The 134,088-nt window shown below is 39.0% G+C and overlaps 1 protein-coding gene across 2 annotated transcripts; it reads right to left on the reverse strand.

Annotated features, from left to right (window-relative positions):
* Positions 1-3,511: 3,511 nt before the first annotated feature.
* SPTLC1 (serine palmitoyltransferase long chain base subunit 1) lies at positions 3,512-78,500 on the reverse strand. 2 transcript variants are annotated; one of them, XM_067745049.1, is made up of 15 exons: positions 78,364-78,500; positions 75,613-75,720; positions 72,544-72,638; positions 51,893-51,986; positions 51,251-51,323; positions 34,990-35,122; positions 27,231-27,360; positions 23,524-23,613; positions 17,947-18,054; positions 15,681-15,776; positions 15,226-15,322; positions 14,070-14,124; positions 9,837-9,954; positions 6,538-6,611; positions 3,512-4,906 (listed from the first exon to the last, which is right to left on the reverse strand). In XM_067745049.1, the coding sequence occupies exons 1-15, from the start codon at positions 78,418-78,420 to the stop codon at positions 4,813-4,815; spliced, it is 1,422 nt and encodes a 473-aa protein (XP_067601150.1). In that variant the 5' UTR covers positions 78,421-78,500; the 3' UTR covers positions 3,512-4,812. The 2 variants fall into 2 exon arrangements, with proteins under 2 accessions (XP_067601150.1, XP_067601151.1); XM_067745050.1 differs by lacking the exon at positions 17,947-18,054.
* Between the last annotated feature and the right edge of the window lie 55,588 nt (positions 78,501-134,088).

Here is a 134,088-nt window from a genome sequence, read left to right on the forward strand (position 1 = left end):
ACAGAACATGCAGGAAGCTGGTTCTAAGCCGTGCATGTGAATTAAAGGGACAGAAATACTCCTTCAGTCTTCAGTATTTGGGGTAGCTTCCATAAAGCAGTTGCAGGAAAAATCATGGACCTGGATGTCATGTAAGTCCTAAGCCCTCCTGGAGTGATTTCTTACTGAATCATGTAAGAGGTAAGAGATCTGCACTCCTGTATCGAGTTCTTTTTGCCAATTTGTCTCATTTACATTATTAATAATAATAATAACACATATTTTGTACTTACTACACATCAGGTGTGATTTAAAGTATTTGCATGTATCGTCTCACCTAATTCTCACAATGGCTCTGTGGGCTGGGGCACGATTACTCTCATTTCACAGATGTAGAAACTGAGGCACAGTCAGTTGAAGCCACTCTCCAGGTTCACACGGATGGCAGGTGGTGATGCTGGTTCTTGTCTAGATGACCTGACTCCAGGGCTTCCTCTGCACTGTGCATGGAACCCTCAGCAGCCTCCTCAGATGTCACGGGGTCTGTGGACTAAATGAGTGTGAGAGGACAAAGGGGCCCATGGTGACGAGCAGCATGGAGGGCGCCTCCAAGGAAGTTCTTGGAAGCCATTAAGCAGGGGAGAGATGGCGTGGGGCTCAGGGGGACAGTCGCTCTGAGGATAAGTACCAACAATCGGGGGAATGGAACCCTATATTTGAAGTTTTCTGGCTTGTGCATTTTCATCAAAATAGGATATTGGTTGGTGTGAGGCCGAACAAAGGGGCCTCCACATCCCCTGTGGGAAAGGTGTGTATGGGTAGTTCTTTCTCAGTGACAGAGGTCTGGAGCCAAGGAGAATTTTCCAACTTGGCCTGGGAAACACTATGACAGCAGGAGGATTTAAGATAATTCAAATATAGTCCTTCAGCCCAACTCTCTATTTCATAGAAAGAACTTGTTCAGTGAGGAGTAGGGTCTGGTCCAAGGACTCATGGCTATTGAGTAAATGAGCTAGGACCAGACCCTGTTCTGTTTTCGAATTTGCCTTGGGCTGCCTTCTGTTCTGTTCTGGTACGTGGGCCACATGCACTCACAAACCGTGCACATCACAAAGGGGATGAGGAACCCAGCAGGAACCACCTCTGTGCTGAGGCCTGCCAGCCCATGCACGTCACAGACTTCCAAATGTTCATCATGGACAACACAGATAAGAGAGTATTTGCTGTAATGACTGGAAGAAAGTCAGTTCATTAGTAGTTACGTTCATTATCAGAGATTTGTACTTGATTCAACGGTTTCTAGTATTTTCAGAGAGTTGTGCGCCCATCACCACAATCCGGTTTTAGAACACCTCCTGGAAAGGTCCCCGGGGCTGACAGTCTTCATCAGTCAATCCCATTCTCACCCCCAGCCACAGGCAACCACTAACTTATCTTCTTTTTACATTGCTCTGGACATTGAATATACATGGAATCACATAATTTCTTGGTTGTTTTCATCTGGTTTCTTCACTTACCAAAATGTTTTCTTTTTTGAGATTTATCCATTTCTTTTTATTGCTTTTATTTATTGTATTCCATTGTATGAATATACTGCTTTCTGTTTACTCATTCATCAGCTGGCAGACATTTGACTATTATGAATAATCCTGCTATGAATAGGGCTTCCCTGGTGACGCAATGGTTAAGAATCTGCCTGCCAATGCAGGGGACACAGGTTCGAGCCCTGGTCGGGGAAGATCCCACATGCCACGGAGCAACTAAGACCATGCGCCACAACTGCTGAGCCTGTGCTCTAGAGCCTGCGAGCCAACTACTGAGCCCACGTGTTAAAACTACTGAAGCCCGCGCGCCTAGAGCCTGTGCTCCGCAACAAGGGAAGCCACTGCAACAAGAAGCCCACGCACCACAACAAAGAGTAGCCCCCGCTTGCTGCAACTGGAGAAAGCTCGCACGCAGCAACGAAGACCCAATGCAGCCAAAAATAAATAAATAAAATAAATTAAAAAAAAAATCTTATGAATACTTGTGTACAATTTTTTGCACAAACATGTTTTTCTCTTGGAAGTGGATTTGCTGGCCCACATGACAAATTTATATTAAGAAACTGCCAAACTTTTCCAAAGTAGTTGTACCATTTTACCTTTCCACCAACAATGTAGTTTCCAATTTTCTCCGCATCTTGCCAATATTTGGTGTTATCTGTCTTTTTGATTTTAGTCATTCTAGTGAGTGTGTAATAGTATCTCTTTGTAGTTTTAATTTGCATTTCTCTGATGACTAATGAGGTCGAATACGTTTTCATGAGTTTAGCTATTTGAATGTCTCTCTTGATGCAATGTCAAGTCTTTCACCATTTTAAAATTATGCTTTTGGATTTCTTATTTTGGGGCTGTGTTCTTTATATTTATGGATACACATGTTTTATTACATATGATTGGCAAATATTTTCTCACAGTCTGTGACCTGTCTTCATTTCTTTCAAGCTGTCTTTTGAAGAACAAATTAAACAATGAATTAATGAAGCTTAATTTACTAATTTTTCCTTTTATGGCTTACGCTTTTGGTATTGTATCTATGTTTGCCTAACCAAAGATTTAAAATATTTCCTCCTGTGCTTTCTCTTAGAAGTTTCGTAGTTTTAAGATTTATATTTAGGCCTGTGGTCCACGTGTCCTAACCTGACTCAAAGCCCCACTTTTCCTGAGCTAGAGCCTTCTGTGGACAATAGAAAGGGAGCCGTTGTGGGTGGCTTCCTTCTCCCCTGGGGGCAACTGCTGAGTGGAAACCGGCTCAAAAGGTTTCCATGCTGCTCACCCAGCCACTGCCTTTCTAAACAGAGGTCCGTTGATAGAGCACTTCAGAACCCTCTCTCTCTCACTGTTTCTAAAACAGCAATTTGTAAACTGCTTGAGGTTTGAGATGACTGTTGTTTCTCAACATTTTGCTTGTTTCATACAAATTTATTGCTTCTAGTAGATATTTTCTGTGGTGTGTATTACCAGATTGTGGTCACTCTATAGCTTTAATATAAAGACTCTATTTTTGGTTCGTGTTGATGTGTTTCAAGGATTGAAGTTAAATAATGTGTGAGCATTAAATAATGTCAATAAAGTTAAATAATGTCCACCATCTTTTCCAGGAACGTCCAAACATTTTTTTTTTGAGTCCAATCATTTTTTAAATGTAGCAATAAACTAGATTATTGCAATTTTGACTTATAGAGTATTATAAAAGTAGCTGAAAAGTTACAATCCTAATCTGTTTATAAAAATAATAGGTCTGGTATTTTTGTAGTCATAAGTGGCCAAGGGTTAAATCAATAGGAACCAAGGAAATTTCAGATACTGTACATTGAAGAAAGGCACTAAGAAATTAAATTAATATTTTCCAAAAACCCCCACGACACAAACACACACACACACACACACACACACACACACACACACACACAGAGAATACTACCCTAGGCCTGCAGAATTTAAAATCAAGAGACTATTCTGTTGAATAGATTACATACGCAAAAGACTGATTATCAGGAATGTAGGTTTATTTCATTAAAAAACAAAACAAAACAGATTCATCCCCCAAAGAGTACTGTATCCTTTAAAGCAGCGGCAATCACAAGGCACATATGTACAAAATACCTCGGGCAAAATAGAAACTAAAAATTAAAAAAATATGTTATTTAAAAAGATGTTGAAGACCATTTGTTAATATGAACATATATTATAAAATGACATTTTTAATATAATTTTATTCCTTTCTCTTTAATAAGAGATAGAGTAATAGCGTAATATTTATGTAGTACCTTATGGCACATATCACAAACATTTATACCACCCAACTTGGTTTGCTAAAGAAAAAACAAATAGCTGAAACACAGCTTAAAAATTTTATTTTTAGTGCTTTCACATCTTTTTTAGATATCTGGAATTCATAAACTGAAAAGAAATAAAGGTCTCATTTTCTTTAGCTTAGAAAAAAAGCTTGTAGTTATACGTCCCTATACAAAAAACAACACATTCTAGATATTCTAAAATATCAAGGACATGATTTCTATTTTGGGATCATCACAATAATCCTCTTCTGAAAACAGATTAGAAGTCAACACATAACGAATGTACAGGTCAATTATACTAAAATAAAATAGCATTTAATTTAAATTATTGCTCACTTAGGAAGTATAATGACTATTCTCTGGTTAGGGATGCTAAGATTCACTGTTAGAAATGGTGCAACATCAGTATTTAGTGTATATAAAAATTCTAGGATTCAAATATATTATAATGAAAAATTTATAATGATCACACATAAAGTATTCTTTATATATTAGCCACCATTGAGCTTCACATGACGAAGACTGAAAAAGATGTGGTTGAATTAGATCTTCAATACATTTTGTATCATATATGCTGAAGTGCCTCTAAGCTTTAATGTTGCAGAAAATTTTCTATGAGATATTAAGGAGTGCTCACAATCTTTATCATTAGAAGGGAAAGAAGATACACTGAAGCTCCATTTTTAAACAATGACAACAAAAAAAAGAATATAAAATAGTAGTATTAATAAAACGTTTAAATAGTACTAAACAGCACAATTTAAATATCAATTATATGCTGTCATTAGTTTTTCTCTTAAGAAAATCAGTTCTTGGGCTTTTGGATTTGTTTTCTTTTAAGTACCCAGCATCCTTTTCATGGTCATACACTGAGTCGATATCCACACCATCTAGTGACACCCTATGTGGTTCCCGCAGGCCCCCTCTGGCTCACTCTGCAGTGACTCAGGTCTGTCTGCATGTTGCGTGGTGAGAGGCCACCAGGCCCCAGACTAAAGCAGCACAGTCTGGGCCACCTTGCTGATTGTGGTCGCAGCTTTCTCTAGTTCCTCTTCTGTTTGTTCCACTGTGACCACAACCCTAATGCTGAGAAATAATAAGGGACACAAAAGACAGTCAAATGAGAGTCTATACCAAGGGTCAGCCTGCCACCTGTTTTTGTGAATAAAGCTCTTCTACTGGAACATGGCCTACTGTCCATAGCCACTTTCTCACTGCCCCGGCAGGGTTGCGTAGTTGTGGCAGGGACCTTGTGTCCTGCAAGCTGAAAGTATTTTACTATCTGCTATTTACAGGAGTTTGCCGTTCCCTGCCTGGACTAGTAGCGATCTAGTCAAGGTAACCTTGCAGTAGGGCTCTGCCCAGGGCCGGCAGGAAACTCTGTCCTTTAAATCTACCGCTGCAAGCAGTATCAGGCCCAAAGCAGGAAGTCAACGTTTCTCATATTAATGAGTGTGTGGTTGTTCATAAGTGTAATTCAATTAAGTCATATAGAGGTTCTACAATACTTTGATGCGAGGCAGAAATTTTCAAGTTTTCAGGAAACTGAAGACAAGAAATATCAGCCTGACAGGGCACTTCTACCCCTGTCCCTCTCACTCCCCTTTGCAAACATCTGCATCAGCCACTGGACACATACACACTGAGTTGGGCTGGGCCCAGAGTCCTGAGGGCACAAAATGACGGTGGCCCCTGTCCTCATGAAACACAGGATCACAACTTTGGATGGTGTAACTAGAACGGAGAGAGCAGGATCTTTAGGGTGCTTTCGAGCTGCTGCCAGAACAGTCTTCCAGAACCCAGCCCAGTGCTCCACGCCTGCACAGCGCTGACTTTGTGTGCTCTCGTGGGTCTCTCCCAGACTCTTCCAGGCTCCCTCTCCATGGTGCCTCTCAAACCTGTGCTCTGGGCTCCCCAGGTGCACCTGTAGGTCTCTACGCCACTGCAGACCCTGCTGGAAGGCCTGATGCCCACCCCAGCTTGTTTGATATGCTTGATTTTGCAGGCTTGGCTTAAGCGTCTCCTGTTCTAGGAAGCCTCAGCCCGTCCCAGGCCAGAACTAACCATGCCCTCCTCCTCTGTGACCTCCCTGACCTGTGTCATGACCCTGAAACCCTCAAGCTCTGGGTGTCTACCTTCTTGGACTACACTGTTTAAGTGCTTAGGGGACAGAATCAGGTGTTGAATGAACGCCAATTTTAAATCATGAGTCAAGGTGGCCTTCCCACTGAGGGCTGCTTGAACCTCTGTAGAGGTTTTCCCCACTGTCACTTTGCTTTTCCTTGGGTGTTTAATACATATTTGTCAGATGAAGTACCACATAGTGCTTGGGCCAGAGGTGGGATGAGCAGCAACCCCCAGACTGTGCCCCCCCCCCACACACCGTAAGGACTATCCTGGTGGCGGAAACAGCTGGCCCAGCACATGCTACCGCAGCACAGTGGTAGGTCGTCGCCAGTGCGAACCTGGGCTGTCCCAGTTCGTTCTTGGGATTGCAGATGTGTCATTAAGTTAATTACAGAGTCCTGAGGGCATTTTCAATTAAAATGGGAAAACATCTAGCTTAAGAACAGAAACAGGTGATGTTCTATCTTTTAACAATACACATTCTTCCTTATCCTGTGACAGTCGTTCAAAAAATTTCAAAACATAATACATTTCATACAGAGTTTAAAGTAGAAAACAATGACTCAGGTCATAATTTTAAGTCTACCAACCTTGGAGGAGGGAGATACTTCTCTTCTTTCTCCAGGTAGCGCGCCTGAGTTAACGCGATGCCTCTGTCCATGCACTGTATGAGGAAAAGGAATACATTTGCAACCTGGACTGCAGACACTGATCATTAAAACAGGAAGGTGCAGTGAAATGCTACTCTTAATAGTAGTTTTAATTCATTTTTCCAATTATAACTGCTAGAAGACAAAACAAAATACCACAGAATCATCTTGAGAGCTCTGTTCTACAGAACTTCCTGCAATAATGGAGGTGTTTGCCCTGTGCTGTCCAGGACGGCAGTCAGGGGCCCACGTGGCTCTCGGGCACTTTGAGATATGGCTAGTGCAACTGTAACACTGAACTTTGAATCTGACTTAATTTAAACAGCCATAGGTAACTAGTGTTTACCACTTTAGGCAAAGCAGAGTTAGGACAGGGGGAAACAGGACCAACAAAGCCCCGGAGGCTAACCAAGAGCTGCACTTAGTAACGCCAGCAGAATCATTTCAGAGAGGAACTGCTCACACGTCAAATATCAACAACACCTCTGATTCCCATGTGCTACACTCGGACACAGTGCTACCAAGCACAGAAGAGTCTGGTGTCACATTTTGCACAGCTTTCCAATACATCAGCTACCTGCCAACATTTTTTAAAAAATTAAATAATCGCTATCAAAATAAAGCATAAAGTCAGACGAGGGTAATGGTTTATAAGGGTTACTCCTTGGGGTGATGAAACGTTTTGAAATCAGTGATGGCTGCACAACCCTGTGAGAATACTAAAAACCACTCAACTGTATACTTTAAAGAGTGAATTTTATGGAACGTGAATTGTATTTTTAAACAAATGAACAAACAAACTAACAGTCAGCTAGAGCAAGGGGTGTTGTAAAGGAAAGAACAATCACTGCCAGCGTGTGGCAGTGCAGGTATTTGCCTGAAGAGGGGCCATTCTGTAAGCTGTGAGGCAAGGTTTTCCTCTGCTAGGAAAAGATGGAAAACAATGGCAGGCAATGTCTTTTGCTGATTCTACATTCTGGAAGTCTACTTGGAAAAGTTAACTCCTTCTGCAAACATCTGGACTGGCTCTGTTTCTAGTCCTGTCTAGTTAAGAAACAGTATAAACCATAGCTCAGTTTGTAAAAACTGTTTTATCAGGAAGTCAACAAAAATTTGGCAGAACTGCTCAGTTCTGCAAAGCTTAAACAAGAACTACGGTGTCATGATCCTTTTTTCTCTTTCAAATATTGAAAAGAAAAAGCAAAGAGGAACAGGACAAAAGACTTATTAAGATGGAAGCTGCAATGATGCAAAGAAACTCTAAGAGTTTTCCTCTTCCTTCCTACAAATGCAGTTTCCAGATAGTATTCTGTTCCCTTCCCCAGAGGCTGTTCTCTCCTCATTCAATTCTGAAGGTGATTTCCTGAAGACAGCCAATATCCAGCGGGAGCCCACAGATGTAATTTTGGGATCTGTGAATTGTCCAGACTCACTTTTTCTTTTTGTTATGAGGATAACCTATGTAAGAGAAGTATCGAGTCACTTGATTCACATGCCCTTTCTGAGTCTCCCTCTGGAACAGAGTTGCAGTAAGACCTTAGCTGTCGCTACCTAGTGAGAAAAGAACCGAGGTGGATCTGACTGGAACTGACACCCTGGCACCTAGAGAAGGCCCACGTCCTGTGACACAAAGTCACCCTGAGGGGGGTTGGAGGGGAGGCTCTGGGATAATAACGGCGTCACCACAGACTCCAACATAGGACATGCAGCTTCACAAGGCTGCTCTGGCGGCAGTCAGCGTCAGTCACACCACCCGGCAACTCAGTTAGAAAACAAACTCAGCTGTCACATGAAGGTAATGTCATAATTTGACTCTTACTAGGCTTGTCTGTTCTGCTTATATTTGTTATAAATTTGTTTTGGTATTACATTTGTATAGGAGCTCTAATTAAAAGGATGTTGTACTTCCTTTTATAGCTTATACATTTAAGTAATATGACAATAAAAACACCGAGGCAGTAAAAAAGGTCTGTGGGATGCTTTTCCCCTTTAAAGAGTTTTTTTTCATGTTTGCAGAGCTGCACCTGAGGAGACATCCGTGACATTTCCTCACCCAGCGAGGCGAGAGCCACTCCAGCCTGTTCATTCATAATCTGACACGTTTCCTTAATTAGGAATCTCATATTCTGGGTTTGGTTTTATTTTGTTTTTTTAGGACAACTGACGCTGGAAGGCCACAAGTTGCAAGAAGCTCTCCACGAATCAATGCTCCACAAATTGCAAGAAGCTCTCCACGAATCAATGCCTGCAGGTACTGTGGTTCACACATCGTAGGGTACAGGTCAGCTGAAGCCAGAGGCTGGCTTAGCACCACAGTCTCCATACTGAGCAGCCACGTGACTGCCTGCTGTGCCACAGCCGGGCAGGGGCACATGGCAGACTTGACCGTCACTACTACCCTGATGCCTGGCAGCACGGACTCAGGGAAGGAGCCTCTGAAAGGAACCGTCAGGACAAGCAGGACAAGGAAATTCTCAAATACATACTCCACGTATTTCAGATTCAAGTACAAGGCAGCACCCCCCTCGGTGCTCAGTGCTGCAGGGCCACTTGACCATTCTTTAGAAGGAGGAAAGTGAGGAGAGAGGACTTGGGTGAAAGCAGCTCTACTGAACAGTAAAAGGCCAAGGGATCTTCCCTAGTGATGCGTTTCTTAGTTAATAACTAAGGTACACTTAGTAGTAAGACTTTCAGAAGTCAGACATTTAAATCAAGCTCCCAAGTTAGGCATGGTAAAGGAGTGGCTCTTCTTCCTTCCTTTTTGGTTACAAGATTATTTCGACCTGTTTCTGAGCTATGCTGGGTGTTCAGCCCCAGTCAGCTGTCCGGTGTTGTGCGCCATCACCATACACAATGCCATCCCCACCTACATGTGCAAAAGCCTGGCTTTGTAAATAGTAAGCAACTGGGTTTTCTGGAAGACTAATTATTCAGAGTGGAAGCAAAGTGTATTTTAATACAATGTGGCAAAGAACACAACTTCAATGTGAACTGAAAATTGACCCAATGGAATAACCTGCAGCCTGTCAGCAGAGACTGCTACAGACTCCACTGGGCAGGGACAGATGTCGGGAAGGCTGGGCATCGGAACAATTCCATGTCACCAGAGGGGTAACCACAATTTCTGTTGTACCCAATCTCTTAGGGCAAAGAGAGCATTCTTAAAAATGGCCTTAAAAATTGCTTGGGTTCAGGGTAGAAGAGTACGAAGAGATTCACCCGAATAACTGGATACTCACTTGAGTTACTATTTCCTGAAGTAGTTTAACATCTCTTTCTCGACACCCAGTGCTCTCTTCCAGCTGGAGGTGAAATGCTGGAGAAATGGACTCACCCACCACTTTTAATCCAGAAATGCTGAGGAAGGGTAACACACACACAAGCATAAATCCTCTTCCGAGCTCAGATTTCTCACATATAAATAATTTTACAAAGTCTGCATTAATGAAGGTGACAGAAACTTGGGACTTCCATGGGAAACATCATGTGGTGGGATTCCAGATCTGACAAAGGGAGGTAAAAATGCACGCTCTGGGCAGTGCTTCCTAGTCTAGGACACCCTGCAGCATGGCTGGGAAGAGGATTCCCGGTCCCGCGGGACCCTCCGGCTCACATTTCACAGAGAACACGTGCGTCATCCCCAGCCTCCCACCAGACGGTCTACGCGCCTCACCCACCTTGGCTGGGGCCAACCCCTCCTCGAGGGGCCCCTTGCAGGCCCACTCAGCCCTGGGCCTCTGTCCTGTCGCTTCCTCTCACCTGCTCTCTCCTGTTCTTGCACGGTTAGCACCAGACACGCCCGGTCCCAGGTCCAGGGGGGGCCTCCCTCATCACCCACTTTAGGGAAGTGTCTGCACCATCATTTTCTATTACCTCTGTTTCCTCCATGGATAACATATTATAATTGATAATGTTGCTTCCTTATTTTCTAAATCTTTAGTTTGTATCTTGTCTTTTATAAACAACAGGGATAATTTCTGACACTAAAATTTTATACTTTGATCACCAACAGTATATTTAGGTTGTAAAGCTGTCTTCTTGTGTACATGTTTAATTTTAAATTTTTCTTGAATTACAATTATTTTCTTCTCTCTTAGGATTAACAGCACAGAAATCTGCTGTTTCTCAGGAAGGAAGGGAGATTTCTTTAGGGGTGAAAGCCTGTATTTTCAAATGATTATTGCAGTGTTATGAGAACAGTAGGCCATATAATTTAGCCACGTATGGTTTGATTTCTGACCTATCTCCTAGGACAAAAAGAGTGATACATGTCTATTTGAAATTGGGCTAAACATTTTAAATGGCTTTCATTTAGTCTGCTTTACCTGGAAAGATTTGCTTTTCCCTTAGAATGAAATGAGCACAAAAAGCACTTGCTGGCATATTCGATTCTTCAAACATGTTTAGGACTCAACAAGCTTTTACTGAATGACTACCTGTGCCGAGTATCACATGAAGTGAGGAAGCTAAGCTCACCTGCCTTTCAAACCACCCTTGAACATCATTAATTTGTGTCTACTTTCTTTAAATGTAATGCATCACACTAGGATCTCTCAGTAAATCAGGCTGCAGATTTGAATCATGGAATCTTAGACTCTAGGGCTTCTGGAATATGGGGAAACCTTATAGATCAGTTGTTTTACTACTGTAGAAACTAAGAAATATGCTTTCAAAACCCATTTCTTAGGTGAATTTTGAATGTGTTAAACTTGTACACAAAGAAGTATTAATTGTTTTAGGTCATGTACTCTCAGGGAGAACTTAAAGAATTACTTTTCAAATTGCATTTCATATGAATTAAATGGCCTGGATTTTCCTTGATACAAACAAGGCACCTATAAGCCCAATCGAGCTTATTATTTGATCAAATGGGCTCATCTCACATGTTAGGTGGAGCAAGTTGGTGTGAGAAGGAATGAAACAAAATGCCCTCTTTCTGGCTGCCTGGATGCTGCATTAAAGTTTAACTAAAACCAAATGGACAGAGAATTATAACTTGAGTTCAGAAAGTTAGAAGTTGTGTTTCAGAGCCTGTTATACTTAAAAAAAGCATTTCTGGAGAGCACATTATTTACCATATTATTTTACCCATTTTACCAAATGGAAATACTAAACACTGGTCTAGGTCCTAGGGATAGAACAATCAACAGTTCAGACGTGGTCTCCATCATGTGCTTAGTGTGGGGAAAGCGCTGGACATGAATAATTATGTTAGAATTTAGGAGCTCTTCAAGATTCCAGCAAGGACCCAAAGCAGCATAGGCCGCTGACTTCCTCTCCCAAATGCAACCTCAGAGATGAGAGAAGCAAATCACTGATTAGAGGAGACTAAAAAAAATTACTTAGAACTGAACACTGAAAATACTTACTGCCTTTGAAATGTTTATCCTTAAGATATTTATTGGAAAATAATAACACCAATAACCTAAATGTAAAAAGCTAAAAAAGAGTAAAAAAACACAATTCAATGAAACAAGAAAGTAGAGAAATAAGGGAAAAAAAATCAATCAGAGAAAACAAAATATGAGTAAAAAACAAAATCAAACTTAAAAAACGTGCTGGGCAAAATCCTGGACAGATTATCATAAGAATGAAAACGACAGAAACAGAAAATAAAAAGGGGAAATAACAGACACAAGAGAGATAATCACAGACTATGCCCAGCCCAAAGGCCCCAAGTCTAGAGAGTCTTACAGAGGAGTCCTGCTCAACTTTGAAGAAACAAATAATCAAGCCTGGTCTTATACAATGGCTCCATAACGCAGGGAAGTGGAAAAACTGCTCAATATTTTATTGAGGCTACCACACATTGATTCCTAGGTTATGTAAGGTTGTTGTAACAAAAGATTATAGGCCCATTTAAATTATAAATATGGATATAAAAATTCAAAATTCTAACAGGGCAGAAAAATATACTGTAATCAAGGAGGAATTTACTCAGGAATGCAAGGATGTTTTAACATCAGAAAATACAGTCATCCCTCAGTAGTCACAGGAACATTCTGGGTAAAGTGCCGTAGAGGTGGGTTTCAGTAGTTTCAAGTGTACATGAGAGGTGAGGATGTGGAGAGGGCATAAACAACTCTGGAAAAAGACTGGCTATAAAGAGAAGCAGAGCAATGGGCTAGTTGCTAGAGGGGAGTATGGGGCCACAGGAAAGAAGAATTTAAGACAAGATAGGGCAGGGTGTACTTGAATGCTAATCAAATGACTCAGGAAAGGGGAGAGACTGAAGAGAAAGGAGAGGAGACAACCAAAGGCACTTGGTCCTTAAGAAAGAAGAGCTGTGATAGATGGAGGAACGTTTCTTTGGCTATAACACGAGGGAAGACTGGTTCGGATACCCGCAGGTGTGCAGGTCTGTGAGGTAAAATGAGGGAGTTCCCAAGCGACAGCATGAGGCAAGGCTGTCAGCTAAAACTGGGTGGAGTGAGACAGAGGGTTAGGGATTTTGGAGAGAAGAAAAAGTGTGAAAGAACTGGGAAAAGTAGAGGATTGGATTTAAAAAATAAACAGATTAACACTCATAGAATAAAGGGCATCTGAGGTAGGTGTTCATGAATTGACAGTGACTCCAATGTGCTAGGCTGAACTGGTTTATTAATATTTCATAAGCCAATGTAACTGGAAACAATAATATCTCTCTACCATAAATCATACAAGGACTTTTGTTAGGATCAGAAAGTCAGACCCAACTTCAATTATTTCTCCCCCTACTTTATCGGGAACATCTGTGACCCGCTTATTTATTAACTGTCCTTTTTAGAAAAGTTTCTAGTTTCCATATCTGGCAATAGGGATAGGACTTCCATGACTGAGAAGGCAGGTTTCAACTTGGAAAGGCAAAAAGAAACCACAGGCAAGGTGAGATCATTTTCTGTAAGATAAGAAATCTGCCTGAAGATGTCACTAGCCTCAATTTTTTTCTCAATTCTAGAGGAATCTTAAAGAACTACTCTTGTGTTGTTAAAACAAAAGTAAACAGAACACTCATAAGGTTCACTTCTATTTCACTTGTTTCTTTTTCTTGAAGTAACTTAAAATAAATCAGTAATTTTCTAAAAAGCAGCATGGACAGTATGAACCCACTGTCATCCTTTTATCCTTACAAGATGTGTGGAGATTCGCCAGTGTTCATGCTGGTTATTTCTGGTGGCAGCATGTTGTGTTATTTTTTTTCATCTTTGTTACCTTCTGTACTGCTGTAGTATTTTACCAACGAGCTTGTATCATTTTTAGAAAAACAAAGTTATGATATTTTAAAACAATGACAAAATGAATGCTCTGGTTTCACAAACAGAGACAAATTTGAATGAACTGTGTTTTTGGTTTCTTAGCTGCAATTTAGACAAACTGACTCAAGCCTATTAAATGCACTGAAAACCAAAGAGGTGACATTCAAAATTTTTCACAAGTTGTTTAAATGTTGTGCAGATAAACTTTTGAGTTGGTTGAAAATATGTAAAACTCACCCTTGTAAAGCTTTATGAATTCGTTTGCACTTTTCCTTCAACACTGCAAAAATATCTGAAGGAAACAAATACATTAGTACATTTGGAAGACTGCATATACTAATCTAAAAATGTTTTTAAAGATCCAGTTCATCAATTTAAAATGCAGCAAATCCTTCTGCCCACTAATAACACACAAATAGACTGCCAGTAACTCCTCTGAAGGTCCCCAACTTTCATCTGTGGCATATACTAGCTGGCACCTGCTCACCCAACTTTCAGCAAAATCTGGGATGAGGTTTTCCAGAACAAAACAATGGCTCTTGTTCTTATTAAGATACTATAAATTATCTGGCCAAGAACAAAAGGGTACAAATATATTAAATATTTCTGGACCCTAAACAATTTGGGAAAAAATAGACATTGCAGTAATGTTTATGATCTCTTCTTGATATTTTCACTTTCTTTTAAGGAAAATCCACAAACTGAAATATCTGAGGAGACAGGAGTGGCAGGTATCTGACAAGCAAGCATGTGAATGTGCACACAGAAACACTCACTTTTACTGATTCTCTGAATTAAAACCAATGCTGAATCTTTAGAAATTTATAAAATTTAAAATTACAAATACCAGGCCTGCTTTTCCATTTTCCTTTTAGCCTTTGGTGAGGAGGCGCTATCACAGCCCCAAACCACATTTTAAATTGAGTCGACTGCCCATTAAGCAAGCTTTAATAGTTGGTAAACCTGTATGGCCTCAGCACCAACTCATGAATCAAAGGCTGATGAGGAAAACTAGACAACAGTTATAAAATTATAAGTACCAAGAATTAGCATACTTCAGCTAATTTCTCAAAAAACCCCGATAAACTAAAGGATGACTGGCCCAGAGCTAGTCCCTCCTTTTCCTGGCATCTCTGCCCACCAAGGGAGCGAGCTTTGCTTTGGCTCTGCCTTCACCTCCAGAAACACGAGAGAAGCTCTAACCCGAAACCCTGAGGCAGGGACAAAACTTCTTCACCATCATTTTTCCCATAAATTGCCAGATAACGTAATTCAGAGCCAGAGCTTTGTCTGGGAAATCATTTCCTCCAGCTAATTTCTCCAAAAAGGCAAACCAGCAGCATGGCTAACATGACTTGAAATATCTGTGACTTCCTGTGTTTAAAGGTTATACCTGGATTTTCTTCCATGATGTTGAGGGCCTCAATTGCAGCAGCAGCTAAGAGGGGAGGTAATGAAGCTGAAAAGCAGTATCCCTGGCCGGAAAGTCGCTGAGAAGAAACACACAAGTTATAAAACATAAACACTTTTTTTTGTCTTTGTTTTCCTTTGGCTAAAAAAACTAAAGGCACCAAATCTCTGCACTCCCTATCAAATAGCACATACAAATGGTGAGGTGGTAAGACCCAGGCATGTACAGAAGTTATGTAACAAAACCAAAACTTTTTTAGAAAGGGAGATAATTTCTAAATGTAAATATTTTGAATGATTCTTTAACAAATCTACTTCTAAATAAAAATTGTGTGACAAACTAAGTTAGAATGAAATTTTGTAATAGCAGTTACATTTTTAGTTGACCAATGGAGCAACAGGTTTCAGTTTTTACTTCTGTTTTTAAAAAGAACCCACCTGATGGTCAATTACAAAAGACCTGCCACAGCAGAAACCCCCAATAGAAGCAAGTGAATTCTCCATGTTGGCACTGATAAGATCAATATCATCAATCTGTCAGAAAAGAGGGACAGCGGGAGTTATTTCTCAATTTAAAGAAAAGTTGGGGGGAAAGGCCAATGTCAATCCTAGAGACAAAATTTCAGCACTAATCATGTCAACATCTGGATTCAAACTACCTCCTTGAAAATAAAGGGTAAGTCATACAAAATCAATCGTTAAAAGGACCAATGTTTCATAGCCCACCTCTGAAGATGTCTCACTTTATACTTTTTTGCCATTCCATCATTCATTGACAATTTATTCACCGTGGAAGAGCTAGATAAAAGATGAAATCTAAAGTTGTTTGATACTAAACATATTCAGAGGTACAAGATAAGATCATTTCCTTGCTAAAACAGTGGTCTCAGCTGTCCTTCTCCACAGAAGGTACTTGAGAGAAATAAAAAGAAATCTATCAGGGTTTTGAACACTTTGGAGCAAGTACTACATTCCATTTACCTTTTCTACCTTTTCAAAAATGAAATCAATTTATCCAAACATGATGGCAATGGGCCATCATGGGCTCTGACCAAAATGGACCAACTGGGCAGTGGATGAACCTAATGTGCCCACTGGGCTCCTGAGTACCCACTACATTCTCAACAGCTCAGCACTCCTTTGGTCCTCACCTTCTGCTCCAGCCCCCAGCACCAAGTTCCACCCTGCATACAGCAGCCATTCTGTAATTACTCACTGATGGCCATAATAATGACTGGTCAGATCACATCTGGTGTTTTCCCAAGTGTTCCACAGATCCAACAAGGAAACCTGTGCACTATTCTTTTTTTTAACCTTTCATTATGAAAAATTTCAAACATATACAAAAGTATAAAGAATCCCCATCACCAGATTCAATAATTATCAACTTATGGACAATCCTGTTCCACGTATAAGCCCCCTACTGCCCTCTTCATTTCTTTGGAGCAAATCTCAGACTTTTTATGTTTTCATCTATAAATATTTCAGTGTGCATTTCTAAAAGATATGCACTCTTTCAAAAACATTACCACACTTAAAAAATGAAAAATTTCTTAATATCAAATACTGAGTGTTCAAGCATCTGTCTCACAAAGCTTGTTTTTCACAGTATTTGTTTGAATTAGGGTCCAAATAAGGTTCATACATTCTGCACTCTTACTCAAGCCATTATAAATACTACCTCTGAGACAACTGCTGGAAGCAGTGAGAAAACTGGAACAGTGAAATTAGATAGTGCTTTTTCCTTCTTTAAAATGTTCATGCCTTAAAAATTGCTCTGGTGTAAATTTTACTTGAATTACATTTCCATTTATCTTAAATTCTTCAGTGCATTTCATTGCCAAATGTCAGTTTGTCTTTGAAGAGTATGCTTCAGTCAACTTGGTGTGATATTCATTCTGCTCTACATTTTTCTCTAGGTCTGTATGGGTAGAGGGATGCAAATAATCTAAGGTGAGTTTATGTTTTATAGTTCAACATTTTAACACAAGTTGCAAAACTTTTATGCACAAGATTTGGAGAAAAGCTTCCTTCACATCAACCACACAGAGGTGGGTAAGGACAGGTTCTGCAGATGGGCCCACACTGTTCCTCTCTGAGGCTCTAGGAGCAAAACCCACTAAGAGTGGGGCTAGTTGAGGCTCATTTCCTTTCAGCAAAAGAAACAATGAAAAACTCACTCCAGTTGTCTGGGACCTTGAACGGCTTTGTGAATCCATGCTGGTGGTATTTCTATTTTTTTTATATATATATATATATATATATATATATATATATATATATATATATATATATATCTCACCCCCATACACACAAATAAAAATACAGAATTTTAAATATTAGAAAGAACATCTTTTCACTGCTTTGATACTTTCTAAAGGACAACTCAGAGAATTCTTACTGATTTTAAAGAAAAAATGGAAGGCAAATTTAACTGTTTCTAGAGAAGAAACACTGAAAGCTGGGATCAAATGTTACCATGTAAACAGAACACAAATTCTATGATTAGCCACTGAGTTCCAAGGGAAGATAGGGACCCTGGTCTGGCTGACCCAATCCTCTGTGGGCTCAGTGAAGTGACAGACACCAAAGCTGCACCCTGCACACTGATGAGGAACACTGTCTTGTGCCCATGAAACCTGCCCAGCAGGATGGAACTGCATGGTTACTGTAAGAGGGAATGTTCCAAAAAAGGAGAGCTTACATCGATTCCAAAATGTTCAGTGACTCCTCGGCCATGCTCCCCCAGGACTCCAAACGAAAGGCTTTCCTCCAGAAAGATCCTTGCTTTATATTTGTATTTTAACTTAACCTAAGTGGTAAATAAACACAACTTTAAAATACTGAAAATTCATAAAATTCATATTTGTGAATCTGCCTACATGCTAAAATTTATTTGTAACCTCCAAATCGATACTTAGGGCATATTTGCAGGGTGGTGAAAAACTCTGAGTCACCTGAAATGCACCTTCCCAGCTGAGTTAACAGGCTACTGCTTCAGCTTATATTGCAAACAAGTGTCCTTTTCACATTCTGTTTACTGCCACATTTTTCGCATTTTGTGCTTTTCTTTGTGATTTTGTTGTTTAAAATGGCCCCCAAGCACAGTGCTGAAGTTTGGCCTAGAGTCCCTAAGTGCAAGAAGGCTGTGATGTGCCTTATGGAAAAAATGTGTGTGTTACATAAGCTTCATTCAGGCCTGAGTTATAATACTGCTGGCTGTGAGTTCAATATGAATAAATCAACGATACATATTAAATAAGGTGTCTTTAAACAGAAACACATATAAAACAACGTTATGTATTGAGTGACTGATGAAAATGTTGTGACTAGAGGTTTGCAGAAAACTAACTCTGTATTTGCCCTAGGAGCAAAAGTTCAGTATTTGCAGCAGTTTTACAGAACATAAATACACACACACACACACACACACACACACACACACACACACACACTTTATAGAACATAACTACCGTGAATAATGAAAAATAACTGTATTTTAGATGCTCTAAAATGGTTCAATTTAACTCAGTAATACAGACAGCACAATGCCAATTTTTAAAGAAGGAACTGTTAAGACATTATGAGTACAGACATGTAATCTATCTGTTAAATACTGGTCTGATTATACATAAAAACTCCTAGAGAAATGTTGTAAATATTCTTCCCTCAGAGGCACTGTTCCAATTTAGATTCATTTTTTTAATCCAGAAAAAGTTTTCATTAATATGTTTTTTAATCTTATTTTTCCCCCTTTGCTTTCCGGCTTATAAGAAAGTCCTTTCCCATCTAAGGTTTAGATGCATATTTATCTATATGTTCTTCTAATTATTTCATAAATTTTTTGGTTTATACATTGGGAGGCTGAACATATGTACAGATTTTTTCCCCCTAGTGTTTAACTGATTTACCCCTTTATGATATGTATGTGATAAGTTTCACAGCTGAATTAAAATACAGTGATTATCAACCACTAAATTTTTATATATATAACATGAGAAGTTGGGCTCTTAAATCTTTCCATGACTCATGTAATCTTCTCTCGTGCCAGAATCATAATTTTAGTTATTAAATGTTTAATTACTATCATTTTTTCCACTGAAACTATAGAAATAATGCACAGAAATATATAAGATGGGTTGATGTCTCATATCCTGAGTCTGATAATTTATTTTTTAACCATCAAGATTTTACAGGCTAATCTTGTGAATCAACATGAAACTGGGAGAGGGGTCCTCACTGGGCTTTTAGCTGAGTTTTCATTAACAATGAACAAATTGATTTGGGGAGAATTACAACTTTTCAATACTGATTCTTTCCCATCCATTAATATGAGGTATTATATGAGTGAGATAGTTTCTAAAAACTATGTTTTAGAAAATATTTAATAATATCATCACAGTACTGGAACACAAATAGACAAGTAAAACAAAACAGGAATCCTTTTGTCAAACCCTAATTTGTATCCTGTAATTTTACATACTAAGTACTTTAGGTACTTGATCTGTTCCTACACTTTACATTTTGTTTCATTGGCTATATATTTGCCCATCAGTACTGCTTTATTATTGTACCCCTGTAACATACAGTTCTAGTATCTTGTGGCCGACTATCTCTCCTACATTATTCTATCAGTCTTTGACACTCACAAAAGGAAGGAGAGGAAAACAAATCTTCTCTTTTACTGACATTTAGGATGTATCTAGATTTCCTCAAGAAATAGTGAAAAACTAAAAAAATAAGATATGAAACCTTTATTTTGAATCTCTACTCAATTGATGGACTCATAGATTCAGATTTTAATGGTCAAATGCAATGGTGGTTTATTACAGGAAAATCAGTGTAATACATCATATTAATAGAATGAAGGATAACCACATGATTAACTCAGCTGAGGCAGAAAAAGCATCTGACAAACCCCAAATCTCTCATGAGACAAGCATTCAACAAATAGGAAATAGGAGGGAACTTCCTCAACTTGATAAAGGGCATTTATGGAAAACCCACAGCTAAAATCATACTCAATGGTGATGGCCTGAAAGCTTTCCCCTTAAAGAGCAGGAATGACACAAGGACACTCACTCTTGTCACTTCTAGTCAGCACTGTACTGGAAGTTCTAGCCAGAGCAATCAGGCAAGAAAAAAAAAAGAAAAGCATCCATCCTTGGAAAGGAAGAAGCAAAACTAGCTCTATTCACAGATGACATGATCTTATATACAGAACACGATCCACAAAAATACTGTTTCAGCTAATAAACAAGTTCAGCAAAAGTTGAACGATGCAAGATCAATACACAAAAGTCATCTGTATTTCTATAATTAGTAGTGAACAATCCAAAAAGGAAATTAAGAAAACCATTCCATCTATAATAGCATAAAAAAGAATAAAATACTTCGGAATAAATTTAACCAAAGAGGGGCTTCCCTGGTGGTGCAGTGGTTGAGAATCTGCCTGCTAATGCAGGGGACACGGGTTCGAGCCCTGGTCTGGGAGGACCCCACATGCCGCGGAGCAACTAGGTCTGTGAGCCACAACTACTAAGCCTGCGCGTCTGGAGCCTGTGCTCCGCAAAAAGAAAGGCTGCGCTAGTGAGAGGCCCGCGCACTGCGATGAAGAGTGGCCCCCACTTGCCACAACTAGAGAAAGCGCTCACACAGAAACGAATATGCAACACAGCAAAAATAAATAAATTAATAAACTCCTACCCCCAACATCTTCTTAAAAAAAAAAAAAAATGTAACCCAAGAGGTACAAGACTTTACAGTAAAAACCACAAACAATACTGAAAGAAATTGAAGAAAACTGAAATAAATGGAAATACATTCCATGTTCATCAATGACAAGACTTAGTATCATTACGACGGCAATACTTCCCAGAGTAATCTAAATATTCACTACAATCCCTATAAAAAAATCTCAATGTAATTTTTTACAGAAATGGAAAAGCTGATCCTAACATTCAAATGGAATTTCAAGGGACGCCAAATAACCAAAACAATCTTGAAAAAGAACAAAAATGGAGAACTCACGTCTTGATTTCAAAGTTTACCACAAAGCTACATGAATTAAGTAATTAAGCATGGTACTGGCATAAGGCTAGACATATAGACAAATGGAATAGAACTGAGAGTCCAGAAATAAACCCATATACCTACAGTCAATTGACTTCGGCAAGGGTGCCAAGACCATTCAATGGGAAAACAATAGTTTCTTCAACAAATGGTACAGGGACAAATGGATAACCACATGCAAAAGAATGAAGCTGAATCCCTCTCTCACAGAATACACAAAAATTAAGTCAAAGTGGATCAACGACCTAAAATAACAGTTAAAACTATAAAAATCTCAGAAGAAAACACAGGGGTGTATCTTCATACCCTGCAATATATTTCTTAGATATGACACTAAAAGCACAAGCAACAACAAAAAACTACATAAATTGGACTTTGCCAAAATTAAAAACTTTTGTGCATCAAAGGACACTATCAAAGAAATGAAAAGACAACCTATAGAATGAGAGAAAATATTTGCAAATCACGTACCTGGAAAGGGTCTAGTACCCAGAATACATAAAGAACTTTACAAAAAGACAACCCAGTTTAAAAATGGGCAAAGGACTTCTACAAACATTTCTCCAAAGATATACAAATGGCCAACACAAGAAAAGTGGCCCAACACTATTAGTCATTCATGAAATGTAAATCAGAAATGCAAATATACTTCACACCCACTAGAATGGCAAAAATTAAAAAAAAAAAAAGTATACATTGGTAAGGATGTGGAGAAACTGAAACCCTCCTCCATTGCTGGTGGGAATGTAAAATGGTATAAGCCACTGTGGAAAACAGTATGGCAGTTCCTCAATAAGTTAAAAATAGCATTACCACATGATCCAGCAATTACACTGCTAGGCACATACACAAAAGAGTTGAAAACAAGGATTCAAACAAATACTTGTACATGAATGTTCACAGCAGCACTATTCACAAATGCCAAAAGGTGAAGCAATCCAAATATCTGTTAACAAAAAAACCAAAATGTGATATACCCACACAATGGAATATTACTTAGCTTTAAAAAGGAATGAAGCGAAGAGTAGCCCCTGCTTGCCAAAACTAGAGAAAGCCCACACACAGCAACGAAGACCCAACGCAGCCAAAATTAAATAAATTAAAAGAAAAAAAGAGGAATGAAGTACTGATAAATGATGCCACAAATTGGATGAACGATGAAAACATTATAAGTGAGTGAAGCCATAGTCATATATTATATGATTCCATTTATCAGAAATACCCAGAATAGGTAAATCCATACAGACAGAAAGCAGACTGGTGGGGGCTAGGGGCAAGGAAAAATGCGGAGTGATTGCTTAATGGGTACTGGGTCTTCTCTGGGAGTGACAAAAAAGTTTTACAACTATCTAGTTGATGAGTGCACAACACTGCGCACATACTAAATGCCACTGAACTCTACACTCTAAAATGGCTAGTTTTATGTTATGTGAATTTCACCTAAAAAAAAATCTCAACAGTCATGGTTTCTAAAGACAGTGTACTGTATCCCCTTTTAAAAAGCTGAGTTTTAAAAAGTACATATTATATGATTTCATTTATACGAAGTTCTACAAAAAGCAAAACTACAGGAACAGAAAGCAAGTCAACAGTGGCTTGCAGCCAGGAATGGGGTACTGATTACAAAGGGGCATGAGGGACTTCTGGAGTGACAGAAATGTTCTATATCTTGACTGTGGTGGTGGTGGTGATAGGGGAGTATACATCTGTCAAAACTTATCGAACTGTACACTTAAAGTGAGTATATTTTATTATGTGTCAATTATACCTCAATAAATTTGGTTTTATAGAACTGAGTCTTGGGCTTCCCTGGTGGCGCAGTGGTTGGGAGTCCGCCTGCCGATGTAGGGGACGCGGGTTCGTGCCCCGGTCCGGGAGGATCCCGCATGCCACGGAGCGGCTGGGCCCGTGGGCCGTGGCCGCTGGGCCTGCGCATCCGGAGCCTGTGCTCTGTGGCGGCAGAGGCCACAGCGGTGAGAGGCCCGCATACCGCAAAAAAAAACAAAAACAAAAAACCTGTCTTGATTACTCTTTAAAGGTCAGGGTTGGCATTTAACTTTAATCTACTTCCCTAGTATGATCAGAATTTGCTTATGATACCTATTAAGCAAAGCAATGCAGACATTATACATTAAAAATGGTCATAAACAAAAGGCCTAAGTGCCAAATAGTCTGAATACTAAAATAATAAATAAACATGGTTGCTCACCAATTCTGGAAGAGGGCAAATAGTTCCAGTATTCATATACAACCCTTCGACTACGATGAAATGTCGAGTTACACGAGCCTTGCGAGGATTCTTTAAAAGAAAAAAAAAGTAGATGTTTTAAATTTCAGTAACTCCAAATACATAATCTGTTATGTGCTCTCTAGCACTTTCACCCTACAAGATTTATTCACCAAGATAAATCAACAAATAGATAGTCAAATTAAATTAATTTCAAGCTCAAGGTTTGAGATCCTGTTATTTTGAGATGAAAAACAGTGCTTTCTTCTCTCAGACATGTTTTCAGGTCACACAGTCAACTAGGAGGCCTCACACACAAACACAAACTGTTTAGACACTGAGAATACTAAAACACAAACAAAACCCTCCAAGCCCAGAATGACTGGGAAGGGACCCAAGGGAACTTTCTGGGGGAGATGGGGACGTTTTATGTCATGATGGGGGCCATGATACCTGGGCTACACGGGTATAACCACTGGTCAAAACTGTATAACTAGGACTAATGTATTTCAATGTCTGTAAATTTTACCTAAAATAAAAAGAACTCTAATGATGATGACAATCATCATCATCACAGAGATTGAGTGGGGAGTTAGGCGAAGGTTCAGATGATACAAGAATGGCAGAATATTGAAAACAAAGCCAGGAGAAGGGTACAGGGGGCTTCACTATACTACTGTCTCCTTTGAATGTGCCAGAAATTTTCCTAATAAAAAGTTAAAAAACAGACAAACCCTGATCTCCCTTATTTACCAAAAAACAGATGAAACCCTTTTCCTTCCTTACTCCTCACTACTGGTTCAAGTAAAACTGGACCATGACCTCACCCAGTGACGTTCGAAGGTGGTGCAGTGGAGGGACTCTTTCAAGTAACACACACCTTCCCACAACCCACTGATGTCATATCACTAATAAACCACTCCCATTGCTGAATTTGTAGATGTTTCAGGTACACTGCACTGAAAAAATTCCACAGAGTTTGCCGCCACCTTTCTACTCAAAGGTTTCTTGCCTCTAAGCTTCTAATGAACAATTAGAAACTCAAATATCAGAGCTATTCTTTAAGGGGTATTTTAGAACCCACAGCTGTATGTTAATGCTCAGAAAAGTGTCGGCTGAAGCATGCAAAAGTTTACATCATTCTTGGTCATCTTCACTCTGTCACTAACTCAAACCTGAAGGCTGTGGGTCTGCTGGGAGGTCACAGCTGAGGACATGGGGGCATCCCGCCTCTCCCTGCCTTTAAAAAACAAAGTATCTTTCTTATGATCTTAAAATACTCAATAAAGGAATATTTTATTTTTGGAATATTCTTGGGAAATGGAAAAGTACAAAAAAGAATTTAACAAATGAGCTCGTTACACCACACACTAGTAACTTTTTCTTGTAACTACATATCTTTGTGAATTACCTTGTTCAAATCAGGGTTTTAATCATTCTAGGACGTGAGGTTTTAAAATATTATGTTGTGAACATTTTCACATTATTTAATATTATTTAAACCATGATTTTAATGGAGATTTAATATTCCACCTTGTAGATATACCGTAAATTATTTAACTACTCCCACAGTGTTGGATTTAGGTTGTTTCCCTCATTTTGTTTTTTTACATCACGTGAATACCCTTCGATCTTTGACACCACTTCTGATTCTCTTCTAAAGACAGCACTCCAGAGGGTATGGATATTTAAGAATCCCAGAATATACCTGCCCATTTACCCTCTAGAAAGGCTGTGCCAACTGAAGCTCTCCTCAGAGTTTTTGGAAGGCCCTTTGTATCCTCACATACATCAGTGTGGCAGTGATTATTACCATAAAAAGTTTTCCCTAATTGGACAGGCAAAACCTCTTACCCTAATTTTTGTAATTGTTAGTGAAGTCAGACTATTTTCTATTTGCTCAGTTATCTGCATTTCTTCTATGAACTGCTGTTTTTATCAACTGTCTTTTTTTTTTTTAAGAAGGATTAATAGGGGATAAGAGAACTCTATAAGAAAAGGAATGAAAAAACATATGAACCCCATTAGTTGGGAAACTGACAAAAAGAGTTTGATCCAAACTCAGATTATTTAACTTACTTTCAAAGGAAATATAAGCATCTAAGTACAAAATATTTAAAAATTTAACATTTATTATTTTTGTGAAAACAAAATTAAAAAAGAATTATTTCTAAAAACCAAAATGTAAAGTAATTCAGAAAGCCTACTCTTGGCAGGAATACGTAGTATAAATTAATTAGTAAAAAGGTAAAAACTATAAAATGGAAATAAATTTTAAGATAACTTTGTTATTCATTAAAAAAAAAGTCCCACAGATTATAAATCTTACACAACACACACACAGAACTTGAATATGTTGTCTTCCAAATTTGTACAATGCTAACTTGGCAAAGTAACTCTACAGCAGACTGGTTCATTGGTCACACTTTCTAAGGCAGTGTTTTTCAATACGGTAGCATTCCATTACTGAATCAGAAAAGGGACATCTTTTTACAATCTGTAGAAAAAATTAATCGGTGGAATGGTCTCAATTTTAAGATTTTCCCTATAGATTTTTCTAAATTGTATAATTATAAAACACTGTCTATAGCACACTCAGCATAAAATAGCATAAGTCTATACATATTCATCACAAGAATATGTATAATCATGAAGTGCTGCTCTTAGGCTATCACCTCAACAAAGATGATAGAATCCAAAAGGAATAATGCAAATATCTGGAAAAATGGAAATTAACACAAAATTAAGGATGTGATGACCATTTTTATCAGTTACTCTAGTAACGGACGAGTTACACTGGGAAAGTCCACTTGAAAGTGGTGTTTGAGACAAAGGATGTGGTGAATGGGTTCCCAGTACAATCCACACACAGTGGTTCCTGATGGAGAACCACAGACCACAGAACTACGTTCTCTGATCATGTTGTCAGGGGCAAATAAATGCTAATTCTAACAGTGATGCTTTGAACACGATTCCTCTGTTCCACTCTCTATCAGAACAACAAGGAGCAAGTTCCACCTGCCTAATTCCCTCCCTGTTCCAAGGGACTACACAGGTGCTTGAGAAGAAGTGTAAATAGGTTGCAAGGTAGAAGGAAACCATGCTTGAGGCAGCTGCTTCCCACAGGGAGCAGCTGCTCAGAGATCTGGGATGAGGTTGGGGTAGGGAGAAAGAGTCTTCACTTTGTTCATAAATTCATAAATTAAGATCTGCCGCCATAGTGTCTTCCGGTGAATTGATACATGATTTATTCTAATATGAATAAGCCTATTTTGAATTCACTAGATACATCTTGTTAATGCCCTAATGAGTTCTGTTGTTACTTCTGTAGAGTTGAGTATACATCCCTCCACCCCCAAAATGCATGCTGTTTTTCCTTCTCTCTTTTAGAAAGCTGTCTAGATAGCCTTCCCTCAAATTTGCCATATATAATTATGGCAATGATGAGGCAATTACTATCAGGCTTGACTCTCTAATCTGAGGTACATTTAGTAAGTAGAAACACCCTTATTTAATGTCCAAATGTGATCCACAAGCAAGTTTTCATGACAAATTACCATTTCACTTATAATTCAGCTGGTTAGAAAGTACAAAAGAACTGCGTAATTTTCTTCAAAAGAATACCTTTTTAAAATTTTATTTTATTTTATTTTAATTTATTTATTGTTTTATTTTTTTAAGAATCATACCTTTTGATCTTCAATTTCTTGTTCTTTCAATAGTCGATCCAGGTCATCCATATCATTATGGTTAAACAGCTTAATGTCACTACGTGATGCCTGTAATCCCTTCTGAATAGCAAAGCAGGCAGCTTTATCTCTGCAAGGAAGAGAGACCCACCAAACTGGGGTTTAAAGGGTCTTGTCAACATTCTCAGAAAAGGAATGCTTGCTTTTGTAAGTTGACCAACATCCACTTGTTAAACTGAACATGGCAAATAAATAAAACATGTTTGAACTTTAATACATTATTGTTTGCACTTCACTCTGCAAGCCTTTCCACATAACTACCATACTGATTCTGTTCCAGGAAGCAAACTCTTGCCATATTTTGACATCTGAGAAATCAGCATGCATCTTACTATATGGATGGCACATTATTCAAAGTACTCTTCTCTTTCTGAAAAATAAATGAAATACTGGTGTACCTCACCATCAGTGGCATCTCTGATTTGACTGGCCACCACTTGCCATCAAAAGGAATACTGGGTTACTGACTCTACATAACCCAGGGGAGAACTCTGAGTCATGCAGATTAATCTTCAGTAAGATCTCCTAAATTGAGTTAATGGGGGGCAGGATATATTTCTTAAATTAAGTGTATTATTTAAAAGTACATGCAACACTTCTACTTCTGAGAAAATAGACGTATTTTCCCTATTTTTCTCACTGGGTACAACCAAAAATCCTGGACATCATGTATAAGACAAACATAAGATGATGCTGAAAAATGGAGAGAAAAGGCAGACCAGCGAGGGACCTGAGAAATGACATGAAACAAGTTCCTGGATTTTTCTAACTTGGAGCTGATGCAGCTGGCAAACTGGAAATGCCAACAGGCAGAGACAGAAAAGCTCTGACGAAAGTCTGCTCTCTGTAGCCAAAGGGATAGGAAAGGGGGCAGCCCGGCAAATGTCTCTACTGCAGCCAAACCACAGAAAAACCTGGGCCTGTCCCCTCCACACTAGCAAAGGCTGAGAGGGAGGCCCAGACTCTAACCGCCAGAAGGCCATAACAAGGCTCCCCAATACCCCTGTGGGCGCTGTCAGAGAAGGGAGCCAGAACTTGTATCTCTGCTGGGTAGTAACAAGTGGCTCCCACTGTGGTGTTAGTGAAGACTGTGTGGAGAGACCTAACTTCCAATTCCCTGCAGGGAGAGACACTCTCCCCTGCCTATGCTTAGGCTGTGTCAGGGGAGGCTCAGAGAAGAGTAGGACTCTCACCAACAACCAGAAGAAATGAAAATAACCCCACCTCAGTGTCAATGGAGGCCCCGTGGGGACCCTGGACTTGTACTTCCACCTGACAGTAATGAGGCAGCAGTGCCCCCCTGCCCTTGTTGGAAGACTGTCAGAGAAAGCCAATTAAAACAGAAAGTTTAAATAAAGCATAAACTATAACAGCATAATATGAAACTGTTCATGTTTCACTTGTCATACCAAGAACCAGAAAATATCACACAATGAAAAAACAAACAAACAAACAAAAAACAATCAACAAATGCCAGTACTGAGATGACAGAGCTGTCAGGATGATCTGATAATGACTTTAAAACAGTCATGATAAAAATGTTTCATGAGTAATTATGAACATGCTTGAAACAAATGAAAAAACAGGAAGCTGCAGCAGAGAAAAGGAAGATACAAAGAAGAATCCTGTGGGGATATTAGAACTAAAAAGCAAAATAGTCAAAAGAAAAAGCATAGTGGATGAATTCAGCAGCAGAATGGAGAGAGGAAAGAATCAGTGAGCTGAAAGATGTAACAGTAGAAATCAAGTCAATGTAAATCGCAGAGAGAAAGTAGACTAGAAAGAAAAGAACAGTCTCATGGACCTGTGAGACTACAATAAAATATGCAGCATTCAAGTCTGTGGAGTTCTAAAGAGAATGAGGGTGGGACTAAAAAGGTACTTAAAGAAATAATGGCTGAAAACCTATAGATTAAAGAATAGGCTTAAAACTATAGATTAAAGAAGCTGAGCAAAATTCTTGCAGGTAAACCCAAACAAATAAATGCCAATACAATTATAGTCAAACTCCTGAAAACTAATGACAAAGAAAAAAATCTTGAAATCAGCACAAGAAAAATGACACCTTACTCGTAAGAGAAAAGCAATTTGAGTGACAGTAGATTTCTCATAAGAAACCATTAACAACAACAACAAAAAACAAGGAACCATTAACACCAGAAAAAAGTGTCCCAATGTATTTCAAATGCTGAAAAAAAAGACCTAGCAACCAAGAATCCAAAACTAGCAAAAATATCCTTTAGGAATGAGGGGGAGAAGACACTCTCAGTTGAAAAAAAACTAAGAGACTCTGTCCCAAGCTGACTTCCCCTAAAGGAATGGCTAGAGAAAGCTCTCCACATAGAAAAAATAAATAAATAAAAGAATCTTAGATTATCAGGAAGGAAGAAAAAACACTGTAAAGAGTATGAACAAACACACTAGGCTTTTCTTCCCCTCTTGAGTTTTCTAAGTTATTTTGGATGGTTGAAGTAAAAATTATAACACTCTCTGATGTGGTTCTCAAACTGTTTACAGGAAATACTTAAAACAACTGTATTATAAATAAGGAGAGTAAGGGGATGTAAAGGAAGATAAAAGATTCTATAACTGAACTGGTAAAATAACACCCGTAGAATGTGATAACTTATGCATACATATAACATCATACTTAGAGCAATGACTAAAAAACTATACAAAGAGAAACACTCGAAAACAAATAAATAAAATAAATGAGATAAATAAAAATGGAACTCCAAAACTCATTCAATTAACCCTGAGAAAGGCAGGAAAAAGAGAAAAGAAAACAAAAAACAGAGAGAACAAATAAGAAACAAAAAATAAAAATTGGGAGATTTAAGATACCATATATCAATAATTACATTAAATGTAAATGGCTAAAATATACAATTTAAAGACAGGGAGTGGCAGATTGGATTAAACATGCTGTCTATAAGAAATTCACTTCAAATGTAATGAGATGGGTAGTAAGGGAATGTGTGTGTGTATACATGTAGTTATATATATATAGTTATATGCTATATATATGTATGTATGTTATATACAGTAATATAGGTAGTAAGGGTATACATATATATTACATACAATAAACACACCATGCAAACATTCAAAAGGGAAAGCAGAGTGCCTATGTTAAAATCTGATAAAGTAGACTTTGGAACAAAGAAAATTACCAGAGACACAGAAGGATGTTATATAATGATAAAAAGAATCAACTAACCAGGAAAACTTATCCTAAATATGCACCAAATAACAGAGCTACAAAAGACACAAAAACTAATAAAAGTGAAACAAGAAATTGACAAATTACAACAACTGACAGAACTACCAAACAGAAAATCAGCAAGGATATAAAAGAACTCAATAACACCATCAACTAGAAAGATCTAATTGTCATTTATAGAACACTCCATTCAGCAGAATATTTTTTTTCTATTTAATGATAATGACAAAAACATTTTTTTTCTCAAAAGGTAAATAATGTTTCATATGTAAATTGCTTTTTGTCTCACTAAAACTTTTATATAAGTATACCTTAGGAAGTCGACATGTAAAACTAGCGCTTCTCTTAGTGGATTAAAGGATAGAAGTGGCAAATGAATGTTCTGTATGTTTTTTTGGTTTTTAATTTGCATATCAGTGGCTTTTAAAAAATAATGGTCAGTGTAACATTTGATCATCGAATACTATAATATGAAAAACAGAAATGTATAAAGAAGGAAATTAATCACATGTGTCCTATCATGGAGTGATACCTTCTCACTGGTGTCCTCACGTGGCCTTTTTCTGTATTTACCAGAATATTCTTTTTTAAGTGACTATGGAACATATTCCAAGATAGACCACATCATGAGCCATAAAACAAACTGTAACAAATTAAAAATTTCCAAACGCCTGGAAACTAAACAACACACTTCTACATAACTCATGGGTCAAAGAGAGAGTCTAAAGAGAAACAAAATACAGAAATGAACTAAACAAAAATGAAAATAAACACATCAAAATTTGTGGAACACAACTATAGCAGTGATGACAGGGAAATTCACAGCACTACTACATTAGAAATGAGGAAAAGTCTCAAATCAGTAATTGAAGTTCTCACCTCAAGAACCTAGACAGAGGAAACTAAACTTCCAATGAGCAGAAGGCAGGAAATAATACCAGAAATCAGTAGAAATGAAAACAAAAATACAATGTAGAAAAATCTATGAAACAAGGAGCTGATTCTTTGAAAAGATCAATAAAATTGACAAATCTCTAGCAAAAATGACAAAAAAAGAGAGTAGACAGAAATTACCAGTTAGGAAGGAAACAGGGACCTGCAGACAGAAGGATAATAAGGGACTATCACAAACAATGCTACACATACAAATTTGACGATTTAGAAGAAATGGACCAACTCCTTGAAAAACACGAACTACCTCAACTCACTCAATATTTGAATAGCCTTACAAGTATTAAGGAAATTAAATTCATAGTTAAAATACTTCCAAAAAACCCCCCCAAAAACTCCAGGTCCAGCTGTTTTTATTGGAGAATTCTACCAAACATTTAAAGAACTAACAATAGTTTTATACAGTTTCTCCAGAAAATAAGAGGGAACACTTTCAAATTGACTTTATGAAGTATTACCCTGATGCCAAGACCAAAGTCTAAAAACAGTAAGTATGGTAGCATCAGGGAAATATAGACTAAAACTACAATGAGATATCTGTACACACCTATCAGAATGGCTAAAAAAAAAAAAAAAAAGTGACAACACCAAATGCTCCTGAGGATGTTGGAGAAACTAGATCACTTATACACTGTTGATGGAAATGTAAAATAATACAGCCACTCTGGTAAAGTTTAGCAATTTCTTAAAAAGCTTAATGCACAATACTTTATGACCAGCAACTGCATTCCTTGGCATATATCCCAAAGAAATGAAAACTTATGTACACAGAAAAACCTATACAGGAATATTTACAGCACCTTTATTTGTAACAGCCCCAAACTAGAAACAGCTCTGATATCCTTAATAGGTGAATGGTTCAACAAACTGTGGTGTATCCATACCATGGAATAAGACTCAGCAATCAAAAGGCACAAACTCTTGATTCATATAACAACTCTGGAGAATCTCCAAATAATTAATGCTGAATGAGAAAAGCCAATCCTCAAATGTTTTACCTACTGTATGATTACATTTGTACAACAATCTTGAAATGATGAAATTATAGAAAAGGAGAATAGATTAGTGGCTGCCAGGGGTTAAAGAGTGGGTAGAGTAGAAGGGATATGGGTGTGGCAACAAGAGGGATTATCTTGACTTCATCAATGTCAACAGCCCACTTTTGAAACTGTATTACACTTTTGCAAGAGGTGACCATTGGGGAAGACTGGGTAAAGGGCACATAAAATTTCTGTATTATTTCTTACAAGTGTATGTGAATCCACGATTATCTCAATATAAAACATTTCATTAGAAAAGGGTACACAAAGTAACATAAAAAAGACAGAGTGACAAGGAAAAACTTACGTATATAAACAACCATTGTTCTGAGACCTACCGGCAAAGCATTATCACTGTTTACTACAAAAGAAAGAAAATAAAACATCGAACATAGAGTCTATGCCTAATGAATTTATCAAAAACAATTTATCAAATAATTTACTAAACACCATTTTTAACTCTAGCGTTCCTACTTTCAAATGAATTTCAGGTGGAATATTTAAAATTATGTATAAGGGAATAATTAAGTTGTCTAATGGCTCACTAGAAACTGAAGTTCTAAGACACCAGGCATAAGGTTTGAAAGTGAGTTTAGACTAGGCTTCCTAGCAGTGAAAACCAAAAGGACAACATAGTATTTATTATCTGACAAAGGAAGCATACAAGTTCAACTGTAACTGTAAACTTTTTCTGGACTTTAAACTCAAAAAGGAATTTATGGTGGGGGCTTGTATAAAGCGACATTGGCTGACACTGTATTGTAGTTGTCTGCAACTATGCTTTATTAAAAAACTAGAATCACTGTTTAAATCACTGGCTCTCAAATTTGTGATGAGTCTTTATTATTATTGATTTTTTAAGCTATGTGCAAGAAATTAATAGAAACATTCATTTTCATGGTCACATTGGGAAACAATTCTACTCCAGGCCATGTGCTGGAGTGCTCCCAGGTAACTGTCACAGGGCTGTGGGGAAGAATGGGACACAAGCACGCTGAAAACCCCTAGGAAGAGCCAGCCCTGCAGCGTGTGCTTGAGCTTGTTGCACCACAGGTGCTCCGACAGTAAGTGAGAAGCAGCAGGATGGTACAGGGACCGAGGTAAGCCTGGCTCTGAAGTCCAGTCACTTGGACCCCTCTTCTGAGCTCCAGCCTCCATTCATTCTCTTACTGAAGGTATTTATTGAGCACCACTAAATGGCACATGCTATCCTAGGCAATGGGCTGGTATAAACTGTTGAATGTGCTATAAAAGAGTACAGTGAGTGTGAGGCAAGATGAGCCAAGAGCAGAGGGTACGGGTGCACATGAGCACACATGCCCACACCTACATATATAAGTTAAGGGAGGCTTGAGAAACTGATTTTGACAGGCATGTAAGTGCCTACATGGTCATGGATTCACAAGGATACCAAACTCCTCTGGCTGTAAAATTTTCTCCACATGCAGCAAGGGGTCTTGACCTGGTCTGAGAGCTTGGGAAAGGCTTTCCTGCAGAGGTGGTATATGTGCAGGATGAGCAGGAATTAAGCAGGAGATGAGAGGAAGAACAATGTTCTAGGCATAGGGACTCAGGGTCTTAGCACGTGCAAAGGCCTTGAGATGAAACTAGCATATAAGGCTGGTAAGGCTACACAGCATGACCACCTAAGGGAAAATGGTAGAAAATGGGTCTAGAACAGCAGTCTAGAATGTACAAGATCATAATAAGAACTTGGATATTTATTTTAGGAACAATGGAAGCTCTTAAATGGAGTGTCTGGATATGGTGTCAAAAAGGAAAAGAGGAAACAAAAGTCACTCTGAGACCTAAATTAAGAGAGTCATTTAATAGTCCACTCAAAAGATAACAGAGGCTCGGGCTAGTGGCAGGTGCTTCTGATGGGTATAACCAGCTGCCTGGGCTATGCCAGCCCTCACTCTACTCCTCTCTGCTCTTCCCCTCCACAGTAAAAAGCAACACCATACATCTAGTGCACATGTATGCAAGTGTGTAGATTTGTTCCTGGACAGTTAAGGAAGTCTGCAACTCATGACTTCTATATTCTTAACAAGCCATGAAGCAAGATCAGCAGAGACCAAGAGTCGCAGCGAGGGTGCTGAGAAGTGGAGTGACTTTATCAGGTAGTGTGAGTGACTAGGTGGGTTACGACCATGGACTCACAAGGACACCACACTGTCACAGAGCTGCACAGGGAAAGCAGACGGCTGGCCCCCTCCTACATAAGTTTGGCCTTCTCAACATCAATAAATAAAATCATAATGGCAGATAACGAAGCATCGACACTTTAAGGCATCCCTCCAGTGGAGGTCTCACTAATTCTGCAGAACTACTTGGCTGGGTGACTATATATTTCTTTAAAAATGAAAAAAAAAAAAAGTCAATATTATTTTAGGCAGATGACCTCTAACAAAGGAATTCTCTAGGAGGGCCAATATTATTTCCAAAGGAATTCTGGTAAGAAATGTCAGTAAAGATTACTTACACAAACACAATGTCCCCTCTCTTAGAGTAAGCAGGAATAGCACTGGCTATGGTGGCAAACCCATATGAGTATATAATGGCTTCTTCTGTCTTCATAAATTTTGCCAGGCGGTCTTCCAAATCCAAGTGCACATCTAGTTCAAGAGTAAAAAGTCAAATGGTTAAACTGTCTTATAATTCTTTTTCTTTGACTAAAGAATAAATAAAATAACATAAGCAGTTTAGTTGTTAATATTGTCTAAGATAATTCTGGGCCAAAACTGTTTCTGTACTCTGTGAACTGAATCAGCTACTCATTTGTCTATAAATATGTGACTGGGACAGCTCTGACTCTAGGTTTTGCTTTTATATCACTCTAGCAATAAGAATTCAAGGTCCAGTGACCTTGTCTGCTTTAACTTCCCTCAACCAAAAATGCCAAGACTTTACCAATGTACGACATTAATTTATTAACACCTTTTTGCATTTTAGTAGAAGTGACCAAACCAGGCACTAAGACAACTGTCAACCAGCTTTTAAAAGGAAAAGAAAGAAAAAAGAAAAGTAGTTAAGTTAAAAAGAACCCCACATACTCTGCATCAAGAGAGAGGAACTTTTTCAGTTGTGGTGGTCACTCCTCTAACAGTTTGTGTCAGCACTTAGTTGTGGCACCTGCCATCACTCTGCAGGACTGAGTTTCTGTCTGAATTTCTTTTTAAGTGTACTGGTGAATTCAAACGTATAGTACAAAGAGAAATATGGTCCTTTTATGGAAGCAGCTTAAGAAGAATGTTGATGTAATTATAGGGATAAATTGTAATTATTAAACTGGTATTTTTTTTCTCTCTTACATCATGGTTCCATATAGCCTTTCACCTTCCCAGGCTAAGCCATGAGGCTTCACACCCTGGGATGGAGGGACCAGCGATGTCTAAAATAAATAGTGTACCAGCTGGCTGTGAACTGGAAAACTTCGAAGTGTCTGAAAATGAGGCATTACCCAAGAGAGAGAAAAATTTTTTAAACCTTCTTTAGTTCTTTTAACTACAGCAGGACCCAAGTCTGGAGAACAAGATCAGAGTTTTACCACATGCTCTGCGCAAAAAGAACTCAGAAGTTGATACAGGAAGGATGCAGCCAGGCCCCTCCAGCCTTGGAGCTTCATGGGAGAAACGAGAAACTCTGAGGAGTAAAGGCAGACTTTCAGAGCCGTGCCATGTCCACCGAGGGGAACTCAGAAGTGGAGGCAGTGGCAGGGGACCCAGACGTTCCCCAGTGAGGGGTGGTGGAGAGGGCCGATGGCCCGGCAGAGCCCTCCGGCCCAGATGTCGAGGACCTGTGGCTGGGAGCCTCGCTCTAGAAGACCCCTTCAGCATCAGCCTTCCCTCCAAGTATGCCCCTCCCTATCAGAGACATTCCCGGTGAGAAGGGAGAGAGGGAAAAGACCTGAGGGACTGAGATATACAAAAGAAACAACTTAACCCAGCTGGATACAAGGCTGGACAGTGAGTGGACTAAATATTTCCAACAGAGACCTGGTTAGTTGTTAAGTGTGAGATTTCCACCAACTTCCAGGAAGGAACAAGTGAGTAAGGTCAGTTTAGCAACAGGAACAAACAACTTTTTAGAACATGTGAATAAAGTGTCTAAAATCTGTAAACCCACTCACTGATTTATCAGAGGCAAGTTAATCTTATTGTGATGCTTTTAACTAGTAAAAGACAAATTTAAGAATTATAAAAGATACAACTTCACAAAGGACTATATTTTAAAAAGTAGTTAAATGAGGGCTGTCCAACAATCTCATTCAATTGTTAATCAAACATTTAGTGAGTATCACATAAAAATACTCTGATAAGCACTGGATCAAAGAGAAATATAGGGTTTCTGCCACTTGACAAGGTGAGACAGCTAAGAGAGGCACCTGGCAGCTGTCAATGGAGAACTCGGAGCCCAGAGGGGCAGATACAAGGCTAAGCTGTGCCTTCAGTCCCCTGGTCTGAAGCACTTGGGCCCCTTCTACACTCAGAACTACAACACGTTCACAGTGACTTCTGACTAAAGGCACACAGGTCCCTCGATTGTGAACCAAAGGCTGCTGGGGTGGGCGCCAGCTATTGAGTGAGAGATGAGAAGACACAGAGGGTCCGAACTAAATCTCAATTTGATGGCAAGAGAGGTGTAGTGAGGAATTAGAAAATTTAGCAGCAATATCCAAATAATAAAATAAATTGAAGACACTTCATTTGTAGACTTCTTAAAGGATGATACAGAATTGTGAAAATGAACTATTTATCCCATTCCAATTTATCCCATCAAGTAATGATAAACAACTAGGCATGCTTCTTCCCATTTATAAGTTAAAATGTATACCAACATAGTTTATTACATAAAAAACACATGAAATACCACTTTATTTCCATTACCAATCAGGTAGTCATTTTTATAGAAGTGACACTTTCATTAGATCAACATTAAATAAATATGAGATTTCACAATAACGTTTAGAAGAATGCATCCCGGTTGATCAAAATGGTACCAAAAGAGTGCTTAGCTCTTCAAGCATCAAATCTGTGACACCAACACCACCAAGTCTGAAGACTTGATCTTGCTCCTGACTGCCCGCCCTTCCACGAGATATGCTGCCAGGGAAATGTGGCAGGCAAAGTCTGGCAAGAACGAGGAAAGCAGCAAAGCACCAGAGAACCAGCTACCTCCATGCAGCTGAGCATGGGCGTGTCTCAGGCATGTCTTCCTTTCCTCTTTGTTAGTGCTCTCTGAGCACCCTGCCTACAGATACGTCCCCACCATTCTGTTGCCTCTCACTTCTGATGAGACAGGAGGGCAGGTCCCCCATAGGAGGCCTCCTTCAAATTACAATGCTGCCTCTAAACTGGGAATCATCTACCCCAAATCTCAACAATTTAGCTAGCAGATGGACAACCCAAGCCACAGTGAATTGCTCTCATTCAATATCTACATTTTAAAAAGAAAAAAACATGCTATGTTTACAGACACATAGCTATGCTATACAGACAAACTGTTTTTGGCAACTACAAAAAAGGATTTTAAATCATTCTGTAGCTCTAAATGACTCTCTTCATTGATTAGCAATAAAACAGTAAAACAATCTTGGCTTTGTTTTAGGGCTTTAGAGTTAGCTACCCAGTTGATAAAAATTATGTTAGTATTCTCATTATACATACTCATAGCCATTTTTATGTCATTGCCATAAAGTGGTAAGAAGAATCTCTTTACAATAAATCAATGACTTACTGGTTCTTGCCTAGTCCCAAAAGTTTAAAAAAGATGGGCCTTTCCTCCTCCTATCTAAAGACACTGGGTTTTAGGGGATGTCAGCCGTGCAAAGCAGGTTTTGTGACAGGTAAACACGGACAGTTGCATAACATCTTTTGATGTCTGATAGCTACTCTGCAATGAAGAAACTCTTAACCCAAAGGCGGGGGAGGCAGCAAACAGAAAAACTGCCAGGGCATGTTCTTTGACTTTGGATGCCTATCTTCTGTGTGTATGATCCATTTAAACAATTAGTGCCACAGCTTTGCACGCGTCATTCTCTAATTCACTGCTAGGAACCAATAGGGTAGGCAAGAGGCCACGGAGGAAGGTGACCAGAAAGCCTCTGTGTCTTCTCAGCACTTGTTGCCCTTTCTGGCACCTGCTCCCTCACCAGAATGTAAGAGACGGGAGGCAAGGCCAGGGCAGGATGCCCCACACCAAACACAAGGCCTGGCCATGGCAGTCATCACAGGGGGTTCAGATCTGGGCTCCCTCATTGCCAGGTCTGAACCATGGACAGGCCCAAAACTGCTCTGTGCCTCTCAGTCCTTCCTCTGTCAAATGGTTAACAGTTCTACCTGCCTCAAAGGACTGTTAGGAGAACTGCAAGAGAATGCTTATAAAACACTCAGAACAATGTCTGGCATGGAAAAAGCAACATGCTGGTGTTTGTTCAACTAACTCAATATTTGTAGAATAAAAATAAGCTTTTTTTTAAATGAGATTTAGGGAGATTGTCTTTCAGTGTAGATTATAAATCTATCATAGGATTTTTACTTTCCTTGTCATCCTACTTTATCTGATTTTTTTTTCTTTACATCTTTACTGGAGTATAACTGCTTTACAATGGTGTTAGTTTCTGCTTTACAACAAAGTGAATCAGCTATACATATACATGTGTTCCCATATCTCTTCCCTCTTGCATCTCCCTCCCTCCCACTCTCCCTATCCCACCCCTCTAGGTGGTCACAAAACACCAAGCTGATCTCCCTGTGCTATGCGGCTGCTTCCCACTAGCAATCTATTTTACATTTAGTAGTGTATATATGTCCATGCCACTCTCTCGCTTTGTCACAGCTTACCCTTCCCCCTCCCCATATCCTCAAGTCCATTCTCAACTAGGTCTGTGTCTTTATTCCTGTCTTACCCCTAGGTTCTTCATGACATTTTTTTCCTTAAATTCCATACATATGTGTTAGCATACGGTATTTGTCTTTCTCTTTCTGACTTACTTCACTCTGTATGACAGACTCTAGGTCCATCCACCTCATTACAAATAGCTCAATTTCGTTTCTTTTTATGGCGGAGTAATATTCCATTGTATATATGTGCCACATCTTCTTTATCCATTCATCCGATGATGGACACTTAGGTTGTTTCCATCTCCGGGCTATTGTAAATAGAGCTGCAATGAACATTTTGGTACGTGACTCTTTTTGAATTATGGTTTTCTCAGGGTATATGCCCAGTAGTGGGATTGCTGGGTCATATGGTAGTTCTATTTGTAGTTTTTTAAGGAACCTCCATACTGTTCTCCATAGTGGCTGTACCAATTCACATTCCCACCAGCAGTGCAAGAGGGTTCCCTTTTCTCCACACCCTCTCCAGCATTTATTGCTTGTAGATTTTTTGATGATGGCCATTCTGACTGGTGTGAGATGATATCTCATTGTAGTTCTGATTTGCATTTCTCTAATGATTAATGATGTTGAGCACTCTTTCATGTGTTTGTTGGCAGTCTGTATATCTTCTTTGGAGAAATGTCTATTTAGGGCTTCTGCCCATTTTTGGATTGGGTTGTTTGGTTTTCTGTCATTGAGCTGCATGAGCTGCCTATAAATTTTGGAGATTAATCCTTTGTCAGTCGCTTCATTTGCAAATATTTTCTCCCATTCTGAGTGTTGTCTTTTGGTCTTGTTTATGGTTTCCTTTGCTGTGCAAAAGCTTTGAAGTTTCATTAGTCCCATTTGTTTATTTTTGTTTTTATTTCCACTGCTCTAGGAGGTGGGTCAAAAAGGATCTTGCTGTGATTTATGTCATAGAGTGTCCTGCCCATGTTTTCCTCTAAGAGTTTGATAGTTTCTGGCCTTATATTTAGGTTTTTAATGCATTTTGAGCTTATTTTTGTGTATGGTGTTAGGGAGTGATCTAATCTCATACTTTTACATGTACCTGTCCAGTTTTCCCAGCACCACTTATTGAAGAGGCTGTCCTTTCTCCAAAGTACATTCCTGCCTCCTTTATCAAAGATAAGGTGACCATATATGCGTGGGTTTATCACTGCGCTTTCTATCCTGTTCCATTGATCTATCTTTCTGTTTCTGTGCCAGTACCATACTGTCTTGATTACTGTCACTTTGTAGTATAGTATGAAGTCAGGGAGCCTGATTCCTCCAGCTCCATTTTTGGTTCTCAAGATTGCTTTGGCTATTCGGGGTCTTTTGTGTTTCCATACAAAATTGTGAAATTTTTTGTTCTAGATCTGTGAAAAATGCCAGTGGTAGTTTGACAGGGATTGCATTGAATCTGTAGATTGCTTTGGGTAGTAGAGTCATTTTCACAATGTTGATTCTTCCAATCCAAGAACATGGTATATCTCTCCATCTATTTGTATCATCTTTAATTTCTTTCATCAGTGTCTTATAATTTTCTGCATACAGGTCTTTTGTCTCCTTAGGTAGGTTTATTCCTAGATATTTTATTCTTTTTGTTGCAATGGTAAATGGGAGTGTTTTCTTGATTTCACTTTCAGATTTTTCACCATTAGTGCATAGGAATGCCAGAGATTTCTGTGCATTAATTTTGTATCCTGTTACTTTACCAAATTCATTGATTAGGTCTAGTAGTTTTCTGGTAGCATCTTTAGGATTCTCTACGTATAGTATCATGTCATCTGCAAACAGTGACAACTTTACTTCTTCTTTTGCGATTTGGATTCCTTTTATTTCTTTTTCTTCTGATTGCTGTGGCAAAAACTTCCAAAACTATGCTGAATAATAGTGGTGAGAGTGGGCAACCTTGTCTTGTTCCTGGTCTTAGTGAAAATGGTTTCATTTTTTCACCACTGAGGACAATGTTGGCTGTGGGTTTGTCATATATGGCCTTTATTATGTTGAGGAAAGTTCCCTCTATGCCTACTTTCTGCAGGGTTTTTATCATAAATGGGTGTTGAATTTTGTCAAAAGCTTTCTCTGCATCTGTTTAGATGATCGTATGTTTTTTCTTCTTCAATTTGTTAATATGGTGTATCACATTGATTGCTTTGCATATACTGATGAATCCTTGCATTCCTGGAATAAACCCCACTTGATCATGGTGTATGATCCTTTTAATGCTGTTGGATTCTGTTTGCTAGTGTTTTGTTGAGGACTTTTGCATCTATGTTCATCAGTGATATTGGCCTGTAGTTTTCTTTCTTTGTGACGTCTTTGTCCGGTTTTGGTATCAGGGTGATGGTGGCCTCGTAGAATGAGTTTGGGAGTGTTCCTCCCTCTGCTATATTTTGGAAGAGTTTGAGAAGGATAGGTGTTAGCTCTTCTCTAAATGTTTGATAGAATTCGCCTGTGAAGCCATCTGGTCCTGGGCTTTTGTTTGTTGGAAGATTTTTAATCACAGTTTCAATTTCAGTGCTTGTGACTGGTCTCTTCAAATTTTCTATTTCTTCCAGATTCAGTCTTGGCAGGTTGTGCCTTTCTAAGAATTTGTCCATTTCTTCCAGGTTGTCCATTTTATTGGCATAGAGTTACTTGTAGTACTCTCTCATGATCTTTTGTATTTCTGCAGTGTCAGTTGTTACTTCTCCTTTTTCATTTCTAATTCTATTGATTTGAGTCTTCTCCCTCTTTTTCTTGATGAGTCTGGCTAATGGTTTATCAATTTTGTTTATCTTCTCAAAGAACCAGCTTTTAGTTTTATTGATCTTTGCTATCGTTTCCTTCATTTCTTTTTCATTTATTTCTGATATGATCTTTATGATTTCTTTCCTTCTGCTAACTTTGGGGGTTTTTTGTTCTTCTTTCTCTAATTGCTTTAGGTGCAAGGTTAGGTTGTTTATTCAAGATGTTTCCTGTTTCTTAAGGTAGGATTGTATTGCTATAAACATCCCTCTTAGAACTGCTTTTGCTGCATCCCATAGGTTTTGGGTCGTCGTGTCTCCATTATCATTTGTTTCTAGGTAGTTTTTAATTTCCTCTTTGATTTCTTCAGTGATCACTTCGTTATTAAGTAGTGTATTGTTTAGCCTCCATGTGTTTGTATTTTTTACAGAACTTTTCCTGTAATTGATATCTAGTCTCATAGTGTTGTGGTTGGAAAACATACTTGATAAAATTTCAATTTTCTTAAATTTAGCAAGGCTTGATTTGTGACCCAAGATATGATCTATCCTGGAGAATGTTCCATGAGCACTTGAGAAAAATGTGTATTCTGTTGTTTTTGGATGGAATGTCCTATAAATATCAATTAAGTCCATCTTGTTTAATGTATCATTTAAAGCTTGTGTTTCCTTATTTATTTTCATCTTGCATCTGTCCATTGGTGAAAGTGGGGTGTTAAAGTCCCTTACTATGAATGTGTTACTGTCGATTTCCCCTTTCATGGCTGTTAGTATTTGCCTTAAGTATTGAGGTGCTCCTATGTTAGGTGCATAAATATTTACAATTGTTATATCTTCTTCTTGGATCAATCCCTTGATCATTATGTAGTGTCCTTCTTTGTCTCTTCTAATAGTCTTTATTTTAAAGTCTATTTTGTCTGATACGAGAATTGCTACTCCAGCTTTCTTTTGGTTTCCATTTGCATGGAATATCTTTTTCCATCTCCTTACTTTCAGTCTGTATGTGTCTCTAGGTCTGAAGTGGGTCTCTTGTAGACAGCATATACATGGGTCTTGTTTTTGTATCCATTCAGCCAATCTGTGTCTTTTGGTGGGAGCATTTAGTCCATTTACATTTAAGGTAATTATCGGTATGTATGTTCCTATTCCCATTTTCTTAATTGCTTTGGGTTCGTTATTGTTAAGTCTTTTCCTTCTCTTGTGTATCTTGCCTAGAGAAGTTCCTTTAGCATTTGCTGAAAAGCTGGTTTGGTGGTGCTGAACTCTCTCAGCTTGTGCTTGTCTGTAAAGGCTTTAATTTCTCCATCAAATCTGAATGAGATCCTTGCTGGGTAGAGTAATCTTGGTTGCAGGTTTTTCTTCTTCATCACTTTAAATATGTCCTGCCAGTTCCTTCTGCCTTGCAGAGTTTCTGCTGAAAGATCAGCTGTTAACCTTATGGGGATTCCCTTGTGTGTTATTTGTTGTTTTCCCTTGCTGCTTTTAATATGTTTTCTTTATATTTAATTTCTGACAGTTTGATTAATATGTGTCTTGGCGTATTTTTCCTTGCATTTATCCTGTATGGGACTCTCTGTGCTTCCTGGACTTAACTATTTCCTTTTCCATATTAGGGAAGTTTTCAACTATAATCTCTTCAAATATTTTCTCAGTCCCTTTCTTTTCTCTTCTTCTTCTGGAACCCCTATAATTCAAATGTTGGTGCGTTTAATGTTGGCCCAGAGGTCTCTGAGACTGTCCTCAGTTCTTTTCATTCTTCTTTCTTTATTTTGCTCTGCAGTAGTTATTTCCAGTATTTTATCTTCCAGGTCACTTATCCGTTCTTCTGCCTCAGTTGTCCTGCTATTGATCCCACCTAGAGTATTTTTTCTTTTTTTTTGTGGTACGCGGGCCTCTCACCGTTGTGGCCTCTCCCGCTGCGGAGCAACAGGCTCCGGACGCACAGGCTCAGCGGCCATGGCTCACAGGTCCAGCCGCTCCGTGGCATGCGGGATCCTCCCGGACCGGGGCACGAACCCGCGTCCCCTGCATTGGCAGGCGGACTCTCAACCACTGTGCCACCAGTGAAGCCCTAGAGTATTTTTTTAAAAAAATAAATTTATTTATTTTTGGCTGAATTGGGTCTTTGTTGCTGCGCGTGGGCTTTCTCTAGTTGCAGCGAGCAGGGGCTACTCTTCATTGTGGTGCGAGGGTTTCTCATTGCTGTGGCTTTGTTGCGGAGCACGGGCTCTAGGTGTGCAGGCTTCAGTAGCTGTGGCTTGCAGGCTCTAGAGCACAGGTTCATGGCACACTGGTTTAGTTACTCCACGGCATGTGGGATCTTCCCAGACCAGGTCTCGAACCTGTGTCCCCGGCATTGGCAGGCAGATTCTTAACCACTGCGCCATCAGGGAAGCCCTAGAGTACTTTTAATTTCATTTATTGTGTTTTTCATCGTTGCTTGTTTCATCTTTAGTTCTTCTAGGTCCTTGTTAAATGTTTCTTGCATTTTTTCTATTCTATTTCCAAGATTTTGGATCATCTTTACTATCATTATTCTGAATTCTTTTTCAGTTAAACTGCCTATTTCCTCTTCATTTGTTAGGTCTGGTGCGTTTTTATCTTGCTCCTTCATCTGTTGTGTGTTCTTCTGTCTTCTCATTTTGCTTATCTTACTGTGTTTGGGGTCTCCTTTTTGTATGCTGCAGGTTTGTAATTCCTGTTGTTTTTGGTGTCTGTCCCCAGTGGCTAAGTTGGTTCAGTGGGTTGTGTAGGCTTCCTTGTGGAGGGGACTAGTGCCTGTGTTCTGGTGGATGAGGCTGGATCTTGTCTTTCTGGTGGGCAGGTCCACGTCTGGTGGTGTGATTTGGGGTGTCTGTGGACTTATTATGATTTTAGGCAGCCTCTCTGCTAATGGGTGGGGTTGTGTTCCTGTCTTGCTAGCTGTTTGGCATAGGGTGTCCCACACTGTAGCTTGCTGGCCGTTGAGTGAAGCGGGGTGCTGGTGTTGAGATGGAGATCTCTGGGCGATTTTTGCTGTTTGATATTATGTGGAGCTGAGAGGTGTCTTGTTGACCAGTGTCCTGAAGTTGGCTCTCCCATGGCGGCAGCACCAAGAGCCTTTCATCCACACGGCTCAGAATAAAAGGGAGAAAAAGTAGAAAGAAAGAAGAAAGAAAGAATTAGTAGAAGTAGAAAGAAAGGAAGGAAGGAAGGAAGGAAGGAAGGAAGGAGGGAAGGAAGGAAAGAAATAAATAAAATAAAATAAAGTAAGATAAAATAATTTAAATAAAAAATAATTATTAAGAACAAAAAAAAATTTTTTTTAAAAGGAAAAAAAAAAAAAAACCCAGACGGATAGAACCCTAGGACAAATGGTGGAAGCAAAGCTACACAGACAAAATCTCACAAGGAAGCATACACATACCCAGTCACAAAAAGAGGAAAAGGGGAAAAAATAATAAATCTTGCTCTCAAAGTCCACCTCCTCCGTTTGGGATGATTCGTTGTCTATTCAGGTATTCCACAGATGCAGGGTACATCAAGTTGATTGTGGAGCTTTAATCCGCTGCTTCTGAGGCTGCTGGGAGAGATTTCCCTTTCTCTTCTTTGTTCTCAAAGCTCCCGGGACTCAGCTTTGGATTTGTCCCCGCCTGTGCGTGTAGGTCGCCGGAGGTCGTCTGTTCTTCGCTCAGACAGGACGAGGTTAAAGGAGCAGCTGCTTCGGGGACTCTGGCTCACTCAGGCCTGGAGGAGGGAGGGGTACGGAGTGCGGGGCGAGCCTGCGGCGGCAGAGGCTGGCGTGACATTGCGCCAGACTGAGGCGTGCTGTGTGTTCTCCCAGGGAAGTTGTCCCTGGATCTTGGGACCTTGGCAGTGGCGAGCTGCACAGGCTCCCCAGAAGGGGGGTATGGATAGTGACCTGTGCTCGCACACAGGCTTTTTGGTGGCGGCAGCAGCAGCCTTAGCGTCTCATGCCCGTCTCTGGGGTCTGCGCTTTTAGCCACGGCTCACGCCCGTTTCTGGAGCTCCTTTAAGCAGCGCTCTTAATCCCCTCTCCTCACGCACCAGGAAACAAAGAGGGAAGAAAAAGTCTCTTGCCTCTTTGGCAGGTCCAGACTTTTCCCCGGACTCCCTCCCGGCTAGCCGTGGTGCACTAACCCCCTGGAGGCTGTGTTCATGCCGCTAACTCCAGTCCTCTCCTTCCGCTCTGACTGAAGCCCGAGCCTCAGCTCCCATCCCCACCTGCCCCGGCAGGTGAGCAGATAAGCCTCTCGGGCTGGTTAGTGCCGTTCGGCACCAATCCTCTGTGCGGGAATCTCTCCACTTTGCCCTCTGCACCCCTGTTGCTGTGCTCTCCTCCGGGGCTCCGAAGCTTTCCCCCTCCAAAAAAAAGTAATCTTTTATAAGGAAAAAAGGTACGCTATCTGCTAATTACGTTATCCAAATCCTGGATATTAAAGAACTATCTTATATTAAAGCCACTTATTCAAGTTCATATTTATCAGAATAAAAAGAGGTATTATGGCCTTCTTGATTGTTTTTCAGAGGAAAGACTATAAAATACCCAACTTTAGAACAGTTTAAAAACAACCAACTATATTTTCTCTTAAAATCTCCATATTTTTGTGTTACATACCTTTTTTTTTTTTTTTTTTGCGGTACGCGGGCCTCTCACTGTTGTGGCCTCTCTCATTGCAGAGCATAGGCTCCGGACGCGCAGGCTCAGCGGCCATGGCTCACTCCCCCAGCCGCTCCACGGCATGTGCGATCTTCCCAGACCGGGGCACGAACCCATGTCCCCTGCACCGGCAGGCAGACTCTCAACCACTGCGCCACCAGGGAAGCCCTGCAGACTTTTTTTAAATCCCTTGAGACTTGGACAATTTTCTTAAAAGTACAAATGTCACCTATGTACTCATTAAAACGTTAAAAACAGTGCTGAATGTTTTCCAGAATGTTTTCACATACAGTATCTTATTCTTACCAAAATGTTCTAAGTTGTGCAACAAAGATGATTCCCTGCCTACACTGTGAAAACTACAATTCCATGACTGGTAGGAAGAAGTGGCAGATCTAAGAATTTTATGACCAAATGCCCTTCCTACTAAAACATGCATTCATGGTCCTACAACAGAGAGAAAATATTTTTTAAAATAAACAAATGAACAATTGTTCACTATTGGCTCTAGAACACAATTATATGCCACTATCTCTCACCATGAAACTGCCACTAATTGTCTTTTGATTTAGTTTAAGACCAAAGAATCAAGTAGGCATCATGTATGCAAAGCAGATCCCAGGCACAGGGATAAACCACATGTAAATGAGATCTGAATGCATTACAAACAAAACAATCAGAGAGGTTCAACAAGAGAAACTATCAAAGTGCACAGGGACCCCATTAGCCTTAGAGGAAAGGAAGGCTCCACAACCTGATAAAATCACTTGACTGATTCTAAACTACACATTAAAACGATAAGATGAGAAGGTGGAAACACTTCTGATCCACACAGTCCTTACAAGACTATTTTAAGAACCTGCTGGGCCTTTAGGAGGCAGGAGAACATTTAGCCTAAGAAACTAGAAGAATTTTAATTCAACTGTCAATTTTCTTTTTTTGTGTTAATCATCCAGTACCATCTAATATGTTACTATGAAATAATAAACAGAAAATGTTTTAATAAGGAAATTTACTTTTCCAGTAAGTGATTTTCATTCACGATCTGAAAAGTTGAGAAAAGAGCTAGAAGACAGAGCATTTTCATCACTGAAAACAGATGCCTGAGTGATATTAGTACTTCCAGGAAAAGAAAAAGCCAAAATCAAAAGCAACCTATTGGTGGGCCTGGGAAAGAGACCCTAGCCTCACACACAAGCTACTAAAATGAGAGGAAAGGGAAGTTCACTTCTGCTTTAATGCTCAGTACAAAGGGCAAATATCTAAATATTTAGAATAATTTAATTATAGAGGGTATTTTATTTTATTTTTAAAATAAATTTATTTATTTATTTTTGGCTGTGTTGGGTCTTCATTGCTGTGTGCAGGCTTTCTCTAGTTGTGGCTAGTGGGAGCTACTCTTTGTTGCAGAGTACGGGCTCTAGGCACGCGGGCTTCAGTAGTCATGGCGCACAAGCTTAGTTGCTCCGTGGCATGTGGGATCTTCCTGGACCAGGGCGTGAACCTGTGTCCCCTGGATTGGCAGGCGGATTCTTAACCACTGCGCCACCAGGGAAGTCCCAAGGGTATTTTAGAGATTTAAAATATAGCCTTAGCTGACCTCAAGTATCTTCTTGAACTTATCTAACACTGAAATTTCAAGGTAATTTAATACAACTACAGTAATATAAGTGATTAGTTCCAGAATAAGGAAAAACATAGAAAATACCCTGTTGGAAAACCAAGTAAAAATACATACTATATACACATCAAGAAAGGAAAAAAGATGATAAGCAAGCATGGGCAACTGTTGAAAAGGAACAAAACAAGTTTACAGGAAGGACAATGTACTCAGAAAACAATACACATTACTCCAAGCTGTAGGTTTGGTGTCTTATTACAAAACCATCACACTGCAAATTAACCTTCAACCTTTGTCCAGATACCACAGTCTGTTTGAACCTTTGACTACATTAGGATAAGAATGACACAGTGACCAATAATGTAGTTCACAGAGTAGCTAATACACAACTATGTGTTCATTATATTGACTCTGGTGGCCCATTCAGACACTTGAAAGATCAAATCCAATTTAAATTTAAAACGCACTTGAACAGCACACCACATGTATGTGGTATGCTACCATTTTTGTAAAACTGGGGGGGAAATGTATGGAAGTGGTTTGCACACACTGAAAAAAGCCTGGAAGAATGAACAAGAAACTACTGAGAGTAGCTGTCTTTTTTGGGGGGTGGAATGGCAGTGGGGAGAAGACTTCACTATCTCTTTAAATCTTTGAGGTTTATATCTTGGATTGAATTATTCAGTCAAGAAAATTAATTTAGGATGGATCAAGAGGGTTTTATGAAAAGTGAAATAAGTTGGACAGAGAAAGACAAATAGCATATGATCTCACTAATATGTGGACTCTAAAAAACAAAACAAACAAAATGAAAACAGACTCATAGATACACAGAACAAAGGGGTGGTTGCCAGAGGGAAAGGGGATCAGGGGTGGGGAAAATTAGGTGTAGGGGATTAAGAGGTACAAAGCTCCAGTTATAAATAAATAAGCAATGGTGATGTAACACACAGCATAAGGAATATGGCCAAAAATATTGTAATAACTTTTGGGACAGACGGTTACTAGACTCCATGGTGATCATTTCATAATGTATGCATGTCAGATCACTATATACTACACCTGAAACTAACGTAATATTGTACATCAACTATATTTAAATTAAAAAAATTAATTTAAAAATCATTAAAGATCCCCCCCCCCCAAGTTTGGAGGCACACAGCATCCTATTACACATATTTCAGGTGATCCAAATGAAAAACTGACTGGGCAATTAAAACAACATATTTCCATAGTTCTGGGAAAACTGGTCTTGAAGATTTGAAACTTTTTTTTCTCTAAATTTAGCAATAAATCTCTTATCAGTCTTCTCAGATTAACTCCTGAGCAAGAGCCAAGGCCACACATGCAAATAAGATCTACTAGAAAGAGAGGCTTTTAAGAAAGCAATTTCTTTACCCCACAAGCAGATCATGGAAAGAAAGCCTTGTTGATCAGATTACAACAAACAACTTTGTAAAAAAAATGCCTTTTTTAGTTTTCTAATTCTTATGAAGGAAATAATACCCTACCAGTAAAAAGCAGGCAAACAAATCATGTTTGCACTAGGCTAGAGGAAAGAGGGAGCCTCTGATCTGAGCTCTTTTAAGTCTTTGATCTTGCCATTAATATTGCAAATCAGAATACTTATTTTCTAGTTTTAGGGCTGAAATTAATTAGCTATGTGACCATGAGGAAGTCACTTAACCTCTCTGAGCTTTCTGTTCTTCTTCTGAATAGCTGGGATGCTGGAATACAAGATTTTAAAGATCCTTTCCAACTGTAGGATTCTTGGACACCAACTCCCATCATCTGTTTCCCATAAAAATAATTTAACCACTAAATTAGCTAAGGGATAAAGAAAGGTGCTCCCTTAAATAAAAACATCTTAACTGTTAAAGTGAAAAAAACAAAGACCCAGAAATGAAAATGAGTAGAGAAGACAAAAGAGACTTGCCTGGCCCCACTGTCCCCACCCTCTGACATTTTGTAAACCAGAATGTTATTTCCAGTAATATACTTATTTGGAAAATTATTTAACAACATTTTTGAAATTTTCAGAAGCAAAGAACAATATACATTTAATAAAAAACCACCATAAAATTCCAGGGTCTTCTTTGATGACTCTGATTTAGGGAGTTCATCGTGTTTGAAATCACACTCTCATCCTAATATGTAGTTAGCCCATCTCCAGGTCATCCACACACAAGGAAATCAATGATCCTTTGTCTTCATTCCAGAAAGAAAAGGGCTACACAGTCTATGACCTCCCCCATCCCCCAAATCTGTTCTCACTTTCCTTCCGGCACGTGGTGGCTGCCCAGCTAGAGCAATTTTCCAGTCCCTCTGCTGGGAGACATGACCTGGGTAATGTTCTCACCAACAGAATGTGGCCGGAATGATAAGCACCACCACCTGCCCACCTAAACAGGTACCAATGCCCTGCACTCCTGCTCCTCCATACTCATCACTTGGCTTCGGTCACACAAAGATGGTGCCCTGAGGCCTAGAGCAACGAGATAGGGAAAATCTGGGTTCCTGCATGACTACAAAGAGCAGAGCCACTCACAACCGGATGCTTCCCCTTACAACTGTCATGCACAGCAGAAACAGTCTCCTCACACCATGTCTCCTGGGGCAAATGCAACAAGAGCTCAGGCTTCGCCCTACTGAGACAGTGTGCCTTAGATACCTATGACTCTTCTCCACAACGGACAGTCAGCCCCAGACCAATGCATCTCCTACCAATGATTTCAAACACAAAATCTAGAAAGTTCACCAGCTTATTTCCACAACTAATTAAGGATACCTTTTCCAAGGAGTTTTGAAATCAAACTGAATCTTAATTCTTGAAAGCAGTAGTCTGAAAAATATGACAGAAAACATACCAAATGTGCCATAAAATCCTCTAGGTCCACAAGTTCCCACACCATACTTCTTTAGAGATGCCAAAGCTGCTGCCTTTGTGAAAGTAAAAAAAAAAAATTAGACTGTAATATATCTTTAACAGTTTAAAAATGACATTTCCTATTCTTTAACCCACATAGCTCCCCAGTACCCTGGCTTTTCCTTTCTTAGTACTAAGACAATTCTAACAGGATATAAAGAAAAGAGGGATGGGAAGACTTAGGTATACGACTTAAAACATGGAAAAGTTATATTAGCTTGATCATTAAAACCTGGTTAACTCAATGCATTCGTACTTTCTGGCATTTGTGGGCACAGGTCTTTCCTCAAAAAATGTTTACTGGCCCACAATCCCAACAGGAGATGAAGCAATTTCCTAGACACATCTCCCAACTATTACCTGGGTCTGGTTCATATAGTTCTCTGGTTGTCACCCACCACTAAGCCACATTAGGACACTCTTGCCTCCCTTTGTTGAAAACTAGGTTACAGCTCTGTCACTAAAGAGTAAAGACTAAGTACTTACACAGCCCCTTCTGATATTCTGCATTTGTCTCTTATTTTATGTCCAGATGCTTATGTCAGTCATGTTATCTGTCCACTTCAGCATATGTGCTACTTACCTTGAGCCTAGGGTTATCCAACAATCCAAGAAAATTGAATGAGGCAAAGTTTATACATTCTTTTCCATTCACCACAATGTTATGGCTTGGAGGGCTGGGGAAAGAGACAGGAGTGGTATACTTCAGCAGTCATTCTTGTTACAGGACACACATTATCAGCTGTCCAGAAGAGGGAAGGTGACAGGACACACAAGTGTTGTCATTCTACTCTATTTGCCTTCTGGCCTCCTAGCTCTCTTTTTATTCTTAAAAAGTAAAATTAGACAATAGTATATTAAAAATCAGATACTCGGTCATCAATTCTACTCTTAATAGGCCACCTAGTAGTACTTAAATAAAAAAAATTGAGCTAGAATTCCAAGATGAATAGATGAATGGCAAACCGTTGCTTTAGTTTTAAAACTCACTTAAGAAAGAAGTTGCTAAATAAAGTACCTGGAATGAGACAAACAGGGAGAAAATATAAAAAGATCAAGATCAAAGGTATGAAGAGGCAGAGCAAGTAACAATCTTACAGTTAAGTGGTTTAAAAATACATGTTACTAGGACTTCCCCCATGGTCCAGTGGGTAAGACTCTGCGTTCGCAATGCAGGGGGCCTGGGTTTGATCCTTGGTGGGGAACTAGATCACACATGCATGCTGCAACTAAGAAGTCCGCATGCAGCAACTAAGACCTGGCGCAGCCAAAATAAATAAATAACTATAAATAACTATTAAAAAAAAAATTACATGTTATCTACAGGAAGCCACCAAAAGAATAAGTGAGCTCTGTTCCCAATTTCTAAAGTTAATGCTGGAATACCATTTAAAAGGAATCCCCCTCATCCCAAAAGGGGGGAAAACAGAGTGGCCATTTGCACAGGAGAAGCATGGATTGAGTTCAGCTGAGACAAGAGATGGGCTCTTGAGGAGACAACCTATTATGTCCTCTGCTGACAAATACTCTAGCTTTAAGTCATGCTTCAAAAACACTAGCCAGAGCTTCCCTGGTAGTGCAGTGGTTGAGAATCTGCCTGCTAATGCAGAGGACAGGGGTTCGAGCCCTGGTCTGGGAAGATCCCACATGCCGCGGAGCAACTAGGCCCGTGAGCCACTACTACTGAGCCTGTGCGTCTGGAGCCTGTGCTCCACAGCAAGAGAGGCCACGATAGTGAGAGGCCCGCACACCACGATGAAGAGTGGCCCCAGCTTGCCACAACTAGAGAAAGCCCTCGCACAGAAACGAAGACCCAACACAGCCAAAAATAAATAAATAAATAAGTAAACCAAAAAAAAAAAAAAAAAAAAAAACACTGGCCAAACTATGGGACATGAGCTATTAAAGGGTTGTGAGGTCAATTTACTTAGTCACAGCCAGCCTATTTCACCTAAAGTAAACCATAAGAATAGAATGGAATGGAAATGCACCAACAGGGCCAGGGAAAGGACGGTGGCACATAACTGTTCTACACATGCATTGCTCTGTGCACTGGGCTGCTCTGTAAAATGCACTGTGGTCAGAAAAGATTGGGAAACACCACTTTCACTAGTATGTTTTAACAGAACTGGTTTTCTATGAGAAAAATAACGAAAGATGCTGGGAAACCAGGGAAGGAAAAGAATGACTACTTGAAGTAAATTCACAAAAGCAGATGAACTCGTACAAGACTCGGTGAAAAGGACATGGTTGTGGAGTCAGGCAGATCCCATCAGTATTATGGCTACTGACCACTTCAGAAACTCAGAGATGTTACCTGGCCTGCATAAGCCTCAGTTTCATTTCTCAACTTGTTCATTATAAGAGGTGTTCATCATATTTTCTTCTTTTTTCCCTATTGCTTCAAGAGCTTCTTCTCTTTCAAATAATCCACTGTGTTATTTAGCTTCCCACTTCCCAGGACTTCTTTAGTTTCATAAGTCCACCCTGATGTGGAGGTGTTGGCACCCACAAAAAGATGAAAAAACAAAATATCCATGTAGACAAGTCTGTACTAACGGTTGCTGCTGTGAAAGTTGAGGCCATTCTACAAAAACTGTGACACACAGAGAAATCAAACTACCAGGAATAAGTACACCCAAAGGCCCTGACCAGTCGATAAGCTGCCAGCATGATGTAGGGATGTAGACATCTTGTTTCTGCCTAGCACATGGGGCAGGAAAAGAAAACAGTTTCCATGAGAACTGGAAGGCTCACACCTGTGCCCCATGCAGGCTTGCAGCAGTAAGCCAGACAGGGCACTTAACACAGGAATTCTGGAGCTGAAGATACTTCAAAGTTCCTCACAGAAGCAAATAAAACCGATACAGAAAGACATCTTCACAACAAGGCTTCAGAAGAGTCAAGGGAGGGAAAATAAAACCCTTCCAGTCAAAACCCACAACCACACTATTACTGAGAGTCAGTAATTACATAAGTGAACTTAGAAATAGGACAATGGTGCTTTACCAGAAAGAAACAAATACTACAGACCCCCATTAACAACAGGTTTGGCACTTGAGGGAGAACAGACAAACGGACGAATGAAAGAATCCAGAACTCAAGAAAATTGTGTATACAGGAACACCTCAGAGATACTCCGGGGTCGGTTCCAGACCACCACAATGACGCAAGTATAGCAATCGAGAGAACCACATGAAGTTTTTGGTTTCCCAGTGCATATAAAAGTTATGTTTACACCATACTGTAGTCTATTAAGTGTACAGCAGCATTATGTCTAAAAAACAATGTACACACCTTAATTAAAAAATAATTTATTGGGACTTCCCTGGTGGTGCAGCGGTTAAGAATGCGCCTGCCAATGCAGAGGACACAGGTTTGATCCCTGGTCTGGGAAGATCCCACATGCCACGGAGCAACTAAGCCCGTGCTCCACAACTACTGAGCCTGCGCTCTAGAGCCTTCAAGCCACAACTACTGAGCCCATGCACTGCAATTACTGAAGCTGCATGCTCTAGGGCCCGTGTGCTGCAACTACTGAGCCCACGTGCTGCAACTACTGAAGCCTGTGTGCCTAGAGCCCGTGCTCTGCAACAACAGAAGCCACCACAGCAAGAAGCCTGTGCACCACAACGAAGAGTAGTCCCTGCTTGCCACAACTAGAGAAAGCCCGTGTGCACCAACGAAGGCCCAACACAGCCAAAAATAAATAAATAAATAATAATTTATTGCATTGGGAGTGGCCAAGATGGCAGACTAGGAAGACCCTGCGCTCACCTCCTCCCATGGGCACACCAAAATTACGACTATTTACAGAGCAGCTATTGATGAGAATGACCTGAAGACTAGCAGACAAGATCTTCCACAACTAAAGATAGAAGGAATCACAATGAGATGGGTAGGTGAGGTGGAGACATGGTATAGTCAAGACCCATACCCGCAGGTAGGTGATCCACAAATGGGAGAATAATTACAATTACAGAGGTCATTCCCAAGGAGTGAGGGGTCTGAGCCCCACAAGAGGTTCCCCAGCCTGGGTGTCCTGCACCCGGAAGATGAATCCCCAGAACATTTGCGTTTTTTTAAAAATTTATTATTTATTTACTTATTTTATTTGTTTTTGGCTGCACCGGGTCTTAGTTGAGGCATGCGGGATATTCATTGAGGCACACGGGATTTTTCGTTGTGGCACGTGGGCTTCTCTCTAGTTGTGGTGTGCAGGTTTTCTCTTCTCTAGTTGAGGCATGCAGGCTCTGGGGTGTGTGGGCTCTGTAGTTGTGGCACAGGGGTTCCAGAGTGCATGGGCTCTGTAGTTGGCAGCACATGGGCTCTCTAGTTGAGGCACGTGGGCTTGGTGTAGTTGTGGTGTGTGGGCTTAGTTGCAACACTGCATGTGGGATCTTAGTTCCCTGACCAGAGATTGAACCTGGGTCCCCTGCATTGTAAGGTGGATTCTTACTGGACCACCTGGGAAGTCCCAAACATTTGGTTTTGAAGGTCAGTGGAGCTTCCTCTTGGGACAGCCAGAGAGCTGTGGGAAATAGAGACTCTACTCTTAAAGGCTGCACACAAAATCTCAAACACTCCAGTATCCAAGGGCAGAAGTAATATGAAAGGAGCCTGGGTCAGACCTGCTCGCTGATCTTAGAGAGCCTCCCAGAGAGGCAGGAGGCAAATGGGACTCATCCTGGGGACACAGACACTGGCAGCAGCCACTTTTGGGAGATTATCATACCATGGCAACACTGGTATTGGCGAGTGCCATTTTTGAATCCTCACTCTAGCTTATTAGCACTGAAACTGATCCTTGCCTACCAGCTAGTCAGCACCAGTACTGGGAAACACCAGGCCAAGGAGCCAGCTGGGCTGGGACACAGTCCCACTCACCAACAGGCAGGCTATCATAGGACCCCCTGAGCCCCAGGCAATCCAGGACTAGCCCTGCCCACAAACACTAGGCCAACACTAGCTCTGGGACCCCTGGCCCTACAGCCAGCTACTTTGTGACCTGGGCCCACCCACCAGCTGCTTGGCACCAGGACTGGGACTCCCCTGGCCATGCAGCCAGCCATGCCAGGATCTGGGCATGCCTACCAGGGGCCAGCAACTTCTGCACAAGGCAGGGTCTGGCAACCAACTGGACCAAGGGCCAACCGTGGCTACCAAGCACCCATAGTAGTTAGTCAGCACACCAAAACAGAAAGACTCGCTCAGCACACACACAGGGCACACTCGGAGCACGTAGCTCTGGTGACCAGAGGGAAGTGTGCTGTTGCAAGTTTAAAGCAATATAAGACTACCTCAGGAAACAAGAAAAAGTTCAAATAAACAACCTAACCTTACACTTAAAGGAGCTACAAAAAGAATAAGTAAATCTCAAAGTTGGTAGAAGGAATGAAATAATAAATATTGGAGCAGAAATAAATGAAATAAGAGACTAAAAAACAATAGAAAAGATCAATGAAGTTAAGAGTTGGTTCTATGAAAAGACAAACAAAATTAATAAACCTTTAGCAAGACTCATCAAGAAAAAACAGGGTCCAAATCAATAAATCAGAAATGAAAAAAGAAGTTACAGACACTGCAGAAATATAATGGACCATAAGAAATTACTATGAACAACTAAACGCCAAAAAATAGACAACCTAGGAGAAATGGACAAATTCCTAGAAATGTACAACCTCCCAAGACTGAATCAGGAAGAAGTAGAAAATATGAACAGACCAATTACCAGTAATAAAACTGAATCAGTAATAAAAACTCCCAACAAACAAAAGCCCAGGACCAGAGGGCTTCACAGGTGAATTTTTCCAAACCTTTAAAGAAGGGTTAAGACCTATCCTTCTTAAACTATTCCAAAAAAACAGAAGAGGAAGGAATGTTTCTGAAATCATTCTACAAGGGCAGGATCACCCTGATACCCAAACCAGTGATATCACAAAAAAAGAACATTACAGGCCAATATCACTGATGAACATAGATGCAAAACTCCTCAACAAAATATCAGCAAACTGAATTTAACAATACATTAAAAGGATCATACACCATGATAAAATGGGATTATCCCAAGGATGCAGGGATGGTTCAATATCTGAAAATCTATCAACGTGATACATCACAATAACAAACTGAAGAATACAAATCATGAACACCTCAGTAAGGATAAAGACAAAGTCTTTGACAAAATTCAACAATCACTTATGACAAAACCTCTCAACAAAGTGGGTATAGAGGGAACATATCTCAACATAATAAAGGCCACATATGACAAGCCCATAGCTAACATACTAAATGGTGAAAAGCTGAAAGCATTACCTCTAAGATTTAGAACAAGACAAGGATGAGCAGGGTATCTGAATAGATATTTTTCCAAAGAAAACATACAGATGGCCAATAGGCACATGAAAAGATGCTCAAGATCACTAATCATCAGGGAAATGAAAATCAAGACCACAATGAAATACCACCTCACACCTGTCAAAATAGCTATCATCAAAAAGACCACAAATAGCAAATGTTGGCAAGGAAGCGAAGAAAAGGGAACCCTCATGCACTATTCATGGGAATGTAAATTGGTGCAGCCACTATGGAGGACAGTATGGAAACTCTGCAAAAAATTAAAAATAGAACTATCATACAATCCAGCAATTCTACCCCTGGGTATTTACCCAAAGAAAACAAAAACACTCGTTAGAAAATATTCTTGCACCCCTATGTTCATTTCAGTATTATTTACAATAGCCAAGATGGGGTAGCAATATCTGAGTGCCCATCGATATATGTACGGAAAAAGATTTGCTATATATGCATGGTGTGTTGTGTGTTATTAAGTGAGTCATGGATATGAAATGTACAGTGTGGGGAATATAGTTAATAATTACTGTAATATCTTTGTATGGTAACTAGACTCATCAGGGTAATCATTCTGAAATGTACAAAAATATAAAATCACCATGTTGTGTGCCAGGAACTAACAGTGTTTTAAGTCAACTATACTTCAAAAAGAAACGAATAAACAGCATTTTCAGTCAATTATACTTCAAAAGGAAAAGAACTAACAGTGTTTTAAGTCAATTATACTTCAAAAAGAAACGAATAAACTCATAGGAAAAGAGATCACATCTATGGTTACCAGAGGCAGGGTGAGGGGAGGGGGAACAGGATGAAGGTCAAAAGGCACAAACTCTCAGTTATAAGATAAATAAGTACCGGTGATACAAGTACATCATGACAAATATAATTAATGCTGCTGTTAAATTATGTATGAAGATTGTTGAGAGTAAATCCTAAGAGTTTTTATCACAAGGAAAAAAATTTTTTCTATTTAATTTTGTATCTAAATGAGATGATGGATATTCACTAAACTTAATGTGGTAATCATTTCATGATGTGTTTAAGTCAAATAATTATGCTGCACACCTTAAATTTATACAATGCTATATGTCAATTATATCTCAATAAAACAAAATTTTTTTTTCTAATTTTAAAAATTTTATTTATTTTCTAACATTTTTATTGGAGTATAATTGCTTTACAATGGTGTTAGTTTCTGCTTTATAACACAGTGAATCAGCTATACATATACATATATCCCCACATCTCCTCCTTCTTGTGTCTCCCTCCCAACCCCACCCCTCTAGGTGGTCACAAAGCAGCGAGCTGATCTCCCTGTGCTATGCAGCTGCTTCCCACTAGCAATCTATTTTACATTTAGTAGTGTATATATGTCCATGCCACTCTCTCACTTCGTCCCAGCTTACCCTTCCCCCTCCCCATGTCCTCAAGTCCATTCTCTACATCTGCATCTTTATTCCTGTCCTGCCCCTAGGTTCTTCAGAACCTTTTTTTTTTTTTAAGATTCCATATATATGTGTTAGGATATGGTATTTGTTTTTCTCTTTCTGACTTACTTCACTGTGTATGACAGCCTCTAGGTCCATCCACCTCACTACAAATAACTCAATTTCGTTTCTTTTTATGGCTGAGTAATATTCCATTGTATATATTTGCCACATCTTCATCCATTCATCTATTGATGGACACTTTGGTTGCTTCCATGTCCTGGCTATTGTAAATAGAGCTGCAAAGAACACTGAAACATGACTCTTTGAATTATGATTTTCTCAGGGTATATGCCCAGTAGTGGGACTGTTGGGTCGTATGGTAGTTCTATTTGTAGTTTTTTAAGGAACCTCCATACTGTTCTCCATAGTGGCTGTATCAATTTACATTCCCACCAACAGTGCAAGAGGGTTCCCTTTTCTCCACACCCCCTCCAGCATTTATTGTTTGTAGAATTTTTGACGATGGCTATTCTGACTGGTGTGAGGTGACACCTCATTGTAGTTTTCATTTGTATTTCTCTAATGACTAGTGATGTTGAGCATCCTTTCATGTAACTATTGGCAATCTGTATATCTTCTTTGGAGAAATGTCTATTTAGGGCTTCTGCCCATTTTTGGATTGGGTGGTTTGCTTTTTTGATATTAAGCTGCATGAGCTGCTTGTAAATTTTGGAGATTAATCCTCTGTCAGTTGCTTCATTTGCAAATATTTTCTCCCCTTCTGAGGGTTGTCTTTTGGTCTTGTTTATGGTTTCCTTTGCTGTGCAAAAGCTTTGAAGTTTCATTAGGTCCCATTTGTTTATTTTTGTTTTTATTTCCCTCTCTCTAGGAGGTGGGTCAAAAGGATCTTGCTGTGATTTATGTCAGAGTGTTCTGCCTATGTTTTCCTATAAGAGTCTTATAGTGTCTGGCCTTACATTTAGGTCTTTAATCCATTTTGATATTATTTTTGTGAATTGTGTTAGGGACTGTTCTGATTTCATTCTCTTACATGTAGCTGCCTGGTTTACCCAGCATCACTTATTGAAGAGGCCTTCTTTTCTCCATTGTATATTCTTGCCTCCTTTATCAAAAATAAGGTGACCATATGTGGTGGGTTTATCTCTGGGCTTTCTATCCTGTTCCACTGATCTATATTTCTGTTTTTGTGCCATTACCATACTGTCTTGATTACTGTAGCTTTGTAGTATACGCTATAGTCCAGGAGCCTGATTCCTCCAGCTCCGATTTTCTTACTCAAGATTGCTTTGGCTATTCGGGGTCTTTTGCGTTTCCATACAAATTGTAAAATTTTTTGTCCTAGTTCTGTGAAAAGTGCCATTGAGTTTGATACGGATTGCAATGAATCTGTAGATTGCTTTGGGTAGTACAGTCATTTTCACAAAGTTGATTCTTCCAATCCAAGAATATGGTATATTTCTTCATCTGTTTGTATTATCTTTAACTTCTTTCATCAGTGTCTTACAGTTTTCTGCATACAGGTCTTTTGTCTCCTTAGGTAGGTTTATTCCTAGGTATTTTATTCTTTTTTTGCAATGGCAAATGGGAGTGTTTTCTTAATTTCTCTTTCAGATTTTCATCATTAGTGTATAGGAATGGAAGAGATTTCTGTGCATTAATTTTGTGTCCTGCTACTTTACCAAATTCATTGATTAGGTCTAGTAGTTTTCTGGTAGCATCTTTAGGATTCTCTATGTATACTATCATGTCATCTGCAAACAGTGACACCTTTACTTCTTCTTTTCCTATTTGGATTCCTTTTATTTGTTTTTCTTCTCTGACTGCTGTGGCTAAAACTTCCAAAACTATGCTGAATAATAGTGGTGAGAGTGGGGCTTCCCTGGTGGCGCAGTGGTTGAGAGTCCACCCGCCGATGCAGGGGACACGGGTTCATGCCCCCGTCCGGGAAGATCCTACATGCTGTGGAGTGGCTAGGCCCGTGAGCCTTGGCCGCTGAGCCTGCGTGTCCGGAGCCTGTGCTCCGCAACGGAAGAGGCCACAACAGTGAGAGGCCCGCGAACTGCAAAAAAAAAAAAAAAAAAAATAGTGGTGAGAGTGGACAACCTTGTCTTGTTCCCGACCTTACAGGAAATGGTTTCAGTTTTTCACCACTGAGAACGATGTTGGCTGTGGGTTTGTCATATATGGCCTTTATTATGTTGAGGAAAGTTCCCTCTATGCCTACTTTCTGCAGGGTTTTTATCATAAATGGGTGTTGAATTTTGTCAAGATTTTTCTACATCTATTGAGATGATCATATGGTTTTCCTCCTTCAATGTGTTAATATGGTTTATCACATTGATTTGGGTATACTGAAGAATCCCTGCAATCCTAGGATAAACCCCACTTGATCATGGTGTATGATCGTTTTAATGTGCTGTTGGATTCTGTTTCCTAGTATTCTGTTGAGGATTTTTGCATCTATGTTCATCAGTGATATTGGCCTGTAGTTTTCTTTCTGAAATCTTTGTCTGGTTTTGGTACCAGGGTGATGGTGGTCTTGTAGAATAGTTTGGGAGTGCTCCTCCCTCTGCTATATTTTGCAAGAGTTTGAGGATAGCTGTTAGCTCTTCTCTAAATGTCTGATGGAGCTTGCCTGTGAAGCCATCTGGTCCTGGGCTTTTGTTTGTTGGAAGATTTTTAATCACAGTTTCAATTTCAGTGCTTGTGATTAGTCTGTTTATATTTTCTATTTCTTCCTGGTTCAGTCTCATAAGGTTGTGCTTTTCTAAGAATTTGTCCATTTCTTCCAGGTTGTCCATTTTATTGGCATATAGCTGCTTGTAGTAATCTCTCATGATCCTTTGTATTTCTGCAGTGTCAGCTGTTATTTCTCCTTTTCATTTCTAATTCTATTGATTTGTCTTCTCCCTTTTTTTCTTGATGAGTCTGGCTAATGGTTTATCTATTTTGTTTATCTTCTCAAAGAACCAGCTTTTAGTTTTATTGATCTTTGCTATTGTGTCCTTCATTTCTTTTTCATTTATTTCTGATCTGATCTTTATGATTTCTTTCCTTCTGTTAACTTTGGGGTTTTTTTGTTCTTCTTTCTCTAACTGCTTTAGGTGTAAGGTTAGGTTGTTTATTTTAGATGTTTCTTGTTTCTTGAGGTACGAAGAAACAAGAAACATTACTATATTGCTATAAACTTCCCTCTTAGAACTGCTTTTGCTGCATCCCACAGATTTTGCATCATTGTGTCTCCATTATCATTTGTTTCTAGGTATCTTTTTATTTCCTCTTTGATTTATTCAGTGATCTGTTGGTTATTTAGTAGTGTATTGTTTAGCCTCCATGTGTTTGTAGTTTTTATAGATTTTTTCCTGTAATTGATATCTAGTCTCATAGCATTGTGGTCGGAAAAGATACTTGATATGATTTCAGTTTTCTTAAATTTACGAAGGCTAGACACAAGATACGATCTATCCTGTAAAATGTTCCATGAGCACTTGAGAAGAAAGTGTATTCTGTTGTGTTTTGATGGCAAGTCCTATATCAATTAAGTCCATCTTGTTTAATGTATCATTTAAAGCTTGTGTTTATTTTCATTTTGTATGATCTGTCTATTGGTGAAAGTGGGGTGTTAAAGTCCCCTACTATGATCGTGTTACTGTCGATTTCCCGTTTCACGTCTGTTAGCATTTGCCTATGTATTGAGGTGGGTGCATAAATATTTACAATTGTTATATCTTCTTCTTGGATTGACCCCTTGATCTTTATGTAGTGTCCTTCTTTGTCTCTTGTAATGGTCTTTATTTTAAAGTCTACTTTGTGTGACATGAGAATTGCTACTCCAGCTTTCTTTCGATTTCCATTTGCATGGAATATCTTTTTACATCCCCTCACTTTCAGCCTGTATGTGTCCCTAGGTCTGAAGTGGGTCTCTTGTAGACAGTATATATACAGGTATTGTTTGTGTATCCATTCAGCCAGTCTATGACTTTTGGATGGAGCATTTAATCCATTCACGTTTAAGGTAGTTATTGATACATATGTTCCTATTACCATTTTCTTAATTGTTTTGGGTTTGTTATGGTAGGTCTTTTCCTTCTCTTGTATTTCCTGCCTAGAGAAGTTCCTTTAGCATCTGTTGTAAAGCTGGTTTGGTGGTGCTGAATTCTCTTAGCTTTTGCTTGTCTGTAAAGGTTTTAATTTCTCCGTTGAATCTGAATGAGATCCTTGCTGGGTAGAGTAATCTTCATTGTGGATTTTTCCCTTTCATCATTTTAAATATGTTCTGTCACTCCCTTCTGGCTTGCAGAGTTTCTGCTGAAAGATCAGCTGTTAACCTTATGGGGATTCCCTTGTATGTTATTTGTTGTTTTTCCCTTGCTGCTTTTAATATTTTTTCTTTGTATTTAATTTTTGATAGTTTGATTAATATGTGTCTTGGTGTGTTTCTCCTTGGATTTATCCTGTATGGGACTCTCTGTACTTCCTGGACTTGACTGACAATATCCTTTCCCATATTAGGGAAATTTTCAAATATAATCCCTTCAAATATTTTCTCGGTCCCCTTCTTTTTAACTTCTTCTTCTGGGACCCCTATAATTTGCATGTTGGTGCCTTTAATGTTGTCCGAGAGGTCTCTGAGCCTGTCCTCAATTCTTTTCATTATTTTTTCTTTATTCTGCTCCGCGGTAGTTATTTCCACTATTTTATCTTCCAGGTCACTTATCCGTTCTTCTGCCTCAGTTTTTCTGCTATTGATTCCTTCTAGAGAATTTTTAATGTCATTTATTGTGTTGTTCATCATTGTTTGCTCTTTACTTCTTCTAGGTCCTTGGTAAACATTTCTTGTATTTTCTCCATTCTATTTCCAAGATGTTGGATCATATTTACTATCATTACTCTGAATTTTTTAGGTAGACTGCCTAGTTCCTCTTCATTTGTTTGGTCTGGTGGGTTTTTACTTTGCTCCTTCATCTGCTGTGTGTTTCTCTGTCTTTTCATTTTGCTTAACTTACTGTGTTTGGGGTCTCCTTTTCACAGCCTGCAGGTTCATAGTTCCTGTTGTTTCTGGTGTCTGCCCCCAGTGGGTAAGGCTGGTTCCATGGGTTGTGTAGGCTTCCTGGTGGAGGGGACTGGTGCCTGTGTTCCGGTGGATGAGGCTGGATCCTGTCTTTCTGGTGGGCAGGACCACGTCCGGTGGTATGTTTTGGGGTGTCTGTGACCTTATTATGATTTTAGGCAGCCTCTCTAATGGGTGGGGTTGTGTTCCTGTCTTGCTAGTTGTTTGGCATAGGGTGTCCAGCACTGTAGCTTGCTAGTCACTGAGTGGAGCTGGGTCTTAGCACTGAGATGGAGATCTCTGGGAGAGCTTTCGCTGTTTGATATTATGTGGAGCCAGGAGGTCTTTGGTGGACCAATGTCCTGAACTCGGCTCTCCCACCTCAGAGGCACAGGCCCGACACACGGCCGGAGCACCAAGACCCTGTCAGCCATACGGCTCAGAAGAAAAGGGAGAAAAAAAGGGAAAAAAAAGTTATTAAAAAAATATTAAAAATTAAAAAATTAAAAATAATAATAAAAAAATGAAAGAGAGCAACCAAACCAAAAAAGAAAACCACCAATGATAACAAGCACTAAAAACTATAATAAAAGGAAAACAAAAAAATAAAAAATGGACAGCTGGAACCCTAGGACAAATGATAAAAGCAAAGATATACAGAAAAAATTACACAAAGTCCACCACCTGAATTCTGTGATGATCTATTATTTGGTATTCCAGAGATGCAGGGTACATTAAGTTGATTGTGGAGATTTAATCTGCTGCTTCTGAGGCTGCTGGGAGAGATTTCCTTTTCTCTTCTTTGTTCGCACAGCTCCCAGGGTTTAGCTTTGGATTTGGCCCCGCCTCTGCATGTAGGTCACCTGAGGGTGTCTGTTCTTTGCTTAGACAGGACGGGGTAAAGTAGCAGCTGATTGGGGGCTCTGGCTCACTCATGCCAGGGGGACGGAGGGGTATGGAATGCGGGGCGAGCCTGAGGTGACAGAGGCCAGCATGCTGTTGCAACAGGCTGAGGCGCACTGTGTGTTCTCCCGGGGTAGTTGTCCCTGGATCACAGGGCCCTGGCACTGGCGGGCTGCACAGGCTCCTGGGAGGGAAGGTGTTGATAGTAACGTGTGCTTGCACACAGGCTTCTTGGTGGCTGCAGCAGCAGCCTTAGCATCTCATGCCCGTCTCTGATGTCCACGCTGACAGCCGCGGCTCGTGCCCATCTCTGCAGCTTGTTTAGGTGGTGCTCTGAATCCCCTCTCCTCACGCTCCCCGAAACAATGGTCTCTTGCCTCTTAGGCAGTTCCAGACTTTTTCCTGGACTCCCTCCCAACTGTGGCGCACTAGCCCCCTTCAGGCTGTGTTCACGCTGCCAACCCTAGTCCTCTCCCTGGGATCTGACCTCCTAAGCCAGATCCTCAGCTCCCAGCCCCCACCCGCCCAGGCGCGTGAGCGGACAAGCCTCTCAGTGCTGCTCTCAACCTCTGAGTGCTGGTTGGCACCGATCCTCTGTGTGGGAATCTCTCCACTTTGCTCTCTGCACCCCTGTTGCTGCACTCTCCTCCGTGGCTCCAAAGCTTCCTCCCCGCCACCCACTGTCTCCATCAGTGAAGGGTCTTCCTAGTGTGTGGAAACTTTCCCGCCTTCACAGCTCCCTCCCAGAGATGCATGTCCCGTCCCTATTCTTTTGTCTCTGTTTTTTCTTTTGCCCTACCCAGGTACGTGGGGAGTTTCTTGCCTTTTGGGAGGTCTGAGGTCTTCTGCCAGCATTCAGTAGGTGTTCTGTAGGGGATGTTCCACATGTACATGTATTTCTGATGTATTTGTGGGGAGGAAGGTGATCTCCACATCTTCCTCCTCCACCATCTTGAAGGTCTTCCTTTTTTCTAATTTTTAAAAGATACTTTATTGCTAACAAATGATAACCATCTTCTGACAACACAGGGTTGCCAGAAACCTTTAATTTGTAAAAAGTGTAGTATCTATGGGAGTGCAATAAAGTGAAGTGCAATAAAATGAGGTGTGCCTATATACAAATATATGGCAAATGACATCAGTTGCCCCCACTAACTACTAAGTTACACATATTTCTTTCTCTATGGAGAAAAATAAAATTGAATTACCATATTCAAAGATGAATTCCACACATATTAAAAAAAAACTAAAAAGTATTTTGGAACAGAGGAAAATTTAGAAGGTCTTCGTGACCTTGGAATAGGAAATGATTTCTAAAACAAGTATGCAAACACACAAACCATGAGGCGAAAATGGATGAATATGACCAAGTCCAAATTTAGAATTCTGGTTCAATGAAGATACCAAAGACAAAATTAACAGACGGGTGATAAAGAGATTTACTAGATTTCATGAATCTAAGATGGCATCGACTGTATTTTATCTATCACTAAGGAGGAAAGACACAGCCAAGTAAAATGCAATGATGCAGGGACTTCCCTGGTGGTGCAGTGGTTAAGAATCTGCCCACCAATGCAGGGTACATGGGTTCAAGCCCTGGTCCAGGAAGATCCCACATGCCACAGAGCAGCTAAGCCCATATGCCACAATCACTGAGCCTGCGCTCTAGAGACCATAAGCCAGAACTACTGAGCCCATGTGGGATAACTACTGAAGCCTGCGTGCCTAGAGCCTATGCTCCACGATGAGAAGCCACTGCAATGAGAAGCCCATGCACTGCTACGAAGAGTAGCCCCCACTCGCCGCAACTAGAGAAAAGCATGCATGCAGCAATGAAGACGCAACACAGCCAAAAATGAAAAAAATAAAATAAAATGCAATGATGTTTTCTTATCATTTATATTTTAGTTCATATTTAATGAAAGGGCTATCTTGACACAGATTTTTGTCATTCTACTTTTGTATCTATGAAAAGAAAAATATAAGCAAGATCAATCAGGTAAGACATTCGTAACTTCTAGTCAGCAGTTCTGTCTGCTCTCTGCTACGTAATGGATACCATGGGTATTCATACTCCCTGCTAACATATTCTGCTCCCTGCTGACAGAAGGATCCTGGCATTGCTTAGGAGGATGCTCTGCTATCACCTCTGGGATTACTTGACAAGTCAGTATCACCCATTCTCTAAGTTTGATGCTGGAACTTTCCTACTGGACTAAACTCTTAGTTTCATCTTTATGCAGTTGAATCACGTTTCTAGAAAGTAAACTGTTATTACCCAAAGGCAGTAGGAGCTTGACAAAGGAATGTTCAAAGCCTTAGTCCCAGTAGCCTCTGTTCAACTGTCTGGAGGAATCTGGCCATTTCTCCTTCCATCAGCTGATTTACTTACAAGCAGTGCACAAAACTCAACTGAGGTGCTGGCAGTAAGCATAGCCATGACCAAGTTCATCAGTGTGCAAGAACTGATACCCTCACCTGCTCCCAGCTGACAATGACTCTCAGCAGCTGTAAGATTCATACATGTTTCAGAGATCTTAAAATCGGAAAAAAAAAGTTTCTTAGACTCATTGTAATAGACTACTACTCAAAAACTGACCAAGGATTAAAAGCTACACAATACTGGGGACTCTTGATAATCGAAAGATAGACTGGGAATCAAGGAGAAGAAGAACTAAAAGATATGAAGAGGCATTCACAGGGGGAAAAACCCCAGCAGCTAATAATAAGTAGATCAAATGATACTTAAAGGCTCAAATAATCAGAGAAATGCAAAATAAAACAATGTTACCAAACACAGCTGTGGGAAACTGAACGCCCATATACTAACTCAGGAGAATCACAATGTAGGAAAGTCCCAAAGGGAAATGAGACAGGCATATAGAGTAGTACCCAATTTCTGGTCCCACACCCCTAGAGAGACTCAGACAGGTCCACAAGAGGACATTAATCAGGTTTAATCACCAGGTTTTTTTGTGGCAGTGGGGAGTGGGGGTAGCTTAGGTATCCATCATGAGGAAAATCACTAAATTTACCCATCACTAAGTAAAACATCGTGGCCATACACAACAGAATAATATGTAGCAGCTGGAAGAAATGAACAGGAAGTCCATCTAGCAATTCCACCTCTCTGCCCTGCTTGATATTTCTTCATACTGCTCAACACCAGCTAACATTGTATTTATTTCATTCTTGGTCAGCCTGCCCCAAGAGAACTAAGATTTTGATTTATCACACATGCTCATCAGCACATTCCTTAAACATGGTAGGCACTCAAATATTTGTTGAAAAATAAGTGCTGAGTAAACAACTTGTAAGAAAAAAAACAGAATGAAGTCTAGAGCACAAAATTAAAAACTTTCATAAAACATTAAGATTACATGGTTTCAAGCATACATACGTAATAAAAACAATAACATATATGACTTTAATAACATAAAATAATAAAAGAAAGCAAAATACACGTATTACAGTGGGATACCTTACTGGGGAGGAGAACAGATGCAGGCGCTGGGGATGAAGGAAATAATAAAGCAAATGAGAATGCTGCCTTACATGGGTGCTGATGAGAGCGGTGCTGAAGGGAGAGTCAATGCCTTTGCAGAAAAGGCCCAAAATGAAGAAAATAAAACAGAGACTCAACTAAACCAGAGGATAAACCTTTGGCAAATTTGAGTGAGAAAGGAGACACAAATGCCTGCAATGGAGACACAAATCCATAGATGTGTTGTTATATATATCTATATACAAAGTTATACGTATATATTTTACATATAACTTCCCAAGAGAATCCTATGAATTACTTCATGCCAATGCATTTGAAAACAAAAGAAGAAATGAACAATTACTAAATGGCAGTAACCAAAACTTACTCAAAAAGGAAATATGAACAGCTTTAAAAACTCACTGAAGACATTAAATTCATGATTAAAAATATATGCTCAACAGAACAAACAACAAATAGTGCTGCCAGGAAAACTGTAAGACTAATATACCTCTGATACCAAAGCTGGGCCAGCACAGTAAGGGAAAAGAAAAAGACTAAACTCATTTTTCAATACTGATGCTAAAAATAACAAATATTAGCAAAAAAAAAAAATCCAACAATTAATAAAAATTAACCAAATAGTCATGCTTAAATAGGGTTTATCACTGAGTTGTAAGAGTTCTTTTTATATATTTAATATTTTGGATACTAGCCCCTTAACAAATATGTGACTTGAAAATATTTTCTTCCATTTTGTGGGGTTTTGTATCATTTCTCTAGTAATGGGCTTTGAAGCACAAATGTTTTCAATTTTAATGAAGTCCAGTTTGTCTATTTTTTCTTTTGCTGCTTGTGCTTTTGTGTCATATCTAAAAATCTCTGGCCAATCCAAGATTATGAAGATTTACTCTTTTGTTTTCTTTCTTCTAAGAACTTATAGTTTTTGCTCTTAAACTTAAGCCCATGATTAATTTTGAGCTAATTTTTACACATGGTGTGAGGTCAGGGTCCATCATCATTCTTTTACATGTGTATATCCCGTTGTCCCATCACAATCTGTTAAAAAGAGTATTCTTTTCCCACTGAATTGTCTTGGCATTCTGTTGAAAATCAATGGACCATAATTTAAGGTTGTCCACCCATTTTTAAGAATAAGACACTGAAATGCTAATTGCAAGCACTGTGTAAATGGGCTTGGCTTCTTGACTGATGGTGGGCTTCACTCTATGATAATGAGACATAGACTTGTTTATTCATCTGTGGAGACCGCAAACTCAAAATTTTCTGTTTTTACTCTCTTGACTCTGAGTTTCACCAGAGAGGAATCCTCCAGTGAGGTGTATATGAGGATATAAATCTGGTTTCCAACTTTCTGAAAGCTGAGTTGGAGGAAACGGGATTAGCATCCCATTATTCATTATATACTTGCTTTCTGTTTTTAGAATGGCACTCACCTCCTCACACATTCTTAGGACTTTCAATTTATATTTAGCCTTTCCAGAGAGTAAATCTCCCATCTTTCTGCAAGTCTACAGAGCTGGAATCTGGGGTGAGGATGAGTGGCATGGTTGCTTGCAATTTTTCTCATAAAAATTTATGTATATGCTTAATTAATGTAAAAAAATCAATCAGTACAATTTAATATAGTAATGGATTAGAGAAGAAAAGTCACAACCATCTCAATAGATAAAGAAAAAATTTAATAAAATTTAACACTGACTTTAAAACTAACAAAAAGTTCCCTTAGCAAACTAGGAAGAGAAAGGAAGGCTTGTAACACCATACAGGTTATCCCTTAAAAGCCATCAGGAACAGGATACAGAGGCCCTTGTTACCACTCCTATTCAACACTGCATGGTAGCTATCCTAGCAAGTGCAATAACACAGAAACAAGAAGAAAATGACGCTTCATGACAGAAGTGAAAACTCTCTGGAACCCAGAGACGAAGCTATTAAAAGATATGCAATGTTAATTTCCTGGTTGTGATACTGTACTATAGTTAAGCAAGATGTTACCATTGGGGGAAACTGACGAAGGGTATATGAAATCTCTCTGTATTATTTCTTACAACTGCATGTGAATCTACTATTATTTCCAAATAAAAAGCAGCAAAAAAAAAGTTAAGCAAAATCTCTATGAAGAATGTTATGCAACTTCTCTCAGAGACATAAAAGACCTAAGTATACAAGTGACACACAAGGTACGTGGTGAAGAGATTCAGTATTAGCAATATACCAATTCTCTCCAAATTAATCCATAAATTCAATGCATTACTAGTCACAAACCCAAACCCATTTTCTGGTCAAATCTGATCAGCTAAACCTAAACTCATAGTGAAGAGTCAAGGATAGCCTAGACAATTGTGAAGAACAAGGAGGTGAAGGACTCACTCTAGTCAAGGCCTATTATTAAGCTGTGGTATAAGTGAGGTTCTGGCACAGGGAGAGATAAATATACCAAAAGAATAGAAATAAAGCCAGAAACAGATCCTTTATAAGGGAACTTGACATATGAAAGAAGGGAAATTTCCAATCAGTAGGTAAAAAATGGACTATTCAACTAATAATGTTGGGACAACTGACTGTCATATGGAAAACAGGCAAATTAGACCTTTGTGGTAGGAAGGATTTTATAACCATAACATTAATGATTGGTCAGTCTGATTTCAGGAGAAGTAAAACTTTCATGAGACCAAAGAAATTCGCGAAAGTGAAGAATACAAGCCTCTCTCAGATCAGACCAGAAGTAGAAGGACATACTCAGGAGAATATCCTACATCATATTTTAAAATAGAATACTAAACACTTTCATGGCAACAGGCATGCTGTGGCAAAAGTATAAATATAAGCAAAGGAAAAACATCTACCAACTTCAAGATGGTGGTTATCTTGCCTGGGAGGCAAGAGTAAGTGATAGATGGGAAGGGATTTCTTTAGTGATACAATTGACCACTGAACAACATGGGTTTGAACTGTGCAGGTCCACTTATACACAGATTTTTTTCAACAGTAGATACTACTGTACTACATGATCCACGGTTGGTTGAATCCATGGATGTAGAACCACATATTTAGAGGAACTGGGTATCTGGAGGGCTGACTCTAATTTATATGCAGGTTTTTGACTGCCCAGAGGGTCAGGGCCCCTAACCCCCATACTGTTCAAGGGTCAACTGCATTTCTAATGCTTTATTTCTTTTAAAAAATAGATTTAAAGTAAAGATAGCAAAATGTTAATACCTATTACTTCTGGGTGGTAGATACGTATGTGACTGATATTTTCTGTATACTTAAAATTTAAGAAATAAAAATAAAAATAAAACATTGGAAGCCAGGAGGTAGGTAGCATAAGTGAGCTGGTTTCATAATTCATATTGTGAAAGTCAACAGGCACTGCCTATCATTAATCAATCAAGAAACAGTAATGTAAGCATACTGCTAATATCTAGTTATGAAGGTAAACTTCAACAGATCTAAAATCAGAAACAATCCAGGTGGGAAAAAGTAGGAATGCTGTTTTTCATTTTAACTGTCTTCCCATTTGAAATATTATGTGTGTGTATTACTTTTTTTTTTTTTTTTTTTTTTGCAGTACGCGGGCCTCTCACTGCTGTGGCCTCTCCCGTTGTGGAGCACAGGCTCCGGACACGCAGGCTCAGCGGCCATGGCTCATGGGCCCAGCCGCTCCGCGGCATGTGGGATCTTCCTGGACTGGGGCATGAACCCGTGTCCCCTGCATCGGCAGGCGCACTCTCAACCACTGTGCCACCAGGGAAGCCCCTGCTTTTAAAAATATATATATATATTTTTAAAAAGGGACAAACTTGGAAACCCAAATTGGAGACTATTAAAGTTTCTGATCTCCAGAAATTTCTAAAAGTCTTATATCAGTTAAAAAAAAAAGGAATACTATATAAACCACTGTACACTTTGTTGAGTTTACCTACAGGAAACCAAATATAAGCCCTTGACTAGCAAAACCAATTTACCCTGAAACGATGTTGTAGTTGAGAGCAGGATGGTCTTTTGAGACAGGAGGAACAAGAGGTTCTGGTTGCCACTCTTCAATCAATTCTTCCTTTTCCTACAGGAGAAAAGCAGTTAAAATACAGTGCAGTGCTACTTACTGGACAGCAACTCTAGCGGTATCTAAACTGTTTGTTGTAATGGAACCATCATAATGAACACACTGCTAGACACAGACGTCCAGCTGCTGCGCCTGGAAATGACACAGAATCACTATTGAGTTTTGTGCACTTAACCCCTCACCTCTTTCCTTATCTCAGGCTAAAGGTTCTTTTTCCATGAAGCTTTGTGGCTGACTGGAAATTTCTTAAAAATTTTATTTCTATGTTCAGGATTTTTCACTGTGGGAAGTAGGAAGTATAACTGCTACTGATGATAAAACTAAAAGTCTGTAACACAAAGGTGAGAGGCATGACTGCAGGTAAGGGAGCTCAGCCTCTACTGCAAGATATGACAGACAGCCATGCCTTAAGTTCTTACAGGCATGGCTGCCACAGGAAGGGATCAACTAGACTACAAAGCACTGTTTCTACAAGCCATTGGCAAGGATTCAGAAGTAACTGAAATATACCAAAAGACTCTCATAATAATTATTGTAACAGGATTTAGTTGTTTGGAAATTTCTCATAAAAAACTACTTTATTCCTTTTACCTGTTATTTCATGCATTCCAAGTATTTTGACTATTTTGAGTTTCTTACCCTTTCTTGAACTAGAAAACAATGTAATTTTGAAAATGTAGTCTGGATGTACAGGATGAGATGAGGCACCTGATGAACATGACAGCCACAGCAAATCTTGCCTTACATAGGCCCACTCTCAATACTCCTGTTTTCACACTCCTGTTAAATCCTTCTGTGCATTTTTCTCCTAACAGGCAATTCTAGGGCATGGCTAGGAGCATATTCACCTGATGCTCAGGCACTCAAAAATGCTGGCTGAATAAATCAGTCAATAAATTCCTCATCTATTTCTGCCAATGACTGCACAGAACAGCAGCCTGAACAAGCCTGAAGTATGTATCATGCACACTGTCCACTTGCTACCACAGAGACAGATTTGAGAATCAACTCAGGATTGCCTGGTATTCAAGAGTCTCTGCAGGGGACTTCCTTGGTGGTGCAGTGGTTTAGAATCCGCTTGCCAATGCAGGGGATATGGGTTCAAGCGCTGGTCCGGGAAGATTCCACATGCTGCAGAGCAACTAAGCCTGTGCACCATAACTACTGAGGCTGTACTCTACAGCGCGTGAGCCACAGCAACTGAGCCTGCCTGCCACAACTACTGAAGCCCGCACACCTAGAGCCCGTGCTCCGCAACAACAGAAGCCACCATAATGAGAAGCCTAAGCACCTCAACGAAGAGTAGCCCCCACTCGCTGCAACTAGAGCAAGCCCACGCTCAGCAACGAAGACCCAACATAGCCAAAATAAAATAAATAAATAAATAAATAATAAAAAAAAGAGACTCTGCAGACCTATAAAACCGAGAAGGTATTTCTTCTTTGCTGACATAAGTTAAGGTTTAGAAACACTCATAAAGTTTTTTTTTCTTCCACAGCTTTTAGGGTAAGATGTCAGTGATTACTGAACCTTGCTCTAGGTAAATTCTGCTTTTAGAGGGTTATCCTAAAATTATGTTTCAGTATCCTTCTTTTAAAATGCATATTTGTGTGGATTGACTTGTCTAAACTTAAACTAAGAATATTAGGAATGATCAACCCCTTAAAAAGTTGGGCTATAAATCTATTCCATGGCCTCATAATCATTCACGTGGAGCTCCTAAATACCAAGGGAAAAAAGTAGAGACAGGATTTCTGGCCCAGATAGCCCAATCTTACTGCAATACTATCAAAAGAGTGTTCTAAGGCACACTAATCCCACAGGTATTCATAAAAAAAAGGGCGGGGGTGGGGATCTATGGTCAAGTTTATGGCAGTTCTCCAAACAGCGGTTCAAATATCCACTGGCATATTAAAGGTTACAAGAAATCATGCAATGAGACACCTCTTTAGTCTTCTTTAGCCAGGTTTCGAAAACTTATGTGCCCTAAGAACCATTGGTTGCATATCCCCTATCCTCTAGGGGGGATACTGCCTGACCATCTCATGACAAATATTAATGATCAGGACAGCAGGGGCAGCCAGTGAAACCAGGGGAACAATCGCCACATTGCTGTAATTCCATTCCACTTGCACTTCCTTCTGTGAATGCTCCAGAAAAGAGCAGTACTCCATCATTGTGCCACACTCAATGCTGCCTTGTGAACCAAAGTTTCAGGCATTTTTGTGGGAAAACATCTCTCACCATCTCTGTATTCCTAAGTAGTATTCTGGCACATTGCTACAGAGGCTGGATAAGGAAACAATCCAAGTTACAGAAACCACACTGCAGTCAAAACTGCTCTTCCTCTCACACCCAGGGCACAGTTACTAAGTCTTCCTACCTGCGTGAGAAGGTAGGGGATTCCACAAACCCCTTGGTCCCTCGTACTAACAGACTCGAAGTGGTCAGGACTGCAAGTCCTCTCGACACTTCTGCTTCCTAAGGTTTGCCTAGCTTGGGCTTGAGCTGGGTCCCTTACCATATAGAACACATCAAAATTTGATTTGGGGTGGGAAGGTGGAGAGCAGTGGGATGGGGAGGATTCTTTCTAACTCTGAATTTCCTTTATAAAGACCACAGGGGAAACTTTCATTCAGGCTTCAGATATAGTGGTGCTTTTCCTGAGCAACTCATGTAATCCTTCTTGTATACGGACATTTGAAATCCAGCATGCATCCATGCTTCCCGTCCAGCATCTAGTACGTTCCCAGACTGCTGTTTACTCCTAGCAAAGTAAAAAGGCCTGTAACATGGTACTCCTTTGTGTATTCACTTTATCCCTGGCTTCCCCGTATTTTGCTTACCCTGATTTCCTTACATTCCAGAAAATATTTTAACATTTATAGTTGAGCCACCACAAGTCCTGTTTCGAAAGATGTAGCAACTATAATCATACACCAAATAATAAAATAGAGATTTAACTTCTTACCTTGACTGTAAGATCAGATCGTTCTTGTAACTTGTAAGTTTTAGAGAAAAGAAGTCTGATTATCCAGAGTATTAAAATTCCTTCCAAAATAAGATGATAAGCAGGAGCCTAGGAGTGAGTCAAAAGCAAAAGCATAACAAGAAGTGAAATAAACATTTCCAAAACCTGCACATAAAATTTAATTCATCTGCATATACTGCTCCCATGACCTTTATACCTATTTATTACTTCTTAAAATTTACTTTCAAAGCTCACTTCACGTCTACTCATTCGTTTTCCCATTTCTAACAGAAGGCAATTTCTCCTACATGAAAAATCTCTAAAACTGCAGTGTTAGGAATAAAAATTAATTTTAAAAATTAAATCTGACACAGAATTCCAATAGTCTAACAATATCAACTATCAGATCCTTCAGGTAATTTATATTTTTACTGGTGAGAAATAACTGTAACAAACATATCGCAGCTTCACAAGCCTTCTACAACCCCCACATACCATGGATAAATTGAGAATTATTTGGACACCATAATTCTCAAAGACTTTTGCACAATTTACTATATTTCCTGTATCCCCAATAGGCCTCTTTAAGTTCTCCTTGGAATGTGGCAGAGAAAAGAAGACTTTATAAGTGTTTAAAGAAATAGCAGGTCTCTTTTCTACCAGTTCCCCCAAAGTATGTAGTGTTTTCCATGTCAACATCCATAAAGGTACCTTAATGAAATTATCCGCATCAGGTCTTCTTTTCAACTGTACATTTCCAGGATAAAAGCCAGGCTGACTTTTATGTCTTACACAACTAGATACAGTAAGTGCATATAAAAGATTCCAGATACCAACTAAACCTCCATAAGTCAGTTATGGGGTGCTACATTCCAATAGGTTGTCATCGGAAAGTCATTTAAAAGAGGTATTTATGCAAGAGGGAAGAGATATGGGGATATATGTACATGTACAGCTGATTCACTTTGTTATAAAGCAGAAACTAACACCACTGTAAAGCAATTATACTCCAATAAAGATGTTAAAAAAAAAAGAGGTATTTAGAAACGTAAATACAAATTATTTTCAAACATTAGACAAAAAGAAAGCAATGATGATTCACAACAGTTAAAAAAGTTCAGAAGGGGGGATCAGGGAAACTGCTGGCAATTTCATAAATAAACTTTCAGGTCACTGGACAAATAACTTTAAAACTATATACATGCTACATATGTATGGGTACACAGCAAGACTCCTCAAATTCTGCATACACTGTGCACAGAAATTAGAAGCAAAACAAGAAATCTAAGACTATTTTTAAAATTTGCTGATCCCTCCTGACTATAATTCATTTAAGAATGAGGACTCTACTAAAAAAATCCTTTTAGTTTTATCAATAATTGGATTATAGTTGACAAACATAAGTCCAAGTCACTAAACATTCCACTCCACAAAGAAATCCTAAGAAAAATTGAAATGTCTACTGAATTAATAAAAATCACAAATGTGGCTTCTTTTCTTCCCTAGGAAATGTTACATCAAGGAGACCTTCTCTCAAGTCTCACTCATGGTCAATACCAGGGTATGAGAAGTTACATAGTCAAAGGGCAGTCTTCAAAAAGGCAGCAACAATATATAGTAGAAATTATTCATTTCTAAAAAAGAAAAAAGGAAATCTTAAATTTTAGTGGTTCTTCTTAGTCACTATAATCTACCTAAGGTTGGACATCACCTAGGCTCTATTTGCTCTGTTTTTTTTCCCAAAAAGTCCTGATGGGTTTTGCAATAATACATCTTGCATCATCACCCTTACCAGTAAGCGCTATATTAAGTTTTAAGAAAATTATCAAAAGAAAACAGATTCACTTTAAGTGAATGTAAGCTCTGTAAGCACAGGGACTTTTACCTGTTCCCTCATTGCACTATTCCTAGCATCTAGATCTCTGCTGTCCAATACTGTAGTCACTAGCACCATTCAACTATTTAAATACACATCTAAATTAAATTAAATGAAAAATTCAGCCCCTCAGTTGCACTAGCCTCGTTTCAAGTGCTTAACTGCCACATGTGGTTAGTGGTCTACTGTACTGAACAGCTCAGAGAACACACAGAAAGTTCCATTGCACAATGCATGGAAACTCACTAAATGTCAAATGAATGAACATTCTCCAAGACTGACATTTAAATTTTATATTACCTTTCAAAAAAGCTCCTAACTGGTCTTTCTTTAAAAGTTTACTAAAATAGTTGTATCTTTACAAGACAGAAAATGGGACGTAGGCGGAAGAATGACAAACTATTTCACATACCTAAATCATTCGGCTTCCTTTCTAACCCCACGTCCCAACAAAAACAAAGTCCAACTTATTACAATTCTTTTCCCTATTCCCTGCTCCACAGTTCCGAGAACCTGTCTTCCCTAGGACCTCACCAGACTGAGATTTTCCACTCTACTTTCATCACTCCGTTTTACCATCAGTCCCAACTCTTGTTTTTGACTAGCCTCTCTCCTGTATCCGGGCAGGACCTGGAGAGGGCTCCGTGCTCGCAGCAGCGCAATACAAGACCCCCCGGCTCCGGCTCCCGCCCGTGCCTCCCTACATTCCGCCACTGGGAAATGTGTGCGCCTATGAGCCTTTCCAGCGAGGGACGCCGGGGGTCCGGGCATAACCGGGCCAGCCCCGCCCAGGCCTCAGACCAAAACTCCACACAAAACGTCCCACTTCCCCAGGGCTGGGTGTGGTCGTGGACCCCTGGGGCCGCCAAGCTCACCTCGTAGAGCGCCTGTACCATCTCCACCAGCACCCACTGCTCCGCGACCGTCGCCATAGTTAGCCGCCAGGGTTTCCTTCCGGAAGGCGGGCCACAGGCACGTCAGATATTGCGCGGCGCGGTCCAGTGACGTCTATACGCCCGGAAGGCGGGGCTGCCGTCAGTTGGGCACCGCCTTCTCGCGCCTGTGTACTGGGCGGCGGTTGGCTGCGCTGGCTGAGGAAGGTTTAGGGGTGAAAGGTCAACTTGTGGTCTCGCTTGGGTGCGGGGAGGGGTGGGAAGCGGCAGGCAGGTCCCCGCAACAGGTGTTCACAACGCGGCCATTATGTGCCAGACCACGTGTTGGACTCTCCGGATGGAGAGATTTTAATAAATGGCCCTCGCGCTTGGCAGGCAGTTGGGTGCAGGGAGTTATTAATGCAATCACAAACATATTCTTTACTTTTAAATTACATAAGTAATGCAGGAATGCATTATCGTAAAAAAAAATAGACAGCTCTTATATAGCACTTACCGTGTATAAAGCCTAGCCTAAGGCTTTGCAGGTATTAAGCCATAATAGGAGTTTGGTGTGGAACCTTCAAGAGCCTATGTATCCCAACGTGGTGTGCACACACACTTCGGTTGGATTTCTTAAATTTAACCGGGAGCATAGGGACAATATTGTTCTACAATTTGCTTTTCTTCCATTCTTTTTTTGGCTGTAAATCTTGTGTTTTTAATCAACAAAGAAGCCTATTTATTGGAATAATTTGTTATGTATATTTCTCTTTCCATTTTATTTAAACATTTTCCTATTGATGAACACTTAGGTTTTTTCTACTTTTTCACCTATTACAAACAATGCTACAGTAAACATCGATGTGCCCTATTGTCTTTCTGTGTGTGTTGGGGTATGTCTGGCAAGTTTCCTCAAAGTCGAATTTTACTCAATATGCATGTTAATGCTGATAAATACTGCCATACTGCTCTCCAGAATGGCTCAACCAATTTTAAATGTTTGAAAGTGTATCCATACTCTATCTCATGATGGATATTATCAATCTATTTTTGGCCAATTTAATTTAATGGAGATAAAATGTCTCTTCACTGAATTTTACTTTCCATGCTGCTGGTTATTCATGGTTATTCTTATATGTTTATTGGCATTTGTAGTCCGTTCGTGAATCATCAATTCATATTCTTTGCCTAGTTTTCTATTAGTTATTTTTCACTTTCTAATGGATGTATGGAAGCTCTTTATGCATTCTGAATATCTTATATTTTCCTATTTCATATGTGACAATTATTTTTGCCCAATTCCTGTCTAGATGTTTATATTGTCTTTTGTCATACCTATATTTTAATTTTTATGTAATGTGTCAGTATGTTCCTTTATTGCCTGTGGGTTTGTATCTTGCTTAGAAAGACCATCTAATTTCATATGTGACAATTATTTTTGCCCAATTTCTGTCTAGTTTTTTACATTGTCTTTTGTCATACCTATATTTTAATTTTTATGTAATGTGTCAGTCTGTTCTTTTATTGCCTGTGGGTTTGTATCTTGCTTAGAAAGACCATCTTCACCACGCTTAGGTTTTCCTCCCATGCTTCAGTTTGTTGTTTATAGTTAGCTCTTTAATTATTCTGGAAATTATATTTTTGTATGATGAGAGTTATGGGCCTTTATTTTTTCCTAAAGGAATAACAATTTTTCTCAGTGCCATTTATTTTAGTAATCCTGATTTCCCCAAATTATGTGAAATGGCACCAGCACTAATGCACTGCCCATGAAGTTGCCACTATGTACCCGATGATGTTGGTGACCTGGGATCCAGTACCATGTTTGTGCACACTGCCTCGCCCAGGTGCATTCACTCCCAGCAGCCAGCTCCTGCAATCTTCAGAGGCGTACCTTCAGGCTGCCAGAACCCATGTTTCCTACTCTCATGGAGAACTGGAAGGATCTGAGAACATGTTTTCTCAGGCAGCCCTTTACTGGGTGGGTGACTGATGGTTGCTGAGGAATAAAATATTGGAGCTTCCTGGCTGCACAGAGCAAGACGATTCTGAGGGGTAAACCTCACCATCTCCTCTAGATTGAGTCAGGGGTACTGTGTGCAAATTCTTTGACACACCCATCAAGAGGTAGAGTCTATGTTCTCTTTGCTTGAATCTGGATGTACCTTGTGACAACTTCTACAGTAGATTGCTGCTGCCACGTGGAGAGATCACGTGGGGACCGCATACACACGAAAAGAGATGGCAAAGTGACCCCACCTGCTCCAGCCCCCTGTTGTTTGAGTCTTACCAGTCCAGGTGCCAGACATGTAAGGGAAGTTGCCTTCAAGATGACCCTGGCTCTAAGCACCCTCTGGTTCAACCATCTGAGAGACTTTGAGTGAAAAATGTCTAGCTAAGCTCAGACAACCCCAAAATTTGTAAGCAAAACAAATGATTGTTATTGTCCTAAGCCACTGCTTTGGGATTGGTTGCTATGTAGAAGTTATCTGCTACAATAGATCACTGGAATGGGTACCCTGTGGAACCTTGCAGGCTTTTTCACTCTTGCATGGTCCCTTTATTATTTTCCTCAGGTTGCCATAACAAATTATCAGAAACTGGGTGGCTTGAAACAACAAAAATTTATTCTCTCACAGTTCTGGAGGACAGAAATCCAAAATCAAGTTGTCGACAGGGCTGCACTCCCTCCAAAGACTCTGGGGAATAATCCTTCCTTGTCTCTTCCAGCTTCTGGTGGCTCCTGGCATTCTTTTTTTTTTTTTTTTTTTTTTTACTGTACACGGGCCTCTCACTGTTGTTGCCTGTCCCGTCATGGAGCACAGGCTCCGTACGCCCAGGCTCAGCGGCCATGACTCACGGGCCCAGCCTCTCCATGGCATGTGGGATCTTCCCGGACCGGGGCATGAACCCGTGTCCCCTGCATTGGCAGGCGGACTCTCAACCACTGCGCCACCAGGGAAGCCCCTGGCATTCTTTAGCTTGTGACTGCACTACCACAATCTCTGCCTCTGTATTCACATGGTCTTCTCTGTCGGTCCTATATGTGTCTCTTTACAGACACTTGTCATTGGATTTAGGACCCATCCTGATAATCCAGGCTAATGTCATCTCAAGAGCCTTAATTTAATTACATCTGCAAAGAAACTTTTTCCAAATAAGACCATATTCACAGGTTCCAGAGATTATGACATAGACATGTACTTTGGGGGCCCACCATTCAACTCAGCTACAGTCCAATCTCTGGCCCACAATTCACCTCTGTCCCACATGCAAAATACATTCACTCCATTCCAACATTTCCAAAAGTTTCAACCCTCATCTAAATCAGTTCAAAAAGTCCAAAATCTCATTATCTAGGTCATCTAAATCAGATATGAATGAATCTCTAGGTATAACCCATCCAATGGCAAAATTCTCCATCTGTTGACCTGTAAAGCCAGAAGGTCACATACAAAGTACAAGGGTGGGACAGGAATAGGATAGACATTTCCATTCCAAAAGGGAGAAAATGCAAGGAATAAAGGAGTCATCAGTTCCAAGAAAGTTAGAAATTCAGCAGGGCCAGTTTCATTTTGTTTCAAGGCCTGAGAATAATTCTCTGTGTTATGAAGCTACATCATCTGGACACACAGCTCCATAGGCCTCTGTACCTATGGTAGATTGGTAGGCCTCTGCTCCTACATCTCCAGCTTCTAGCTCTCGAGTCCATGGCTCTGCCCTTATAGTCATTCTTGAAGGGGAGCATATGCTTATAGCTAAGCAGCTCTAACAGCCCTGTAGAATTCTGGAAATTCAACAGCACTCTTTCACTTTGTCCTGTCTCTGTCCCTTCAGGCCAAGCTGACCGTGTTTCTGCTGATACAACATTCTCAGAAACCTTGTGGGTCTCCCACGTATGTCATGAGACTGTGCCATAGACAGAGAGTCCTCCAGAGATCTTTTCTGCATAACCCCATCTCTACTTCTGGCTCTGCTGAGATGATTGAGTGGATCCATGAGTCACATATTTAATCTCTTTACAAAAAGTTTGTCCAGCTGCATCCTTGACCCTCTCTCCAGAGCATATTTTCCCAACAGTGACTCTACTAATTTTTTCATCCTTTGCAATATGGATAACCCAAGAACCTCCCAAGTCATCAAGTGCTGTGTTCTTTTTTGCCTGACAGTTCCTTCCTCAGTTTACCTCTTTCCTCTCATATTTTTGAAGAAACAGCATGAAGGAATCAGACCACACTTTCAACACTTTGCTTAGAAATTTCCTCAGCTAATTATCCAAGTTCATCACTTAAAAGTTCTGCTTTCCACAGTAGCTACAGGACACAATTCAGTTAAGTTCTTTGCCACTGTATCACCACAATTGCCTTTCCTCTAGTTTCTAATAACATGTTCCACATTTCCTTCTGAGCCCTCAACAGAAATGACTTTAACATCCATATTTACTAACATTCTGGTCATGATGGGATCCCCATTCTCTAAGATGATAGACATTTTCTCTACCATGCTCTTCACTTTCTTCTGAGATCTCACCAGAATTATCCTTAAAGCCCATATTTCTACCTGTAGACTCTTCAAATCTTTTTCTCTCGTGCACCTCAAAATTCTTCCAACCTCTACCCATTATCTAATTCCAAAGCCACTTCCATAGTTTTAGGTATTTCTTACAGCAGCACTTCACTTCCTAGTATCAAAATCTGTATTAGTTTCCTAGGGCTGTCATAACAAATTACCACGAATGGGGTGGGCGAAAAAAAAAGAGAAATTTATTTTCTTATATTCTGAGAGGTCAAAAATCCAAAATCAAGCTGTTTTCAGGGCTATACTCACTTTGAAGCCTTTAGGGGAGAATGTGTCCTTTCTTCTTCCAGGTTCTGGTGGCTCCAGGCATTCCCTGGCTTGTGGCTGCATCACTCTAATTTCTATCTCCATCTTCACATGGTCTTCTCCTCTTTCTCTGTGTATGTCTCCTCTGTGTTTCTTATAAAGACACTGTCACTGGATTTAGGACCCATCTGGATAATCCAGGATGATCTCATCTTAGAATCCTTAATTACACCTGTTACAGCCCTTTTTCCAAATAAGGTGACATTTACAATGTAGGATTAGGATTGGGATAAGACCATGACTTTGGGGGCCACTATTCAACTTACTACAGCCTCCTTTCTTTTCTGATCCTACCACCAATCTCTCCCACCAGTTTTTCCTGAGAATGCTTCTTAACAAATCATTTTCACACATATCCTTGTCTCATAGTCTGCTTCTGGAAACCAAACCTGATAGAGTTTGTATCTGGAGCATCTATTTGATTCCATTAATCTATTTTATTTGTGCCCATTCTGATACAATATTACTTAAAAAAATAAATTACTTATTTTGAAATATTTTCAGGTCCATACGGCATTGTAAGAAATAAATCAGAGAGATCTCATGTCCCCTTTACCCAGTTTTCTTCAATCATAACATCTTGCAAAACTATGGTACAATATTAAAACCAGAATACTGACATTGATACAGTCAGGATACAGAAGCATTCCCTTGTCACAAGGATCCCTCATTTTGCCTTTTTATGGCTACATCCACTTCCCCTTCTCCCTCCTCAGTCTCTGGCCCCTGACACCCCCTAATCTGTTCTCCATTTCTATAATTTTGCATTTTTAGAATTTTATATAAATTGAATCATACCATAGGGGAAATTTTAAGATTGGCATTTAAAATTCAGCATAATTCCCTGAAGATTCATCCAGGAAGTTGTATGTATCAATAGTGTTTCCCTTTTCATTACTGAGTGGTATTCTCTGATATGGATGTTAGGTCATGGTTAGGCCATTCACATGTTGAAGGACACTTGAGTAGTTTCCAGTTTTAGGCTATTAAGAATAGAGCTCGTATGAAGATTTGTGTACAGATTTTTGTGTAAACATCAATTTTCATTTCTCTGGGATTCATACCCAGAAGTGAAATTGGTGGGTCGTATGGTAATTTTATGTTTAGTTTTACAAAACCTGCCAAACTATTTTGCAGAGTGCCTGTACCATTTTGCGTTCCCATCAGCAACGTATCAGTGATCTAGTTTCTCTGCATCCTCACCAGGTGTTGTCAAAATTTCTTACTTTGGCCATTCTGATAGGTATGTAATTATATCTCACTGTAGTTTTAATTAGAATTTTCCAATTTTCATATGTTTGTTTGTTATCAAATAAGGATGAGAGAGATCTGTTTATCGTCTTTGGTAAAATGTCTATTTATGTCTTTTGCCCATTTTCCAATAGTATTTTATGTTAACTGTTCAGTTTTAAGAGTTCTTTGTGTAATCTAGATACTATTCCTTTGCCATTAAGTGGTTTGCACCATGTTTTTTTTAATTCACTGTAGTTTTGTGGTATTTTGTTCTTGGTGAATGTAGCAATTCAGTTGGCTCATTGTTTCTTATTCATAAGTCAGTTCTTCTTTCATGAGGTTACATTTTCTTTTCATTTACTCTTTCAACTGATATTTAACCAGTACCCACTATAAGCCTAAGGAGATAGGGACAAAGAAGTGAACAAAATAGTCAAAGATCTTTTTCTTCCTGGAGCTTATATCCTACTAAGGGAACCAGAAAGAAACAAGACAGACAAGGAAAATATGTAGTGTCTTAGATAGTGATAAATGCTAGAGAGAAAGTAATAAAGCAGGGAAGGGGGATATAAATTGTTTGAGAGGTTGATATTTTAGATAGTATGACCAGGGAAAGCTTACTGAGAAGTTAACTTTTGACTTAAATACTAGTTGCAAATGAAAGAGCTAGCCATGCAGATACCTAGTTGATACTATTGTCCTTTGTGCTACACACTGCAAAAATTTCTCAGCTCCTATGAACTTTGCAGGTAGAGAGACTAACAGGTGCAAGGCCTTAAGGTTGGAGCATTCTCAGAGTGCTCAAGGCAGAATGAGGGGCCCATCTGGCTGGATTGGATTGAGCCAGAGGGCAGAAGAGTAGGAGGTGAGGTTAGGAGTGAGGAAGAAACCTGGTCTTATGGGGATTGTAGGTCGCTCTCAGGACTCTGCCATTTCCCAGATGACATGGGGGCTGTTGGAGGTTTCTGAACAGGAGAGGGACATGCTCTGGCTTGCATTTGCCAGGATTTCTCTGCCAGCTCTTTGAAAATTGATTGATGGGATCATTTTAGAGGCAATGTATCAGCTAGGGTCTAACAAGGAAAAATAAACCACTTGAGTGGTGAGAAAGCAAACCTGACACTTTGCTCTGAGTCAAGTTTGCCCTGCCTGAAGTTCTTTAGCACTTTTAATGGCAGCTGCCACCTAAGCAAATAGCTCTGCTCAGGGGCAACCTCACAGCACCTATGTCTAGCAAATATTGCTAGAGGCAGAATAAAGTGGAATCAGAAAAGGAAGAATCATGGGATTCATCACAGAGGGATGAAAATCTTTTGATAATTATTAAGAAGTGGGATATATAAAACAAATACTGATGTGGTTACTTACTCCCCTACTCATCCCCCCAACATTAAAGGGCCCCAAACAAGTCTGCTCTATTTACCTCAGTTTGGAGAAAATGGGAATATTTGAATGGGCTTTATGTAAAATGGTTGTGTCTCTTTTGCCTGATTGTTTTGTGGGAGTGAACTTTGTGTCTCACTGTGGAATGCTTCCCCTGCCTGGTATTGTAAGACAGGCCATATACCTCCACCTTTTGGACAACGTAGTACGTGAATTGAACATACTAAAAGAAGTCAATAGGGTTGCCTGATCCCACGTAGTGTAAGGTGGAAACTGGGGATTGACAGGAGTAGTGGCGGAGGACTTTTGTCCCTAGCGTGAACTGGTTTAGGGTTGACTTATGCACTCAGATAGAGGGCCTTTGTTGAGTGCCTTGTGCAGATTTTTTAAAGATGTGGTACATAAACCCCGAAATTCTAGAACATAGAAATATTTTGATTTCCATTTTAGTTGTTGGAAATCTCCTTGATATAAAGAAGCAAGTGAAAGAAAATGTAATTGGACCAGCAAGTCAGCCTTTTCATATCATTTAGGCGGCAACCCAGTTCTTTTGGGGAAATTGAAAACATTGTCTTGTAATCTCTACCTAAACAGAAATGTAAACACAGCTCACTATTGCCTAAGACTGGACCCTGTTACCTCAGTCAGGTAGTACCTGAAACCAAAGGGGGAAAAAAGAGGGAAAGAGAGCTTTAAAAAGTGCAACCTGCTGGAAAGACTTCCTTGCCCCAAAATCTAATTCATAGTCTCTGTAAAGATTTTTCAAGGACAAATGCAAATCTTAAAAGTCTCTTCCACAAATATTAAAAAGCCTTAGTCTTCTGAGCAGATAAACTTAACTTATTCCAACTGTTATTTATAAACTAGTGAGTTTTATATTGCAATACCTGATTCATGACTAAAGTTTTAAAATGAAACTATGAGATCACTGGTTGTGTCTGTATGTCTGTGGTGTATGTTAGAGATATGGTGTTTTTTCTACCTCTGATAGTATTATCAAAATTAATTTGTAAAAGATTCATGACTAAAGTTTTAAAATGAAGCTGTGAGATCACTGGTTGTGTCTGTATGTCTGTGGTGTATGTTGGAGATATGGTATTTTTTGAGTTCACTGGTTGCGTCTGTATGTCTGTGGTGTATGTTGAAGATACGGTATTTTTTTCTACCTCTGATAGTATTATTGAAATTAATTTGTAAAAGACCTCTGTTTACTTTGCTTAAAAGTGCTTACAAATTAAATATTTTTAAATGTAATAGAAACAAACCCAAATATTTTTCAAGTTCATGTGATCCAGGATTAATCTTTAACAAATAAAAGTATATTTAAGGTTATCAGTTCAATTAAAATAGGCATGTGTTTAGAGTTGTCAGCATTAAATGTAAAACTTTTATTCAACCTAGGTTTATCAAAAGTCAAATAAGTTTATGTTATCTCTGATACAAAATTTGTCAGCAAGAAAAATAGCTTGGGATGTTGACCAACTTTGTCTAATGTCTCCTGAAGTTTTCAAGGGTGATCTAAACATAATTTTTGAGAACAGTGATGTAGATAAATGTAAGTAAGCTAAAACTTAAAAACAGCTTCCAAAATAATTTGGAAACAAAACTGTACAGTTTTGCTAACTTAAATTAAATGATGAAAATTCATCGAATGTCTAGATCATTTCCAAATATGATAAATATTAACTGCTAAATGAGTATAAATATACTTACTTTTTGTCTTCTTATTACAGAAAAACTAAATATGTTTAGATTTATTAGAAACATGTCATGTACCACATTAAAAAAATATTATGTTATGAGGAAATGTATGTTTCTAGAAATTATGAAATGTATTCACATGTTTGCCAACCAAAAAATATTGGTATAACAAACAGGTCACAATTGCTTACTCCTTAGTTTTCACTAGAAATTAAGGCTTCTAAGGGTTAAGAATTCTAATTAATATAAATAATTAAAATAATTAAAATTAATAAGGAAAACATCTTTATATGTAAGGGGAAAAAAGTATAAGGAATGGAAATGAATTTTGTTAAAGGGAAAACAAATAATTTTGTCCTAAAAAGAAGTTAAAAGAAAAAGGAGAGAGAGAGAGAAAGGGAAAGCATAGGACAAAATTTGAATATACAAAAGAAAGGTGTTATAGAGGTTTATGGAAAATAAACCCTGAGAAAAATTTTTGTGCATGGTTAAGACTGGCTAAGAATAAAATAGAATAAATTTAGAATAAATATAATAAATTTAATTAAGTGAATGAATTTTAATATTAAAACTAAGCTGTTGCAAAATTCGAATTTGAATTTTTCTCTCTGTTAAGGGGACAAAGTTATCTTGCATTATTGATCTGTTTTTGATAGCAGATTGTAAAAGTTCTTTACCTTTTAAATAATCTGTTGTAATTTTCTGTATTTGCCTTTGAAATTTTTTTTTTTCTTTTTTTTTTTTTTTTGCTGTATGTGGGCCTCTCACTGTTGTGGCCTCTCCTGTTGCAGAGCACAGGCTCCGGACGCACAGGCTCAGTGGCCATGGCTCACAGGCCCAGCCGCTCCACGGCATGTGGGATCTTCCCGGACCGGGGCACGAACCCGTGTCCCCTGCACCGGCAGGCGGACTCTCAACCACTGCGCCACCAGGGAAGCCCTGCCTTTGAAATATTTTATTGTCACTTTGTTTAAGTGAATAAGTATTCTTTCACAGTGACCTATGATCCTATTTGACCAAGTGTTTTAAACCTTTTGATATCTTTGACAAATTTCCCCAAATCAAATTCTAGATGAAGTCTTTTTGACCTCTAGCTAACTTTGAGGTTTTCAGAGAGCCCCTGAAAAATCTCAAAGAGAAATATTAAACTTATTAGGCTTATTTGGTGTGTTAAATTACATGGAAAGCATTGTCAAATGAGTGATAATTTGAGATAAACCTTAGGTTATATTGTATGAATGAATGTTACTAATATAAATGTTATAGAAATTATATAAAATTCTTAAAACTCAGATATGTCCTGGTATAATATCAATCACAATTCGAGTTATTATTTTATAATGTTGTATGTCACAGAAATAACCAAATTTCCTTGTCAATTGCATTATAATAAGATCTTTAACCATACCATTTTAAGTATTTTGTCATTTATAGACAGTTACTGTTTTACTCTGATGCTTTCACAAAAATGCTTCACGTTCAAGAAGATTTATAGAAAGAATTTTTTGACATATATACCTTTCTGATAACTTTCAAATCATATACTTAACTGAGTAAGAAATTACAGAACTCTAATGAAAACCCTGATGGCTTCATAAAACTGCTAACAAAGATCAAGATCAATAAGAATTAATTATACCAAACTGAATGAACTGATGAACATGATCATAATTTTTATGATTTTTCATCTGAACTATTACAGGCTTTTTAATCTCTGCTTTCCAGATATAAGGAAATCTTTCCTCTTAAGCTAACAATATTATAGCTACTTGGTAAATTATACATTTGTAAGTAGAATTGAAACATTTATCTTTTTTTATCCCTACCTGATTGCTCCAGAATTTGGAGACTCTTAGTGAGTATTCTTATTTTCATGGCAATATAGTTATTTGTATAAGTTCACTAAGAATATGTTCCCTTTATAACAGGACCCAATTGGAAACTTTGGCTATGGCTTTGGCTGGAAAGTCATTTTTGAGAATGTGCATAGAATCAGATACATCCAGACAGCTTTAAGGAACTGAGGTTGACTTTAGGGAGCCATAAAATCCCTTAGAAAGTTAGCCTGGTGCCCTGCTAACAGGTTCTCAGTGGCCTTACCAGGTGAGTAAGGAAGATCACTTCCTGGCAGGCACAAGAATCTCAGAATATTTTGGGGACCTCAAGAAGAGAGGAATTCACCCAAATAGATAGGTATTACAGGCAAGTCAGATGGCAAGTCCTTGGTGTGGCTTCATGGCTTCCTGGCCTCCATAGGCTAAAAAAAATTTAATCTGGAATTCCTTGTGAAAAGTTCCAGCAAAGCAAATTTAAAATAGTCTTTACGGTCAATCACTATTCTTTCTGGATTTAAGTAATCAGGCTAGGTTTAATAAAACTAAATTTATTTAGCAAACAAATTAAACGTTAATTCAGCTAGCTTTGTTAGAAATAAGGGTGACTTTAGAGAAAAAAGTTGTTTTTCAGTAGAACTTTAATACACAGTCATAGATATTAGATGCTAGTTCTGTTAATTGTCTTCAAGGTTTTGCTTTTCCACTCGTTAGCTGGTCTGGATCCTGAATTCTTCTAGCTTACTCAAATTTTTTACTACAACTTTTCAAACTAATGTTTCTAATTTTTCTCCCACTTTGGACGTGGAATCATTGAGAACTAAAACTGCCTTTTTCCTGAAGCCCTGTGAACTGAACAACTTGATATAAACTTAAGAGAGGTTACCTCAATAGCCCATGTTTAGACAATCTTTGTGCTTATTGCTGTGTAAGGCACTCAGAAAGTTTAGCTGAACGCGTGATGACATCCTCAGAGACATTTCAAATTGCAAAAGATGCTTCAACCCTGACATCAAGAAATCTTCTGGACTGGCAGCAATCAGAACTCACTCAGACAGTGAGTTTATAACTTGCTCCAATCATTAACCATTGCTTTTCTTTTGTCTCCATAGAAATGCCTCTTATTAAATACCCAACTTCTTACACCCTAGAGGCCTAGCTTTGGGAGCCCACCTGCATTTCTGCTTCCTGAAATGAGTAACTGAACTGACCTATTAACAGGACTAAGATACTGGTTCAATGAGTTATAAAGCAATCTATCAACTTAACTTCTGGACTGTGAAACTTAAGAGAAGTTTCAAAAGTGGGACTACAGAGGAGCAAAATTTCTCACCCCAAAGTGTTTCTTTGGCATGCAGATTATTTTGAGTTGAAAAAATTCAAAGCCCAAAAGACTCAGGAAGAACCTTTGACCTTCCTCCTAACTGCCTAAAGAATGTAGATAGAGGACCTGTTTCAGGAAGGGAGCTATCACCATAGATAACTATGGTATGAACTGGGTGTGTACACAGGGGGGAACCTAGCAGTGTGTTTTTTAAAATTCCTCTCTGTCTCACTGTCTCTGCATGGCCAGCAAACATTTGTTTACCAAACAGTTGCTTTTCCATCTCCATGTAAATTGCCTTCCCCTTCTTTGAAGTCCCAAACTGCTATCCCCAACATCCTATTTTGTCTTTAGTTGAAGATGATATGTAAGGTGAGGTTTCTGCCATTTTGGTGAGTTATCCTGTTTTCCTGGGTCTCTCCAATGTATACATGTTATTAAAATTTTGTGTGATTTTCTCCTGTTAATCTGTTTCATGTCAATTTAATTCTTAGACCAGCCAGAAGAACCTAGAAGGGTAGAGAAAAATTTCTTCCTCCTGACAGAGTGAACCTGCAAAACCCTACACACATGAACCTTGGACCCTAACAAAGGCAGAGACCCTGATTCTTGCTAGGTTCTCTCTCTCTCTCTCCCCCCAGATCCCTCCCTCCCTTCCTCCCTCCCTCTCCATGACCTCACAGTGTGGTCCTGGAGCTTGCGGTGTACCCTCCAAGACCTGTGAGTAATAAACCTTTTTCTTTAAAGTTCCCTGATGGTTTTTGCTGAAGTGCATCCTGCAATCATAATAAGAACTACAATGACCAGACCAGCCACAACTTTGGATCAGGTCAGGGAAATGTCTGTGGGGACTGACTGCTTGTAATATAGGCCCTGGGCAAGTGTCTTAGGCATTCCTAACCATGAGCATCACTATCAAGAATCTGAGACTAACACAACACACCCACACAAGTATTATATGTAGTAATGTTGAACATTTTTCATTTATTTTGCTGGTTACTAGGTGGTTTCTTTCAAGCTGAAGCATTATGTCTTTCTTCAGTTCTAGAACAATTTTTTTGACTATTTCTACCTCATTATTTATGTTACCTTTAAGACAGTTTTTTATTTATGGGAGAAAATATTTGCAAACTACACAACTGATAAGAGATTAATATCCAGAATGTATAAAGAACTCCTGCAACTGAACAAAAACAACAACAAAAAAACCAAGTTAAAAAATGGGCAAAGGATTTGAACAGATATTTCACCAAAGAAGGTATACAAATAGTCACTAAGCACATAAACGGATGCTTAATGGTGCTGAATTATACACTTAAAATGGTAAATTTTGTTATGTATGTATGTTTTACCACAATAAAGGATTTCTTTATATGTATGTATTTAAATTTTATATAGATTAACTTTTTTCCAAAATTTCCAATTTTTGTCCTTTTAAGCTTCATTTTGGTAAAATTCCTGGTGTCAATATTCTAGTTCACCATTTTGTCTTTAGTTGTGCCTATTCAGCCCATCAGTTCATTGATTTAAAATCTAATTTCAGTGATCATTTTTAATTTCTAGAGATGTTATTTAAAATTCTAGATGTGGAATTCATCAACATTTATTTATTGAGCACTTACTTCCTAAGGCACTGGAGCATAGAAATGCACAAAAAATGTCACATCCCTGCCCTCCTGGTGCTTACACTCTAGTGGGTAGACAGGTAATAAACAGATAAACAATAAAATTATGGCCTAATGTCATGAAATGCTATGAAGAAAGGGAAAGTATGTATAGAGATAAAGAATTACAGAAAGTGGACAGGGAAGCCTCTCTAAAGAGTTGTTGTGTGGACAGAACTTTTAATAAAGGAATGAAATTTATGAATGTTTGGTGAAAGAGTGTTATAGGTAGGGGAAAGACTAAGTGATGATAAAATGTTTTGGGAGCTCAAGAAATACCAAAGATGAGAGTGTGGCTGGTGTAGGGTGAGGGGAGCTACTGCAAAGGTCCTGACTTAGTTAGACGCTGGTGGTAGAGTTGGATGAGGTGAGAAGTCATCATACCAGAGACAGTTTGAAGATAGAACTGATAGGATTTGCCACTGTGGGATGGGAGAGAAAGGTAGATCAAGGATTCTCCAAGGTCTTTAGCCTGAATCACTGAGTGAATGGCATTACCATTTTCTGAGATGGGGAAGACTGAAGGTGAGCAAGTTTGAAAGCAGGTGTTAGACATCTACATGGCGATGTCCCATAGGCAGGTGGATGTTTGGATCTGAAGTTCAGAAAAGAGGTAAGGAATAGAAATGGAAATGAGTGTAGATACAGGAGAAAAGAGGTATAAAGGCTCTGCCTTAAAGCACCACTTTCTGGGTATATTAACTACATTTACTTTAAAATGGCCTCCTGTTTTCCCTATTAACCATATTTCCTCAGATATTATTTCTATTTGGTCATATTAGGTATTAGTTTCCAGTACATTTGAAAAACATTTCTAAAAATTAAAAAGTTTTTCTAAAATTTTAATTTTTTCCTACCTTGGATTGCTGCCCACTCAGAGACTGAATAAAGTGAATGTTAATATAGAGACAGACTTTACTATAGTCACTGAAAAGACTTTTTAATTAAAGCCCAGTAAAATCCCATTTACTTTATATATCAGGATTTTCCCAACTCTTAGATATTAATGGTCATCCAAGAGTCACCGCAGAGTTGAAAAAATAATTTAACATGAAGAAAAACACCAAAACAAAGAATAAAAAGAGCTTGGCACAATTGGCTTTGCAATTGTGACAAATGCATCATACTTGTATAAGCTGTTTAATAATAAGGAAACTACTTGTGAGTTATATAGGAACTCTACTATCTTCACAATTTTTTCTGTAAATCTAAAACTATTGTAAAATAAAAAGCTTATTAAAAAAAAAGGAACTTGGGGAAACAGGGTTAATGTGAAATGAAGAAGAATATAATGGAAAGAAGAAGAATATAATGCAACCATGAGGCAAGAGCCATATGTCATAAAAAGGAACATCTAGGTAATAAGGAAGAGTTCTTGGGAATTAAAAACATGGAAGCAGAAATGAAAGAATGTGTTAAAAGTCTTGAAAGATAAAGTTAAAGAAATGTCCCAGAAAATATAACAAAAAATACAAAGAGATAGAAATTAGGGAGAAAAGACACACAGATGAGAGAAACAGTTCAGGAATTGCAAGATTCATATACTTGAGTTCCAGAAAGACAGCACATAGGAAAAGATGGAGAGGAAACAATCTAAGACATAATAAAAGAAAATTCCCCAAAGGACATGAGTTTCCAGATTGAAAGGCTCCCTCAAGTGCCCAACATACTGATTATAAGAGGTCCCACAGGGCTTCCCTGGTGGTGCAGTGGCTGAGAGTCCGCCTGCCGATGCAGGGGACACGGGTTCGTGCCCTGGTCTGGGAGGATCCCACATGCCGCGGAGTGGCTGGGCCTGTGAGCCATGGCCGCTGAGCCTGCACGTCCGGAGCCTGTGCTCCGCAATGGGAGAGGCCACAACAGTGAGAGGCCCACGTACCACAAAAAAAAAAAAAAAAAAAGTCCCACAACTACTTATACCATTGTAAAGTTAAACATAAATGAAAATAAAGAAAGCTCCTAAATATTCTAAAAGGGGGATCGGAGGACAGGTCATATAAAAAGGATCATGTGTAAATGTAGGGTCAGACTTCTCATTAGCAATATTAGAAGCCAGACAGCATAGACCGATGCCTTCAAACTTTTTGTTTTTAATTAATTTATTTTATTTATTTTTGGCTGTGTTGAGTCTTCACTGCTGTGAGCGGGGGCTACTCTTCCTTGCAGTGCGCAGGCTTCTCATTTCAGTGGCTTCCCTTGTTGTGGAGCACCAGCTCCAGGTGTGCAGGCTTCAGTAGTGTTGGCACATGGTCTCAATAGCTGTGGCTCGTGGGCTCTAGAGCGCAGGCTCAATAGTTGGGCACATGAGCTTAGTTGCTCCGCAGCATGCAGGATCCTCCTGGACCAGGGATTGAATGCCTGTCCCCTGCATTGGCAGGAGGATTCTTAACCACTGCACCACCAGGGAAGTCCCCAATGCCTTCAAACTTCTGAAGGAAATGATTTCCAACAAAGGAGTCTATCATTAACTATTATGCAATAATAAAAGTAGAATGAAGACATACAATGTGTATCAATTAGGATCAGTTAGGTGATGTTACAGTAACAACCATCCCCCAAATCTTTGTGGCTTATTATAACAAGTTTATTTCTTGCTTATGCTACACCCCTTTGTAAATCTGAGAGTAGGGGAGATCCTGCAACACTGCCCTTTTTCATGATCCAGGTCAACACAACAGCCACCATCCTGGACATCACCTATCATTGTGTTAGTGCCAGTTTCACACTAGCAATTAGTGCTATGGCATGAAGGGAACATGCCACTTCTACTCATGTGGCAAGGAGGTGTGATGTTACTCCATGTCTGGAAAACAGAAAAGCACTGATGCCCGCACACAAGTTCTTAATAACCAATCCACCTTGGTACTCTTTCTCAAGAAACTCCTGGGTGATATGCCGCTCCCAAATGAGTAGCAAAACAAGAAAGAAGATGGCATGGGACACCTCACACAGAAAAGAAGGGAAGGAGATTCCAGGATGACAGCTGTGGGCAGGCCTAAGTGTGACTAGGCAAAATTGGATTAACAGGATGGAGGACAGAAGGAATGGATCTAAGTGGGTCCAACATCAAGAAAATTAACAAAAAGAGACAATTAAACCCAGAAGAAAAATGTTATAGAGAGGAATCACTATTTGGCTTGACAGTGAACAATGTTTAAAGTCATTTAATAATAGAAACACTGTGAATGAACTTAACTGAAAAATGGGTTCAACTATATTGAGAAGATGGGAGTTGGTGAAATGTTGAAATGTGTGTGAGGGATAATGTTAAGACACCTGAATCTTCATCTTCTATAGCATGTTGTTAATGAACAGCAGCAAAATGAAAACATCATAAATACCAGAAGAGCAAGCTACTTAAAAATATAAAGAAATTTTTAGAAGTAACTAAAAGAAGTAGTTGCCTTTTGGAAATGGGAATCTGGGGTGGGGAAGGGTGGGCCAGGACAGATTTTTATTTTTATAAACCTCATGCTTTTATCTGAATTCTTAAGCTATAATATACATAAGTATATATGTATATGCATATATAGTATATGTACTAAATGGGAAAAAAATCAAAATTAAGCAAAGTTGTATCTTTAATTGTTCTTTATAATATTTTACCTAACGTATTTAGCATTATGTGTCAGTCACTATTATCAGTGATTTATGTGTATTGAACAGTGGAATAATATCTTATTGTGGGATGTAGAAAAATTTGTTTGGATCTAAAATCAAATAGATTTGTTGGCATAATATTAAAATTAACTGAAAATCCCTTAAATCTCCCATTACCCTGCAATATATCAAACAGGTAGTTTTGTATACACACCCTTGAATCCATTCCTGCAACCTTTCCTTAGATAATATTTCTTAAGGGCTCTCAATTCATTATTATTATTTTTATTATTGTAGGGGTATAAAGTTGAGTTATTCAGACTGCTAAGTTTATAAATCACTTGTAGTCTCTTTATTCATTCATCCATTTTTTCCCCCCACTTTGTCTCCAGTCCCGACTCCCATTCTCATCCCTTGTCCTTCTGGACACCTGCTCTAATGTCTTTAATTATACCTGTAGCCTTGCAAAATATGCAGTGATAATCAATCAATCAAATAATTTGTGAAAAATTTAAAAAGTGAGGTTCAGGTCATCCCTGGATAGCTCCTGTCCTGTGGCTCAACAAAGCTATTGAAGCCTCTGGTTCTTCTGAGATCTTTGTTCCACTACCCACAGTATTAACTTCTTTGTAAGACCAATATCAAGATAATTTTAAGACCAGTATTCCTCACTGGCTATAAGACAGCAGCTGATGGTAATCAGTCCTGCATGATTCCATGTTCATGTCCAGCCAAAGAGGAAGACTGGTTTCAAGAGGTTTTTTCTTAAGAACAAGGAACAAATTTTCTAAGAGATCCTGAGAGTTCTGCTCAAGTCTCCTTGGTCGACATTGAGTTGGATCTGTCCACACCTGAATCAGTAAGTGTAAAGGAGAGAAGGGATGATTTGCTGATACACAATGGGAGGCACAGAATGGATATTGGAGTCAATCACAATCCTAGAAAGCCACTTCACTGGTCTCCCTTTTATCTTCCTTTCCACCGATCCATTCGATACAGCAACCATCTGACTACACCACTCATCACTTAAAATCCTTCAACAGTATGGAAGCTAGTCTTCAAAGATGACCCTCCCACTGAATTACACCTCCTGGTATTCATATCTTGAATCTGGGTTGGCTCTGCAATTTGCTTTTGACCAATGATGCCATGTGACTTCTGAAAGTGGGTCATAAAAAACTTTACTGTTTCTGCTAGAACACTGTTTTTTAGAATACTCCCTCTAGGAAACCAGCCACCATACTGTGAGCTGCTCAAGCTGCATGACAAAGCAATGAATAGGCGCAATGTTGACAGCCCCAGCTGAGCACCCAGCCAACAGCCACATCAGTGAGCCACCTTGGGCATCCAACCTGGTCGAGTTTTCACATGACTACAGCTTTTGTATGATGGCAACCACCTGTAAGACTTCCAGTGAGAACTGCCCAGCTGGGCACAGTCAACCGACAGAACTGTGAGAGATAATAATAAATGGGTGCTTTATGCCATTAAGCTCTGATGTGGTTCATGACTTAACAATAGACCACTGAAACAAATGTCTTCCCGCACATATCAGTTTTGGTTGCATCTGGCTGTGAATAAGAGGACCTGAGCAATAATGACTTAAACAAAGGCCTTCAATGATCCTACATATCAAGGGGCCTGGGGGAGGCAGTTCCAGGGTTTGCCCAGAGGCTTGGAAATGTCAAGGACCCAGGTGCTACTTTTCCATTCTGTCATCCTCCACCCGGTGGCTTTGTGTTTTTAAGGTTGTCATGCATTCCAGATGACCACAGTGCCACACTGTCACATACAGTCAGGACAAGAGGGGCAAGGCAAAAAGGATGTCTTCTCTTGATCTCTGAGGTTTTATTTGAAAATCTAATTTTTCCCAAGAACCCTCCAGCATTCTTTCATTTTTCCTTTATTGGTCAGAACTGGCCACTTGCCAACCCCTCTCTGGTCACTGGGAAAGGAGGCAAAGAATTAGCCAACCAGTTATGACTTATCTTTTGAGTCTGGGAGCTGGGCTTACCTTCACTGAGATCAAGGGGTCTCTGCCTACTGCCTGAATAAAGTGGGGTTCTGTTTTCAAGAAAGAGGGAGTAGAATTGGATGTGCCACTGTGCCAGCCACACCATTACCTAAAGCCCCATCCTTAACTATCCTTCCTTCTGTGTCCCATCCCCACTAGCCCTTCCTTTCCTCTTCTGTGAATCTTGGCACATGTACCTGGAATGCACACTCTGTACCTAGAATGCTCTCATCTCCCAGCCAAGATCTGAGATATATATCCTTCAGATCTCAGCTCACACACTACTTTCTCAGGGAGCTCTCCCCTCCCTGAGTTATAAGCTCTCTTAGGACTCGGCACTTTTTTTTTTTTCCAGGACTCTGCACCTCTTGGTTTCACGTAATAAAACCTAAGTATGTAGTTGTGTATGTATGAATTAATGTCTGCCTTCTCCATTGACCAAAGGTAGGAGCTGTGACAATATTTTCATCACTGTATTCACAAGTATCTAGTGCATACTCAATAAATAATTATAAAATATATGAACACTGTGTTTTGCTCTTTCACCTTCACCCACACCTCCCTATGCTGGTGTTGTATAAACACTGAGTCATTTTAAAATGTTATTCTGAATCCTAAATCCTGAAAAACTTCAAAAGGGTGATCTTCGATTGTCCAAGCAATGATTGTCCAGCATTTTACTTAAACAAGAGCTTTTTTTTTTTTTTTTTTTTTTTTTTTTAGCGGTACGCGGGCCTCTCACTGTTGCGGAGCACAGGCTCTGGACGCGCAGGCTCAGCAGCCATGGCTCAAAGGCCCAGCCGCTCCGCGGCATGTGGGATCTTCCTGGACCAGGGTACAAACCCGCGTCCCCTGCATCAGCAGGCGGACCCTCAACCACTGCGCCACCAGGGAAGCCCCAAGAGCTTATTTTATGCTTGGTGAAATTATTAGGTTTCAGTTCAGGATACTACAAATAAACAATTTATAATGTCATAGAATCCTATTCATCTTTCAAGTTTTGGATAACTACGTTACACGTTTTTTTTTAAAAGTGCAGATTAACATAATTAGGAGAGCCCTCTTAAAGAAGGATAAATTAATTGCTCTAGAAACGAATGTATTTTATAGTATACCCAACCTGAGGGTCCTGGGGTGATGCTGTGACTAGGTTTCTTGGGGAACAGAATCTTAGTATTGGAGGAAGTTTTGAAAGGTAGATGATTTGGTATTGGAAAAGTTTCTGTGCCAATATTCTACAGATAGTTGTAAAAAAATAGTATTTCCATACTTTATTTTAAAGGAGAAACCCAGGTCTAAGTTATCGTTTGTGCTTATGAATATCCCTCCTATACATACGAGCTCTGTGACCTTGGGCAAGTTGTTTAATCTCTCTGTGCCCCAGTTTCCTCAATTGTGAAATGGCATGAGACCATTGTGAGGATTAGGCAAGTTAGTATATGCAAAGTGCTTAGAACTGTGTCTGGCTCCTGGTAAGTGCTGTGTACCTGGGGTTGTTACTCCAATGTCTAGCATAGTGGCAGGATCTCAACGCAGAGCCTCCAAAAGCATGGGTTTTCAAAGTTTGAATCCAGGCTCTACCACTTAACCAGCTCTAGGAACTTTGGTAAATCATTTATTCTCTCTAAACCTCTGTATTCTCATCTGTAATGGGGATATTAATATCTACCTCATGAAATACAGTTTAAATTAAATCAAGTTGTGGCTGCAAGTACCTCGTACACCATGCTGCTCTCACTTGATGCCTCAGACACCAAGAAGCCATCATCCCCTCATGGCAGCCCAGAGTGCCCTGGACTGTGGGGCCTGAAGGGCATGCAGGAGCCATCAAGTTCAAATTCAGTCATTGTTCAGAGGGAACAACTCAGGGGCGGAAGGAGAGGGGATAAAGTGACTTGTTCAAAGTCACCTAGCTAGTTAGAGACAGAGACACGTTGTAAAAGAAAAACAGTTGTGCACCTCTCTGTTTTAGGATAACATTTTATTTTATTATATTTACATTGTGTTAATTTGTAATCCCCTTCTTTTTTAGGAGTTGCAAATACTTCCTGTGGTCCGGCCATTACCCATCAAGGTACAGAGAAGCAGGAATAAGTTAGTTGCATGAGCTGGGACCCCTTAACCCCTCACTGTGTTTTAGGAGACCTGTTATAGACAGGTTTTCTCCACTCCTCTGAATAGGAGTCGATGGATTGGAGCAGCTCTGGGGAACACTGTGGCAGAGGCCGTCTTGGTTCTGAAGTCAATGAGAGGACCGAGGGCCAGGAGTCCTTGGTCCTTAGCAAACTCTATCTCTGTTCCCTATAATGAGCAAAATATAAACATTCTTTCTAATGACTATATTAGTTTTTAATTAAAATGTCTTCTCTTAATTGGTGATCTTTAATACTACTACTATGCACCTATAGAGAATATCTTTATAAAGGGCTCAAAGGTCATATCAGATAAATATCTGGAATGTAGAAAATGATCCTAGTAGCCTACCTTCTCTTGAAGGTTCATCGAGCCAAATGGGGGAGCCCAGAATGGCCCCTGCGTGATCCCTGAGTGAGCTGGCCGTGTCCGAACTGGAGGCAGCTCCAGGGCCCACTGCAGGTCAGTGCTTCTGCCAGGAGTGAGCGCTGGGCCCTGAAATGCATCTGGGCCACCAAGGAGACTCACCCCAGCAGCAGTTGAGGGATTTTCATCTCTCAGATGGACGGTTGCCCAGTGTGGTTGCCCCTGAATCAGGCACTGCAGCTAACCCAACGCCAGCCTGGAATCAGCCCAGATCTTCCCTGGGTTCTGCAGGTGAACTTTTCTCCACTTCCTGAGAAGAATAGAATTTTACCTGCGTAAAAGTGTTAAAACTGCTTATAGGAAACTTGAAAAATGAATTTGAACTGCTAAAATGAATACACTCAAGAGAAAAAATGCTGTTGATACTGTTGTTGTTCTCCGGTGTTGTGCTTTTGTGCTAGGCAGTGGGAAGCATGCTGTTTAAAGGGAAATCCCAGGCACACTGCAATTCTCAACTGTGCTGGTCATACAAACAGAACCGTGAACTTAAAATCACCAGGGGCTTTGGGCTTTGGGCTTGGACAAAAGGAAATTCTATTTTAGGTGCAAACTATTATATATAGGATAAACAATAAGGCCCTACTATATAGCACAGGGAACTATAATTAATATCCTGCAATAAACCATAATGGAAAAGAATATGAAAAAGGATATATATATATATATATATATATATATATATATAAAACTGAGTCACTTTTCTGTACAGCAGAAACTAACACAACATTGTAAATCAACTATACTTCAATAAAATTTAAAAAAATTTTTTTAAAAAGGAAATCCCATTTTGAAGGTGAACCTTCTGACCTTAAAAGGTCTGTGCTTAGTGTTGGGGAGAGCAAGGGGGTGCAGAGTGGTCTGGAGGATTGGTTAAGCCCCATACACCCTCTTCCTAGTTGTACACCTCGTTCCCTCATCTGTCAAGCAGGGATGATGGTGGAACTCATTTCCAAGGATGACTGTGGGGGAATAAAAAAGACAGAACAAGACAGCACATGCTAAGTGCTCAGAACTGTGCCTAGCACATAACCTACATTCACCTAGACCCTTACTACTATTGTGTGGGAAAAAAAATCCAGATGTTTTAAAATGAAACATTTCTACAAGAAACTTACATTATTGCTTTTATTTTGCTTCCTGTTCTATGTTATTTCCAGCATAGTCATAGCAGTCTTCATTGTTGAGTACCTGTCATGTTTTAGACTTAGTGCTGGGCGCTTTTATGTAACTTATCTCCCTAACTCCTCATGACAATCTCAACAATAAATAACAGTAAAGAAGAACTCATTGTATAGGGTTTCAGACAAGAAAAGAATTGTGAGCTTGTGTTGATCAGGAAAAAATTTCCTGGAATAGGAAGACTTAAGCTGGGCCATTTAAGGAGGAGGAGGATGAACTGAGGGGTTGAGTAGGGAGTTGGGGATGAGGTTTTGAAGAGACAGGAACAGCATGCACAAAGGCACAGAGGCAGGGGTGGGGCACTTTCCACCCAGCGCAGTTAACGACCTTCCCCAGTGACAGGGAAAAAGAGAAGTCGGAGCTACTCAGATCCCACCAGGTGATCGTGGGATGCCCAAGTGACCCCTCTTCCTGTTCCACTGGTTGAGACGGATGACTTACATTTGTCATTCAGGAAGCATCTTTTCACATGCATTTAGCATTTCCACTTAAATGACTCACAATCAAGTACAACCAATCCTTACTAGTTTTGTACATTAGAGTCAAATATATACATTGCATATATATTCATGTCTACACACTCCTGCATATATACATGCATTCATGTGTTTGTATGTGTATGCATGTGTGTATGTATGTGTGTGCATGTATGTATTGATGCACTGTTTTGCACTACTATGAATACTCCCAGGGTAGTGAGATGAGCCGGTATAGGGAGGTTTGCTTTAGTATCTTTCTCTCTCCCTTCCTCACTTCTCCTTTCTTCTCTCTATTTTTCCATCTATTACATGTCTTTATTAGATGAAGACCCTGAAACAAAGTAATCACACCAATCTTCTTTATTAGATAGTCAAGGAGCCCCAGGCTCTGGGTCTAGCTTGGGTTCCAGGTGTGATATGTTCATGGAATAAAAGAAAGATTTAAGTTTGATTCTTTTGGGAAGGCCACAGGCCCATGTCTGGGAGCTGGAGTGGGGACAGCAGGCCACAGTACCCAGAGCGGGGGAATGAGTGTAGTCCAGGCCCAGCTGAATGGATCTGGCCTCCTGTCCTAGATTTAATACTCTCAGCACATTTGAAAGAATCCCTCTGCTTTCTTAGTTTTCTCATCTGTACCATGGAAATGGTAATTCCCCCTTGGATTATCATGAAGATAAAATGGTTTAATAAATATGAAGCACCTAGCACAGTAATAGACGGTAATAACAGGCAGTTATTATAATCATTGGAGAAGTTCCAGTTTCAGTGGTGACAGAAGGGCAGGGACCCATTACCTGGAAGTTGGAGGATGCGTTCAGAGCCAATTTAGGGAGTTACTAGGTGACTTGCCAGGATCCCCAGCAGAGATGGACCAGACAGGCACGCCTGTGGCTTCATCTGGGTCATCTAGGTTGAAGAAAGCATTCATATGTACCCTGAACAAAAATACGAGCAGAGAATAAGGCCAAAGGACTCTCCGTGTCATGTTTATATTTCACCTCCTTTCTTCCTCCCACCTCAATCAGCAAGGTTTAAAGGAAGGAGTCAGAGGGTTGGCACAATTCATCTTGGCACAGTGAACAAGGGTAACCTATTGGTGACCGACCTCCCTTCTGTGCTTGCTGCTTATTTGCTTGGTGTCCTCAGGTGAGTCATTCCACCTTTCTTAACCCAGTTTCCTGATCTGTACGTGAAGGGGTTTGACAGGGTGCTCACTAAGATTGCTGATGTCACTGGAAACAATGAATAAACCAATCTATAATAAGAATAGAGGAGAGTTTTATTCAAGCCAGACTGGGGACTGTAGCCCAGAAGACAGCTTCTCAGATAGCTCTGAGGAAATGCTCCAGAGAAGCGTGGTTTTCAGGACAGTTTTATATTTTGTCGGAACAAAACATCAAACCTGATGGGGGTACATTTCTTCAAGGTTTCAAAAAAGACAGATTGGCACATACACAGCGAGTCAGTATGGCCTTAGCTCGTAGGAAGGAAGGCTTATCATCAAAGGAGTCCCAGGAAGGGAGGCATTTATCTCTGTTTTCCAGATGGACACTCTTTACTCCTGGACAATGCACCCTTTTCTTTAATGGTTAAAGCAGATGTACAATGTATGTTTGATAGACCACAAGACGGGTTGCTCTAGTTAACATAAAGTTCAAGCCAAAGTATGCATAGGGCAACATAAAAGCCCATCATGAGCTGCCATGTTGGTCCAAGTGGTAGGGACTCAGAGAGGCGCTCAAAATGAGGTGGTGGAATCAGGGCAGCGCCAAGCGGAGGCCAAGGGGGGCTCTAAAGTCCTTACAGTCCCTATTCTCCTCATTTCTCATAATTACCTGATTTGAAAGTCAGCTTGTTCTCCATCTTGAACAAAGTGTCCTCCAAATGCAGGGTCCAGACCCTCCTAGGTGGAGCCCCGAAATCCTTCCTTCTCCCAAATCCTGGACCGAGTTGTGTTCAATCAGATTTTTAAAGTGAAATCCTGTTGTGCTTTTTGTCTGCATCCCGAGCTTTCAAACTGAGTTTGTTGGTTTGTTTGTTTTTTATGTCACAGACTGGAGGAAATAAATAACCACTCCTTCTTCATTCCAAACATATGAGTGTTTGTGTGTGTGGCAATGCTAGTCCTGAGCCCAGAGCACATCTTATTTCTGTTGGAAATGGTGAAGGAGCCAAGGAAAGTAGGAGTGTCCTGTGTCTTTTAGAAAATCTTGATTAAAATTAAGTGCCAGGTTTCTGGAGTCAAACATTCAGGATCCACAGGGAGTAGGACAAGTTTGACAACATGCCGAATCCCCTTTGCTGGATTTCTTTGAGCTGGATTTCTCAATGGCAGTTTTGCACAATAGTGTTTAAGACGTTTGCAAGGCTACCCACTTAACACTGTGTTCCTTTTTATTTCTGTGATTAAATGTGGATTTAAATCCTAAAACTGCATTTCTATGGAGAGTAAGTGGTTTTCCCAATGAGTTCTAAAACCTTTTAGAATTCCCAAGGGAATGAGCAGGTGGTTAGCAAGTTACTAATATCTAAAACATTTCCTCACTCCCTGTAAAGAAAATAAGCAATGTAATCACCATAAAAATAACAACAGAACAATATTGTTCATGTCTTTGCTACCTGCGGTTATGTTTTCTTTTTTAATGAATAAATTCTTTTTTAGAGCAGTTTTAGGTTCACAGCAAAACTGAGCAGAAAGTATAGAAATTTCCCATTTACTCCCTGTCCCTACAAGGCACAGTCCATTCCACTATCAATATCCACTACTAACGTCCCCGACCAGAGAGGTATGTTTGTTGCAATTGATGAACCTACACTGATACATCATTATCACCCAAAGTCCATAGGCTATATTAGGGTTCACTTTTTTTTGCTTTGTTTTGTTTGTTTGTTTTGTTTTTTGCGGCACGCGGGCCTCTCACTGTTGTGGCCTCTCCCGCTGCGGAGCACTGGCTCCGGAGGCGCAGGCTCCAGATGCGCAGGCTCAGCAGCCATGGCTCACGGGTCCAGCCACTCCGCGGCATGTGGGATCTTCCCGGATGGGGGCACGAAGCCGTGTCCCCTGCATCGGCAGGCAGACTCTCAACCACTGCGCCACTAGGGAAGCCCTAGGGTTCACTTTTGATGTTATACATTCTACTGGCTTTGACAAATTTATAATGACAGGTATCCACAATTATAGTATGATACAAAAGTTTTACTGCCTAAAAATCTTTTGTGCTCCATCCCTTGCTCTCTTCTAACCTTTGCCAACCGCTGGTCTTTTCACTGTCTCCATAGTTTTTAGCACTTCCAGAATGTCATATACAGTAGTTGGAATCATATGGTTTGTAGCCTTTTTAGATTGGCTCCTTTCACTTAGAGATATGCATTTAGGGTTCCTCCATGTCTTTTCATGGCTTCATAGCTCATTTGTTTTTAGTGCTGAATAGTATTCCATTGTGGATGTATCACAGTTTATTTGTCCATTCTCCTGCTTAAGGATGTCTTGGTTGCTTCCAAGTTTTGGTAATTATGAATGAATAAAGCTGCTATACACATTTATGTGCAGGTTTCTGCGCAGTCATACATTTTCAGTTCATTTGAGTAAATACCAAAAAGTGCTATTGTTGGATTTTTTGGTAAGAGTATGTTTGCTATATACACATACATACACACATAAGCATACATAACTGAATGCCTTGCTGCTAATATTATTTTGAACAAAAGAATAAGAAAAATATGTTTTTATTTCACCTTCAACTTATTCATTCTCTGATGCTCTTTATTTATGTAGATTTGAGTTTCTGACCTGTATTATTTTCCTTCTCCCTGAAGAACTTCTTTTAATGTTTCTCACAAGGCAGGTCTACTAGCAACAAATTCCCTTAATTTTTGTTTGTCTGAGAATATACTTCTCCTTCAGTTTTGTTTTTTTTTAATAAAACACTTTTGACTTTGTTTTTAAAAATTTTTTTTGTCTGTGTTGGGTCTTCATTGCTGCGTGCAGGCTTTCTCTAGTTACAGCGAGGGGGGCTACTCTTCATTGCGGTGTGTGGGCTTCTCATTGCGGTGGCTTCTCTTGTTGCAGAGCACGAGCTCTAGGCGTGCAGGCTTAGTAGTTGTGGCGCATGGGCTTAGTTGCTCCATGGCATGTGGGATCTTCCCAGGCCATGGATTAAACCCATGTCTCCCGCACTGGCAGGCGGATTCTTAACCACTGCACCACCAGGGAAGCCCTCTCCTTCAGTTTTGAAGGATAATTTTGCAGTGTTCAAAAATCTAGATTAGTGGGGGGTTTTTCCCTCTCAACACTTAAATATTTCACTACATTCTCTTTTCCCTTGCATGGTTTCTGAGAAGTCAGATGTAACCCTTGTCTTTGCTCCTATACAGGTAGGGTGTTTTTCCCTCTGGCTTCCTTCAAGATTTTATTTTTTAATCTCTGATTTTCGGAAGTTTGAATATGATATGCTTAAGTGCAAGTTTTTTGTTTTTTTTACATTTATCCTGCTGAAATGTGCTTTAGTGTCTGACGTTAATTCAGAGATATTCTTAGTCATTACTGCTTCAAATATTGCTTCTGTTTCTTTCCCTTTCTTCTCCTTCTGTTATTCCCATTAGTTGTATGTTACACCCTTTGCAGTTGTCCCACAGTTCCGAGTTATCCACAGTTCTCGGATATTATTTTTTATTTTTTCAGACTTTTATCTCTTTACTTTTCAGTTCTGGAAGTTTCTGTTGACATATCGTCAAGCTCAGAGATTATTCATCTGCCATGTCCAGTCTACTATTGAACCCAACAAAGGCATTCTTCATTTCTGTTGGAATGTTTTTGATCTCTGGTGCTTCTTTTTGATTCCTTGTTAGAATTTCTTCTCTCTGTTGCCCATATGTAATTGTGTGCTTTCATATTGTGTACTTTTTCCATTAAAACCCTTAGCATATTAATCATAGTTATTTTAAATTCCATGGTCTGATAAGTCCAACATATCTGCCATGTGTAGGTCTGGTTCTGATGCTTGCTCTGTATTTTCAAAGTGTATATTTTGCTGTTTGGTATGCCTTGTAATTTTCTTTTGGTGGCTAGACATCATGTACTGGGTAAAAGGACCTACTGGAAATAGGCCTTTAGTAATATGGTGGTGAGGTGTGGGAGGAGGAGAAGTGCGAGTGGAGCAGAGGGCATGGGGCAAGGTGTGGAAGGATATGTTCTGCGACTTCCTTTTTAAAATTTAAACATATCTTAGGGACATTTCCTCATCAGTGCATTCATTGCATTCATTGCATTGCTTCTTTTTCACAGACAAAAGCTGCATAAAGAGATTTTGCTAGAAATGGGTCAGAGTGGATCATTGAATAGATATTACATACATTAGAGATGTGTGTGTGTGTGCGTGTGTGTGTTTGTGTGTGTGAGATGAGCATGCTCTGTGGGATAATGCTGGAAGGAAGGAGAGGGGTGGATCATTCAGTCATATATTTGATACACATTTATTCAGCATCTACTATATGCTGGGTACTGTTTAAGACCTTGGGATACAACTGTAAAGAAAGCAGTCAAGGTCCCTGCCCTCATGGAATTTACAGTTTGGAGACATCAATAAAGGAGGCGAGATGAATGAAAACATAATACAATCAAGAAAAATAAGTAGGGCTTCCCTGGTGGCGCAGTGGTTGAGAGTCCGCCTGCCGATGCAGGGGACACGGGTTCGTGACCCAGTCCGGGAAGATCCCACATGCCGCGGAGCGGCTGGGCCCGTGAGCCATGGCCACTGAGCCTGCGCGTCCGGAGCCTGTGCTCCGCAGCGGGAGAGGCCACAACAGTGAGAGGCCCGCGTACCACAAAAAAAATAATAAAAAATAAAAATAAGTAGTGTTGGAGGTGACTCTATTCCCACTAGGTTTCTGAAACATTTTCTTTTGATAACTCAAATATGGCCTGAGGAAAAGAGGTAAGTGGATATGCTGGCCAAGGGGAGCAAAAGAAGTCCAAGACCTGACTAAGAAATTCTGGATGAGGTCATTGTTATGGGCTGAATTGTGTTCCCCCAAAATTCATATGTTGAAGTCCTAAACCCCAACACGTCAGAATCTGATTGTATTTGGAGAAAGAGCCTTTAAAGAGGTAATTAAGTTAAAATGAGGTCACTAGGTGAGTCCTAGTGTGAGCTGACTGGTATATACAAATCTGACTTCTTATAAGGATATGAAAAGAGGAGATTAGGACACAGACATTCACAGAGGGATGACCATGTGAGGATGCAGAGAAGAGACAGACATCTACAAGTCAGGAGAGAGGCTTCAGGAGAAATCAATCCTGCCAACACCGTGATCTTGGACTTCTGGCCTCTGGAACTGTGAGACAACACAGTTCTGTTTTTTTTCGTTGTTTTTTTAAAAAATTTATTTATTTTTGGCTGCGTTGGGTCTTCGTTTCGGTGCACAGCCTTCTCACTGCTGTGGCTTCCCTTGTTGTGGAGCATGCTAGGCGCGCAGGCTCAGTAGTTGTGGCGCACAAGCTTAGCTGCTCTGTGGCATGTGGAATCTTCCCAGACCAGGGCTCGAACCTATGTCCCCTGCACTGGCAGACGGATTCTTCACCACTGAGCCACCAGGGAAGCCCAGTTCTGTTGTTTAAACTACCCAGTCTGTGGTACTTTGTCATGGCAGCCCAAGCAGACTAATATGGTCATTATAACCATGTTTTGCTCATACTTTAATTTAGTGTCCACACCCCCTGATTTCTGAGCCCATCTCACACTGAATCAGAAACTCCAGGAGTGCACTCAGCAATCTGTGCTGTAAGAGCTGCCAGGGGTCTGACACTCAAGTTAGTGACCCCCTCCTCATTGCTCTTCTGCCCATCCTCCAATTCAGGGTGGGGGGAGCTCTTAGAAGCCTCCAGAAGGCTAGAGCATGACACCAGTAAAGGGACTTTGAGCTTAAACTCTGCTAAGCTCTCAGGAGAGAAATGAGTACATCTGGGACTTCCTGTGTGGCTGTCTCTCCTCTGCATGCAGCTCCTGTGTGTGACCCAAGAGCCAGGTGCCTTGGCCAAGACTGGCTGGATCTATACTGCCACCCACAGAACTGGCAAGAGCCTGTAACCCTGCTTCATGCCCACACGGAGTACTTGTGAGTCTGACGATGGAGAAATGAATGAGTCTTAGTGGATTTGACTGCTGGTTCCTCATTTCCAATGAGGTGTTTTGTGCTGCTCACTGCCCATTTGTAAAACTTCTTCAGGGCATCGTTTGTTCATAATTTTACCCATTTTCCCATAAGGTTCTTTTTCTTTTTCTGTATGATTTGATGTATTTTTTTATATTTATCTCCTTTTATGTATGTTTACCTATTTCCCTACATTGCATCTCTCAGTGTTTTTTAAAAAAAACTTTGTTTAGGTATCTTTTATTGTACAGAATTAAACATTTTTTTGTGGTCAAATTTGCCATTCTTTTCTGTTTTCATCCCAGTCTTATTGAGATATACATATAACATTGTATTAGTTTAAGGTGATTTGGTATATGTGTATATTGCAAAATGATCACCACAAAAAGTTAACATCTGTCACATACACATTTTTTTCCTTGTGATGAGAACTTTTAAGATCTACTCTCTTAGCAATTTTCAAATATACACTTCAACTTTCAACTCACATTTTAAAAAATTGTTCTCTTCAAATATTTTTACAATTTTAATTTGTTTTTAATGATATAACTGCACTTTATTTTGGTGTGCAGTGTGGAGGAAGTACCCAGCTTTTTCCCTCGTCTTGCAAAAACCTGAACAGTTAATAAACATAAGAAATTAACTCGTTATCAGAGTGGGAGACCACTTTCCAGCTCTCTGATGTACAGGACTAGAAAGAGATTCTGTCACATGCTGGTGGTAGTGTGAGTGAGACTCCATGGGTGGACAGGACTAGAAATGGTTTTTAATCCTGTGATGGTGTGGCTGGAACTCGATGCACTGCTGGCGAGGCTGTCAGTCAGGGCTGCGCCTGGGAAGAGCAGTCTGGTTGAGCTGGGGAAACTCAGCACACACGTCCCTTAGACCCAGTAATTCTACTCTTGGGCCGTATATTCAGGAACCCTCCCACACAGGATCATAAGGGGCCAGGAGCCAAGGATATTCAATACAGCACTATATGTGGTAGCAGAAAGCTAAGGTCTGTCTAAAGCGGAATGATCATGAATGATGCTGTAGCAGAGGCTGTTTGTACCTCCTTCCCACCCCACAATGCCCCCAGCAGTTACAGTTTCTCTGCCAGTATCTGCACCTCTTTGCCAGGGGATTCATCTGGCGGCTGGAGTCACCTTTGCCTGCGTTCAAGGCAGACCAGAAGTGCCAGAGAAGAAACTGATTTCCTTCTCTCCCTGCTCCACTTTCCCACTGCGCTCAGGAGTTTCTAGGGGTCATGACCCAAATGAGCCACTTGTATCCACATTCTGAGATGCACTCACATCTCAGGGTCTCCCTCGCAGGGGTCCTGAATAAGACAGATGCATACAATGGAATCTGACATAGCTGCTGACATATAAGTGCACGCACACACACGCTTATCAACATAGATACAGCTTTAAAACTGAGTACCAGGTGAGAAAAGTAGGAAACAAAATGAGATGTTAAAGCCCATGCCATTTGTATAAATAAAAAATTCTTACAGATAAAATAAAATAGCAGGATGTACTTTTCGAGGCTACATATATAACCAAAGACTTATACTAAACACATTGTAGAAAGAAACAGGAGTCAGCTGTCACAGATGAAGTGTGAAACTAGGCTGTGAACTGAAGTTTATAGTTTTATATATATATATATATATATATATATATATATAAATCACAGCTCACACTCACATTTTTGGGTTCCAGAGAGCTGGTCCTCTGGCTCATCCTGCCATGTTATGTATGCCAAAATCAGGGTCCTGGCCTCCCCCATGTGGCCAGCTCAGGGCATTTGGGGGAGGAGACTATGAATGCAGGTTCCCGAGTGGCCTGTGTAGGCTCAGATCCTGATTCCACCTCTTTCTAGTTGAGTGAATGTGGTGAGCTAATTAACTCTCTGCCTCTTAGAAGAACTGGGGATTCTGTATGTCCTACTACCCAGGGTTGCTGTGGGGATAGAACAAAACTAACCTTGTAAAGCGTTTCCTGGAACATCATATGTGCTCAATAACCCTTGGCTCTTAGCCCAGGGCTTCAGTGATATTCCACTGCTCCAGCCAATGCTTGGCCTGGATCTTGAGCTGTTCTTGTCCTAACAAAGGTTTGCCTCAGTTTCTGTTATGTGCATTCTCTAAGGAAAGGCTGAAAATGCTGCTAAATGTGCCATAAACTCTTTATGCCAATGGGCACAGAACATTCTTTGGTCCATTTTGGCTTCAGTTTGAAAGATCACTGTGGAGGTCATTTTTTTTTTTCAGGTTTATGATCTTTAAAATGGGGAAGTAAGGGTCTGCCTTCTGCACAGATGACTGTGAGGTCCAAGCAAAATCATCAACATGAAAGCACATGGAAGACTACACTCCAGAGCTCATACTTCCAAGCTCTGAAGGCTTGAGCAGTCCCCTCACCCACACACCTGTTTTCAGGAACTCCGTTGCTCTTTTTTATTATGGTAAAATACACGTAACATAATTTTTGCCATCTTAACCATTTTCAGGTGTACTGTTCAGTGACATCAAATAGATTAGTATTGTTGTGCAACCATCCCCACCATCCATCTCCAGAATTCTTTTCATCTTGCAAAACTGAAACTCTCTACCCATTAAACAATAACTCCTCACTTCTCCTTTCCCCCAGGCCCCCAGCATTCTACCGTCTGTTTCTATGAATTTGACTACCCCAGGCACTTCATATGAGTGGAGTCACACAGAATTTGTCTTTTTGTGACTGGCTTATTTCACTTAGCATAATGTCCTCAATATTCCTCTATGTTGTAGCCTGTGTTAGCATTTCCTTCCTTTTTAAGGCTGAAAGATGTTCCAATGTTTATCCATTCATCTGTCGATGGACACTTGTGTTGCTTTCATGTTTTAACTATTTTATTTGTGGTTACCTTGGGGATTACATTTAACATCCTCATGTTAAATCACTCTAATTTGAATTTATAACAGCTTAAATTCAATAACATAAAGCAACTCTGCTCCTTTTCAGCTCTGTCCCCACTCCTTTCAGTTAGTGATGTCATGAAATTACATCTATACATTGTGTGTCCAAAAACATGAACTAATAATTTTTAAAAATGCATTTATCTCTTAAATTATATAGAAAACAGAATGTGGAGTTACAAACTAAAGTTAGAATAATATTAGCATTTAGACTAATAACTTTTTATGTATTAGTTTCTTAAATCGTGGAGGAAACAGAAAGTGGAGTCACAAACTGTTGTTAGAATAATGCTAGCTTTTATAATAGCCCATATATTTACATTTCTTGAGGATTTATTTCTTCATGCAGTTTTAAACTACTGTCTTATGTCCTTCCATTTCAACCTATAGGACTCCCTTTAGAATTTCTTGCAAGGCAAGTCTAGTGTCACAAACTACATTATTTTTTGTTTACCTGAAATGTCTTAATTACTTTCTCACTTTTGAAAGACAGTTTTGTTGGTTATAGGATTGTTAGTTGTTAATTTTTTTTTTTTCTTTTAGCACTTAGGAATGTATCAGCCCACTGTTTTCTGGCCTCCAAAGTTTCTGATGAAAAAAATCTACTGATAATTTTAGGATCCTTTGTATGTGATAAGTTGCTTCATTCTTGCTGCTTTCAAGATTCTCTCTTTGTCTTTGTCTTTTGAAAGTTTAATTATAATGTGTTTTGGTGTGGATTTCTTTGAGCTCATCCTAGTTTGAATTTGTTGAGCTTTTGGGATGTTTTTATTCATATCTTTCATCAAACTTGGTAAGTTTTCAGCCATTATTTAAGATAATTTCTCTGTCTCTTTACTTTCCTCCTAGGACTCCCAACTATGGGTATGTTGATCTGTTTGATAGTACCCCATAAGTCCCATAGGCATTTTTCACTTTTCTTCAGTCTTTTTCTGTTCATCAGCTTCAATAATTTCTTTTCTTCAAGTTCACAAATTCTTTATTCTGCCTGCTAAAATCTGCCTTTGAATTCCTTTAGTGATTTTTTTTTTTTTTTTGCCAGTTGTAATTTTCAGCTCTATGATTCCTTTTTGGTCTTTTTTAATGTTTTCTATCTCTTTATTGACATTTTCCTTTTTGTTTGTACATTGTTTTCTTGACTTTAGCCACATCTTCCTTGAGTTCTTTGAACATCCTTAAGACAGTTATTTCAAAGAGGGTTGTCTTTGTCTAGTAGATCCACCATCTGGTGGATCATATGGTATTTCTAAGTTTAACCTTTTGAGGAACTGCCAGACTTTTTCCTCCTTCTTAAAAATTGTGTTAAAATACACATAACGTAAAGTTTACCTTCTTAATTATGTTTAAGTGTAATGGTATGAAATACTTTCACATTGATAGATAACCATCACCATCATCCCCTCCAAAAAATCTTGCAAATCTGAAACTCTATTACCTATTAAATAATAACTCTCCTTTCTCCCTTCCCTCTAGCCCCTGGCAACCACTATCCTACTTTCTCTCTTTATGATTTTGACTACTCTAAGTACCTCATATAGGTGGAATCATATAATATTTGTTTTTCTGTGACTGGCTTATTTCACTTAGGATAATGTCTTTAGGGCTCAGCCATGTTGTAGGATATTGTAGAGTTTCCTTCTTTTGTAAGGCTGAAAAATCTTCCACTGTATGTATGTACCACATTTTGCTTATCTATTCATTGGTGATGGACATTTGGGTTGCTTCCATATTTTAGCTATAATGAATAATGCTTCTATGTACATGGGTATGAAGATATTCCTTGAGACCCTGCTTTCATTTCATTTGGATATATACCCAAACATGGAATTGCTGGATCATATGCTAATTCTATTATTAATTTTTCAAGGAACCTCATAGTGTTTTCCACAGTGACTATACCATATTGCATTCCCACCAACACTGCACTGGGTTCCAATCTCTCCACTTCACCACCAATACATTGTTTCGTTGTTGTTGTTTTAGATTGTAGCTATCTAAATGGGTGTAGGGTCGTATCTCATTGCAGTTTTCATTTGCATTTCCTGAAGGATTAGTGAAGTCGATCATCTTTTCATGTGCTTATTGGCCTTTTGTATAGCTTCTTTAGAGAAATATCTATTAAAGTCCTTTACCCATTTTTGAATCAGGTTTTTTGTTTTTGTTGTTGAGTTTTAGGAGTTCTCTGTGCATTCTGGATAATTATCCCTTATCAGACATATGATTTGCAAATATTTTATTCCAATCTGTGGGTTGCCTTTTTACTCTGTGAATAATGTCTCGACAAAAAATTTTTAATTTTCATGAATTTCAATTTGTCTACTTTAACTTTTGTTGCCTGTGCCTTTGATGTCATATCCAAGAAATCACTGGCAAATCTAATGTTGTGAAGCTTTTGTTCCATGCTTTTTTTCTTTTTTTTTTTCCCAGAGTTTTACTGTTTTAGGTCTTACATTAAATCTTTGATCCATTTGGAGCTAATTTTTATATATGGTGTTAAGTAAGGGTCCAACTTTCCAACTTTATTCTTTTGCATGTGGATATTCAGTTTTCCCAGCACCTTTTGTTGAAAAGACTGTCCTTTATTGAATGATCTTGGTACCTTGTCAAAAATCATTTCATCATATATTAAAGAGCTTATTTCTGACTCGTTATTCTATTCCTTTGATCTATATGTCTGTCTTCATGCCAATGTTGCACTCTTTTGATTATGATAGCTTTGTAGTAGGTTTTGAAATTAAGAAGTGTGAGTCCTCCAGTTTAGTTCTTTTTCTTTCAATATTGTTTCAGTTATTTGGGGTCCCTTGAAATTCTATATGAATTTTAGGATGGATTTTTTTATTTCTGCAAAAAAATCTTTAGAATTTTGATGGGGATTGCATTGAATCTGCAGATCGCTTTGCATAATACTGACATTTTAACAATATTAACTCTTCCAATCCTTTAACGTGGAATGTGTTTCCACTTATTTTGTCATCTTTCATTTTTATCACCAATATTTTGTCATTTTCATTGTAGAAGTCTTTCATTTCCTTGTTTAAGGTTAAGATAATTCCTAAGTATCAATATTTAATTCTTTTTGATGTTATTGTAAATTGAATTGTCTTTGTAATTTCCTTTGCAGGTTGTTCATTATTTGTGTACTGAAATGCAACTAATTTTGTGTGTTGATTTTGTATCACTTGGTTGAATTCATTTATTAGTTCTAACAGCTGTTTTTGGAGTTGTCAGGATTTTCTACATGTAAGATTGTATCATCTGCAAACAGAGATAATGTTAATTTTTCCCTTCTAATTTAGATGTCTTTTTTTTCTTTTTCTTGCCTAATTGTTCTGGCTAGAACTTCCAGTACTATGTTGAATAGAAGTAGTGAAAGTGGGCATGCTTGTCTTGTTTCTGATCTTAGAGAAAAAGCTTTCCATCTTTCATCACATGTTTACTATGGGTTTTTCATACATGGCTTTTATTATGTGGAAGTAGTTTCCTTCTGTTCTTACTTTGTTGAAGGTTTTTATCGTAAAAGGATGTTCACTTTTTTTCAAATAATTTTTCTGCATCAATTTAGATGATCATGTGTTTGTTTTCCTTCATTTTCTTGATGTAGTATATTACATTGATTGATTTTCATATTTTTAACCATCCTTGCATTCAGGGAATAAATCTTCCTCGGTCAAGGTGCGTAATCCTTTTAATATGCTGCTGAATTTTGTTTGGTAGTATTTTGTTGAGGATTTTTGCATCAAGGTTCATAAGAGATATTGGTCTGTAGTTTTCTTGTAGTATCTTTGTCTGGCTTTGGTGTCAGGGTTATGCTGGCTTCATAGAATGAGTTAGGAACTGTTCCTTCCTCTTTAATATTTTGAGAAATTTGAGAAGGATTGGTATTAGTGCTTTTTAAAGTGTTTGGTAGAATTCACAGTAAAGCCAACATATCCAGGGCTTTTATTTTTTGGGAGATTTTTGATTACTGATTCAATTTCCTTACCAGTTACAGGTCTATTCTCTTTCTATTTCTTTGTGATTTAGTCTTGGTAGGTTTTGTGTTTCTAGGAATTTGTCCACTTAATTTAGGTTATTCAATTTTTTTTGAGTACAAAGATTCACAGTACTTTCTTTTTTTGTTTTTCACAGTACTTTCTTTTTTATTTCTGTGGAATTGATAGTAATGCCCCCACTTTCACTTCTGGTGTTAGTAATTTGAGTTTTCTCTCTTTTTTTTCCCTTGGTCCATCTAGCTAAAGTATTGCCAATTTTGTTCCTCTTTTGAAAGAAACACTTTTTGGTTTTATTGATTTTCTTTATTGTTTATGTATACTGTATTTCATTTATCTCTGGCTTAATCTTTATTTCCTTCCTTCTGCTAGATTTGGTTTCAGTTCGTTCTTCTTTTTAAGTCCCTAAAGTTGTAAAGTTAGGTTGTTGATTTGGGATCTTTCTAGTTTTTTAAATGTAAGCTGTTATAGCTATAAATTTCCTCCTTAACACCACTTTCACTGAGAGCCATAAGTTTTGGTATGTTTTTGTTTTCATTCATCTCTAATTTTGAATTTCCCTTGTGATTTCTTCTTTCACCCATTGGTTGTTTAAAAGTGTGTTGTTTAATTTCCACCGTTTTGTGAATTTTCCAGTTTTCTTTATGTTATTGATTTCTAAATCTATCCCACTGTATTGGTCTCTTAAAACATACAGAAAACAAAAAGTAAAGTTACAAACCATTGTCACAACAATGCTAGCTTATATATTTGTCCACGTATCTATCTTTATTAAGATTTTATTTCTCCACACATCTTTGAGTTACCATCTTTGTCCTTTCATTTCACTTCATAGGACTTTAATGATCATTTCTTGCAGGGAAGGTCTGGTGGTCAGAAACTCCCTTAACATTTGTTTCTCTGGGAATGTCTTGATTTTCCTCTCACTTATGAATAACAGTTTGCCAGATATAGTATTCTTGCTTGAGAGTTTTTTTCCTTTTAGCACTTTGAATAAATCAACCCACTGTCTTCTGGCCTCCAAAGTTTCTGATGAGAAATCTGCTTATAATCTTACTGAGGATCACTTGTAAGTGATGATTAATTTCTCTTTTGCTGCTTCCAAGATTGCTCTTTATCTTTAACTCTCAAAAGTTTGATTCTAATGTGTCTTGGTGTGGGTGTTTTGTGATCATCTAAGTTGGAGTTTATTGAGTTTCTTGTATGTTTATTTTCATGTCTTTCTTCTAATTTGAGAAGTTTCCAGTTATCATTTCTTCGAGTATCCTCTCTGTCCATTTATCTTCTACTTCTTCTAGGACTCCCATGATGCATATGCTAGTTCTTTTGATGGTGTCCCTGTTTCTCTTAGGCTGTGTTCACTTTTCTTCATTCTTTTTTTCTTTTTGTTCCTCAGTCTTGATAATTTCCATTGTCCTGTATTTAAGTTTACGGATTCTTTCTTCTGCCTGCTCAAAATTGTCTTTGAATCCTTCTAGTAAACTTTTAAATTTAAGTTTTTGTAATTTTCAGCTCCAGAATTTCATTTTGATTTCTTTTAAGGTTTTCTATCTCTTTATCGATATTTCCATTTTGTTCATACATCGTTTTCTTGATTTTTCCACATCTTCCTTTAATTCTTCAAGCATCTTTAAGACTGTTATTCTGAGGACTTTGTCTAATGTGTCTTATGTTAAGTCTTTTTCAGGGACAAATTTTGTTGAATTATTATTTTCCTTTGGATGAGGCATACTTTCTTTTTTGTGTGTAATATTTTATTTATTTATTTATTTTTATTTATTTCAGCTGTGCTGGGTCTTAGTTGCGGCATGTGGGATCTTTAGTTGTGGCATGTGGGATCTTTTTTTTTAATATCCATTTATTTTAAAAAATAAATTAACTAACTAATTTATTTTTGGCTGCATTGGGTCTTCATTGCTGTGCACAGGCTTTCTCTAGGTGTGGTGAGTGGGGGCTACTCTTTGTTGTGGTGTGTGGGCTTCTCACTGTGGTGGTTTCTCTTGTTGCGGAGCACGGGCTCTAGGTGCGCGGGCCTCAGTAGTTGTGGCACACAGGCTTAGTTGCTCCACGGCATGTGGGATCTTACCGGACGAGGGCTCAAACCCGTGTCCCCTGCATTTTCAGGTGGATTCTTAACACTGTGCCACCAGGGAAGTCCGGCATGCATGATCTTCTGGTGGCATCATGCGGACTTCTGGTTACAGCATGCGGACTTCTCTTACTTGTGGCATGCATGTGGGATCTAGTCTCCTGACCAGGAGTTGAACCCAGCCCCTTTGCATTGGGAGTATGGAATCTTACCCAATGGACCACCAGGGAAGTCCCTGGGCCATACTTTCTTGTTTCTTTGTATGCCTTGTGGTTTTATGGAACACTGGACACTTGAATTTAATAATTTGGTAACTCTGGAAATCAGGGTTTCCAGCCTTCCCCAGGGCATGTTATTTTTTGTCATTGTTTTTGTCTATTGGTTTTGTTTTTGTTGACTATTGTAGCCTCTCTGTGCTGAGCATCAGCATGTGATATAAACCTAATGTCTTCTTCTGTCTTTCCTGATACATTAGGCATGCACAGAAACTTTCTAAATTTTTCCTGTATGTGCACTTGTTTTTGGATGTCCTAGTCTTTAATGTCTGGCGTCTGAATGAGGAAAAGCAAAACATGTAGTGGAATAAAATGGCACCAGCCCTTGAAATTTCCTGGAAATCATATTAGCCAAAAGAGGAGGGGCTTGAAACAATGGGCGGAGGTGCAGCAACAATGATTTCCTGACTCTTCATCTGTGCCTCTGTGACCAGAAGCAGCAATCCACAATCAGAGCACACTATTTACAATAGCCAGGACATGGAAGCAACCTAAGTGTCCAATCAACTGATGAGTGGATAAAGAAGATGTGGCACGTATATACAGTGGAATATTACTCAGCCATAAAAAGAAACAAAATTGAGTTATTTGTAGTGAGGTGGATGGACCTAGAGACTGTCATACAGAATGAAGTAAGTCAGAAAGAGAAAAACAAATACCATATGCTAACACACATATATGGAATCTAAAAAAAAAAAAAACTGGTTCTGAAGAACCTAGGGGCAGGACAGGAATAAAGATGCAGACATAGAGAATGGGTCTGAGGACAAGGGGAGGGGAAAGGGTAAGCTGGGACAAGTGAGAGAGTGACATGGACATATATACACTACCAACCATAAAATAGATAGCTAGTGGGAAGCAGCTTCATAGAACAGGGAGATCAGCTCGGTGTTTTGTGTCCACCTAGAAGGGTGGGGTAGGGAGGGTGGGAGGGAGATGCAAGAGGGAGGAGATATGGAGATATATGTATATGTATGGCTGATTCACTTTGTTATACAGCAGAAGCTAACACACCATTGTAAAGCAATTATACTTCAATAAAGATGTTAAAAAAATACATTACAAAAAACCCCCAAAACAATTAGAGCACAGATCCCCCCATATTTGGAGGATAGAGTCCTTTTTCCTCATCCCATCTCCTACAAGCTCTGTTCAAGTTGCTCATAGAACACGTGCACAGCTGCCTGCCACATGGCTGTAGTTGGGGGATGGGTAGCTGCTACTGTGGTAAGAGCTGAAATTGCCCCAAATTGACTACAATTTACCATCCAAGACTTCCCTGGAAGTTGCAAGCCTTCAATAGGCTCCAGATTTCCAATATAGTTACATCAGACAGATTCTGTCAGTGCAATTTTTGTCTAGATGGAGAGACAGACTCCTGGCACATCCTACTTCACATGTTCTGTGAATTCCCTCCTGACAGACTTTATTCTCTAATAATTGCACTATTGCATATTCCCACCAGCATTGTATAAGGGTTGCAATTTCTTCACATCCTTGCCAAAACTTTTTATTATCTCTCTCAAAAACTGTCTTTTGATCAATGACCAAGTGACCGGGAGGGACAAGAGAAACAGAAAAGAACTGTTGAGAAGAAAAGGTATTGAGTGAAAATCCTGAAATAAGTGAGCAGAGGGGATGGGGAGAAGTGGTAGGGACTGGGTAGGAAAAGGCTGGAGGAAACAAGGGTATGAACAGGGGCAAATATGAAGTCAGGGGAAAGACAGAAGCAAACGTGTGGGCTGGGAAAAGGCCACAAAAGTGGTAACAATTAGACAGATGTGAGTGTCTGGGGTACCTGCTGGATAATGGGGGACTATGAGGACAGAGGCCAAGGCTGTAGCTGGGTTTGGCTGTAGCTGCACTGACAATGGTTTGGGACGTTATTAAGGAAACTCAAGCCTGCCTGGTGTTCAGTGGACCCTTGGAAAATACCACTTTGCAGGACAAGATTTTTGGCCATTTGTGCTGTAACAATTCTTTTTCATTTCAGGAAAGATAGATATGCCAAGCTGTCACTTGAGAATACCATGAGGCGGGACCATTGTCTTCCCAGAAGACCATTTACATAAGTTACAAGAGAGGGAATAAAAGCATGAGAGACCCTGTGAAGTCTGTGTGTCTGTTCTTTGCCAAGGGAACTTTTATATGCTTCCTACTTGGTGATATTTCCCTTAAAGGTGGCCCACTTCCCTGAGTCCCAAATGAGAAAGAAGGAGTTAGAATCAGATATCATTACTGTCAGTCATCTCAGACATGAATGAGTGAGGCAGGGGTCTGAACTCCATGTCATGTTTATGGAGTTGTGTGTACACAAGTCTGTCTCTTTTTCTGCCTGTCTCAGGATGGGTGGGTGACGGCTTTTTCCATAAACCATTCAAGGAAGGAAATATCACCCACAGAATAGATGATTATTACTAATGTTGAGTAGAAAATTAAAGAAAGTTTGCTGAAAAATTCTTATGGCCGTACCTGTCCCTTGCTGTACTTCATCTTTCACTCGCTACTTTACCACGAGAATTAACAATTAATTAATATGTAATAGAGATTACATATTACATATAGTCAGTTCACCTCAAACCTTCTGGTGCAGTTGGGCCATAGCAGAAGGCTCTAGGAGACCTTAGTACCTTAGTTGTGGAACTGACCCACCTGTAGATTGATGATAGTTGTATAAAATATGCTAAGTGCACAGGTTAGTATGTTTCTCCTTTTTCCTTTTCCTTTCTTGTATTTAGTAATCTTTTAGTGCAGTCAAAATGTAGGATACTTGGACAAGACTAAAGGGAAAGCCCAAATGAGAATTTTCCATTCTCAAGTGGCCAATTATGAGATTGGTTCATTGAGCCACAAATGAGCCAAATGGGGAATGATTCCTAGCTCACCCACAACTGTAGGGAAATTTTGTTTTGCATTTTATTTTATTTTTTATACAGCAGGTTCTTATTAGTTATCTATTTTATACATATTAGTGTATACATGTCAATCCCAATCTCTCAATTCATCCCACCACCACCACCTCCCCTCCCCTGCTTTCCCACCTTGGTGTCCATACGTTTGTTCTCCACATCTGTGTCTCTATTTCTGCCTTGCAAACTGGTTCATCTGTAGCATTTTTCTAGATTCCACATATATGTGTTAATATACGATATTTGTTTTTCTCTTTCTGACTTACTTCACTCTGTATGACAGACTCTAGGTGCATCCACCTCTCTACAAATGACCCAATTTCTTTCCTTTTTATGGGTGAGTAATATTCCATTGTATATATGTACCATATCTTCTTTATCCATTCATCTGTTGATGGACATTTAGGTTGTTTCCATGTCCTGGCTATTGTAAATAGTGCTGCAGTGAACATTGGAGTACATGACTTTTTTTTTTTTGCGGTACGCGGGCCTCTCACCATTGTGGCCTCTCCCATTGTGGAGCACAGGCTCTGGAAGTGCAGGCTCAGCAGCCATGGCTCACGGGCCCAGCAGCTCCGCGGCATGTGGGATCTTCCCGGACTGGGACATGAACCCGTGTCCCCTGCATTGGCAGGCGGACCCTCAACCATTGTGCCACCAGGGAAGCCCTGCATTGTTTATTTTAACTTATATTATTTAAAAATTTTACATATAGTAAGTCAACTTTCTTTTGTGTACAGTTGTATGAGTTTGAACACACGTATAGAGTACTGTATAAATGGAATCATACAGTATATAATTTTTTGAGGTTGGATTTTTTCAGTCAGTGTAATGTCCTTAAGTTTTGTCAAAGTTGTGTATTGTAATAGTTCAGTTTTTTTTATTATTCACTAATATTCCATTGTATGGATGTATCAGAATTTACTGAATAACCTATTAAAAGACATTTCTCTAGTTGGCAGCTTTTGATGATTTATAAAGAGTGCTGTTATAGACATTTGTGTATAGATTTTCGTCAACATGTTTTTATTTATTAAGAATGAATACATAGGATTAGGATTGTCGGGTCATATAGTGTTTGTATATTTAACTTCTTGAACTTACCAAGCTCTTTTCCACAGTGGTTGTATCATTTTGCATTCTTACCAACAATGTATGAGAATTCAAGTTACCCTGTGTTCTTGCCAGACATGGCATTGACATTTTTAAAAATTTAAGCTGTTTTAATATGTGTGAAACTATAACTCATTATGATTTTAATTCGCATTTCCCAAATAGATAATGGCTAATTATACTGAGCATCTTCTGATGAGCCAACAATACATCTTCCTTGGTAAAATGTCTGTTCAAATGTTTTGCCACTTAAAAAAGTTGGTTTGTTTTATTACTGTTGAGATTTGGGAATTTTTAAAAAAATATATATATTCTGGATATAAGTTCTTTGTCAGATAAGTGTTTTGTAAATGTTTTCTCCCAGTCTATACCTTGTTTCTTCATTCTTTTAATAATATATTTTACAGAGCAAGAGTTTTAAATTTTGATGAAGTCCAATTTATTATTATTTTTCTTTTAAAACATGCCAAGAACACTTTGCTCAACCAAGGTAATTAAGATTGTTTCCTATGTTTTCTTCTAAAAGTTTTATAGTTTTACATTTTACACGTAGATCTGTGATACATTTTTGAGTTACTATTTGTATAAGGTGTGAAGTTTAGTTTGAGGTATTTTTTCTTTTGCATGCAAGTAACTAATTGTTCTGGCACCATTTATTTATGAAGATTTATTTCTTCATTAAAGATTTGATAGTATTTTCCAGTGAAATTATTGGGGCCTGTAGTCTTTTGCAAAGGGGTATTTTTAAATTATAAGTTTAATTTCCTTGTTAGATATAGTACTCTTTGGCTTGTCTAGTCTTTCTTGGGTGAACTTTAGTATAGTTTATGGCTTTCAAGGAACTCATCTATTTTATCTAAGTCTAATTTATGTGCCTAGAATTGTTATATTGCTCTCTTATTATCCTTTTAATATCTGTGAGGTCTGGGGTGATATCCTTTTTTTTCCACTCCTGATATTGATAATTTGTGTCATCTCTTTCTTTTTCATTGTTATTTTGGCTAGAGGTTTATCAAAATTATTAATTTTTTAAAAAAAATCAGTTTTGGGTTTCATTCGTTTTCATTACTGTTTTGCTGTCTTCAATTTCACTGACCTTTGTTCTTATCTGTACTAATTCTTTTTTTTCCACTAGTTTTGCATTTTTTCCTTCTCCTTTTTCTAGTTTTTAAGTTGGAAATTTAAGATTCCTGAGTTGAATTTTTTCTTCTTTTCTAAATAAACAGTTAAATCTATAAATTTCTCTCTAGTGCTTTAGCTACATTCCACAAATTTTGATGAGCTATATTTTCATTTTCATTCAGTTCAAACAAAATATTTTCTAATTTCCCTTGAAACTTCCTCTTTGCACATAGGCTATTTAAAAGTGTGTTTTTTGTTTCTAAATATTTGGAGAATTTTCAGTTATTTTATCATTGATTTCTAGATAGTTTAATTATGGTCAGAGAACACATTCTGTCTGATTGTTGAGGTTTGTTTTATGACCTAGGATATGATCTCTCTTGATGAAAATTCTGCTCCTGTTGGATGAAGTGTTCTATAAATATTAGATCAAGTTGTTAGATGACGTTGTTCAGTTCTTCTATATTCATGCTGATTTTCTCTCTGATTGTTGTATTGATAATTGAGAATGGAATATTGAAGTCTTCAACGGTAACTGTAGATCTGCCCATTCTTTCAGTTTTTGTTTCATGTGGTTTGAATCTCTGTTGTTTGATGCATACACATTAGGACTATTATGTATTCTTTGTTATTTGACACTTTTGTCATTGTTTAATGTTTTTCTTTATTCACGTTGTTTTTCCTTGCTCAGAAATCTACTTTGTCTGATATTAGTGTAACCTCTCCTGCTTTCACCAGTGTTTGCACGGTTTATCCTTTTTTCATCCTTTCCCATTTAACCTGTGTGTATCATTTATTTAAACTGCATTTCTTCCAAACAGCATACAGTCAACTCTAAATCCATTCCGACCATCTCTGTCTTTTAATTTGTGTGTTTATACCATTAACATATAACATAATATTGATATGTGTGCATTTAGGTCTACTCTCCTATTACTTGTTTTCTGTTTATTCTGTTTATTCTGTTTTCTATTCCTGATTACTCTTTCTTGACTTCTTTTGAAGTATTTGACTTGTTTTTAGGTTTCCATTTAAAATTATCTATTGAATTTTAAAAATAATATTTCTGTAATTTTCTATTGATTGCTCTAAGTATTAAAATATACATATTTAACATTTCTCATTATACTAAGAATTTTACATTTTACCACTTCAAGTTGAATATAGAAACTTTACCACCACATAAGTCCATTAACTTCCCCCATTTATGTTGTAGAAATATATTCATAATCCTATAAGACAATGTTATAATTTTTGATTTTAGTTGTCACACATATTTAAAAGAACTTAAGCAGAGAAAATTTTAAAATATTTAAATAGATACTTACTATTTCTTTTTCTCTTTTCTTATTCCTGAAATTCTATATTTTCTTTGGGTGTTATTTCACAAGAACTCTTTTAGCATTTCTTTTACAGCGGGTTTGCTGGTGACGAATTCTCTTAGTTTTCCTTCATCAGAGAATATCTTTTTTATTGCCTTCATTCCTGAACAATATTTTACATGCACATAGATTTTTTTTCTCCTAGCATAACATGTGTTCCACTGTCTTCTGACCATTATGGGTTTTTTTTTTGTTTTCTCAACGTCTTTATTGGAGTAAAATTGCTTTACAATGGTGTGTTAGTTTCTGCTTTATAACAAAGTAAATCAGCTATACATACACATATATCTTCATATCTCCTCCCACTTGTGTCTCCCTCTCACCCTCCCTATCCTACCCCTCTAGTTGGTCACAAAGCACTGAGCTGATCTCCGTGTGCTATGCAGCTGCTTCCCGCTAGCTATGTATTTTACATTTGGTAGTATTTATAAGTCCATGCCACTCTCTCATTTCATCCTAGCTTACCCTTCCCCCTCCCCGTGTCCTCAAGTCCATTATCTATGTCTGCGTCTTTATTCCTGTCCTGCCCCTAGGTTCCTCAGAACTCTTTTTTTTTTTTAATTTTTAGATTCCATATATATGTATTAGCATATGGTATTTGTTTTTCTCTTTCTGACTTACTTCACTCTGCATGACAGACTCTAGGTCCATCCACCTCACTACAAATAACTCAATTTCATTTCTTTTTATGGCTGAGTAATATTCCATTGTATATATGTGCCACATCTTCTTTATCTATTCATCTGTCAATGGACACTTAGGTTGCTTCCATGTCCTGGCTATTGTAAAGAGCTGCAATGAACATTGTGGTACATGACTCTTTGAATTATGTCACTATGGTTTTTGATGAGAAACATGTCATTCAAATCACTGTTTGTCTCTGTGTTATGCATTATTTTTCTCTGTTTTTTTTTTTTTTTTGAGCAGTTTGCTCATGATGTATCTGTGTACGGATTTATTTGGATTCACTGACTTTCTTCAATGTGGAAGTTTATGTCTTTTGCCAATCTTGGGAAGTTTTTAGTCATGATTTCTTAAAATATTTTTTTCTGCACACTTTCTCTTCTCTTCTAGGACTGCAGTGACACAAATATTAAACCCTTTGATGTTGTCTAATAGGTCTGAGGCTCTGTTCCTTTTTTGTTTTCCAATCTATTTTTCTCTCTGTCGTTCAGTGCATTTCATTCCACTATATTCATTTTTCTATTGCTGCATAACAAATGGCCTTAAACTTAGTGGCTAAAATAGAACATACATTTATTATCTCAGAGGTTATGTGGGTCAGGAGAGTCCAGATAAAATTTAGATGAGTCTTCTGCTTAGTATCTCATATGGCTGCAGTCAAAGTGTTGGTCAGGCTGTATTCTCATCTGGAGGCTTAACTGGAGAAGCATTTACTTCTGGTTCATTCATGCTGTTGGCAGAATGTATTTTCTTGCAGCTATATGACTTTCGCTGGCTATCAGCTGGAGGCTCCCTCAGATCTTATAGGCCATCTGCTTTTGTCATGTGAGCCTCTCCAGCATGGATACTTACTTCATCATGCTCTGAAGGAGAATCTATGCTAGCAAGATAGAATTTTATATAAGGCAATATAGTCACAGGTGTAACATGCTATCACTTTTGACATATTCTATAGGCTACAAGCAGGTCACAGGGCCCACCCACCTTCAGCAGAATGGAATTATACAAGGGCATGATAGCAGGCATAGGATAGAAGCTTTAGACATTGTGATTCAAAATGAGGAAAAATGGAAGGTAAAAAACTAGTCACTTTATCATACACGTTCTGAAATCTAGCCAGGCAAATATTGGGGGTTCCTCAATTAGGTTTCAAGGTCTAGAAATAACTCTACTTGGCCCTTGACTTCACCTCTTGATCTGATTCTCCCCCACGAGTCACCCTTCTTTATTGTCAAAGGTAGATCAGAAAGAAAAGGCTTCTCTTAGAATTCATTCTCTCTATAACTTGTGTGCAATTTCAGGTTTCAAGTTGACTTTGAATTCAGGTCAGGAGATACCAAAGGTCGGGGGGGGAATATCTAAGAACCTTATTGCTGGATTGTTCTTACTTGGATTCTGGTTTGTTTCTTCAATCTACCTTTTACGATTTACATTTCAGAGTCCTCAGATAGCTGTTCCATTTATTCTGCCCTAGGATTTTATTTGCATTCAATAAGATGGAGTGTGCTTGTTCCATCTTTACCAGAACTGGAAACTTCCAGTGTTTACTTAAAATAATTTAATAGACAGAATAGATAATAAATTAACAAGATACAAAAGAGCATACAGTGAAAAATCTCCCTTATTCTACTGTTTCCCACTTAATGAATTCCACTCCCTGCTGGCAAGCAATATTATTAATTTCTAACATATTTGTTCAAAGAAAATTTATGTGTACATTCAGGGAAGATACAAATACTCATATATACTTTTATACTCTCCTTGTCACAAAAGATAGCATACTGTGTATTCTGTTATATATTTTGCTGTTTTCACTTAAGAATATAGTGGTGATCAATCTATCAATACATGATCATTTCCTTGATATGGCCACTTAGTATTCCATTGAGTCAAAGTATGAGAATTGATTTAACCATTTGCCATCCTTAAACAAAGCCACAGATAATAATGTTATCCGTACATTCTTGCAAACATTTGAGGGTTTATTTGTAGTACAAATTCTTATATGTGGAATAGTCAAGTAAAAGAGTATGTGAATTTGTAATTGTTACAGATAGGATCCATCATCTCATATAGCTAAAAAATGTTTTTTTCCCCATGTGATGAGAGCTCTTAAGATTTACTGTCTTAAAAACTTTCAAATATGCCATACAGCCATGTAAATGATACTCATCTTGTTCCATATTATATCTCCAGTATAACCACATGCTTTTTTGAAGTATATTCTTTACTGGGTATAGAATTGTAAGTTGGCAGTTAAAAATTGTTTTTCCTTTATTGACCAAATAATGAGAGAGATACTCCCATAATTTCTATGGAAAATGTTATTGTTTTCCGTTTGAAAGCAAAATGATTCTTTTCCCCCTCTTTGTCACTGATTATCGGCAATTTTAGTAAGATAAACTTAGATTTGGCTTAATTTTTGTTTGTCAGATTTGAGGTTTGTAGAGCTTTCTGAATTTGTCACTTGATATTAATTTTGGAAAATTCTTGGTCAGTACCTATTCTAATACTACTTTTGTCCAATTCTCCCTCTTCATTATTCTTGCACTATAAATACTTCTGTTATACTTTTTCACTGCTTTTCATGTACAGTCTTCAAACTTTCTATATTTTCCTTCTCCCTTCCCATAATTTTTCTATCAAAAAAAATTTTATTGACCCATCTTCCTGTTCACTAATATCCCATCTGTTGAATCTCTGTTTCAAGTTACATGTTTTGTGTTCTAGAATTACCATCTTTGGTGGCCATGAGAATGCACCTCTCATCTCCCAAAGTAGGGACCATATTTAATTGGCCATTGGTCTCAGCTGCTGCATTCTAAATTCATCACAGTGTTGGTACTGGGGTTGTGATTCCCACAGGCTGATCCCAGCCAGTGAGCTTTGTAGGAATACCAAGGGCAGGATGGTCCTGAGAGGTGGAGGACTAAGTTGCCAGGAGAGTTTGTCTTAAGGTGTCCCCGACATCCTTGCCAGGCATACCTTAGAACTGCACTTCAGTATAAGGTCCTTCCACACATGTTCTTTTCTTCTCTCTTTCCTTCTCCTGGGGTCATATCTGGGTTCTCCCAGGGTCCCTCTCCATTTCCTCTCTGTTTTGGTGGGTAGCTTGGATTTGGTTTAATTAGGTATGGTAAGATGACAGATATGGACTGATGACTGCCTTGAAGGAGGAGTTTATTGCTTAAAATTCCCAAGGGGAGGGAGCATACTGTACCCTGCAGGGCCACATGGGGAAGCACCAGGGTCAGTCAGGAGGGAGAAGGAGAGGGGAGAGCATGGGCCAGAGAATTTATTGTGGTTTCATGGGGAGGAAAGGTAAGACAGGCTAAGCATCTGAGCAGGTCTAAGATTGGATAGTTTGAATGATTTTGGTGGACTCTGGGCTATAGAAGTCATCCCTAGTTGTCTGATACCTGTTACGGAGGTGATGTAGGGCAGGAGGAGTACTGGCTTGGTGTGTGTGAGAATTAGATAAAGGAAGTGGTTGGAGGTATAGGCTCTGGGTTAGTTGGTTTGCATATCAAAGGCATGCTTTCAGGCAAGTTGTTTGCTATCTCTAGGAGTTAGCTAACCCTGCAAGGGTCAACCTCTCTCTGGGTCCATAAGGCTTCAAGATATCAAAGCATCATAAAATATAGAAAATAATAAACATGATTAATACACTCTTACAAGTGTTTCTCCTAATAAATATCTTGCACATCGAATCTTGTCTTGGCTTCTGTTTTTTTCATATGTCCCAATAACATGACATGTTTTTAAAATCCCAGTTTAGTTTTATCTATCTTTCATCTTTTATATATCCTCTTGAACATGTGATGTGTACCCACATTCCCTCTTCACTGAAGCGTTTGTTGGCTCCACTTCTCGGAGTTCTGTCAGCAGACTACTTTCAGCTCTCAGTAACTCCAGGGATTGCCTGAGCTGTAGATGCAGAACCACTTTGCCAAGGTTTTACCACCCTAGGGAAGCCCACATCCATTGACTGATGAGTAACATAAATGCCTGCCTATCTTTGCACAAGTTGACACAACTCAGAAAGCCCATTCTTGATCTAGAGTTCTCCATGGAGTCAGTTTAGACTGTAATTGGGTCTTCATGATGACTCAACTTCTCTTTCTTCCCAGTTCTGTACTGTACCCTCCCTTCCATAATTATTGCTCACGAGTGCATTTCTGAATAAATTCTGACTCACAGTTGGCCTCTGCGGGACTGGAGACATGACAAGATATGGTTTACCTGTGGGTTTTCTCTATTGTCTGTTTTTACTTTTGTATTTTTGATTACCTGATCATGTTTCCTGAATTCTTAGTGCACTGCCTTTTCATTAAATAGCAGAAATTTCATAAGCAATTATAGAGGTTCAGGATGAAGCTGTTTTTCCTTACATTGGATTTTCTGTTGGTAGGCAGATAGAGAGTGGATAGTTCACCTGAATCCAGTTCAGATGGTATTTCAGACATTGTTAAAGCTGGCATTTTCTAGTTTGTTCTGACTCCCATGGTGGAGACTTTCTGAGGTCTCAAATGAAAACCTCGAATGTTGACAAGGACTTCTGCTGTTTGATAGGCTCTGAACTCCAACTTCCATTTCTCCAGCACTATTAAACAGCTGACACTCTGCTTTCATTTTATAGTCTCTTAAAACTGCTTTTTTGCTTGTCTTCTTTGTTCCATAGGTACAGCCTAGAATATATCAAATGCCCTGTGAAGAAGGAAGTTGCATGCAGAATGTCAAGTCCTCTTTGGTTCCCTTTCTTCTCAAATTTTGGCCATCAGCTCCTGCAGCCCAGTAAGATTGCTGTAAGCTCTGGGCTGCTATTTTTTGTTTTGTGTCTGTGCACAGAATGGCAAACTAACAAATGCTCTGAAGGAAAGGGTTGTGGTGAATATAAGGCCCACTCTATGTATTTCCCTTTACTCTGGTATCTTGGTGGCTTTGGCTGTCCTCAAATGGCTTCAAAGACCTGGATTTTTGTTTTATGCTATTTTAGTCTTATTTTATAGTCATTCTGGGGTAAACTTAGCTGAGGGTTGAAGTTTTAACATTTTTCTTTTTGGCTTAAGATAGGGAGAAACTAGAGCTTGTTGGAAGAGGTTAGAGGAGTTTGTATACGATTTCTACACAGTTCCTCTTATCCAGATGTATTAGTGAACACAGTATTCTGGAAAGAACCATCATTAAAATGTTTTCAATAATATTGTGTGTGGTTGTGTATGTGTGTAATCCCTCACTAACAAGCAAAACTTCATATGGTGGCAGATAATCATTTATCTTCCTTGAATTAATTAATTTTCTTAAACAATTTGATGTATGTAGAACAGTTTCCAATTATACTTTTCAGACCAACGGGTCCTTATTTACTCTTGTCTTGGAAACCATCATCTGGAGTGTCCCTGAGCTGACCCACACTGGGTGGTCTCATTGATAACATCCATCATTCAGCAAACATTGATACAGCATTTTTTCACACTGCCTTCCAGCCTTCTCTTAGCAGATTTTAGAAAGTCCACTAAAATGTTATGAGTGTATCAATCCTGCCCTCAAAGATTACATTATAAAAAAGATTTATAATATAGAATACTACCTATTAATTTAATATAGCTAAGAGCATTGAATGAACTGCATTTAATTCTCATTTAAATGAGAATTTCCTCATGGTCTAGAGTTGAGATTAAGGGACTAGATTATGTCCCATGGAGTCTTGCCTTCCACTGCTTGCCTCTTTGTGCATAATTCAGTATGAGCCCAACCAAATGAAGGCTGTGCACTAGCAAAGTCCCCAAGGAAAACAGATATTCATCTCTATGTTTTATAGGCTAAGAGTTGTTGTTATATAGCCATATTTATTCCAACATTAAAGTAAATGTGAATGACCTTTGTGACTATAGGAGTAGAGATTTTGAACACAGAACATTTAAGACTCAAGGTATTGCTAAGAGATACAGCTGCCACTCTGCTTAGCATGCTTCACAGCTGTTTCTCAGGTGAACAGGTGTGGTAAGAGTCAATGACTCCTGATTCTATGAGGTTTGTCCACCATGTTGCCTGGCTCCTACTCCATTTCCTAAGAGATATGCTTCTGTAATAGTGTCAGGTTCAGGAATCAGATTTAAAATGTCTATTTTGTGTTTCATTTTATTATTTTTACAAAGCTTATATACATGTATATATGTCTGTGCCTCTGTGTCTGTGTGTGTATATATAAGTTTGTGCATGTGTGGTATGTGTACAAGCATGTGTGTGTACATGGGTATGTGTATTTGAGTGGTATGTGTACGTGTATATGTATGTTTGTATATGTATATGTGTGTGCGCATATATGTATATGCGTGTGCGCATATCTGCATGTTCACCTAGTTCTTTCTGCTGAGAGGAACGAGAGCAGGGATAAGCCAGTAGCAATGAGCAATAAGCCAGTAGCAAGCAGCACATATAGTGTGCTGTTTTCTAAATATCAATCCCCACAAAAAGAAAAAGGGGTCCTCGGAAAATTCTTGATTCCATATCTAGGACAGTGAAAGAACAAGATGACCTTGGTACATCTTATGCCAGAAAACAATTAAGCCTTCAAATAATATTGGAGCTTGTGAAAAGGACTTAAGAGTCTGCTTGAAGTGTTTCCCTCTGACCAATAGGAGATAATTGTCCAGACGGGATCAATATTTTTTCCCCTCCTAAATTCATATGTTGAAGTCCTAACCTCCAATGTGATGGGATTTGGAGGTGGGGGCTTTGGGAGGTGACTAGGTTTGATGAGGTCATGAGAGTGAGGCACTTATAAGAGACATCAAAACCGTTCTCTCTCTCTCCAAGCACACACGAAGAAGAGGCCATATGAGCACACAGTGAGACGGCGGCCACCTACAAGCCAAAAGAAGAAGCCTCAGGGTGACACCTACTTTTATGATGCCTTGTTCTTGGGCTTGTAGCCTCCAGAACTGTGAGAAAGACATTTCTGTTGTCTAAGCTACCCAGCCTATGGTATTTTGTTACAGTACCCTGAGCTGACTAATGCAGGAGACAATTGAGCATCAAAATAAATAAGGAATAAGATGAAATCAGAGCCCATTAGTATATTCAGGTATAAATAAATTAAAGAATACATAATAAGTGAGAGAAAAGGAAAAGCTGTTTCTTATAGTGAATGCCAATTAACAAACGTAGAAGGAATGATGACATTGGAAACCTGTCTTCAGAGCATATTAATAACATTCAGGTAAGAATGGTCAGTGGATGAAAGTTTGATGAGGAACAGGATAACTGCTGAATTTTGAAATATTTTCCTACAGAACAGCTTATTAGTTAGAAATGGAGAACAGAAAATTTACAGTAAAGAAGCAATCTGGTTACCCAAAGTTAATATCACCAACAAATGGGCAACAAGTGACCCTGGGGTGCATGGCATTGGAGTTTGTGCCATCTTATAGGGTGCAATTGGGCAGAACGTCAGTTTTACGGAATTTCTTTCCAAGCTGCTAACATGGATCTAATCATGTGGAAACCAAACTGAAAATAATTGATCTGTATTTGTCAAAGTCTCCAAGTCATAAAAGACAAAGACAAACTGAGGAATGTCTCCAGGTTAAAGATGTCCCCTAAATGCAGCTAGCAGTCCTGGATTCCGTCCTGAACCTGGAGAAAAATAATTACAAAGGACATTATTAGATCAATTAACAAAATTTGAATACAGGCTATATTTTAGTTAATAGTGTTGTGTTGATGTTGAATTTCCAGGTTTTAAATTTTGTACTGTGGTTATGTAAGGAGTGTCCTTATTCTTAAGTATTTCAGGGGTAATAAAGCGTAATGTCTGTGACTTACTTTCAAATGATTCAGAAACAAAACAAAACAAAACAAAGAAACAAATGGAGCGGGAGAGTAAGCAAGAGGTAAAGTAAATGGGGCAAAATATTTAAAATGGTAAATTTGATAAAGAATTTACAGGAGGTCTTTGTCTATTCTTAAGCTTTTCTGCAAGTTTGAAATTTTATCAAAATTAATGGTTACCAAAAGGAAATATCTCAACAGCAAAACAGAATAAAAAAATTATGAAACGACTTATAGCAATTTCTTCTTGTCATATATATATATATACATAAAATTATATATATTTTGTATATATATGTATGTATATGAAAGTTCAGAGTTCAAAGGCTATGTTGAATGATTCAGTATCACAATGTCATCACCAGAATGTCCTTTTGGATT

This window comes from Pseudorca crassidens, chromosome 7 (assembly GCF_039906515.1).
Source record: "Pseudorca crassidens isolate mPseCra1 chromosome 7, mPseCra1.hap1, whole genome shotgun sequence".
Lineage (NCBI taxonomy): Eukaryota > Metazoa > Chordata > Mammalia > Artiodactyla > Delphinidae > Pseudorca > Pseudorca crassidens.

Bases quoted from the DNA above. Each gene is read 5' to 3' on its own strand.
- SPTLC1 (XM_067745049.1), bottom strand. From the start codon at position 78,420: ATGGCGACGGTCGCGGAGCAGTGGGTGCTGGTGGAGATGGTACAGGCG. The intron at 72,639-75,612 runs GTAAGAAGTTAA...TTTCTCCTGTAG, and splicing joins GATCTGATCTTACAGTCAAG to GAAAAGGAAGAATTGATTGA. The intron at 6,612-9,836 runs GTGAGTATCCAG...TTCCTCATACAG, and splicing joins TTCAGGAAATAGTAACTCAA to TGCATGGACAGAGGCATCGC.